Genomic DNA, 126,914 nt, shown 5'->3' with positions numbered 1-126,914 from the left:
ATGAAGGATGGGGAAGTGATAATAAAGACAGTCGAAATGGTTTCAGTCACTCACACTCATTCTTTTATGGAATTTTTGTTTCTCCTCATGAGAGCTAGAGCTGTGTGTGGCCAGGCACTCCTGCCAGGATGACTGGGGATACGGAGGGTGAGGATAGCCAGGTACTGCAGTCTTGTCCAGTCTCTTGGGTCCTCTGGTTTGGTGATGATGTTTTTTAAACAGATTTTTTATAATCTTCAGGAGCCAACAGTTTCTTGAAGCCTCTGGCTTTTGCAGCAAACAGCACTTTCCTCGGTGTTTACTTGTGTGATGGCTCTCTGTCATGTCCTTGGCCAGCAGCACAGGAATTTCTTCTCACCCTCACTCTCTTGTTTCTCCTGGAGCTTTCATTTATGCAGACATTTCCATTCACACTTCTCTGTGACCAGTCTTTGCATTTCCATTGCAAACAACTAAATTATCATGAGGTGGATAAAAGGAGTAATGGACAGCATGCCTTCATTCCATCCCAAACAGCTGAGCCTGAAAACACATCTCTGCAGCTGAATATTTCACTGGTATTTTTGGTCATTTTTTCCCCCTCTGCTTTGGGAAGCCAGGATGCCAAAACTTCAGTTCCCTTCTGTGATTGCATGCACCATGTCTGAGTTTTTGCAATGAAAACATAACGGTATGGATCTGGAAGCCTGGATCCTGCATCCAGTTTAGCAGTTGCCAATAGTGGCTGTGGCTGAATATCAGATATTATTAAAAGGAAGATGTAAAATAGGGCTGTGAAATAGCTTATGTTGGCTGACAGCAAATGCATTCCTGATGCTTGAAAGTGTGAAACTTGGCGTGAGAGCTACATGCTTTGATAAAACAATTACAGCGTTGCTGCTAGCTTGGTGTACATATTTCAAAAGAGAAGGATTTAGGGAACTCTTATGGAAAAGAGACAAAAAATCTCCCCAGCATCTCCACTGGGAGAAACTAAAGCTAAAGCCAACACAGTCAAGGTCAACCAACAAGGTCAGCATGTACACTCCTTGTCAAGCACTTACAGCACACATAGCTCAGATTTACCGGCCAGCACAACCTGCAGCACTCAGATTTGCTCTGGGGCGAGGTCAGGATCACCGCAAGCCACGAATACTCACTGGAGTTGTGTTCTTGGTTGGGAAATTAAGAGAAACTAAGCAGATAGACAGGCCCTGTTTTTGTGGTGATGGCATCTGAGCTGGCTTTGGTTGGCCTGGGGGAGCTGGTGGCTGTGGCACCTGGGCGCTGCTCACAGCCACGGTGGGCAGCTCCTGCAGAGGCAGCTGTAGGTGCAAGGGGACCAGAACAGGTCAGCATTGAGGCGCCCCGCTGTGCCACCCACTTCTGGGGGTGGAGGTGGGTGGGGAGGGACCTGCCTGTGCCCAGGGAGGAGGAAACCTGATTCCCGGGAGCTGGAGCCCAAACCCCACAGCACCGCCAGCACTGCAAAAAGAAAACAGCAGAAGGGAAAGAAAGAGCTGTAAGGGAGGAAGAGTCTGCTCCTCTGTGCCTGAGACATTTCAGAGGTAAGGAAACTTCACTCAACAAATAAATAAATAAATAAAATTAATTGAGCCTTGGCTTCAGAGTGGGGATTTCTGATCATTTGCGTCATGTCATCCTGCCGCCGGGTCCCAGCAGTAGTTTCAGTGCACTCTCGGTTGCTCCCTTCTGATGGAGGATCGCTGTTTTCCCTGCCAGCAACAGCTTTGGCAGTGCTGTTCTTTTGGCTTGTGTAATTGTCATTTAGTATTTTCAGTGTGATTTACAAATAGCGGGAAGCTCTTCCTTGTGGCTCCCTAAAGAGGTGTGATAGACATGAGCTGCTCCATCAGAGCAAACAGGGCTGCAAGTGCTTGGGATGAGCAAACCCTATGCTCAGTAGGAACCCTTAGGAGATTTACTGAAGTGTGGCACCTAAATCTCTGTCTCCTGGAGATAAATGCTGGTGCAGAGCATACGGTGCTGAGGACTTACCTGAACAGTGGCTTCTTACCTGCTTATGGGGGAGTGAATTTTGTTCCAGCTGCCCCAGTGCCCTAGCCACAGGGGGGGATGCAGATGCCTGGACACATTTCTGGTGTCACTTGAGGTGCGAGAGCAGATATCCCACCTGGTCAGCTGCTGCTGTTTAGGAGCTGTGTGGGTCTCCCATAGGTGCTAGCTGCTATTCTGACACCTCTGGGGGTGTCTTGGCCAACCCCCAATGGTGGGGTGCCCCTCTGCACCCTTCTGCTTGAGTACCCGAGCCTCACTGATGGGTCCTGCATAGCAGTGCAGGGTTTCCCATGTCACAGGTTTCAAGGTTTACAGGTGCCCATGTTTCATTACGGCAAAGCTCTTCATGACTCAGCCACAAGGCAAAGCATTACCTCTTCTCCTGGGCTCTTCCAAACATCCAGTTTGGTTTCTGTTGAGTTAGTTCCACCTGGAAATGGTCTGTAGATGGAGGGCAACACGATCAGCTGGTGGCACCATGTGCTGCTGGCAGCTACAGCTGCCTCCAAGGATGCTGATCAGAGACAGTAGTAAGCAATATCCTATGCATCCTCTGGGATGCTGGACTGTAATGGTCTGTAACAGCAAGGTCAGTGTACGTGGCCCAGCCAACTAATCTGCTATTAGCCCTGAATGACCTCTGCCTAACTGCACCTCAGTGCAATGTTTGTAACGTGCCCAGCCTGGGAGTGCTGCACCTCTGTGCTTTCCGAGCTCGTGCTGCCCTCTACCTCAGCTGAGATTTCATGTCTTTTGTTAGATGCTTCTTTCAGTCATCAGGTAAATCCCTGGCCCTGCTGCAGCCCCCAGACCACTGCTGGGTGGCACTGAATGCTTCCTCAGCCAAGTCCGACACCTCTGGATGGCCATCATCAGAGGAGAGCTGGTTGTTACCCTGTGTATGGGTTGAGCCCCTCCCGACAGCGTCTGAGCATGCACTCAGCACGAAAGCTTGTGGGTTAAAGCTTTGCGGTGTGCTTAATCCCTGCCATGGGATTAAGATGATATTTTCTTACCAGGAAAAGCAGCCATGATCAGTTCTAGGTATATAGCATTAGAAACTAGAACCGCTGGGGGGGGAGAAGCCAGCTGTCCCCCGTTGCAATCCAGAACTCGTGGCTGTTTCTTGCTGACATAAGAGGATGGGGATAAACACAGGGGGTGAGGCAGAGGACCACATGTCCAGAGAGAAGCACTGTGCTGGCAGGGGTGGGCAGGGTGAGGAGGAGCCAGGGGCTTGCTGCTTGCCAGACATCCCATCCTGGGAAGCCAGGGCTAGGGGAGCAGGCTGGGCAGCCCCACTCCTCTGCGTGGCTGTTCCTACCCTCTGGCTCTGCTTCATGCTCTCACATGCTCTCATAAACCTCAGCAATTACAGGGTGCAGCACCTCAGGTCCTCAAAGGATGACATTTCTACCTTTGGCTGGGCAACACAGTGCCAGTAATTGTCAGTTCCTGGATCTTGGAGATGATGCAGCATCCTTTGGCTGTCTTTGCACATCCAGGCCGCGACACAGTCTTGCATCTTCCCTGAGTCTCTGGACTTTCTATGAAAACAACCAGAGCAATGTGATGACTGGTCTGTCAGCTCAACTAAACTGCCTTGTGATGTTTTAATGTATTTTTTTTTAAACAAAACAAACAATCAAACAGACAAAAATTCACTGTGGGAAGTGTCATTTCCTACTAGCTGCCTAAAACAAATGTGTTTGAATGTATCCAAATGCTTCCATTGCAGTGCAGGAAGCTGCTTTGCTGGCTGATAGCAAAGGTTGCTTTGTGACCACCTGAAGGTTTCACAGTTAAATCCCAACCTTCTCTGGCAGTGACCTGGGACCCCAACAGGAGCTGAGATGGCCGCTGCACCGAAAGAGGCAGTAAACACTATTGCCTTGGAGGAAATCCACACAGAGGGACAAGAACCCCCCAAAGGTAGGTTTGTGTTTGCAGGACTAGAAATTTTGGTCCTCATGTAGTGGGGTAGAGGCAGGGTTCTGTCACTCCAGTTACCTACAATCTCTGCACATGCAGCCACGGGGACCAGCTTCATACTGCTCCTCTCCCAACACAGCTGCCAGGCTTGCCTTCCACCAGCAGCAGTGGAAGAGCTGCCTGCCTTGGTTTCTATGAAATTATTATATTTTTTTTTCTTCTGAAATTCTGTTCCATTTCAGGGTTTGACCTGACCAAGCTGGAAGATAAACGTCCTGACAGGAAAATTTGTACAGCTCTGACTTTACCTAAATAAGAGCTTAAATGTATACATGCACTGAAAGCTTCCTGCAAGCTCTGTTTATAAAGCCATCCCAGCTCTTGTCTTGAGCTGCTTGGTTTGTTCTTGAAAGAAAATGAGGAAAAAAGCTTTAGGAGACAATATCAAGCCCAGAGCCCCAGCTGTGCCTGTTACAGCAGCTGTGACTATTGTAGAGCTGGGGGGGCAGGACAGTCCCCAGCCCTGGCTCACAACACCCATGCCAGGACAAGTTAGGTGTTTCCAGTCTCTCTACTGGTACAGTTCACATTAAACGTTCATATTTCATAAAGACCTGAGGAGGTACAACTTGACGAATGATTCTGTTTTGTTTTGTCTCTTTCTTCCCCATTGGTGTTACAGGGCAGAAGACATTTACGGTGGAAGAAGCTGTGGAAACCATTGGGTTTGGGAGGTTCCACATTGCACTTTTCCTAATTATGGGAAGCACCGGGGTAGGTGTCTGCAGCCAACTGCACGCTACCAAAAAAACGCTCTCCTCTTCTTTCTTACTGTGCAATAACAACTGAAAGCACCATGCACACATATTGCAGCCCCCTTTTTTTTTTTTCACACATACTTTCTCAAGAAGGATTTCTTTTTTTGTCACCTTTGTCCAAAATCAACATTGGATGAAACTGATATTGAGCCTATTTCAAGGCAAAGCAGAACAGGTTGCCCCGGGTCATCCTGGCCTTGCCCCTGCCCTGGGTCACTGTCCCACCTCCTGAGGGTTAGGTTCAGCCTCCTGACTGCATTTTTCATGCCATCCCCAGGGCACCCAAACCCTGTACAGTCTGACACAGGATGGCTGCCCTCCTCTCACCCTTGGCCACCTGGAAAACCTCCTAATTAACTAACTGACTGGGTCCTAGGTTAACAGCACATCTGGTTTGGGAACCAGGGCCAGGCTGGGGTGAAGGTGTGATGGGGACGTATCTGTGAGGATTGCCACAGCTGAGACGGGAAGGCCTGTAGCTATGAGTGAATAATGGCTTATTTCTTAACTAAAGCCAGCTGCTAGGAGCAAACAGACAACAGAACAATTATTTTATTTTATTTTATTTTATTTTATTTTATTTTATTTTATTTTATTTTATTTTATTTTATTTTATTTTATTTATGTTAGGGACCTCTGTGGAGGCACCACAGTTTCACAGGGCCTGTTTCAGCATGGTGGGACTGCCGTGGCTGCAGGCTAGGTGGGGCTGAAGGCCTTCACCCTACAGGCTCCTCACATTTTCCCTTCTTGCTAACCGTGCACACTTGTTCCCAAAGGTGGCTGAAGCCATGGAGATCATGCTAATAGCTGTTGTGTCCCCCCTCATCCGATGCGAGTGGCAGCTTCATGACTGGCAGGTGGCTCTAGTGACGACGGTGAGTGACTTGTGCTCCCCCATGCAAGTCATCCTCCACAAGGGCAGTGTCTGCAGCACCACCAGGCTTCGTAACATACATTTCCCAATAGACCAAATAAATTCCAAGGCCTCCCCTCGGGGACAGGCCACAACTTTAAAATTCCAGGAAGCAATCTGTCATAAGCACACATCCATGCCCAGAAGTGTAAAGCCAAAATGAGCCCCCCAGTTCCTGACTCTTCAGAAATCCTTGCCACCCTTTGCTTGAGGACTGACCCTATGCATAGCTCCAGCACTTTGGTTCATCCTCCTGCCTAGAAAGCATTTAGCTCACCTCCATTTTAGAGAGCAGCGCTGCCTGGTGCTGCTGGGAGTGATCACCCCACAGCTGTCTTCCAATTCCCTGTAGATGGTGTTTTTTGGCTACATGGTCTTCAGCATAGCGCTCGGGCTCCTGGCCGACAGGTATGGACGCTGGAAGGTGAGTGGGCACCGGGGCTGTTCGTGCCCTTTCCCAGCCCTGTGACAAGCCACAAGGGGCTGGCCACCACCTGTCCCCTTGTCCCTTTGCTGTGCAGTGTCCCTGAGGAACTGATCCCATGAGAGTCCTGGGGTTTGTTGCATGGGGCTCAAAACCCTTCGGATCAACCCGAGCCCTTCCCAAGTTCTCTGGAAGGCTGGGAATGCTTGGTTCTGTGACCCTGATTTTGCCCCTTGCAGATCCTGCTGCTCTCCTTCCTCTGGGGAGCCTATTTCTCCCTGCTGACCTCGTTTGCCCCATCCTACATCTGGTTCGTCTTCCTGAGGACCATGGTGGGAGGTGGCGTGTCAGGCCACGCGCAGGGGTAAGGCCGTGCTTGGCGCCTTGTGAGGAGCACCCTGACACCAGGTTCTGTTCGTGAATAAGCGAGAGCACAGCTCTGCTTTCCTTCCTCCGAGGAGGCACCTAGGGGCCCGCAGGGGCTGTATTCCTGGGTTTAAAGCAAGAAAGGCCCCGCAGCTCATTTTGGCTGACCTTGGCGCAGCGCCCGGTGTCTCGTGCGCTGAGCCTGATGAGCTGAGGCTGCGCGGTGACCGGGAGGAGACGGCCAGGAAGGGGCCTCCGAGGGGGCTGGAAGTGCAGAGGAGAGCAAATTCCCACATCGCCTTAAAGCAAAACGCTGTTCTGTAATGCCATCGAATCCCTGTCCATCTACCTAAGCTGCAGTTCCCAAGGGCTCCTCAGCCCTGGGACGGAGAGGACAGCTGGTTTGCATTAAACCAGTGACAGGGGGATTATTAAGCACACATGTTACAAAAACAATTAGACAGGTAACAGATGAGCAAAGGCTGCTTCCTTGTAAAAAAGTCACAACAATTCTGCTTAGAGTAGCAAATTCTTGCTGAACTGGTGTAAAACCTTCCCACTTAAATGAAACTTTTTGCCCTTTTGGTGCAGAAGCAGGGAGGTGTTTTTTTTTTTTGGGGGGGGGGGGGGGAGGAAAAATTCACAGTATTAACAGCCACTTCACTAAAAGCCTGGCAAAATAAGTGATTTCTTTTGACTCTGACAGGGAGACAAATGCAACATTTCAGTTTTTTCCATGGTTCCTCAAAGTCTGGGTTGAAACTCAGGGCAGTCAAGAAAGATCCCGTTCCACTCGAGGGGCTGTGGAAGGTACAGCATTGCCCTTCCTGCAGCAAACTTCTCTCAGCCTTTCCCTCACCTCCCTTTGAGTCTCCATGAATGCTGGTTGGAATGCATGATTTTTTCCAAACCCACTGCCAGGCAGGACAGCCCAAAGCAGGCTGCACTGGCCCAAGAGCCCTTTGCTGAAGCGAAGGATGGGAGGCTGGTGCTGCCAGCAGAAAGAGACACCCCATGCCCAGGTCGTGCCTCCACCAGCCTCCTGGGGCTTCCTCCCTCAGAGGATGGAGGGCAGGACCAGGGTGGTAAGGTGCTTTCAGTCCCTTCTGCTGCTGGTGTTGCACATTTTATGAAACACCTCAACAGCTGAGATGACAGAAAGAGCCAACATGGACTCTCCCCTTCTCTTTTTGGCCACGAAGGGGATTTATGCCAGGCACCTCCCTGCATGTAACCTGGAGCCTTCCTGACTGAGGGCATGTTGAGCAGGTTCCCCCCGGGAGCTCAGCGGTGGAAGTGGGGTGGTCTCTCTGTCTGCAGGCAGCCACTTTCAATACTGGCTGGGCTGAACTGCTATTTGACTAGTGCAGACATTCTCACTGTCTCTGTCTTTCTGCCTTATTTCCCCTTTTCACTAGGCTTATCATAAAAACAGAATTTTTACCTACCAAGTACCGAGGATACATGCTGCCCTTATCCCAGGTAAGAGCCAGTACGTTACTTTTTCTTCTCATCCAGAGTCCCAGGAGATTTGTCCTGCTACTGTTTGAAAACCAGGTCTCCGACAGGCCAGCCTGTTTGTGTTAGTCTTGGGCCAAACAAGTGCCTTCTGCCTCCTGTGCTAAGAGCATTATTAAGGATGCACACCCACAGCTGCATGCAGAAGAAAGCAATTCCTTTTCAGATAACTGTATGCTCCTAACATTGTGGGGAGACTGAATGACAGCTGACATCCAGCCTTTCGGGTACCTTGCTGATAGGTATTTACAGCATTGCCTGCTGTAATGGGGTCAGTGCTGGTGGGCCATCACTCGAGAGCCCGGGGCAGCACTGCCAGCACAGGGCTTCACCAGGAGTGTGTGTGTTTTCTCCACTGAGAAGCAGGATGAAATAGTAATCATGGTGCTAGATTGGGCAGAGGATGGTCACAGCTTCACCTGTGCTTATCCCACCTTTCTTTGGGGTGCACCAGGAGGCCCTGAGCTCTCTCTGTTGTTCACAGTGAGCAAAAAGCTCATGCAGATGTAAGTCAAAAGTGAGATGGTCTGAGGAGGGGTCTCCATGGTCAAGGGCAGCTCAACATTTCCAATTGGTGTGTGCTGGGGGTCTCACATTGGGTAAATACAAACCTTTGAGTCTGAACAATGGTAATAATCTGTGATTAACGAGGCAGCTCCCAGATGAGGTCCTGGGCTGGGCCTCTCCCTGCAGGGCCAGCATAGTTAGTCCCAAACTAGGCCAGAGACGTGCTGGAAGGGATGTGGCTGCCTGTGGGACCAAAACCACAGTGAGCACGACTGGGGTTATTCCTTGTTCAGCCTCCTGCAATGACCGCTTCATGCATGTGCAAATGGTTTGTGAAGGCCTCGCTGAACCCATGAATTCATCTGGCTGTTGGAACAGAAGGGTTGGTACACAGTCTTGGTGGCAGGGGTAGTTTGCTTTTCATTATGTTTGATACCAGGGCTTCATTACCCAAGTGTCATCGGAAACACAGAGGTTTATAAAGAGGAATAATCTTGCATTTCTCCCCAGAAACATGTTATTTCTGCCCACAGCTTACTCATGAATTTGCTGTGGCTTTTGCGAGTTTGTTTGTTATTTGTACTGCTGGAACTCCTTTGTGTGGTCCCCCTGAAAGGGACATTTCTTCTGACAGCAACAAGTGAACTGCGGGGAGGAAAGTACTTGCAGGTCTGGGGCCAGATTCTCCACTGGTATAACTTGGCACTGGAGACCCACCAACTTTCAGCAGTGGAAGTCTCGACCCTTTTGCCTTTGGTGCTTGTAAATCTGCTGCTACCCTGCGGAGATTCAGATGAGAAAAATTCACAGTCCTGATTGTTAGCAGAGAAGCGACTGGAAAAACAAACGAGGCTTTAAGTACAATAGCAGCTACAGCACATATTATCTGTTTTCATCCAGAGCTAATTTATTTCCCTCTTTCCTTCAACCCAAACTCAGCTTCTCTGACAGCCGTAGGATAGCTCAGTTTGAACTGCAGCTCTCCCCAGGACAGATCCCCACCTATCCAGGGAATGAGACCAGAAGGGATGAAAATAAGCTAATCGTTGCCATGTTAACCCCTCCTTTTCCCTTGGAAAGGTGTTCTGGTTGGCAGGATCCTTGTTAATCATTGGCCTGGCATCAGTGGTGAACCCAACCATCGGCTGGCGGTGGTTGATCAGAATCGCCTCCATCCCCGGCATCATTCTCATCCTGGTGTTCAAGGTAGGAAGAACCTCTCTACCCGTTCACCACTGCACGACCACCAACCTGGCGTGTCCCCAGGCACCAAGAGACATCACCCTCACTGTGTCAGCCAACCACGTCTTCTCCAGGTCACTCACTATTCAGAAATACCAACCCCAGACATGAGGACTGTCTTATTTCTGTAGAGTGACATGGAAAATCCCTACTTCTAGTGCTCGTGGGCAGGATGGGTGGCTGTGGGCAGCACAGGCTGGTAGGAGATGGGCAGGAGGGCTTTCTACAACTGCTCTGCTTTCAGTTCATCCCTGAGTCAGCGCGGTACAACGTGTCCACGGGGAACACGGCGGCTGCCCTGGCCACGCTGAGGAGGATAGCTGAGATAAACCGGGCGACAATGCCCGAGGGGGTGCTGCAGGAGCCCCCCAAGGTAAGCTCAGCCTGCAATGCTGCCTGGGGACATGCGGGTTGCTGAGGGCACACCATGATTTTTTTGTGTTTACTGATTTTGCATTGCTTGTCCTATTTCTCTTAGCTATCCTCCTTATTTTGGGACACTGGGACCTTCCCCTTATCTGCTTAACATACTCCATGCCACTGTTATGCCTGCACATTCACTTTTGAATATGCAAGCTTAGTGTAATTTTCCACCACAAAAGCACAATTTATTTCTCACACTACCACCACTGGATCCTCCCAGAGTATCCCCAGCACCACGAGACCCAGGACCCATTCCTTGGGGTCCCCCTAGGTGCCATGACCATGGGACAAATGTCCCACCTGCAGGTCCCAGAGCCTTTCCCAGCCACTGGCCTTGCTTGTGGGCCAGCTCCCAGCATCCCAGGTCCCTGTAAGTGGAGCCAGAGGGGCAGAGCAGGGGAGGACATTTCGGAGCTGCCACCATTTCCACCTCTTTAAAGAGGCTGAGCAGCTCCAGAGCTGATCACTTCTCATGTTCAGGGCCTCAGAGTTATTATCCAACTCTTTTAAGTCCCTTCCCTGGACCTCTTTGCAGCTTATTCAATCCCACAGGCACCAAGCATTGTCCTCAGCAATTCATGCAAAATGTATTGTATTGGAATTAATTAGGATTAAAGCTTTGCTGTAGTTTAATTGAATTTATGTAATGGAACCACATTGGCCATGCACAGGGTTTTTGTTAGTTGTTCACCCTCCTGGGCTTCAATAGTAATAATAGTAATAACAACAACAACAATAATAATAAAGGCAACCACAAAACTATCCCTGTTCTCTCAGGCATGTGGGGGCCAAGGTGGGGGATTGCAGGGTGATCTCTTCTCCCCCCCCTCCATCCTTTGCAGACTTCCTCTGGAAGAGGGGCTTCCTCTCCAGAGGGCTGGTGGGGCACTGTGCTCTTGGGGCAAAGGTACTGGCACCTGGGCACCAGCTGCTGCTGCTGAGTTCTTGCCCTTGTGTAAAAGATGGCTTTTAAGCAAATCTTTCTACTATTTAATTTGCAGGAAAGAAGAGGAAGGTTCAAGGACCTCATCCATCCCAAATACCTAAGAACCACTCTGCAGATATGGATTATATGGTAATTTTTTTTTTCTTTCTTTCTTTCTTTTTTTTTTTTCTTCTTCTCTTGCTTATCAGCTTTGCAGGACAGGGTGACTCAGTCAATGAGAAGCAGGAGAACTCATATCAGCCCACAATGAACACCACATGTGCCCTCAGTTTGGTTTCACTTCATGTTGCCAGCTTGTTCATCCAGAGAGGAGGACAAATGCACTGCTTCGCAGGCCAGCCCACGTATCAGTGAGACAGTGCTCAAACAGAAACTCGTTAACTGGTACGACTGCCACTGGCTGGGGAAAATTAAGATTGAAGACAGACGAGTTTCATTTGCCATGTTCCCAGTAGCTGTATGCATGGGTAATATATGTTTCATTGGCTGTGCTGTCTGGAATGGAAATGTATAAATAATGGGTCCGTGGGAACTCATTGACCCAAAATCTTGCTAAGTCAGGCTTTTAATATTTTATGTTTTCCCCTCAACTTGCGTGAGTATTATGAAATATTTTTTTGTTTTTAATCCTGCTTTCTCTCCTACTCCCCCAGGAGCCACCGGCGTGTTCTCAGGTTTGCGTCCCCATCCCTTCATGCCCTCAGCATCCCCCATGTCCCCAGGCAACTCATTTCATTGCCTGCATTATGGAGCTTGTTTCTGAAACTGCCGGGGGGATAAAAAAAAATAATGAAAAATTACTTCTCAGCCTGCTTATGATTAGGCATATGCTGAATTACTTGATAATGACACAGCGAGGCTGCCACCACCAGTGCCCCGTTCTTGACAGCGAGCCAGGGTGCGGTGTGAGTCTCTCCAGCAGGATAATGAAAACTCCTTTTAAAAATCACTGTGAAGGAAGGACGAGGAATAAAACACTTGGACAGCTACTGCATTTGAGCTGCAAGCACTGGGGTCTGATTTAGAGACACCCTTCAGGCAGGGGAGGTTTAGAAGTGTCTCCCCATACAGACTGGAATAAGACAAGGGACTACAGTGGCACACGCTCCCTGCCATGACCACGACATCGCTGCCTCCCAGCCTGGAAGGACCAGCAATTGGGGTGGACATTGGGACAACTTGTTCCCAGCTGGATCACCACAGCTCCTGCCCAGAGGCAGCAATACTTTGCAAAGCTGTAGGCTACAACCAGCATTTATGGAGGAGCTGAGAGATGTAGGAGCATTTCCTTCATTTAAAAGTGGAGCAGGAAGGTGGCAGTGTGGGCTGGGAACATCTGGGCAGAGCGGTAGTGTTAATGTCAGAAAGTGCCTCAGGATTTTATCAATTACAAATCAGCAAGCTCTTGGCATTAATCCCTTAACAAGAGCCTGTAGACTTCATGGCTTCTTCACATCCTTTCCCTGGGGTAACACAGCAATGATGGGAAGGGGAAAAGACAACACACATCCAGCATTGCATCCTGCTTTCTCAGAGTGGCTGTGGGGCAGTGGAAATGCAGGGGTGAGCTTCACCCTCATCGGGGTGCTTGGCAGTCCAGGTGTCCTGCAGCACAGCAAAACCCAGCACTAATGAGCAAGCGATCAGAGAGCTACGAGATAGGGTGGAGGAAGAGAGGTGTGTGGATGTGTGGCAGTGCTCTGCCATACACTGGGTGCCCACTGAGCTGGTGGGTGCCCGTGTCACCACTGGGCTCATGCTCATGGGGTGCCCATCCTGCAGCACCACGGTGCTGGTGTGTGCAGGGAGAGTCCCAGGACACCCAAAACCTGCTGAATTTCATTGCCCAAGCATTTCCTCACCTTCCCTGTCAATGTCCCCGTTCATCCCCACAGGCTTGGCATAGCTTTTGCTTATTACGGAGTCATCTTGGCCAGCGCCGAGCTGCTGGAGCGGGACCTGAGCTGCGGCTCCACGGCACCGCTGGGGGAGGAGGACCCCGGCCCTGCCTCGGAGGAGAGCCGCAGCCCCTGCCACTGCCGCCCGTTTGGCCCTTCTGCATATCAGACCATGATCATCAGCACCGCCGGGGAGATCGCACGTAACCTCCTCTCCCCTCCCTGCCCTTCCAGGCCCTCTGTGCCACCAGCTCGTGCTCACTGTGCCATGCTGCTCACTGAGCACCCAGTGGGGTCACCTAGCATTTTACGCTTCTCCTTTCTGTCTCTAGTAAATCCTGTGAACATCCTCGGCATCAACTTCCTCGGAAGACGCCTGAGCCTGTGTATCACCATGGGATGTACGGCGCTCTTCTTTCTTCTCCTTAATATCTGCACCTCCAGGTAGTTGCCATCAACATGCGGGTGTTGTGTGTGTGTGTGGGGGGGGTGCAACTTCCCCTACGTGTACAACATTCTGCTTTCATGCGGGCTGGGGAAATAGAAATGATGTGAACAACATCCACGAGAAAGGATACTCACTCTTCATTTTTCTTTTATTATTATTATTATTTTTTATTATTATTTTTTAGCTGTGGCAGTTAAGTCTCTTCTAACTTGTAGAGCCAGGCACTTCAAAAAGAGCTTAGAGCTCCAAGGGAAAGGTTTTGTGAGTGCTGTAATTATCAGGCTGGTTCCCTCTCAAGCTAGCAGAGCCTAACAGCTCCTAAAAGTCAGGGGGCTGCAAGTTAAACTCTGCTTTAAGCTAGACTGGGAGGCTGCAAACAGCCATTAAGGTAAACGAGCCCCTGTGAGGAGTCATTAACTTGGGTACCAACCTCTTTGCTGCTATTACTGTTATTATTTTCAGTTTTCTCTGCCTAATCTCTAGCCTGAGACAGCCAGCATGTTTGCTTGTAGCTTCTTTATAGAAGTAGCAAACGTCCTGCCAATGGACTGAAAAACAATTACACTTGTCAGCAATCAACTTTTCCTTATTTTAAAAGCCCTATCACAGAGAATACATTAGGTTGCGTCTCTGTTGATCACTGTTCAGTGACACTAACTCTTTGCTCCACGCTGCTTCCCCTTTAGTGCAGGCATGACTGGGTTTCTCTTCATGCTTCGTGCCTTGGTTTCAGCAAACTTCAACACCATCTACATTTACACAGCAGAGGTGGGTCCTTCTGAAAGTACATGAAGCTGCTGGGGCATGAAAGCCCATTTGCCAGGAATGCTGCTATATTTCTTGACGAATTCAAGTTATCGTTCTTGAACTAAGTACGTCTTGCTTCCTGACTACACTTTTCTTATATGAGATAAGAGAAGGAATCAGAAAACTGGTTGGAGGTGAGAAGAGCAGGTGGGACAGGAATGCCCTACTGAGCCACCTGTTGGTCAGCTACTACTAAATGTGATTTTTGAGGGTGTTGTGTACGGACATCTTCCAGAAGTCTCCATCTTCCCCCTTCCTATCCCTCTGAAGTTAGACAATAGGCTACCACTGAAAGGAACCTTTGCCAGCACTTAAGGGACTGATGTAGTTAGTATATCGAGTTTTTATTTATATATATATATACATATATATATATATATATTATCACCTAGTGGAATTTTTGTGTCCTGTCTACAAATAATTTTGATCCTTTAGAGAACTTCTCCTTCATACAACTTTGGAGCAGTGAGTGCTGTGGGTTACCTACAAATTGTTTTCATTGAAAAACACCACTGTGTGAAATTTAATGTATCGACTTTCAGATTGAGTAAAGTGATAAAAAGCTAATAGTCGTAGCTGCCTGGGTTGGCCTGATAGTGTGCCGTACTTCTTTTAATAGCACACTATATTTACACGTGCACCAGTCTTGAATAAATACCAGCCTTTAATAGTCCAGAATCAGATGCTGTTGATGTGAAGCCCATTGCTGGACTAGCCATATGATAAACCATCAATACACACACAGTAATTGAGGATCAAAACCAAATTTAGAAATGCCCTTCCCGTCCACATGCCTGGACTCTTCCTGACTTACCTTACATCCTCTGGCTTGGATCGATAAAATACAAAAACAAAGGCTTAAATGACAATACTTGCTAAAATCTGTTGACATTAATGGGATATAACTAAAGTTAAGCAAAGCACGTACTTAAGTGCTTTATTGTCACAGGTGTTATGAAAATATGAGATATGAAAAAGCAAATACACAAAGCATGTTCCTCTAAGCCTGGAGGTTTCTTAACAGCATTTCATTTTCTTTCTCCTCCTTCTAAACAAAGGCGTTGATGCAAGTAAATAGGCTGTCTTGAAGGCTGCAGACAGTATCCTTTTTTGGGGTTTTCAAATACAGGGCCTGGCAATATAGATTGATTTTTTCCTTTAGCACCTAGCTTATGGTCTGTGACTTTAACCTGAGCAGCTCAGTGTAACTAGAAGAAAGGCGTGTGTCTCACCCTAAACCTCTACTTTGGGTAAGAAATGTCAGATTTCTAATGGCACAAAGAAGACACAAAGGAACCTTCAATTCTTTTTATATTTTAAGAATATGGCTTTCCATATCTTATGAATCTGGCTGCAATGGGTATCTCTGAAGGAAAGAAAAAAAAAAGAAAAAAAAAGATAAAGGGGGACACATATCACAGAACATTGTCATGTTAATCCTATTTCTTTCTGGCCTTGTTTAGGTTTATCCCACTACAATGCGAGCCTTGGGGATGGGAACAAGTGGGTCATTGTGCCGTGTTGGAGCTATGGTGGCACCATTTATCTCACAAGTAAGAGCATAGCTGATAATGTTGGTAAACCTTGAGGCAAACATTGTTATCAAATACACTGACATGCTCCTGAAGTTCACAAAAAAAGCTGATGCACTCAATCTAGGTTGTGGTGTTTTTTTCCAACTCATTAGTTCTTTATCTGACATTTATGCAGAGTATTTTGGTGGTCTTTGCCAGATGTAGATCTGGATTAATCTCTTCACAGAGCTTAAATTGCGAGAATTTGTTGCTCTCTGAAAACTCTTAGATTCACAAGACAGATTGTTTTTCTGGCTGTTGACTTTCTCAGGTGTTTGTAACCCATTGTCCACTCTTTAATTCCTAATTAATTGCCGTGTCCCAAAATCAAACTATTGGTTTTTTATCTGCAGGTTCTTATGAGTGCTTCTTTCCTTGGGGCCCTGTGTCTTTTCTCATCCGTGTGTGTTGTGTGTGCAATCTCTGCGTTCACGCTGCCCATTGAGACCAAGGGCAGGGCACTGCAGGTTTGTATTGCCACTCCAGGAGCTCCTGCATAGCTAAAGGCTATTTAGAAACTAGTAGGTTTTGATTTGGCCAGAAAGCACCCCAACCTCTTCTGAGGGTTCGTAAGGCAAAATAAGGACTGACAGATAAACAGAGGAAGGTGCTGTCATAGCAACTTAAAGCACTGTTACCCCAGTTGCCTCAGCTCATTTCTCATGTAAGAACAAATAAGAATGCCAGTCCTAACCCCAGCTCCCTCATGGCAGCATGTTAACCTAAATTAGTGTAAGCACTTCTTTGTCCCAACTTGAAATTGCTGTGCATATTCTGCTCTGCCTCTGTTGTATGCAGAGATAATAGCAGATACAAGTAACACCTGAAACTACTAAATCCACTTCTACATCAAATTCAAGTCAAATGCCCCAGCTACATCAGCCCTTTAACCTAAACCCTTGTGACTAGTGTTTCCTATAAAGCTTCAGAGGCAGTCAGACAAAACACTAAGCACAAAGATTAAGAAGGAATGTCAGTTTGAACTCTGATAGCCTCCTATGCCCAAGTAGCACTGATTTAATTACTAGAGGTGGTGAGCAATTCTGTGGTTACAGGCAATTCAGCTGTACCAGCATGGAAATTTTCATACCATGCAAGAGGCAGGTCTGCATCACTCTGCATATCCCTCTGCAGTCTTACCCTATAAGCCAGAAGACCATGGGCTAGGTAATCCACGTTCTTTAGCAACCTAGGGTCAGACAGATGTTTGGCCAAACTGCTTTATGTGGGATTCAGGACCAGACTTAATATATGTATACATATACAAACACATACATGCATTATATGCATACAGACATGCGCGCTGAATTTCATTGGGTCACATCTAAGGTTTCCCATGGGTATGTGGGACAGTTAACCTTAGAGATTTTGGGAAAGAAACATATTAATCATTGCTTGCCTCTTAAAATGCATGTCTTTTAGAAATATGGACTCATGTTTTTATGCCATTTTAAAATATCTACATGATATTTTGTAAATGACTAAAAAAAATATAAAAGCTTAAGAAGCTTTAAGTGAAATTTAATAAGAAGAAATTTGAGTAGACAAAGCAACTCATTTTTCCCATGTGGGTGAAATTCAACCCCATGCACAGATGCCAGGGACCCACAATCCCTCAACTGGTTGGCTTTACAAAAATTATTAAGCAAACACTTCTTTAAAAGTGCTTTAAATGCAAAAGGAAACCTCTGATTCAGATACAGATAGATTAATGTTGGCTGAGATAAATGGGAATGTAATGATTCCTTAATGGGAGGGGCTCTTCCCCTGCAAATGTAATGGCATTATTCCTTGCTACAAGTAAGAGTAATAAGCTCCAGTTGCTGGCCTTCACATGCACAAGTCAAAAGGACATAAAAATAAAAATCTGTAGATCTAGTTGTGTACTACAAGACATCATCATTAGATCGTATATTCAGTTTGGTTATTCTTCTTTAGAGGTCATTTCAGAGATTGTATTTGTATACGTAGTGTCATTCAGACATTGCTGAATCACGACTGTTGAATGTACTAAGGGCAGTCATCTAACCCATTATAAAGTTTAAATGCACAATGTAAAAGCTCTTGAACAAGGCAATATTTAATCCTAATGCTCCAAACAAGAGATGTGTATATAACATTAAGTGAAACAACTGAATGAAACACATGTAGGAAACATTTTGTGGAATCTGAACAATGACATTTAAAAATCATACTGTCCATTGTCTGAATGGAGACCAGTGAGGAGAGGTGTCCACCGAGGGCCCATACTGGGACTGGAACTGTTCAGTGTCTTCATTGGTGACATGGGCAGTAGGATTCAGTGCACCCTCAAGTGAGGCAAGTTTGACACCAAGCTGAGTGGTGCAGTTGATGCTCTAGAGCGAAGGGATGCCATCCAGAGGGACCTGAGTGGTGGGCCAGTGTGAAGCTCATGAAGTTCAACAAGGCCAAGGGCAAGGCCCTGCACGTGGCTCGGGGCAATCCCAAATATCAGTACAGCCTGGGGGATGAATGGATTGAGATTCCCTATGGAAAAGGACTTGGGGGGATCTGGGGGATGAAAAGCCTGACATGAACAGACTGTGTGCTTGCAGCCCAGAAAGCCAACCATACTCTGGGCTGCATTGAAAGAAGTATGGGCAGCAGGTCTAGGGAGGTGATTCTGCCCATCTTCTCTGTTCTCATGAGACTCCACATGGGGTACTGTGATAGGTTCTGGGGACCCCAACATACATGTAAGGAGGACATGAAAGGAGGGCCACAAAAACAATCAGAGGGCTGGAACACCTTCCTTTCCTATCAAGGGACTGAGAGAGTTATTTAGCCCAGAGAAGGGTTCAGGGTGATGTTACTACCAGCAGGTGTAATAATAAGACAAGTGTTAATGGTTTTAATCTGGAAGAGGGTAGATTAGATATAAAGAACAGTTGTTCAATTGCTCACTGTGAGGGTGGCGAGGTACTGGAACAGGTTGTCCGGAGAAATTGTGGATGCCTTAACCCTGGAGGTGTTGAAGGCCAGGCTGGATGGGGCTTCAGGCAAAAAGTGTATCCCTACCCATCAGAAGGGGTTGGAACTAGTTTATATTTAAATTCCTTTCCACTCCAAACTATTCCACGATTCTATTCTGTATCTGCCTCAGGTTATTAGGATAGCATCAGTCTGCTTTCAAAATAGCCATGAGGATTGCCTATCAGAGGCAAGACCATTAGAACACATAACCAAGTGGATGTCCTTTTCTTCTGTGCCCATTTTTGTTTGTTTTCATGTGCATTCTATTAATTTTTTGTTTTTATTTTCCCCCTTTTTTAGCAAGTAAAATGAAAGCAAGTATTTGATGGTGGAGTGGATAGGAAAAAAAAAATAAACCTTTGGAACCTGTCATTTCCTGTGAGCTGCATTTGATGGTTGCTTCTCCATACCCTTTCCATTATAAATAAAGAAAAAGGTAACTGGAACAGTGTAAAAGCTATGATTTGCATAGACAAAGGGCAACTTTCTCACATACATTCCCTTTCCTGTGATTCAATAAAAAGATGCTTTCTACTGATCCTGTGAAGCAAGATGAAGACTGTTTACCACTAGTGCTAATAGTAGTGCCAATGTCATGTTGCAAAAAAATGGAAAACCACCACTGTCATCATTGCTTCAGGGAACTGAGGCAATGAAGAAAAAAAAATACATGAAGTAGATAGGGGCTTCACAATATCAGCCTGAAAGAATGCATTACTTACCTTTAAAAAACAAAATAGCATTCCTCAAATACTTGTGCATACATCATCTGAATTGAAGTGGTTAATTTTAACATCTCAAACGTCATGACATGGGCAATTTCTGAAGGTTCTTAGGGTAGCATTCGAGATCACAAGACAAAAGTTGAGTCTGACTTTTCCAGCGGGTTATTTAAACAGAGATATGTTCAAACAGTTTACTGAAAGAGTTTTCTTGTCTTCATGCCCACTCACCCACATGCCTGATGGTAGCACACAAATGAGGTTCTTAGGAGGGAGGAGGCAAGCACAGCTTACCACAAGAAGTTCCTTGAAGACCTACCTAAGGGCTTTCTGTACCAAAGCACTCGTGTCCTGACAGCAGCTGTGGCAGGCTGGAATGAGCTAGCCTGACCCATCTCACTTAAGATGGCATGCCAGCAAAGCACACAAATCACACGCTCATCTGGACATTCAAATCTAACAGTGATGGTCTGAATGGCCAGCTGCCACAGCTCCCCAGTTAATGCAAGAGTAAGCCAGTGGGCTGGATGCCCAGGAGCCTGACTGACTTCTCAGCAACTATCACCTGCATTGCTTATGCAGCCTCTTCCTCCAAGCTAGTAAGGAACCAAGAATGATTTCAGCTACTATGTTAGAGCATGCCTGTTTTTGTTGTTTGTTTTTAAATATTTTTCTTATGAAAACACACCTGAAGCTTGATGAAAACGGGAAATAGACTGATGTAAGGTCATTCCTTAGCTTCTTTTCCACCTTCAGCTCAGGAGGATTTTTATTTTTTTTAATTATTTTTATTTTTTGGTTGTCTCTGTTTTGAACTACACTGCTGCAAAGTCTGAATGAAAACCAGACTATGGAAGTCTTATACCGCATTCACACTTCTTAACAAAACAGAGCATGAGGTTGTGGGTTGGTTGGGTTTTTGGGTTTTGTTGTTTGTTTGTTTTGTTTGTTTGTTTTTTTGAATAAACTACTATTTTTAATTTGTTCAAGTGTTGGTTGCATGATTTCAAAATTTTCTGTTTTGAAGTGAAAAATCAGAAGCAGAGAGAGAAGCAAGTGGACTGGAAGAGCACATCAACACTCATCTCCCCAGTATTTTCCACTGAAGAACAAGCTGTGTATGAAGCTGTATAGGTGTCTAATTTCACTGCTAACTGTGTTAAGCCTAATAAACATGTGCTCTCAACTTCAGGTCCAGAGAAACACTTGTCAGCTTCCTCTGGAAGCACACTTTCTGAGTGCATATGTACACGTCAGGGAAACACAAGCAGCACTTGTGTCTATGCTTGCCAGTGATCTATCCACAGCACCATTATCTGTGCTACACAGCAAGTAAAAAGCAGGCTTGTGTACACACACATCTTCATAATACCATCTGAAACATATTGGCACCATCAGAGCTCAGTTAATCCAAGAAACTGCTTGTTCTCCCTAAAACTCAGTTTTCATTTAAGATGGCATAAATGAAGAATATAAATCAATAGCTGGAGCAGCCACAGACAAGTACTTCACTAAATCTGAAATTGCTGAGGGCAGAAACGACTATCTATGTGGTGGTCAGCACCTCTGGAAAGTAGACAGAACAACAACAAAAGTTTGTCCTCATCTGATAATTTTAACAAGAACATATGAAGGGTCAAAGAACAGGACTTTTTAAAAAAAAAAAAAAAAATCTTCCTCTTCAAACTTGTGTACTTCCAAGAGAACAACAATGTTGGCTGTATGCTCACAACAGTATTTAGGAATTTGGAAAAACAACAAGACCTTGTGGACGAAAGAATATTTCCCTCCCTCCCCCAAACATACCCAAAGATTGACTGGTAGTTGCAAGCAAACATTTTTTCCTCCAGACTTAGCCTTTGACTCCATTAAACAGGAACACATCAAACTTATGAGACACTTGTTAAACAACATAGTACAGAAATACCATTATTTCTTGCTGGTGCTGAGAAAAGTGGTACAAAAGCACTGTATCCTTTGCTTCCTCTATTAAAAACTCTCAAATTCCTTTTTTCCTTCCCCCCCCCCCTTTTTTTTTTTTTTTAATATATTTTTTTTAATACACTCTCCCTTACATTTTAAAATGACCAATAATGTCTTTGGGAGTAACTACATTTTCATTGTACCAGTCAGTATTGTAGGACAACAATATTACACCACCTCTTCTCATGGCTTGTGTTAAATACAGTACAAAAATCAAGTTATGGCCAGCCACATGCCTTTGGTAAAATTAAATGTCCAGTGAGATCACATTTTCTTCAAACTCAGAAAGCCATTCAGCTGAATCCATGTAATGTTTTAAAATTTAGTTCTATACAAACTTATTTTCTTCCTCAAAGAGAAATTAAACAGCTGTCACTCCACACAAATCATAAATTCTGTTCCGGTTCCATAAGTATGATGAAAGTTTGGAACTTCAGAGAAGCTTTCCACATGCCTTGGATCTCCATTAGATTTGTGTTTCAGACAAGGTGTAGGAAGTCTAGTAAATATCCACAAACCTACAGGTCAAAGCAGTCATGACTTTTCCCCTTTTTACAATTGACTGATAAATATTCTTAGTTTTTAAAAAACGTTCCACAGTCACACATGCGTCTCATTTAAGCAACTGACGGTCTTCTCCTTTGAGGCGTTTTTTCCGGGGATGTACAAAGTCATCATCTGAGTCATCACTAAGTTCTGTGTTCTCTCTTTCACTCTGGCAGTTAGGCTGTACAGGGAACTTTCTCTCAGGATACAGGCTCGTTAGAAGTTCTTCAAAGTATGCTTCAAGTTTCATGCCAGCATCAGCCACTTCTGAATCAGGCTGTTGGGTGAATTAACAACATCAATACATCATGAAATAGCTTTATACCTAAAGGACTTAATGTGATTTAAGTGCTCTCATAAGTTACAAAAATCAAACAGCAGTAAGAACAGCACCAAGAATAGCATCTTGGGAACACATGGTACCCAACAGCACAAGCCTGCAAAACAGAGGGAGAGGGCAGACCTTTTGGTCCACACCCCCACTGACCTTTTTCTCTGATGGATTATCACAGAAGCTAACTGCAAAAGCCATGGGTTGTGAAGTTACATAAAAAGAGTCTACCACCTGTTCTATCCTGCCTGTTACAAAAAAGGTTGGTTTATGCTCTGAAATATACAGGTATGCCTCAAGGGTATTAAAGTGTTTTGGAATAACCACATGAAATGCTTTAGTTTGTCTAGCTTACAGACCTATCTTTAAATTATGGTGAATGTATTACTAGAATGGATAATGACTGAGTTTCAGAAGACTAGGCCTGAAGTCATTCATAGCTACCATGGCTGACAAGTTTCCTGAAGTAGAAGTCACTATGGCAGGTGATTCCCAGCTACTGAAGATGTCTGGATGAGAACCCAACTGAAGCCACTTAAGAAACCTTATTCCCACTGTTAATTCTGTCCCTTTTTGTGGTTCATTCAGTACTTGCAACCCTTTTTCAACATGTATTACTCCCTTACATGCAGTGAAGGACAACAACAGTCTATCAACATTTAACTAGAAGTCATAAGGATGAGTATAGACCTTCCAGAAGGAAAACTCCACTGAATTTAAGATTTGATGCACTCAAGATTAAACCAAGTTTTTAGTCAAATCCTCACCATTAACCTCTATAATGAGCAATGACCCTACTCCTTATCTGTTGTTCTGCCACTCAGCGTGTTTGTTTTAAGCCTCCTTCCTTCTACAAAAAGATCTTTACTGTGTACTCATCTAACACGAACAGTTTCAAATGCAATTTATGTTTTCACTAGGGTCTTATCATCAACCTATGTTTAAATAAGTTCTACCCTCACTGGAGTCTTCCTGAAAATGTCTAAGCTTACAAAATCAGATGAGAGATCTACTTTTCTAACCTCATTAAATTCAGCACAGTTTTGGAAAATCAGTCTGAAGTCAGCCACAAAATCTTCTGGCTTTGTGTAGAATGAACTGGTCACTTGAAGTCTTTTCTTGATGGTTGACAAGTCCATTGGCTTTTTGATTATTTTGTAGTAATCAGGAACCTAAACAGAGAATTATTTATTTTAATTATTTATTGAACAAATTACATCTCTTAGTTTAAACTAAAATTTCCAGCTAATAGTGAGAAATTTAGTTTCACAGAATGGCCAAGGTTGGAAGGGACCTCAGAAGATCATCTAGTCCAACCCCTTTGCTGAGCAGGATCACCTAGAGCACGTTGCACAGGATGGCATCCAGGTGGGTTTTGAATACCTCCAGAGGAGACTCCATAACTTCTCTGTTCCAGTGCTCTGTCACCTTCACATTAAAGAAGTGCCTTCTCACAGTCAGCCAGAACTTTTCATATTAGTACTATGCAGTACTCCAATCTTCAAAAATCAGGTAATTTATTTTTTTTTTTAAAAAGAAATATGTATCACAATTCTTTTTTTTTTTTTTTTTTTTTCTCTTTTAGTGATATCACTTGGCATTGTAAAAACAGTAGACAGCATCATAATTTACTTTTCACACCTATTTTTGAAGTACTTTTTGAAGTAAGGTTAGCTCTTGGGGAATCATACTAGTGACTCCCCTTACAACCCAGTGTTTTGTTTTTCAACTGCCCTTCAGATAGTTTTAGTAGAACTAAAAATGTTCAACGCACTCAATGTGCAGGAAACTTGACTTCTGATAATGAGCATAACAATGCCATTACAACCACTTCCATTATGGAAATGAAAGAAGTGAAGTACATACCGTGGGAGGAACTGGATCTTGAAAAGCAAGACTCATTTCATGACAGTAGAGGTAGAGCAGCAATCTTTCACATTTCTGTATCAATAAAAATAGATACCCAAGTAAAAAAAACTACATAATTTGTCCTAAAATAATGAACTACAGAAAAAAACGAACAAATGCTCAGTACTCCTCCCAGGCCCTAAGCAGAAAAGTGAGCACAGAAACTGTATTAGGAAGCAAGCCTGTCATAATTAATGGTCTGCAGCATTCTTCTCGCAATATTTACATCCTATTATTATTAATTCTCAAATGCATGCTATGAAGCCTGACGTAGTTACTAACAGTGTTATTCAGTATTTGCTGAGTCCAGCAAACATTCCACAGAATAAAAATAGCACATGTGGCTCTGAGCTTTTTATAAATATTCAGAGACACAACTTTTTTTTTTTTCTTCCCCTGATCTGGGCATAACCGCTCTGTAACTGCAAAGCCTAGAGTGCCTTTTGTTAGCAGTGAGGAAAAATCTATTCTTTGTGTACCCAAGTATATTAAACTGGATCTTGAGCTTGGAAAGAGATTCAGAAAATAGTTTTCTGTGACTTTATGCTTGCTGATCTTTCACTGGAATATTTACAAGACTTGTAACTTACATTTAAAGCAAAATACGAACAGAGCTATTTTTTTCCTTCCAGACTGCAAAGGCAAACAATGGCCCTACCTGTAGACTAAGCTCCCAAATACAATATTCATCTCAGTATATTTACACAGGTTGCCAACAGGAACCAAGTAAAACACTGCTGAAGTTTCCAATAGACCTCAGAATTGTTTTAAAATAAGTTTTTAATAAAGCAACAAAGAGATATGAAAAAATTAAAAAGACACCAATAAAAATAAAAAACAAGAAAAAAAATCAAGAATCCAAAACGTTCCGGCAAGCAGTTCAACCTTCTGCTCAAAGGCACAAGTTGTTTTTGTTTAACTCTGAGGTTTAAGGCAAAACCAAATTACGGTAACTTGTTTGGTTTTCGTTTGTCTTCAACACTTTTCCACCAGAGTATTCAGAGTTTCAAACTGATATAAATTATTCCCAGATACTTTTGTTAATCTGTGCATCTTCACTAGGAGAGATGCTACATAGCTTTTTTAAAAGAATGATAATAAAGTGCTTTAAAGACAAAAATCATTAGTTGATAAAGTCAATCTATGCTAAAAAACACAAAGAAAAAATTGCTCAAGGCAAGGTCACTGTGCATTAGGTCACTATTACAAACAGCGCTCAATAATTCCTAGAATGCAGCCCCAGTTCAGAGCGTCAGACCACAGGCACTTCTCAGACTTTCAGAATGTGCTGTTCAGCATGTTTACATGAAGGCTGCTAAAACCTCAGAGCTTATTAAAGAAGTTATTTATCCTTTTTACCATCACTTGTTTGATTTTTGTTTGTTTGTTTTAAATGCATGCATGTCATAGTACAAAAAAGCAGCAAGACTCATCCTTACCCTGCGGTCTATTGGCGACAAACCAACAGTATCTTCCAGTTTTCTTTTTTCAGGGCTGTGAGTGGGTTTATCACAATCATATTCAACTTCTGGCTTGGACAAATCCCGACAGAACGTACAAATCCACTCCCCACTAAAGACAAGACAGACAGAAACAAGACAGACAGATACATTAGCCTCACTCTTGATAAAAGTAGCACACTCTTGATAAAAGGCTTTCAACAACAGGGGAATGGTTTGTCGTAAGACTAATGGTGTCTACTTTTATTATTGCTAAAACTTTTCACTCCTTTGAAAAGTTTCACAGAAGTTCACAAAACTTTGAAGTTCATAAAACTTTGACCTCCTAGAATTCAACCAAAGCATTATTAAGAGTTGTACTTTGTAACTACTGAGAGACTGAAGAATTCATTTACAGACAAATGACGTTGGCCAAACAGAAGGAAAAGTGTTAAGTGTTATATAGCAAGAACGGTATTTTCTCTCTACAAGCTTTATCTATCATGTATCCAGATTAACCTAGACAAAATTTCTTTTGGAAAACTGGATATTCTTCAATCCCTAAATAAGCTTTCAGCTATTTCTGATTTTATCAATTACAGTCTAAGAATACCCAATAGATGTAATTGACAACATATGAACAAGACAAAACTAGTTCTGGAAGGTGACTGCATTCACTGACTCTCTCATACAATTCATGAACATCTCTATGTTTCAGAAACCCTATGAAGAGTCTATGCTTTTAATATAGTTCTCTAGAATAAAGACTTGTGGAGAACTTGCACTCTTACAGATAACCACAAGAGGGCTGAATTGTACTTTATATAGTAGACAACTCAGCAATAACCATTTATGGGACCTAACTGAGAGTACTTACTCAGAGATCCTATAAGAGCTTTGGAAATGGAAAACAGCTTCTTCAGAACCTTTCAGTTCATTTTGATAGTAAGGCAGAAGACTTCCAATATTTTAAAAAAGAAAAAGTCTTACTAGTACTTATTTAGAATAATCTTCCACCATCTGCTAGCTTTACTATACAGAAATGAATAATGGCATTTCCCTTCAAAGAGATTTTTGCCTTCTCCTGTCTTAGCTTAGCAGATTTATTTGATATTTTCACCTCTGTACCTGGACCAGCATCAAAGAAATGATGTGACAGATGTACAAAAATAGATATAAGTCATCACCTAAAGATCTTATAATACAGGAAATACATGGAAGATAGAGAGAAGGCACATTCAAATATCCAAGAATCAGGAAGAATGTGATGGGTTGGTGCGAAGGGAAACAAATGCAGAGACCTTGTGAATCTATATAGGAAAGTGTTCTATCCACCTGAAGCGAGAAAAAAAAAGGCAATCACGAGTAAACTGAGATGCTGACATGATAAAGGAATTTTTTGTGTTTGAAGGAACTAATCCTAAGAGACCATAGTTTGTGAAATGTACCATTATAGTTGCAAAAAAAGCCATGAAGATGAGAAGAAAAATCTGGAGCCAGGAGGAAACTTAAGCTAAAATGTGGTTCTGAAGTCCAGGAACCTGTATCTGTATGCACCTTTACAACACCGAACACTTTTCAGAGAAGTTGTTTTTGGCTTCCTTGCTCTCCAGACATCATCATCTCAGTTTCCATAGAATGATCCAGGGAAAATGAGAACTCTTGAAGACTTATTTCTGAAGTTTTCATTTTAACATAAACAAAGTCTTGTGAGTTTGAAATTATCTGCTGCCTCAAGGATTTTTTTCCTCCCTTCAGACATGCACAAATATTAGTTGAAGTGCTTACTGTAACTTTGCTGGATTTTTCTTACGGTACAAAGCTGTAATTTAATATCATTTTATTTTTTTTTTAAAAAAAGCTCTATAACTCTGAAGTTTCAAAGGGTAAAAAAACATTAAAATGTAGAAACATTTTTAAAGAGTAGATATTCTTGCAGAAATATGCTTGTTCAGAGAAGCACATAAACAGAGATGATAACTATACAAAATTAAGTTTTTATTCAAATGTTTCATCCCAGAAAACTATGCTGATATTTAATAAGAAAGCCTAATATTTACATAAAAGCATTAAACAATGAGCATGTTATGACAAATGTTTTATCCTTTAATACTAATAAGCTTATTGCATAGTGTTTCCAAGTTGGAACATCACAAAATGCCATTTATCTTATCAAAGAGACTCATTCCAGAAGCAAACGCTGGTAATGCTTTTAACAGCCTATTTAAGACTGAATTTTGAAACCCAAAGAATTGAGTAGGACTTTTGCATAATCCTCTCAAGAAAGCCTACTACTTGTTTCAACACAGAATGCGATGTTTCTAGATATCACGCACTACATCCCATGCTTGGCATATAGCCATATTTAGCATTAGTAAATATATTTAATACTGTATTAAATTAGATTTTTCTTTAGGTATTTCATAATTATTAAATAAATGTAAACCTTTTTCTGTTGGCCTTAAAAAATTTAGACTAGTAATTCTGTGGCCTAATTTTAAGACCTTAGCTAATAATAACAGATGCCCTAGATGTAAGTGATCTTCCTTAATTGCCAAATAATTGAAGAGTTTTATTACAGATTTTGCAGCCACAGTAAAGTTAAACTGAAGTTTCAATGCAAATTCCAATTTTCACCAATTAATAAAACTGCAGACTTCAAGACTTCAAAGATGACAAAGACTCCTTTGAGGCTTAAACTTCTTGTAGTAGGTTTCACAATACAAAGCTTATGTCTCTTAATGCTAGTTTAGATGGAATTAAAGGGGTCATAGTTACCTTGGGAAGTTCATCAGCGAAGGGACATGACAAGAAAGATGGAATACTTTGGGACATTTCTCACAACAAAGGAGCTCCCCTCCATTTTGACATACTGCACACCAGTCTTCATTGGGGTCATCCTCTTTTCTGCCCTCCCCAGTGTGTGAGGGGCCTATCCATCCTGACTTCCCAGTGGTTGTATTCTCCAGCAGTATCCCTGGTTGATCATCTGTGCTGTCTGGTGCATCTGTTCTTATGACAGCTTCATCAGAAGTGGAATTATGATTGCCATCTAACAGCAATGAAGTAAGTATGCTTCTTGAAAAGGTGGTCTGTGAGAAGTAAAAGAAGCTTTATTATGCTACTTATATGATTTTATATGCCCCTAATGAGTAAACTGAACAGAATAACACATCTATATGGTATGGTGGCAACCATACAACTTGTAATATCCATGAAAGAATTATCGTGTCATAGCAACAGGCATTTAAACACAATAAATTAGCTATGAGAAGCTATTTCTGGCATTTTAAACATTGCTCCTGCAATAAAACTAAAAATAAAACTAATATTTGATGCCCAAAAGCATCAAAGTAACGCTACTTATGTATATTACTTCACTAGTAGAAACACTTCTTAGCACCAAATGAAAATTTGATATTTGTAAGCTATTTCTTGCTTTCCCAGCTTTTCTGCAGATAAAAGCAGTCTGATCACACCAGTTAACACAATTGGTAGAAGAAATAGTTCGATTTTGAGTTTCACTTCTTCATTTTACGTCAATACTTTCAGCTTTTCAGTTTTCCCCCGAATAAAAAAGTCCCCAACAGAATATTTGTAAATTATTTTATTCCCCAGAAACACAAAATACCCTCCCCAAAGGTAAAAGAGATCTTTATTAATCTTACATTCCGGGGCCGGGATTCCTCCTCTGTTTCTTGCTTCACTATAACAATTGGGAAATCAAAGTTCTCATTTGGCGCACTTGACTCTTGTTTAATTCTGATCGGCTCCAACATAACAACGGGGACTTTGTGTGTAGAATCAGCTCCCAGTGGCCGGCTGGAAGAGCCAGAACTGTAAGTGACAAAAAAAAAAAAAAAAAAAAAAAGGCAAAAAGGGAAATTTTATGTCAGAACTGTACATCTTTGGTACACTGATTCTTTCTGAGACTTCAGAATGCTGATTCATTTTGTCTCTTTGAATCCTGAGCACTGCAGTATTACTTCCATAGAATACTACATTCAAGTTTGTTCCTTTTAATATACTTTGAAAAGGCATTACAAAAATGGAAACACAATAACAGCTTGGTTTCAGAAGTGCAGATTTACTCATGGTTTTACTTCCCGTTAGTAGAAGATTTGCAAGTAATCTCAGTTTCTTTTAGGTCATATGCACAAAAGCACTTCCACTGAACATCACCCCACTTTGGAATAGAAGCAGTTACATCTTGGGGAAAGTCTATGTGAGCTCCCCAGATGTGAGCTGACCATTGTAAACCACACAAGCAAATAAACTAGATAAATTACATACATTTACATTTGCTTGGAAGAATTTCCTACAACCTCATAGCTCTAGAAAAACTAGAGCCCTACTTTTAGAACTAGATTCGATTTTCATTCATGTGCCTACTCATAATAGAAACAGAATAACCAAACTCAAAAATGCCATCGTATTGATTTTTTACTATATAACAATAACTTTATGTCAAAAAAAAATAAATCAAGCAACAGCAGATAGAAACACGTTTTTTAATGCAAGTAAAGGACTTCTGTGAAAAACATTTAAATAGTTTATATTTGTATGTTGTGAGTCCTACAAAATATTTACTATGTAAATGGAATAGAGCATAAAGTATCATATTAAAAAAGCATCTGTCTTTCCAGTTCAAGTAGAATCAATGTCATTTGATTTTTTCTCTGCATGAAAATTTAATCTCATGTCAGATGTATGCCCTAATTTATTGGAACACATTAATGGATCTGCTCTCTTCAAACAACACTGTGTAAACCTATTTGTTCATTAGTATTCCATCACTAAGGGATACAAACATTTTTGTAGACTCTCAGTAGATATCTAGACCTCACTTAACTAACTGTGCTGTGCCAGAAAATTCATAATAACCGTTTTTATAATATCAGTTTCTTAAATCTGAAGACTTTTATAGTTCCACAAGGACCTTCAATACGCAATTTTTTCCCTTTAGCTGATTTTTCTGAATTTAAATGCCTTATAACGAGCATTCTTTTAATAAAGCCAACCTAGCCATCACTTACAGAGTTAATATGTTTTTAGATGTATTTTAGTAAATTACAAATGTATTAATATTTTTAGACAGCAAAGGTTGTTTTAATAACTATCAGATCTGGTCTTTTTAGCAGAGAAGGCTAGGCAGATTAACTTCTATATTCATTATTGACAGAAGAGACTGAAGCATGTTCTACAGAGGTGGAAGTCGCACTTTTCTTCTCTCCTACTACTTCCTTACCTCTCTCTGCTCCCAACGCTGGAGGCACTGGGTGAACGAATTGGAGGGTGTATGTTTGTCACGCTCACGCCTCCTAGGACAGAAGAATCAGATTAGAACATAATATGTACCTATGCCAAGCCTGATACGTGACTTGGAGAAGTATGCAGGTTTTTGGTCAAATTTCTCCTGCCTTGTTATTTAACACATATCTCAGTACATAATCATGAGAGGGTAAGAGGAAAATAATAGAGTAAAGAAGAGGACTTAAAAGGGGCCTACTGCATGTAAACAGGCTGATAATTCAGTACTTTTGCCTAGCTGATTCCTATACCTGATCACTGCAATTTCTTTAATCTTAACTTACTAAAATCTATTTTTAACTACTAGTTATGTGATCTGCTAAAACATGTTAAGCCATATTTGCATGCAAGTAGGATGAAGTCTGAGGACAGGGTGGAAGAGAAGAGCAAGGCAGATATGAGAGAGACACCCCCACTCCACCAAGGGTCTGGGGACCAGATAGCCCCAGATAGCCAAAGAATTGTGAAAAACATTTTCCCTCAGCATTGATCCTGACAAACATTAGCAGGCTGTTTGTGCTATCTCTGTTCATGTGGGTGTCTGAATGCATTGTCCTGTCTGAGCTGATCTGTCTGAGCACATGAATGCCATGTGAGGGCATGAACATTGAGTGAGAATGTATTGGGAACTCAGGCTCTCACACCCAGGAGTGACAGTTTCCTATGGATACACCTGCATTTGCAATTTGCTAAGATCTACTATGTTTTTAAGATCTGGCCACTTAATTTTGTTCACAATACTAAAACATTGTCTCAGCTTTACCTCCTGTTAGGCTTTCTACAACTTTGCCTTCACTTTAGTATTTCTTGCTGTTGATAGAAATAATTAATTCTGCTAGTGTTAGCATTGCCACTTTAGATTGTTCCATTACGCCACTGAAGTAGGAAATTGCACCACAATCCAATTACCTGAGAGGCCTGGTGATGGTACTGATGAATTTGGTGACTGCACAGTTCTGTTTGAAGGGGGTTTTGCCTGGCTCTGCTCTGCTGTGCCATCCTTCCTTGCAACGGTATCCAGTGTGATGTTTCCTGAGCAATCAATCTAAAAGGCAGAAAAGAGAGGGGAAGCAGTTAGTTTTGGGAGAGGGGGAACATGGAACCAAAAAAAAAAAAAAAATCACGCCTCTGGCATAGTGCTTTTTTCGCTGTGAAGACCAAAATGCACTTCACCTAGCTTTAGTCACCAAAAAAGTGTGGTGGTTACTTTAAAACTGATCATCTTGCTTTCACTGAAAAGAGAAATGGCCAAATCCGGACGGTGATCCATAACATTATTTTAAGCTGAGATGATTCTGGAAGTGCAATTCTTTCCGCCATCAGCTACAGAGAAAGCTTACATCAGACAGGTAGGTAGCTTTCATATACTGAATTAAGAGGATATGAATGTTTTTTTAATCTCCACACCCTCTTTCAACATGCTTACATTCTATACTCTAAAATACTCTAAAAGCAATACGCATTAATCTATGAAACAAAACTACCCATTAATCCATTGAGATTCTTGCAGTCCTGTCCAACATTAAAGGATGCTCTAAGGATACATTTGCCCTGCATACTTTCTGGGCTGGTGCCAACCATATTCACGAAAAACAGCAAGTTAACACTTGTTCTTTCTAGCCACGGCCCAGGCCAGGTAACTGAACCTGGTCCAAGGTTATTACTCTAGCTTTCTATACAGACTACACATTCTGGTTTGATAAAGAAAAACGACATTTTGAAACATTAGGTTTTTTTTGTGTGTGTGTTTCTTTTTTAATACATAAGATCATGCTTGATCGGAAATTAGATCACCTTGGTTTCAGTTTTCTCAGTTACCCAGACACATCACAAATCCACGGGTAACAACTGCATTGACCACTGAAATAAATTTGTTTATAAGGTAGACTTCTCAGAAGTGGATGCAGAAGCTTCTGCTAGGTCAACACACGTACAGTGATTTGTGCAATGTATCTTCAGTAGCATAAACATAACCATATACAAGTTGAAGAGTTCACAATGATACTGTGAACAAAAATGTAGAAATGCCTTACAGATTCCATACTTTCATTACTGTGTTCTGTAGTTCATCTTTTTACTCTGACACATACTGTGATATCACTTCACTCTATTTTTAAAAAATAGAGAATTTTTATCTAAGATTTTATTGGGAAGAACAGGGGAGAAATATAGTAACAGCAAGTTATGACTAGAAAAACATGACATTTCAGATATCTAAAACTTTAGACCACAGAAATAGGCTCAGAAGTTATTTGAAAGAAAAATCAACTGAATAGAGATTGATAGCTCTAATGCAGACCTCTAACAAATATGGACCAATCAGAAGAAAAATGGTGGAAGTTTAGAAGTTTTAGGAAAGATCATCTCATGATGCTTCCCCTACCACCTGCTCACATGCATGTTAGAGGATATATGAAGAAAAGTACCAACAAAAGGTAGAGAAAACAAATATTTGATTATGCCAACACTCAATACCTAATACAGCACTTCCAATTAGTTAGAAATATATTACAAATTCATAAGTTTACCAGAAATACCGTCAGCAGCCAGTAACTGGTAAATGAAACCTAAGTCAACACATTTTTGTTAGTATAAATAAAAGAGGGGAAGGGTGGGGGGAGGTGCAATAGGCAGCAACCAAATAAACAAATCCAATCACAATTACAACCCGGAATGCTATTTTTCGTAGTAGTCCTACTGGCTGTTTCCCCAGAACAGTCCTGAATACTGTCAGCAGTATATAGGCAATCCTGAATTGTTGCTTCCTGGAACTGTCTCATTATGACAAGCAGAAGAAGAATTTTAAAACTAAAAGGATTTCTACTTTTTACAAACATTCAAACTGACTTCAAAATAGCACCCATAAAACATTGCTCATACGGTACACTTACATCAGGAAGAGATGGCAGATTGTAGGAGCTACCCACTGGAGAACTCAAGTCTATCACAGGAGCACCATATGTCTTCCCATCACATCCCGCAGCACTAGTGACTGTGGGACTGGATGGAGTAGATGTTATGTTGCTTGCAGCTGAAGTGGCAGTTGAAGTTTGTCCATTACCAACCTGCCACTAAAAAGAAAAGAGATGATCCACAGATATCCAAAATTCACTTTCCCTTACCCCCAGTACATACAGTACACATCCTGGTTCTAACTCACCAGCTAAACAAGCAGTTTAGCTCAGTAAACTGAATTCAAATTTAACATCCTGATTTACTCTGAAGTTATCTAATTTCAGCGACCAATCTTACAAGATAAGGAAAGATGACAAGTAGTTGAAAACTATGAATAGAAGAAATAATGTGAATTCTTAACACTGAGATACAGCTTTGAATTTAAGTATCTATTAATATTTCATGCTGCATTGACAGTATTGTGGGAGGAATGTAACAATTTCAGTGAAATAAAAGCATTACAGTTAATAGGCTGAATGCACAACTGCTCCAGTACTTTTATTAAGTAAATAGCTATATTGTCACTTGGACACCATTAAGTATTTGATGCTGTGCTTCCCTTAACAACTTAGAATGATTAAGAAATTGAAATGCTATATGTATCTCCATCTATCTATACATTTAGCAACATGATACAAAGTGTACGGACTAAATTTCCTTCTCATGTAGACATACACAGTTTTCAATTTCATGGCAACTGCAGACAAATTTGCAGGCTCAACTCCTTTCTAGTCAGTCATTCTATTCACTGGTTTCTAGTTCAAGAAAGACATTACTAGATAATGAAAACACTTGAAAGAAAGGCCTGCAGACAGGCCAATCTTCTTTTCAGATGCTCACAACAGAACTGATTTAGTTTGTTTCTATAGGTTCTCTTAGATATTATGCAGCTTTCTTCAATTCAGTTCAAATTAGTTCTCTCACATCATAAGCACTGCAATTATGAATGGTATTACTCTACTTCTCAGGTCACAAACCAGATTCTTCCCTGCTCGTCTCTGGCAACATGATCCTCTCTTTCCTTCAAAATACCTAACAACACATGTTAATAGTTTTTTGTTTGATTGTTTTGTTTTGTTTTTTGCAGCTATGGCTTTTTAGTCAAGCTTTTACCTGGTTTCTAGTAAAGCTGTTACCATTGCGCTAAATATTGGGATTTACCATTCTGTTTATTCATCGATTGTCATATATAGGTCATGTCCTCGTTAAGTTTTGCATAAATGGCCAGAGATCACAGTAATAGCAGACAGAATGAAACACCTATGCATCACACATAATGGCTCACTTCCGTAGCAGTTTAGAGCTGTCAGAATGAAAGAAACTTGACAGTTCTCATTAAGAAAACCGTGGGTATCTTGTCACAGAGAAGAAAGCAGCCTCTGTTCCAACTGAAAAGCACTCTTGAAACATAATACAAAAGTAAGATGATATAAAGCACATTTCATGTTTTATTTTTACACAGCATGTGAAAGAAACTCTACCTGTTTTATAGCTTGCTGTGCCAAGAATGCCATCTGCAATGGGTTGAGCTTTATTGCTTGCCTTGGTAGGTTCTGACTTGGGGGAAATCTCATCTGTTGTGCAGGAGGAGCTGAACCATTGGACTTAGGGCTATGATTCTGAAAATGAATCAAGCGCGGAGGTGCCTGCATGACGAAAAATTCTGTAAGTTAGGTGATATCAATTCAGTGTTCCAGAAATTGTTAATGCCCTTCACTTTTGAAGCATCTACATTAAATGCAAACAGAGTATCACCCCATTTATCTGAATGATCACACAACACGTTGAAAATTAAAAACAAAACCTAGTATACAGTTTTGAATCATTCTGACATAATAAATGCAGATATGTCACAAGAGCCAGTAAGAACATTCCAATTTTGAAAGTCATATGGAAGAACCACAGTTCCATGCAAACTGTGTGTGTGAATGACACATTCACTTCATAATAATTTGACAAAACAGAATGTATAGCTCAGCACTATATATGGTTGGAAGCCATATGATACTATTTTCTCAACAGTAATAGACTGAGCATTACCACACATTCTACCAAACAAGTTTAAAATCGTCATTCAGCGCTCAGTAAAGAACATGTTCCCTAGCCAATTCATATAACCATCAGCTAAAGATGAAGCTATCTGCAATTCTGTATCTAGACCTAATTTATTTCTTTATATCCTTCTTCAGCAACGTGGAAAATAATAATCTTCTCTAGAAATAGTCATATCTTACCTGATGAGAAGCAGGAGGCTGTTGCATAGCTCCAGGCATTCTTGGATTTGGTAAACCTACTGGACCTGCTCTGCGCTGAGCTTGTTGCCTCTGAGCCATAACCTGTTGCTGCATGTGCTGGAGTCGGAGCTGAGCCAAGTTTATTTGCGTTGGGAACTTAGACAGCTGGTTTGAAGGTAAGTTGCCTGCTGGCTGCAGATTTGTTTCCATCACAGGGCTCTTGGGCATATGTGGTGGTGTTTCTTTATCTTCTATTACCAGAGAACCTGGTTTAAAAAATAAAATAAAAAAGAATACTAAAATATTGCAGTTAGAATACTATTTTTCACAAATATTTCTTTTTATACCATAAGGTCATCACTCATTATTGTAACACAAAGGATGGGTAAACATTAAATAAGGACTCCATTTGTGTTGCTTCCAGGCAAAAACATGGCTGCATTTTATAGTGCAGAAAAAGGAGATACTAGCAAACTGCCTTGCACTGCAGCCTCCTCTGTGATGTAGATTCCCCTAGCAAAGTGTTCTGGCATCTCCAGAAGAACAAGGGAACAGTTTCCCTGGGAGAGGAGAGAACATCCTGATCTGATCATCTCATCAAAAATTTAACTGTGTTACCATACTTAAAGGTTTGTGATTTATTTTGTTTTGCCTCGGAGTCAGCATCATGGAACATTCAAATGGTATTCAGTTCCTGATACTCAGTCCCAATTCCAGAATGTGATGGGCAACTCCAGGAAGTGTTTCCTCGCTCTATTGATTTATAGGAAAACTTGACTAGACAGGTAACTTTTAGACACTAATGCGAAGTGAGAGATTTTATCTGAAGAAACATATAGCGCAATTATAAGAAACCCTCATGTAAAACTCTGGCTACCATACCCAAGAAAAATGAATTCCAACTAGAACAGATGTTGATTTAGACTCAAGGGACTAGTATGCTGTTTTTAAAAGAAATGAAAAAGAAAGATAATTTGTTTAAAACAGAGCGAGGTATGGAAAGTTATCATCCAAGACCTAAAGTTAAAAAATTCCAATGATCTGTGAAGGGCTGCACACAACAGCTTTTCAATACAAGAGGGGGATAAACAAGTTCCCTTATCTCTCAGAGATTCAGTACTGCTTCCTAGGAGAGTTCACCTCCTGAGGTGGGCACACCACAGGACAGTCTGACAATCCCTGTCCTGGCAGAATTTGACATCCCACTACCACGTCTGTTCCCATATCTGTAAGTCTCTGTGGATCCTGTGCAGTCTGACCTGACTCATTTTTGAGTAAATTATCCAAAGGAGGAGGAAATGCAATGTGCATTTTATATTCCTCTTTTTCAACCCAAGAGCTGAGAAGCTATGCAAGAAGCATCCTTTTAGTTCCTTAGCTAGACACAAAAAGGAAAGGGCTGTGCATAGACACAGAGGGAGTCTAGGCCAGCCAACATATTGTAGCACAGAGCAGGACAGAATACTAGAAGCTGTACTATTTTCATATTGACACCTAGTAATTTGGGTGTTGCATACATTTTAATTCTGCTGCTACCATGTCAGTTATTAACAAATATATTAGATATGTTAAACAAAATGAAAAACCCTACCAACCTATTATTGCCTAATAGCCCTTACTAAGCCTATAACAAGTCTAGGCAATTTCCCATAAAACAAGCAGAGAAAAATTCTGATGAATAAAACTGTTCCCCATATATTTTCTTGCATGAAGGAAAACAGATAAATTTTACTGTCTTTCTCTAGAAAACGGATTACCTTGACAAAGAATGGTATCAACTGTACTACAGCCAACCATCACCAAACCCATACCACATTGCTATTCCATTCTCTCCAAGTCTAATTCTAGAAAGGCTTCTGAAGAAGTAATTAACATCTGTTGTGTAAAGCTACTTAACCCAAAGTTACCGTAGGAGAATTATTCCCTTCCATTATTCTAGAAAACTAGGGGTCATGTACAATTTATGGAATTTAAACACTGTATTTTCTTAAATACACTTTGAAATCCATAAGCAAGCTATCCCAATAGTATACAGATGCTATCACCCTGCCAGTAACATGCAGCCTGACTAAAACACAAGTCTTTCCCAGAGCAATTCGTTTCTTTGACTCTATCCCAGGCAAAACCAGGACAGTAGTTTTCTTCATAGAAGCCTGCATTTTGGATTTTTGATGAAAACAGTGGTGGTAACACCTGTTTCAGTTGTTGCAGAGCAGTGCTTACACAGAGCCAAGGACTTGTCAGATTCTCGTGCTGCCCCACCAGCGAGGAGTCTGAGGGTACACCAGGAGCTGGGAGGGGACACAGCCAGAGCAAGTAACCCAGACCAGGCAGAGGGATGTCCCACATGTGGTGTCATGCTCAGCAACAAAAGCTGGGGTAAAGAGCTGAAGGAAGAGGTGGGGACATTCAGGGTGATGGCGTTTGGCTTCTCAAGAAACTGTTCCGCGTGCTGAGGCCTGCTTTCCTGAACACCTGCCTGCCGATGGGAGGCAGCGACTGAACTCCTTGGTTTGCTTTGCTTGTGCACGCAGCTTTTGTTTTACCTAGTAAACTGTCCTTATCTTAGCCCATGAGTTCTTGCACTTTTACCTTCCCAGTTCTCTCCCCCATCCCATTAGATGGAGTGAGCAGCTAGGTGTTGCTTAGCTGCCTACCAGAGTTAAACCACAGCACTTACTTAGACTGTTACATTTTTTTTTCCTTCAGTGGTTCTTAAATATAGGTTATTCATTGAAATTGAACCTGTCTTATCATAAACTTAACAGCCTGAATGCCGCAATTTCCAAAACCAGATAGATATAACATGACCTGGTTTTATCTATCACTTAAGTAGATAAACTGTTATAAAAACTCCTATGCTGTAAATACGAGAGCCATTTATAACATAACACTTTCCAGAAATTAAGGGAACAGACTTTAGCTGATCAAAAAGACTCATTTGATGAGAAAAGCACAGAAAAAGCAAAACCAAAAAAAAAAAAAAAACCCACAGCAAAAAAATGCACAGAAGAAAGTCCCCCCTCAACAAACATCTTTTCAATTCAGCAGCAGCTCACATAGTCATCACCATATGGCTTGACACTTCATTTCCAGAAGCAGATTCACTTTTGATTTTTTTTTTTCCAAGTAAACTTATTTACAAAGAACTTTTAAAGTTTCCTTGCTACCATCCAGCATCCTGGTATGTGGAGAAACAAAACATGTTTGCCTTAAAGTGCTGCCATAACACTGTTTCTCTGCCTTTGTAGAGAAGCATACATTTAAATTCTGTGATTCTGTGATTTGCACCTCTCTGTACATCTGTAAAACTGACTAATTTATTGTTGCAGGAAGCACGGCCGAAAGCATGACAGACACCAGTAGAGTCAGATCATGCTCCATTTTATTGCCCGAATAGCCTAACTTTTATAGTGAACTTAACAGGGGCGGACAGTGTTTCACACAAGATTATTGGTCAAAAGCACTCAGACAAAAAGCTACAAGAAAACAACCCCACCTGCAAGAAAACAACCCCCTTGTGATTAGCAGTCACATAGACCTTGTCCTTGAAGCCAGCTACTGGTAACAATATTTTTCTGAATTCCTCAATTGGGCGATGTGGGAACACTGTCATGGGAACTTCTCATAGTTGCCCTGGCAGCTTGGTTTGCTCAGCTACAGCAAGCCATGGGATTTTTGCTGTTTCAAAAAATCCCTCAACAATTTATGACAAAAGGCAGAAAAGGTCCCACAGGTATCTGCCAAAGCATTCTATATACAACAGAAAAATAAAAACTGCCCATCAAGCTAGAAGTAGAGAGAGAAAGGAAATACAACAGCCGTCACAAAATCCTAAAAAGACCTGAGTTTTAATTCCTGCTCTGAAGCTGATGACTTCCTAGCATGCTTATCTCCATTAAACTCAGAGGCTTTCAGGCAGTCACACAAATGGACTACCTGCAAAGCTTCCAGGTTCTGGGGTTCAAGAGTGTCATAAAACCTGGTAGCTTAGAGCTGTAAAACAAAAATACAAACACTAGTTTGGAGACTAGAGCAAAACTTCCCAGAAGGTAACAGAGTACCGATGATGAACTGTTACATGGCAATTCTGTTAAAAACATGCTTTACCCTGAAGTCCACTCCCAACTTCAGGAAAGATGATCTTAAAAACAAGACAACTGCCCAAAAGCAATATTCTCTTTCCTGTTCTTCTATTTTTCTTTGGTATTCTTCCCTTCTCTTCATCTTACTTCGCCAAGGCTTATTGTTCAGCATGACAAGGAAGCAAATAGGGGTTCTTAAACATGTTACAATGCTGCTGTGGGTTTCAGCTTGAGAAGATAGGATTGAAGTAGAAGAAAGGGCTGGAAGATGCAGAATGAGATCAACTTTAGGTTATAAAGTAGGGGTATGTATTGTGTTCCTTGTTTCAGAACCTAGAAGTCACATGTACTGCCCAGGAAACCAAAAACTGCTACTTTCACACCATCACACAGCATTCAAACAAGGGAAGTTCATTAATACTTCATCATAAGTATTCATCAATAGTACTTTTTCAACACAACACACTTCAAATGCCTTCTACAGGTAAGCAGGTTAATCTAAAAAATTTTAAAAATAAATAGTGCAGAGGCTATTCATCTTAACAAAAAAAGCTGCTTTCAAAACAGGAGCGAGGTGCCAAAGTGCTAATAAAACTTTACCATACCTAGATTAAAAATATTTTGAGCCCAGAAGCTAGGATCACAGTGAAACTGGATGGTATTGTTAGTCACTGGTGAAGCGTCACACCTCGCTCGGAGAAGATAGCGTAGTCGATACGTAATCTAGAATAAGAATAAAACAAGAGTTTTTCTTCTGGGGGTTGAAGCCATGAATATGAACTATTCAAAAGAACAAACAAAAAGCCTTGAACAAGCCCCTCGAGATCTGGAGTGTAAGAGATAAAAAAAGCTTGTCCAAACAACAAATAAAAGGGATATTTTCAACATCTCTCTTCTTTCTAAAGTAGCTCTAAAAAGCAATCAACTACAAAATAAAGAAAATTCTTCTCCCTTGCAGAGATACATATCCTTCCACAAACTGAGTCACCACATTCAATCTACTTACAAAGAAGGGATTCACATAATCATTACTAAACCTAAGTTAACCCACTCATTTTTCAAAGAACAGTATCCCATCCTTTTAGCAACAAGTATCATCACAAGAAGTTTTCCTCTGTAGTATATTTAACATCTCTTCAGAGAGCCAAAAAATAGAATTTTGTAAAATTTGTCCAGTAGAGCATTATCATACTTTATTTCACAAATTTGTTTGAAAATTCTCAGATATTTTCACATTCTTAGAATTCCTTGGTTCCAAAGGTAGTTCCGAAGGCCTGGACTATGATTAGGTTACACAAGCAGAAGGCTCTATCAAATCCTGTGTCTTTATCTAGATACTAAAAAAAAAACATTTTCTTGCAATTATTTCACTAGAATTAGCTAACAGTAGCTAACACAGACACTGATTTACAGTAACAGCAGATACAGGAAAAACCTTATAAAGTTCTACGATTATATCCTTAAAATTTCATTTTCCTCTCAGATTTTTCTCAAATAATTCCCTAGAAAAGTTGAAGAGACTTATTTGGTCATATCTGCCTAAAATAATACCAATTATCTTTTATGTAGGAATTTTATAAGACTTCACACTTTACTCCTACTTTTCTCTTTCCTTTAAACAGGTCAGTTTTTGGCCACATACAAAAACATTTAGCAAGACTTACGTGTTTTGAAGGTTTGTTTTAAATGACCATGGAAAATCTAAAGTGCCCTACTATTCTGAATATAGATTTCCTAGTATTTCTAGGAAATTTCTGACTGCCAGAGTCAATTATACTATACTGTAGAATTCCTACTCTTTTCTGCTGTCACCAATACAAGTTGCAAATTACTTTTGTCACAGCTTGTTCCATATATTCCTCCTGTTGCGTGCACATATATATTGTATATAAACTAATGATTAGACTTATACCTCTTGTGAGTAATGGTAGTAGCTAGAAAACGTTTTGTTCATGCTGGTGGACTAGACTAAGAAATTGATTCCTTCTATACTGCTTAGTATGCTGTTTCCTTGGAGTACAGGCATTACCTCCATATTGGAATGCTGAATATACATGTAAGTCTGCTAAGTATTCCTCCCTCCTAGTTTCAAGGGGTTGGATATCCTTGAGCAGCAGCTTCATATGCTTCTCTATGCGTCACTGTTCAGGAACAGGTCTTCCAGATGTACATGGACAAGCTAGCTACTCAATTCCAAAATAACACTATCTTCAGCAAAAAATCTGGAGCCTGAGTTTTATGTGTTCTTTTATGAATTCTCTCAAACTTTTTCTGAGGCTTTACAGGTTAAGATAGTCTTTTTTTTAGGATGTATAATGTTTATAAGATTAACATGCCTGCAACATACTATTTTTTCTTACTCATATAGCACAAGTCATTGTAGCAACACTAGGCAATTATCAACAACATGACTCAGTTTGATGCCCTTTTTACCCGATTAATTTCAAAATACTTGCTATGGCAGTATAAGGCAGGCCTAGTGAATTTAACCATTTGAAGTTGAAAAAACAAATATAGAACTATCTCCTATAGAGACTACAGGACTACTTCCCAGCAGTGTATTAATAGGTCTAAAATAAAATACACCAAAAAGCCTGCAGATTCTCAACTAAGCAATGAGAAAATAAGGAAAGAAAAAGAGAACTTGTGTTCCAATTATAGGAACTGGAAAAAGAGGATCTAGCATCTCTCTTCAACATTACCACAGATTTTCTTCATCTGGCAAGTACAATCTACTAGCCTCTGGATAAATGTCAGTATTTTTAATTTCATTTTTCTTGTTGTTGGTTTTTTTTTTTTTGATTTTTTTTTTTGGGTGTTGGTGGTTCTGTTCCTCATGAGTAGTCAGCCTAGTGAGACCATGTGCACTCAGATCCTAAGCATCGTTATAGCGTTGAAATATTCGTTTCATAACTGTTTGCATGAACAAGCAAAAGCCTCAGCTTCATTTTTATCAGCTTAGCAGATTATTTTTTGAATACTTAGTGGAAGATGAGCCTAACAGAACAAGGCAATATGTTTTTTTTAAAAAAAAAACATTAAATGCTGGATATATGAGACTCCAGAATATATAAATACCTTCTTTCTCTGAACTTAGAAGCTGTAACAAGCACTGAAAAGAACCTCAAATAATAACATAGGACATTCAACAATTTTGCTGTGTTTCACAGCTACAAGGTTTTTATTTCAGAGTAAATAAGTTATTGCTACTTTTGTGGATCTACACTGATTGTGTAGTAGTACAGCAGGATAGAACCATGAAGCTAAATTATTAGAAACATTCTACATCTACATTTGTGAGAAAAAAAATTTGAAAGTTTCATACAAACATTCTACATGTAAGTAATATGAAGTCATTAAAAAGTCTAATTCCTTGGTGTTACAGACAATTGTGTGCATGTACCTGCCCTAACTATAACATCTAAGTAATCAAAGATTGTATTTCTAACCTTACCAAGCGTTTGCTGTACAGTAGTGCTGTGCTGCTCCCACTGGAAACTGCCCATTTGGAAAAATTCATGACATGTTCCAGCTGTTTAGAGAGACCTGCCACTTCCTGTTGTTGCTGCAGAAGTTTCATCCGATGCTCTTTTGCCAGAGTCTGCAAACAGAAAAGCATTTCCAGTCCAATGGTTCAATTTACAGTTAAAATGCATTAGCTTTCATGTTTGTTATTCCTAATGATCAAGTAGTTTCACCTAGCTCTTCTAAAAAGCACCCCCTGCCCCTTGACTGCAGCTATCAAACAAGTGAATCAGTGCACATTTAAGATATCAAGGTTCTGTGTGCATATTTGCATTTCTCTTGACATGTTTTCGTATATATATATGTGCCTCTTTATACACACGTTTTTTTAAGCACACTTGGAGGTAATAATTTTCTAGGTATCAATTTTAGACGATCTCTCTCAATATGCTGTCTGACCGAAAGACCTTTCATGCATGACACACAGGATTATGATCTGCAAAAGACTGGAGGAAGAAACAGGGTTTGAAGACAGACCCAACTCACAAAAAAAGGAACATGGATAAGTAAACAAATATGGCTTGTGTGAGACATCTCTCTGCTTTGGAAGAGTAACAGGACAGGTACAGGTGTCTAGTACTAGAAATCAACTTTAATCTTACTCTAAAAAAATAAAAACTGACATTTTTTGTTTCTCATGACAGAAATAAAATTACCTCCAACTGATGCAGCAGAGCTTTTCCCTTTTTGTTTATTTCTACCATCAGTGTAAATATGGCAACTTTAATATCCTGTTCCACCTGCTTTTGATTCTGATTCACCTCAAGAATTCTGCAAGTAAACAGTATAGAAAATTATGTTCTTTAGCTCATAAGCCCACCCTCCAAACACAGTATTAAAAATCTCTCCACTGTTTCTGAGACTACAATATTTCTTAATCATATGCATCAATAAACACATATACCATCAGATATTTTTAGTCAGGAAAATTACTGGAAGAAATAGAAAGAGCAAGTACCAGTGACCTATGACAAAATTAATTCACTAGTGGTAAATTCTAATGACTTTTGTCTGTAGAATTACTGACATATGTCACTGAAAAAAAATTAAAAGCTCATTGTAATTGAAATCCTTGATTGCCCTGGATCATTCTAGAAATGCGGGAGACACTCAAAATTGTTGAAGTACAGTTTCCACCTAAGGTAGAATGATACTCTATAAACAAAACAACAATAAACTCATATTTTAAATTTAGTTATTTCAGCAATAATGTTCAAACTGGTAACAGGGAAGCAAAATCTTACATTGTGAAAACCGCTACTGCTAAAAGACAGTGGGCAATAACCACTTAAGACACATCAAAAGAAGAGAAAAATGCCTGCTCTTTTTCTTCAAAGTAAGGCAAAGAAGGGAAACTTCAAGTTGCACTGAGCATCCTATACTGCCTTGAATCTTCCTGGGTACTGCCTTTGAACTCTGCTAAAGGAACAGTTTAAAAAGTCCAATGATACATGCATTTTACATATTTACTCTTCTCCTAGGTTTGTAGTATAGAGTGAATAAAGCCTCAAGCATGAAAGTATTACATAAGTCTTCAAATATGCGTTACAAGTATTATGAAAACATGAATCATAACCTTTCACTTTCTAAGAGGGATCTACGCTGAAAAAATGTGTGCGCTGATGGTGAGGAAGAACATAAGACTGCCTTCTTGTCCTGGTTTCAGCTGGGATAGAGTTAATTTTCATTCTAGTAGCTGGCGTGGTGTTACGTTTTGGATTTAGTATGAGAATAATGCTGACAACATGCTGGTGTTTCAGTGCTTACACAGAGCCAAGGACTTGTCAGCTTCTCATGCTGCCCTGCCTGCGAGGAGGCTGGGGGTGCACAAGAAGCTGGGAGGGGACAGAGCCAGAACAGCTGGCCCAGACTGGCCAAAGGGATGTCCCCTGCCACGTGGCATCATGCTGAAGGATTAATATGGGGAAGCTGACCAGGGTTGCAGGGGACCACTGCTCAGTGCTGTGCACTGGTCAGCAGATGATGAGTAATTGTGTGTTGCTCGCTTTGTACATGCTATTATCACCAACATCACCATTATTTCTCTTCTTTTTCTGTTCTATTAAACCGTCTTTATCTCAACCCAAGAACTTTCATTTTTTTCCTTCTGAATCTCTCCCCAACCCACCGGGGGGGTGAGTGAACAGCTGCATGGTGCTTAACTGCCTATCAGGTTAAACCACAACACTCCAACACTCTTCATTGTATAACTTATTTTGTTGCACACAAACTATTGCTGCCATTAAGTCCACAGGCTGAGCAGAAGACTTACCTAACACAACCAAGCACATTAAGTAGGCAACAGTCTCTATGGCAAACTGAAGATTTTAGAAGTTCTAGAAAATTTCAGAATTTCTCTTTCTGAAAGCCTAAGTCTATTAATCTAAACATTTCAATAGAGTGTATAGTAAAGTTGCCTTCTGTCAGTTTTAACCTCAAAATCCAATACATACCTGTTTTGAATCTGCTTCCCTGTATATTTTATATATTTAGTCTTCTCCATCAATTTAGTGATGAGTGTCTCAATGATCACTTTCTGGTTCTGAAAAGCTTCTTCTATAAACTGGTACCTGCAGTAAACAAGTAGTGAGTATTTATGCATGCAAAAGGTGTCATATGCTAAGAAGCAGAGTAGCAAAGACTTTGTTACATGAAGAAAAATGTCGTCAAGTCCAACATCTGTCATCCTGAAACTCCATGCCAGCAACAGCAAGCCTATTTTATTTATAGTGTATTTCCTTTAACTTTAATTTTACATTTTGAGAATTACGATTTTCATAAATATGAAGGCATACTGTATGACCTTGTCCCAATTTTACAGAAAGAAAAATTAATGATGTGCTGTAGACATTATTCTAAATGAAAGAGCATGTAAGCTATTATTTCATACAAGATAAGAATGTAGAAACAGAGCAAAGAAGAGAGTGCTGAGTCAGTAGAAGTCAGCAACACTAAATCAAGGAACTGAAATCATCAACAATTTGTGGAAAAAAAAGAGGTGGCATATTCTGAAAGGGATATAAATCCTAAGAGAAGAACAATTTAAAAAGGACAAATGCAACTCAGCAAGATCAACATTTAAAGCTGTTCCAAGAAGCAACAGTGGCCAACATGCTTCTACGTACTGATGTCCACCTGGCTAGGCAAGCAAGTTCATTGGGTGGTTGCATCAGGAACGGTGAGCATATTAATGTTTAACTTATGAGTACATCTGTCCCACGCTATTACTGTATGCATTAGCCAGAAAATAATTGTCCTGTAGGTAGAAGATATATAATCCTGCTTTTCTTCTTCAATAGTCATTAGGAAACAACGAAAGAACAGCAACCCAAAGACTTAAGTGTTATAAACAGTGTTCTCAAAGTACAAGATAGCCAAACTTCAAGTTTACTTTTCCCTTTAAAGGGCTCTTCACTGAAGAAATGCCCATTTGCTCTCTTCTGAACTTGTTGGGTAATGTTCTGTTATACAACCATCTTGTTGAAGGACAAATAGAGAAATTACACATAAGCATACAGTTATATAAAAGAGCCCTCGTGCTTTCTAAAGGCTCTCTGAAGAGCTGCATAGCAACAAATTCTATCCAAATAAATCAACAGTAAAGAAATGTCTTGTTCTTAAATCACCAGACTAAAAACTGGAAGAATTAAGTTTAGCTATAAACTATTACACTCTTGTCAGGCACATTCTTTTCAAGACAATCTGTTTATTTCCCTTCTGACCAGATAATTTTGCTCTTTTTTCACACAATTGTATTGTATATGGCTAGAGCCTTAACTACAAGTTAACTTGTAGTTATCAACTTCAAGTTATCTTCATACGTGCAATCTGCATAAAGCATATACTTTGTTTTGATACCTGTGCTCTTTGTGTTCTAATAACTGACAGTCTCGGCAGGTCAACTTGTCACAGGTTTCACAATATAATTTCAACTGCTCCTTTTTGTGGTAAGGGCAAAACACAGGTCGTTGACTGGTCACACCAACCGCCTCTGTTGAATAAAGGAAGATATCAGTTGAGTCTCTTGAAATTATTAAATATTTCCGTTCTCAAGTTTTTTCTCATTATAACCCTCAGATATATGTTAAAAGCATGTATCAGGCTACCTAATCAATACAACAGCTGTAAGCTCAAACTATAATGTCTTATTCTTGATCATGCATGGAGCTAACACCCTTTATCATGGAGAATGTTTAGACCCTGTTTTACCACTACTTACTATACCCTCACAAAAAATTATTTACAACAGGAATAGCCAGTGCCATTGCAATTGCAAGAGACATCCCTCAACTAACAAGATCCCTTCACAGGATCACAGAATGGCTGAGGTTGGAAGGGACCTCTGAAGATCATCTAGTCCAATCACCCTGCCGAGCAGGATCACCTACAGCACGTTGTGTTCCCTTGAAAAGGAACGAGGAGATGGCTGACCTAATTTGTTGCTGTCTTCTTTCTCAGCAAAATGGGTGAAAGGGAGTTTGAGGATATCAAAGATACAGGTATTGAAAAGAACAAAAAAAAAAAAATACAATACATAGTAACCAGAAGTTACTAATGTCCCTTCAGGAGACAATTCTAAATGGTTCAGTGATCTCAGTTCTCAAAGCAAATACAAAGAACATAGAAAACATCACCGTATGGTAGAAAAAAATTGTTCTTTATGCAGTGTAACCAAAAAAGCCTGATCTGTTATGAGTTGGGTCAGACACTGAGTTCATAAGGATTATATGGCTTGTAGTGAAAACTGGGATCACACTGCAGCCCTTTGCTGCAGATCAAGAAGTTCTCTGTTCTGTACCCATTCATTTACTTTCATTAATAAAACCCATGGAGTTATTTTCAGATTTATACTCTGTCAAAACTCTTTGAAACTGACCAGCAGACTCAGAGGAGGACTGAATACACAGAAAGCACTCCTGTCAGCGTTTCCTCAGCAAATTACATTCAAAATAAGTTATACACTACTTTTGCCCTCTCTGTGTACATTTGACACTCACTTTTGATTAACCATATCTGAAAATGGGATAAAGAATATAACACCCATCTCCAAAGTATCATACTGTACTGGAAACGACCCTTGGAGAAATAGATAACAGAAATGATAACCCACATTATATATAAAATTCACAGGACTAGATGCTGTGGAATTAAAAATAAATATATGTATTTATTTATAATATTTAATTTATAAGATACATATTTACAAGATAAATCATACTCATCCAGTGGTCTTATTAGAGCTGCTAAGTCATTTGGCAGCATCCTGTTACAGTTATAAAAGTTCTACGCTGTCACTTAGAGACAAAACAAAATGGGCATAAACTGAAACAAAAGAGGTTCTCAGTATAAGTACAGACTTTTTCAACATGAGAAGAATCAGGCATTCACCATAAGAACACTGAAGATTTCTCAAAGGCTGTACACTGCATCCATCCATGTTGATTTTCAAGGCCCAAATGGATAAACACTGAGCAACCTGAACTGATCTCACAGCTGACTGCTTTAGGCAAGAGGTTGGACTACATGACTTCCTCCCAAGGACCCCTCCAATCTGAATTACTGTAGATTCTACTTGGAAAACCTCAATTCATAACATATTTCTACTTTAATTTGTAAAGCGAAACATTTTAAATTTAGAATATACTTAGCTAAAATGTAAATTCTGGCACACTTTATTGCTAACAAAATGCCTTTATTATCTGTGCCAAACAAATATAATTTATTAATGCTCCTTTTGCTGTGGTATACTAGTTACATGAACTTATTGTTAGACTTCTAGAAAATCTAGAGGAGACAACCATATAAAGAAGTATTTTCTGCAGTTGATCTGTAAAGTCTAGACAATTTCCAACCATTCATTAAACATCAAACATTCACTTAGAGACTAGTCAAAGAAACACCAGAACTAATTCAAACAGTTGCAGCCTTCAGGATAGAATTGAAGTAAGTGACTGGGAGGCTATCAAAATGCATCTGTCCTTTTATATTTACGTGGATTAAGGAATAGAAGTTTTGAAATTTATAATTTTAAAAAGAAAAGTGTTGATTTAATTCAGTTTTCTAATGCAGACACACATCTTTTGGGAAATTATAAATCAAGTGTGCTACCTGGAGACACTTCCTCTTTCTGTCTTACAGTATGATCCTTTGTGAATTTAACCCTCTGGTGAGCTCTGATGCAGGTCTTGCACAACCATTCCACACATTCCACGCAAAAACCATTAGCTTCTGCATTATCTTCACAGCTTGTGCAGACCTGACATGAAGAAAAGAGGTAGCTATTAAAATATACATGGAATACACATACAAGCTATTGTTCATATATCTTCAGTGCACTTTTATAGTTCTAAAACAGTGAAATGAGAACAGAAAACCGCCTGAGGTACAGGAACACTATAAATAACTAAATAACTGTAATTGAATGTGACTTCTCAAATAAAATGGTCATTTTGTTAGTGTTGCTCTAAAACATTTACTTGCCATGATAAAAATCCAACCATTACTTTCTACCTGACACTGCACACTTTGTGTGACATGTGATGTTTACTAAATAGAAAATATTTCACAAGAGCATATTGTAAAGACAGTACACAGTCAGCACTGCTCTGAATTTAGAAGACTCTCAGTTCACATGGAAGCTTTAATTTTAGTTTCTGTTCATCTACTTAGTGTTTTTGGAAATACATACAGTATTAAACAGAAGGATTCTCCTCAAGAATCTCTGCATCACCACTTAAAGACAGCATTCCAGTTAAGCTTATCAGTAAAGCTACCCTTGAATAGATTTTCAAACAATGCATAATAGTTTTCGACTGTGGCCTCTGGACTAAACCCAATAGATCTAGGAAAAGGTAATGAAGGAAAAAACACCTGATAGCAGACTAAAACATCTCTGTGCACAATCAATATATCCGTAAGAAAGATATCCTACAGATCCACCATTTGAAAAACAGCTTAAAAATTATGAACAATGGCCAACACTTCACATGTTCATAATATTATTTAAATTTTAAGTTCTCCTTTACAATATGCATGTAGTCATATCTTTAAGGGAACTTTTCGGTGGTAACAATAATGAACATGCTTATGCAGATACATGTAGACAACTACCATCCATTTCTATCAATGTTTAGCACTGCTGCAAACAACAGCTTCAAGGTCTCTGAAGATCACTGCATCCTGCAGATCCCACCAACAGAATTATGCTAGAGGAGCAATAGGGACAATATTTATATATTAGTTTAGTTTTCAGGTGGATTAAAAAAAAAAAACATTCCACCTTCTGCACCCCCACAAGATAAATATAGCTTAAAGCAGAAGCAACTATTTATATCCTATGCAGATAGCTAACATATACTTAGAACTGTGTCCCAGTTTGCAACTTCAAGAAAACAAGGAATATTAGCACAAAAGAGGTGAACTGACTTGCCTTAGGCCATATAGCAAGTTACTGACAGGACTGGAATTTGAACATATGAGTTCCAGATCCCCAGCGCTGTGCTTATTCTTCTGGATCATGTTGCCTCTCAAAGCAAATATCTTCTGAGAAATGAAGTTACAACGCAAGGGTTGTAGACCCCTCTTGTTGTCACTTGGAGTTTGAGGCAGTTCATTTTCATTAAAGGTGACCTGCAAAGGAAAAAAAATTGGGCTTGTGCCCCTTTTTCTGTTTCTTTACAAAAAAGAGGCCTGAAAAATGTATTTTAAAACCTTTTTTTTTTTTTTTTTAGAAAAAGCTTTTCCCATTATCTCTTAGACCTATCCAAACCAGGGGTGTAGGGAAAAATATCAAATACAGGACATATATTAAAAAAAAAAAGTTACAAAAAATGGAAGTAAAACAGTTAAAGGAAGTGAATGAAAGAGTAAGTAAAATTTTCAACTTCCTGGTTAAGTTGTAATTTCAGTAACATTTTGGAAAAAGAGTATTCATGCAGCAGTGCTGAATCCTTAAGAAAAAAACATTTAGAATAAGCGCGTATCACTTAGACATTAATTCAATATTATATTTTCTCTGACAGCAAATCCCATGAATGAAATTCTCTCCCTTCTTTTTCACTTGTCTCCTCCTTAAGTGTGCTAATGCAACCTTTTGCAAGACTGTGGTGTAAAACCTGATTCATTACATCACTGTAGCCCAACGATCAGTTACATCAGCACTACTTACTCGGTAGAGAACCACTGCAAGACAAGAAGTTTTTAAAAACTTGTTGCCAGAGAAGTGTTATCATGCTATGCCCCTCGATTTCTCAGAGGTGTTTTTGCAAATTTACAGAGTAAGAGACTGGACTTTTTTTTTTCACTAGAAAAAAACTGTGAAAACAAAATAAGCAAATAAACAATAAAAAAATCTTTCAGGCATTTCTAACGTCAAAGAAGCAAAACAAAAACAAAATGGTGGAAAACCAAATAGTATTAAAAAAAAAAAAATAAAAATGTACTACATCCTTTCCAGGTCACCTTTAACTAACTTAGGCAGATAAATTTGGTATGTCATGCCATTTATGTGATCTCAAAGGATTTCAGGAATTAATCATTCTTTCCAGATTCCAAGATCTTTGTGCTGTTTTTTCTATATGAGTAAAGTGTTTTCCAACTGGTTTGACCTGCTATAGTGAGAAACAGATGAAGACTGATTCAATAACCAATAATCATGTACTGTGAAATGAACTGAAACTCCTCCTTTTGTGGTCCAAAAATATATATATTACAACTTTATACTTGTCAAATCCACCAAGTGGAATGGAATTGAGACAGATTTCTAAAGTTCTTCACAGACATCATAACTCAAGCTGTCAAAATAGTTACACATTCTAAGTAGAAAACTAGATTTGCTTTTACCCACTTCTTATTTAAAATAACCCTTTTCAGATAAAGGTTAGACTTTTCCTAGAACTCCTAGTTATTAGAAAAAAAAATATTTGTTATAGTCTTACAAAACCTAAATCTTTTTTTTTTTTTTTTTTTTTTTTTTTTGACTCACACAAGCACTCCTTTAGTGATTTCAAAGAAAACTCTCCCTAGTTAACCTGTAAGTCTTCATGCTGGTTAGACAGATTTATTTTTAATTGAGTTTTCCTTCTAATTATGTCTAATTCAGTTACTAATTTTAGTATTTATAACCCTGGGAAACATTCATTCAGCCTTCATTCAATTATAATGAAAGCTAAAATTACTCAGCATGTTGTAGGTAGGTCACTATTTTTTTCTGTTATAAAGCTTGTTATTTACTTAAAGACAGATTGGCATGTTGAGGTAACAGAGCTGTCATCCTAGCCACTACTCATCTAACTAGCCATAATTTGAATATCAAAGAAATTAAGTAACCAAAGGTTTCTGAATTTCAAAAGAATAGAGGAAAGCAGACCATAGAAACATTCAGTGAACTAATATTCCAAGTATTAATTACTACAGTATAAATTAGAGGCAATAGTAACCTCTATTAGATCCAAAAAAACATTGGTGCCAAAAGCTCTTTCTTGGTACACACAAAATCAGCACAGACAGCACCGTCTTTTGGGGACTTTCTCAGCCATATGTAACCCTAAATACAAACCATACATATCCTGACATCTCAAATGCATGAACCCTGAGCAACATATACTACATTCCCTAAAATCCCATCAACAGCTTTTTTTAAGTGCATCACAGCCATGTTGTGACTCTTCCTCAATCAATTATCCACTTAGACCAGTGGCTTTCAAAGATGTTTTCACCACAGCTACAGCTTTATGATATATAGCATAGTAGTTCTTCTTTGGAAGAATATGTGGTGGCTATCTGGCACCATACAAGTTCCTGAATTATCCTGACAGCACCAAGCTTGCTGGATACTCCATCGAAAAACGCTTTTGATACCCCATGGCCCACAAAAGTATACCCATTTTTCATGATTACAATCAACTTCAAAAATACAAAGGACCCTTCTTGAACTTTCTGTTCCTTATTCAAGACACAAAGGTCTCAATTAATGTGGGGAAGGTGAGAACAACACTATTCATTATTTTACCACTAAAACCAGGTAGAACAATTCTACATCTATCACTACTCCCCAAAGAAGTATCTTTCACTACTCCCCAGAGAAGTATCTTACATAGCCTGTTATATAACCAAGCTAGAGGTTATGGCACAAGCCCCAGATTCAAAAAAAAAAAAAAAAAATCAGGACTACCTCTGCATAACAAAGTTATTTGTTATCTTGCTTTTCTTCCTAACTGAAGTCACTGGAAAGTTAACATGATCAAATTTTCAGTGCAACAGGGGCTATTAATTTTCTTCAGTCTTACTGGTAGAGTATCAGAAGACCTTAAAACTCACAACCATCTCTGAAAATACTGCTCTTTCCACACTGCAACCAAAATGAAAAAAAAAAAAAAACAAAAAAAACCTTCAAACTATCCTACATTAAGAGAACATAGACATACTGCTCATACTTCCAGAGACTCCCAATTAAATTTCAGTTTCAGTTAAGTTTCCCAGAAATAGAGTTGAAACTGAACAGAGTTGAAAAATGCCTTATAATTGGAAGATGGTTAAATGTTTTTTTGGAGACATAAGTCCTCTTACTTGGAGATGATCAAATGTACGCCTTTAATGACCAGTGAGTGACATAGTACCACAAACCTGACTGGGTATTTTCATTCGTTCTTAAGACCCATTCATACAGGTAAGCACAAATTTCAGCTAAGCTTTGAAACAAGTAGACTACACAATCTCTAAGAAGCCATCCCCCAAAAAACTACATCAAGAGCCAATGATACATTTCCCTTAATAATGAAATACATTTTCGAAATACAAGTTTTTAAAGGCCACAATGCAAGTGTTAGGGGATTAGCTTAAAATGCACACCACATTAATGTGGTAACCTTTTGTATTGTTATTACAAAGAATGCAGCAATGTAAAAAGAACCTGAATCATCTGCAAGAAGTTCCTGGAGTTTAATAAAAAGTTTATGAGCAAAGAGATCTTATTAGCTAAAAATGAGGCATACTACTTATCGCTGCGTTGTGCTGAGATAAGAAAAATAAAGTTGATTTTACTAGCGGATTCTAGTTCACATGGGGATCTCTTGACATAGTGCCTTTCAGGTCTCTGCAAAGAGTGATGGAAGTGTCCTGTTCAAAATCTATTTCTTACACATCGCTTCCATTATCACAATGCAATTTCATACTAATAGTTAAAAATAGTTTAGAATTAGAATAGTTTAGAATTAGAACCTTCTTCTTAACACATACTTTATTTTAATCGATTTTCTAGGGTAGCTACTCCATGTGATGACTAAGTACTTCAAGTCTTTTTCTGCATATGAACAGCAAAAAGCCCATGCAGCAAGAAGCCAAGGACATGCATACACATCCAAAAAGTGTTAACTTGATTACATGCTAATGCACTTACCTGATTTGATTTTTCTACTGTGCTACTGGGAACCTCAGTGGTATCCTTCACAAAAAAGTTATCTATGATGTGTCTCTCTGCACATTCCTGACCACAAATTGGACAGCGGATAACACCAACTGGGGGGGAAAAAATATCTGATTATGTTTGCACAACATAAGATTTATCAAACAACTTCAAAGACAGCTTGTAAGGATAAGTACTTTGAAAGTCAGTATTAACGCTTTTCTATCAATAACATCTGAGTAAAAAGAAGCTAATTCTCATTCATCACTGACGGAACATTTTACCTGTTATTCCCTAATGATATAGTCTTTTAACCAAGGTCAAGCATCTGTGTTTCATTCCTACATACAGTTTGCTTTAATCTTTTAGAAAATTAATTCATTTTCTTCTAAAGGGAATGTATTCCCATTGACAGTTTGTTGTTATAGAACGGATTAAAGTAAACATTCGTTAATGTGAAGTATTCATTAGTGACAGCGAGCAGTTTTACACACACCAGCAGTGTGACATGACTGACTTCCAGCTATGTAATGAGAAAAACTGAAATGCAATAAATTTGAAGTTAAGGGAAATAATATAGAGAAGAAACAGACCTGTATTAACATAATGACTACCTTCATAAAAAGCAAGGAAAAGAGAGAGACATAGGAATAAGTGAGCAAGGTCCTCTCCCTCGTCTCTTCTCCAAGTCAAATTGAAGAACCACTCTAAGAGCTGACACACCAAAAACTCAAAGGATTAAACAATTAAGAGTTTTCCCTTAAGAGGAAATAAAAAAAGGACAGTCACACTCCAAACCTGAGGCCCAACAGTGAGTAAACTACATTGAGAAGACCTGCAGAAACATTTTTTACAAGAGACACCTTTCCTAGATGCCAAGACAACAGAATGTCTTATTAGCACCAGGACATGTTTATTTTCTGAGAAAAATTCTTAAATGCTGGCATTAACATCTTGCTTTGAGAAAATTATCTTCTCATCACTGTCACTGCAACCAAAAGGAAAAGAATGGAAACTAAATAAGGCTGAAATAATCACCTCCTCAAGAAGGGAGTGGAGGGGCAGGCGCTGAGCTCTGCTCTCTGGGGACAGTGATGGGACCCAAGGGAACGGCATGGAGCTGGGACAGGGGAGGGTCAGGCTGGGGGTTAGGGAAAGGGTCTGCACCCAGAGGGTGGTCGGGCACTGGACTGAACTTCTTGAACTGATGCAGTTCAAGAAGGATTTGGACAACACTCAGACATATGGGGTGATTTCTGTGTGGTCCTGTGTTGAACCACGAGTTGGACTCTATGATCCTTGTGGGTCCCTTCCCAAGTCAGGATATTCTGTGATCCTATGACTTAGGATGTGGGAATCATCATGGAAAGCCTAGAGCAGAACAGTCATGAGAGTCCAGACCAAAACAGATTCTAGATCTACACCTGCCATTTTAAGAGAAGCACGATTTTAGGACCTTAACAAAGGTTGAAGGCATTGTTTAATCAAAAATAAAATAAAATAACACCACTATGTAATTCAGCTCTTGCACATTTAATTAAATTGGCATTGGGCACAATCTTGTTCCTGTTTCACTTTTACAGTAAAATGAGGAAGTGCAGAAACAAACGTTTCACTTTCTGAAGAAGAAAGTAATGCCCGTGTTTCACACAAGATTCAGGTAACTTTTTCAACAGTGTTACTGTAATAACATGTCAGACGTAATGGGTCAACTCACTATAAAGCGGTACTCTAGAAGTCCACTAGTTTTACTTGATTAGCTCTTCATTCCTGAAATTTAGCGAGCAGCTTTCTCCTTATGTACAAGGCATTTCATTTTCATCTGAAAGGTTACGATGCTAAGGCTATTTTTATTATAATTGCCATTTTGCCAGTCTGTTTCAACACGTATCAATGCAGTTTTCTTTGATATACATATTCTATATTTGGGCTGAAACTTTTGTAACTTTTTCAACACCATCATCATGAAGGATAATCAAGAAATCCAGTTATGGTAGGCCAGGTAGTTAACAGAACTCCAAATGCTGAATTTCTCCTTTTATTAAGCAAATCAATTTACCATAGGCAAGAGTGAACAAATCTCCTAATACAATACACAAGCTACATCCTTGCTGAATAAGATTTAAAAAACAAAACAAAACACAAAAACCCATTGTTACAGTGCCTAGTACAATCCACCCTCTGTTCCCTCATTGCTCCTTCCTGACCCCAACACAGCATAGGACTCTTGGCAAGTGTCTGAGGGTCTGTGCATGTGTTTGGGAGCAGGGTAGAGGAGAGAATCAGATTGGCAAACTGATTTAGCCATGGGTATATTTCTCCTGTTCTCCCAAGCTTCACCTTCAGCCTCCTGATTTGCTACACTGACCAAACTACTACTGTAGTTTGTACTGACTAACTGCTCCTTATGCTACAGCAACATGAGAAACAGCTCAAGGATAGGAAGGGGCCAGCACCACAGCTGAAGATTAAATATGGAACCTTCAAAACAGATCAGCTTGAATTGAAAATGTGAGAGCAGGGGAGCAGAGAAGACAGGGGAGAAGTTATAAAATGTGCTATCTACTTGAGTTAGTACCAACACCAGAGCACTTAGTTAACTCTGTTGTACAGGATGAATAACAACAGTGGTCCTTTTCTGGCACACAGAGATACCTGCTAAGCACTTTAGCACCGACACCAAATGTTTCATTTGCATTTTCACCGATTGAATATTGCCAACTGTAAATTCAAGAGATTGAGTAGAAATACAAGACTAAGATGGGAGAAAGAGATGAGGAAAGTGGCCCACACCTGTCAAAGTCCTCGTGAAAAGTTTTTCTAGAGTTCCTTATGCTGTCTAGCCCGTCAGCTGGTAGTTTCACTGTGATAACATATTTAAAGGGTAAAAAATAAAAGCACTGCACAGCAGCTGTGGAAGGGGAGGGAGAAAAACCGTGAGAAAGAACCCTGCAGACACCAAGGTCAGGGGAAGGTCAGTGGAAGGAAGGGGAGGAGGACGTGCTCCGGACACCAGAGCAAAGATTCCTCTGCAGCCTGTGAAGAAGACCATGGCGAAGCAGGTTGTTCCCCTGCAGCCCTGAGAGGACCACACTGGAGGAGAGGTCCACCCTACAGCTCATGGAGGACATGCCCTGAAGGAAGCTCATGAAGTTCAACAGGGCCAAGTGCAAGGCCCTGCATCTGGGTCAGGGCAATCCCAAACATCAGTACAGACCGGGGGATGAATGGACGGAGAGCAGCCCTGCAGAGCAGGGCTTGGCAATGTTGGTGGATTAAAAATCGGACACAAGACAGCAATGTGTACTTGCAGTGCAGAAAGACAACTGTATTCTAGGCTGCATCAAAAGAAGTGTGGCCAGCAGGTCAAGGGAGGCAATTTTCTCCCTCCACTCCACTCATGAGATGCAAAAAAAGATCGAGAACTTTTTACAAAGGCATCATGACAGGACAAGGGGTAACAGTTTTAAACTAAGAAAGAGTAGATTTAGCTTAGACACTAGGAAGAAATTCTTTACTCATAGGGTGGTGAGGCACTGGAACAGGTTGCCCAGAGAAACTCTGGGTGCCCCATCCCTGGAAGTGCTTGTGACCAAGTTGGATGAGGGTTTGGGCAGCCCCATGGCATGGGGTTGGAACTAGTTGATCTGTAAAAGGTCCTTTCCAACCCAATCCATTCTGTGATTCTATTCTATGATAAAATATTTTGCATATACAGCAGTGATCTGATGAAGGAATTTGACGCATGCTTTGAACCCCTTTTTTCTCATCCAGTTTTCACGTACAAAGGCCTAACTCACAGAATGGACAGGTATCCGCTTCTAAATCTGATAGCAGTAACAAAACAAGACACTGCACCCATCAACGATTATCGTTCTCCCCAGCCTACTAAGAAACTTGATAGAAGAGTTTCATTTCTTTTGCTGTTTAAAGCCATAACTCACGAACAGTATTAAGCCAGATGGCTGACGCAAACATAGGAGCACACATCCGAGCCTTTTACTAACAAGCCAACAGGTGTTGTAGCAAGCAATTAACTCTAACTTTTTTGAACAACCTAAAGGACAATGATATTTTCCACAGATACTCCCATTTGTGTTTTATCAGTTACAGGAACACGAAATTCAATAGAAAGACAGGTTTACACAGTCCCAGCATTTTCTTACTACATTCCATGTATGTAGTTGCTCTTAATGTTCATCAGTACACCATTTTCCCGTAAGCATTTAATTACATTTTAAACTGTTCCTTAAGCACACATAGAATGCCACTCCTAAATTAACCTCTGTAATAATTAACATTTCCTCCACCAAGTCCCTCTGCAAGACACTCTCCTAGTGCTACAGTGAATCTCTTTTTTTTTTTTTTTTTCCCCTAGCACTATGGTTTGGAAGTAATCATGCAATAGATTTCTAATCATGCTTTATTTTATTGCAAACACTTCCTTCCTCTTGTTTCAAGACACTTGCTTCCTGAATTGTGCCACCATTTATTTTAGTGCTTTCAGAGCTGGGAAGCCTAGCTATTATACTATGTTCTGTTCAAGTAGATTCAGATTCTGAGTAGTAGGATATTAAAAGCCATTCAGTTGATTTCCTTATATAAATTGATAAGAAAAATAATTCTGTTGAAACTAGGAGAAGCATACTATGCCATAAAAATAGGAACTACTTTACTGTTTTAAAGGAAAGAAAAAAATCCCCAAATTATTTTGCTATTATTTATTATTATTTATTCAGCCCTCCCATAAAAGGAATAAAGGCAAAAGAGAGCACAGTCTGGAAAGCTGCAGCACAGTATATTATTAACACACAACACTATGGAATAATATCACGAACTTCCACTAATCCAAATACTATTTCTGCAACTGTCAGTTACTAAGTACATATTCTTCAGGTACATTACCAAGTCAGCCAAAATCCTGTATTTCCATAGAAGAAAAAAAAAACCACACTGAGTATCTTTAAACAAACATGGCCAGAGCAGTTGTAATGCAGCAGCATCAGAAACAGTATCAGAATCGACTTGGCGTTTTGGCGAATGCTGTTCAGGTTAAGTACACTCCTTGATGGTGTAACTCTACTGTTTATCCTGATTAAATTTGGATTAGGGGGAAAATCTCTTTAATTCCACATAAAGTTCTGACGCTCAACTCATTCTTGACCCAATCTAAAGAGCTTTGAGATATTTGTGAGTGAATTGTACAATATAGTCAGGAGGCTTCCAAGAGCAAATTATTTTTAGTAAGCAGCAAAGTAATCCTTCTTCCTGAAGATACTCTGAAGACTTGCTAAGATCACAACTTGCTAGAAATAAGAAGTTGGTACTTGGTATATTTATTGCCATTTCCTTTCCTGATGCCCAGTCTTGCACCATACTCTAGAGAAAGAGGGAACCTCTGAGAACCAGATCTAGTATTAGAGGAGGAAATATGCTGAGGTCTAACTACCTTTCTTACTACTCCCTGAGGTGCGCGGAGGTGGGGAATTACACAAGGGTGACATCACATTTTCCTAACGTCGTCTCAAGTAGCATCACCCACCATCACTCACCTACCTCCAGCATGTTAAAGAGAACAAACACCAGAGAGGATCCAAGCAGAGGTGACCACAGTGCAGTAGAGCAGTTACAGGACTAGTTGGCCAGGGACTTTCAGACAGGATCATTTTATTTTTGACTGGACTTACCCCCTCCCTCAATTACCTGTTTGTTTCAAACCCTATGTTTCTCTACCAACCTCATGTGCAGCTTCAGTCAGTTTGCAACAGATTTGCCACCCTTTCTTCCAGTCTGGAATGCTATCTCCTACCAAACCTCATTTCACAGAAGATCATAGAATTTCCTCTGGTGGTAACAAGAAATCTGTTTTGTTTTTTTTTGGTTCTAACTGCTATCTGTATTATTCACATCAAACGCAATCCACTGCTTCCATCCCTTTAGTGCCCATTACAAAGCATCAAATACAGGGGAAAATAGAAGCAAGAAAAACCCATAGGATTCATCTGTGAAGTAACTGGAAATTTCAGTGTGTTTGGGCCTGAAGCAGTGTAAAGTTTAGTGTATATGAGGAAGAAGACAAGTAGAAATGTTTGAGAGGTAAAGAGTGCACAAAAAAGCCATGTATGGTTAAAAATAGTTAAGGTTCCTATGTAGTCTTAGCACTTATTGAACCTTCGAAAATGATAGCACCGCAAGGAATAAGATAAAATGCATTAGAATACCTTTCACAGTCCCATTTTACACGGGTTATAGCTTTCTGATTTCAGAAACCCAGTAAGAATTGCATAGCTTGCTTTCCTTTAACAACCAGCTATCACACGAGTATCTTCAGTCAAAGGTATAAAGCAAACCAAAGAAATTCACCGTCTATCAAGAAGGAAGGAAGGCTTGAAACTGATTCTCCTTGTCTCTTTACACTGATGTAAGCAAGGGGAAATCCTAAAGCAAGGTAGTCAGTCCATTGAGCTTTGAGAGTAACTATTTTCAGTGTGTCAATTTGCTTGTGTCTACCGTGAAACTAGTGCAGGGATATTTTAAAAGTGTACTTAACGTGTTTATTCTTGCTTAGAGGAATGAAGTCCTCAAGTGTCAGGGTTTATTTTTATCAAAATAATCCTGTAAGTTTGGGTTGCTTTGTTTTGTTTTTAAAACGAAACAAGCATTCACAGAACACTCAGGCAGGCGGAAGCATTTTACTTAACTTGGGAGAAGTCCCAAAATCACTATTATGGTTATCATGAGGATGGTAAAGCAGCATTAAATGATTGGATCCTACATTTTCCATCTACTCCTCTGCACCAGGAACAGTTCATGCAGCTCTGTGGTGAGCTGAATCAAGAGAACATGACTCCTGAGATGGAAGAGCCAAAGGGAAGACATGGCCACCCCTTTTTAGCAGTTGCATCCACATACATAAAATGAAGCAACCACAGAACCTTGGATTCAGACTGTGCTTGAACCAGGCCTGGACACCACATTGCTAACAAAAGTAACAACGCTGGCTCTGCTGCCCATTCATTTCCACCCCATGCCAACCCCTCTTGTGTCACCAGCAACATTTATGCTGCCACGTGGTGAAATGGATTGGGGAATGCAACGTGGATCGATCAGTGGGTGTCGAGAGGGTTAGTTTCCAGTGCAACAGTTCTCACTTGCTGCTGACTCCCAGTGCTATATGACTCTTCGAGGAATGCTAGCCTACATTTTAGACGTGGAAGGGAAACCACAGCACATTCTTGCACTTCTTCACAACCCACTGCATCCACAGTGAACCCATCTCAAGCCACTCAGCAGAATGGATTTGAGGCATACATTGTATTATTTCCAACTCAGTTCTCAATTTCCTGGGAGTACATTCCAGACTACTGAAGCATTCTGAGACAATAGAAGGAGACGGGGTCTGGTCTGACCCAGTTTCAGCTTGTTTGTATCTTCACTGTAATGAACAGGTTTCAGAGCCAATTTAGTAAAGGCACTGGATAATCATCTGTAGATCCAGAACGGCATTTCTGGTTGTAGATGCAAAGCGTTTGCTAAAAGAGGTCTTAACAGTTCTCTTTATTCAGCATAGATCAGTCAAAAAAAAAAAAAAAAAAGTTTTGTGAAAAGGAGCTCTTTATTAAATAGAGCACTTGGAAGCAGCTGGTAACTAATCTTGCCTAAAATGACACAGTCATTACAGAATAAATTAATTAGGCTTGCATAAGGCAATTTTCCCTCAGTTTTTACAGAAGTTTTGTTTGAAATTTTAACTATAAAGATCTCAGAACAGAAAATACTAGTAGTGAGTCACACATGGTTAAGATTTTATTGTTTTTTTTTTTTTTCAAATGTGCAGGCTAGTTAACATTAAGAGAAGGTATTTTAGAGACTGAAGACAGTGCCAGCTACAAGATTTATAGCACAGCTACACAGAAAATTAGGGCATTTCAATTATGACCTACGGAATGTTTTCTTCTTTCGCTGTGTAGATACACACCATTAATATTTGCAAGGTTTTTCATTAAAAATGCATGGGATTGAGGGTAAACTGGATATATTTACACAGGTCATGTTTTTCTGTTAAAAACAAACATTTAAAAAACTTAATTCAAGAGATGGTACCATGTGCAATAAAGTCTGAATCGATTTTAAAAATAATTACTGCTTTCCTCTCGTTTCTCATTAAGCCAATACGGGTGCTGCAAAATTGGCAACTTCTTCAAACCAGTTTGTTCCAGAAAAAGCTGCTCCTGTCTAGTTCTGACAGCCTGCTGCTGCTACTGGAAGGGAGGTAGGTTAAACCAACCAGCAAGCACATCTCCAGGGGAAACCAGCACGTACTGCCAAAACATAAACATTTATACTAACCACAAATTGAGCAGATAAGGTTATTAAAATCCAAATGCTTTATTTAGCACCCTCTAAAAGGTAAATAGGTGAAAAAAAAGACAAAGACTACTATCTGTAATCCCCCCTCTGGAAGAGTGTTACAGGCCAGTTTTTATGCTGCAGTGCATTGACTTTCTTGGAAAGCACTGCAGAGCTGAATTAAAATATTTCAGCTGCTCTGTGAAATGGTTCATTGTTTTTGCCGTACGTGCCCAATCTTCAAACATTTCGGATAACACATACTAGACTTCATCAAATTGTTAATTTTGCAAGGGCTGATGACCACTTCTTAATACCTTTGGAAATTCTGAAGGGAGAGTTTACACCCACATCCAAGGCTGTCCAATGTATTGCCTCCAACAATATAATAAGAAGTGCCATAATGGTAACAAAGGGAAATACTGCTATCGTGGGGCAGACAATATTTAAGTACAAGATTGCGAATAAAAAACACCTCACTGCCTTGCAATGGACATGCTTAAATGATGATGCAGAAGCTGTGAACAATTATGCCAATCTTCATTGCTGGCTGTGACAAGTATTTCTTTCATTAGAATTAAAATATATTCTTTCAAGTCCTGAAATTGTCAAGTGTTTCCAACATACATTTAGGAGATCTATAATGAATTTCAGTATACAATATGAAGTAATATGCAAGGATTTTTACGATTCAGTGACATTCTTGCATTGTTTTCTCTGAGCAGCACAGCAACTTGAAAATATAAATACTAACGTTTTGAAAGAGATTTTGATACTGTCCAGATATATACATTCTACTGAAATACCATTTTGCAGACACTGTAGGTTCCCATCAGTGCTCAAGTCCATTATATCCATGTGCTTCTTGAATAAGGAAATTGAAACCTTTCTCCCTAAACAGCAAAGTGCTAGGATACAGTTATTACTACCTAAAACAAACAAACAAAAACATTGGGGTAAAAATTTGTTTCGCCAGAAACTCTGGTAAGGAAATAGATCCCACATTGGAGTTGTGAGCATGACACTTCTAGTAGTCATTTGCTTTTACAAAGAAATTTCATAGTCTGATCTTTATCTTGTAGATGTCTCATCTACTACTGACTGATGGTTCAGTAGCTGCACTACAATGCATCTATTACCAAAAATTACAGTTACATAAGAAGTATATAAACAGATGATCATTTGGGCAGCTGAAGCCAGTCACGATCCTAAAAAATGAAAGCCCTTTTGGAAGACACTCACTGAAGGTATTGGTTCCTTTTAACTCTCTGTTGAAAAGATGAAGTCTATACTCCAACACGTGAACCTTTTCATTGTTGCTCCCAGCTCCTCCATTTAGCCCCCAAACTGAACTACTGTTCTAAAAAAATAACAATGTTCCCATCAACTCTGAGCAGATTTGAAGGTAAAAAAAAAAAAAAGTCTAAAAAATAACTTTGAAGAATCTGGAGCATATTAAGGGATCCAAGTTGGAAGCAGCACTGGGAACAACAATAGGTAAACAGCCTTTAGTCAGAGAATTTCATGAGAAATGTCATCCAAAACAGGAACACTAATACAATTCAAGTTCTTTGGCAAACTCATCCTACTTCCTCTCTTCTTTGAGTGCTCAGATGCACCCTTACAATCCTTTCTTTCATTAGTCTTCTCCAATTCTCCATCACCACTGAATAATGGGAAACTATCTATCACGACTTGGGAGACCAGCTTCTTTGGCCCCCATTTTCAGGCCGCTAGCTTTCCAGGAGCAGCGCTTCAGGTGCCTAAATGTACTTAATTTGAGGAGGATATCCTGCCTAGCTTCCAGCTACTATTCCAGAAGGAAACAGGTCTCCTGTGGATTGTGCAGTACGTATGCTGGTCCTTTTTTTTTTTTTGAATATCACTGACCCTAGAAATTCAAAAGCAGCAGAAGTTAGTCTAGTTTGGATGGCTGAACCTCACCCCTCATCTACCCTATTTCACATACCTTTGCTTTACAGCTTCTGCAACTGATTTCAAATTACCAGTGCAAAACACTACTGAGAGGCACATGGAAGATCTCTTATATGTTATCTGAACCAACTGCAGTCTGCAGTTCCAAAACAAAACTTGGTTAAAGTCACTTCAGTTTCAATATGCAGAGCCATCAACTTAATTGCAGTGCTTGCTGCATCCATCTGTATTCTGCTACACTGACATTTGTTTTGAAGTTCTCCCCAAGGACAAAGTTTCAGAAGTCATCAACACCTCTCCCTTGTATGTCCTTCAGAGCAACTCAAAACAGATTACAATGAGGTAACAAATATAATGGAAGACTCCCATCAACTTCATCCAGAAATTGCATAAACAGGGAACAGATGCTCAGGAGTACATAGGAATAGCATGATAATTTAGAATAATAGGTTCTGGATTTTAGATTTCTAGACTTTCTGCTAATTAGTGTCTCTTCAGTGACATGAAGAAGCACATTTACTATGCCCAGGATGTAGATCCCTAACAGCGAGAAAGAAGGATTTAATATGTACTTATCAATAAATTCTGAGTACTCATAAAGGTACACTTTTAATCTGTGCTGAAATTAATGCTATTACATAAAAAGTGCTTTCATTATTAACCTAGTAATCTTTTAAGGATTTCTAGGGATTTCTAAATTTTTTATTTATTTTTTTTTCTAAATCAAGCTGGCTGTTCAAAGGGACAGAGACGATGAAAGGCACAAACAATATCAAGGTGGGAATTTTCACTGGATAATTATTCTTTAAAAAAAAGATACTTTACTTCCTGTCATTTCCATCAGACAGGTCTAAGTGCTCTTCAGGACATTACTATTGGAACAAAAAACTAAAAATTGAAGCCATTTAATTCATTAAAGCAAAACAACCTCAAGATTCCCTATTCCAGTCTGACTACTTCCCATATTCAAAAGCTGTATCACAATAAATCTTAAATGTCACATGCAGAATTCTTGCATCTATGAAAAATCAGCTCATAATAGCAGCACAGAAAAAATACAGATTCACTATACCAGAGCAACTCCATAAAGTTAAACTTTACACTTGAAAGAGGTCTAGAGCTCTTCTGCAGTGTTGTCAAGATTTTAATACATTGGGTGGGATTCATCTTAGTGCTGATTTACACAAAGTTCCCTTCAGAGTCAATGTAGACCTAGGTAATACAGGCCATGAGTTATCTCAGAGGCAGGAATACTGCTTGTGATCCTATTTCATATCTCCTGGGGTTCTCTCTTGCTGTAGTCTGCAGAACTGAAACACCAACTAGACACTGTTTAGTGTTCACTAAAGAAATCTAGCCTTCCTATGGGTTTTCCCTGCTTCCCAAATAAAAAGAAAAAAGAGAAGAGCTCCTTCAAAGTTTTTGTTTGTTTGTTTATTTTGTTTTTGTTTTTAACAGGATACTCCCTGTACTTAAAATGCAGCTTAGGGAAATGAATCTTCTACTATAACTGGCCTTCACAAATACCATTTATCTGTCCTTTAGAATCACCTCATCTGTTTCCACCTTCCTGTGACACAGTACCTGATAGAACTGATCACGTATTAGTTTAGATAATCAAGTTCTAGAAACATGACACAACATGACACTGCCTTCAAAAACAGTTTGGGAATGATATACAACTACTCCATTTTTAAGGAATACTCATAAGAGTTCCACCATGGCATTGCGATCCTTAACCTACTTGGCAGGTATAATGACAAACGAACAAAAAAAAAAAAAACAAAAAAAACTTTCCTAGGTAGAGCAACAGCTATTATGCTATAGATTTGAAGCCAGACATCCTATAGCCTATGGCACCTATACCTTACTGCTCAATAATTTACACCAGTGGAAAGGCAGCCAAAGAAAATCTTATTAAATCTGATCTCATCCCAATGGAACTGGGAGCAGGAAAGAGAAAAATAGACAATAAATGCAATCAGGCTGGAACACAATACAATAATAGCATTGCTAAATGGACTTTAAAAGGATGCAGGATTAGCATTTAGCTTCTTAAAGAATCCAGAGTACATTCAGCTCTTGTACAAAGGGTGGAATGGAGGGAAGAAGACAGTAAGCTCAAGCCACTTGGGATGCCCAAATATAAGGTCTTCTCCACGCTGCCAAAACAATTGCTAGAATTATTACTTCGAGAAGAGATCTTTGGCCCTGTTCAGACTTTAAGCAAGAGTGGTAATAACCTAGAAGACATGAGCTACTGGAAACTATGACTTTGGGTCTAAGTTGTATCTGGCCCTACTTATAAGGCTATCGCTAAGTAGAAAAAGGCAACAGAGGCTGCTTCCCAGCTGATTAGGCTGAATCAGCTCAGTCCATTAGGATACACACAATTTTACATTGTGACAGTTCCAGCAGTATATACAACAGAGTCATTTATTGAATGGTGAAAGCAATTCTTGCAGGTCATTCTTACGCTACGGATAAGAGTTGAGACATGTAAAATTCCCTATTCCTAGTGTGTTTGTTGTTTTTGTTGTGTGTGTTTTTTTTTTTTGTTTTGTTTTTTTGTCTAATCTTCGTTGCTAGAAGATGTGGGAAGATGACACACCCTCCTATACTCTTCTGAAGACAATTCCACAACACCAGGCTCTTTGTTTCCGATGAAACAGAGTAACCACTCTGTGTAACAACTTGGACTGTAACATTTGAAGAACTAGCTCCTAGCATCTCTGGACTCACATTCAGGCAGAATGTGAGAGGCAACCTGCATCTGTGTTTATCCCAGGAATGAATATCTATATTTTGAGGTAACGCTTACTCAGGCAAGATCTAAAGCATGAGCTCTGAGCTCATGAGCATCCACCTCTGAGTTCTTGCCTAGAGAAGAGACTGAGGAAAAATTAAATAGAGCTTCTCAAAGGAGATAAGTTCCTTTAACATTTATTTCAACTATCCAAGCGAAGTATTCCAATGCATTTTGGGGATTTCAAAAATTGTGCTATCTAGTGGGTTATACCCTCACAGTCCCATTGCTGGAAAGAGAAAAGTAACGAAGGCCAAGCACTTTGTAGTTGGTATAGCCAACAGTTCACAAGTAAGAGTGAGAACAATAGCTGCTAATGCATGATGAAAGACCCCCTAAAGAACGAAACGAAACTACTGAGGGCTAAAAGCCAACTGGTTAAGCAAAGGTATTACTGTGACTATGAACACTCAAAAGAGCTTTACCTAACCCTGAAGTTTCCTCCCTCCTGGGTTCCAACCCTCCCAGGGCATTTAGCCAATACATTACTGAGGCCTTGCTATTAGACACCATGTATCACAACACGGCTCTGTGCTCTTCCCACAATACTTGTCAGCTAAACAGACTGTCTTTATCTCAGCAGCTGACTGATCAGTTGTCCATTACCCTATTTTATCATTTTGAATCTGAAAGCTGAATTTTAGCTTTTGTTTGAAAACAATCATCACAAGTCACAGAAGTTCTCCAGAATGCAAAGATCATTCAAAGCTACTTCCACTTCTCTTTAAAGCAACTGACTAGAAGGGTAGGTACTTTACACTCCTACATGACTTCAGCAAGCAGTTTACTCATTTTAAAGCAGAGTTCACGCTTGAAAAGAAAAAAAAAAAAAAAAAAAAAAAGCTTCAATTTACACTTGTACTGTTCAGACCAATCTCGCTCACAACTCATTTTCAGCAATGGGACTGCTGGCACTGGGCTGCTTCAGCAAGGCGCCGTACCTTGCCTTTAAAGTTAGAACCCTGCTCCCACTTCACAATGTCTTATTCTCCAGCCCTAGCAGAGTGCTGCAGCTCTCCACCCTTTTTTCTTCCCACCTACTCTTTCCCTGCGCAGCTGACAGCAGTGCCTCCCAGCCAGCTGCAAGCACCCTGGTGTCCCAAGTTCAGTGGTGGTGGAACTTGAACTTCTCTTGGGCTCGTTCACACTGCAGCTCTGCATCTCCTTAACCACGTAGCGGGGCTCAATAACAGATGCCTAGAAATGAATGAGATGCATAAAGTGAACTTTTAAGTCCATTGCATGCTTTCTGAATGCAAGCAGACATCCTAGAAAATACACAGGGTTTTTCCAAGTCAGTATTTTTGTAGAAATAGTCCCTTTTTTGACTATGTACAGTACAGGTGGATGTGTCAGCTCAGTGGGAAAAAATACATGGTCACTTCTCAAATTAGGTAAACGTTTTAATTCAAATGGTATTTCAGCTACAGCCTTGGGGGTTTTTGTTTCTTTATTATTATTTTTTAAATTGTGCTAGAGTTACTTGAGGGACTAAACAGAAAGGGGAACTCAACACTTTAAAAAGAGTAGCCACGGGGAACTCACTTATTAATCAGTCTTCGTTTTATACGTGACTTTGCAAGAGTGTTTCTGGTTAAAAATGGTGTAGTTTTCTTAATTATTTCACACAACCTTTTCCCACTTTGATATTAAACATTTGTTTTCATACATTCTCTGTCCTTTAGAAAAAACCTGTAGATAGTCAGTCAGTTCAAGTCAAGTCTCCAAAGTATATTGAGCTTTAAGTACACAGTTTAAACAGTAAATGACTCCACAGCTACTTTCTATGGCCTTTAAATTAGCTAAAGACTAAAAATCAGTAAGCTGTTACAGCAGATGAAAGTTAAATAAGAGGTAATAAATACATTAAAAGATTTTATTTTTTTTAAGGAAACGTTCCATGTATAAATGTCATTCTATGGGAAACACCAACAGGAAACTACTCAAGGGAACAAGTATTTTCATTACAAATCATCACCAAAAAAAGGCAGAATTCACTTTTGTCATTTGCTTTCACTAAGCCTAGAGTGGATGTAACAATTCCATACTCCCAAATTCATTCAAATCCAGTGATAACAGTGCCTTCTAAACCACTGATGCTCACTTGGTTCACCATGTTGCAGGAGTTAAAACTCATGGTCAGAGCCTACACAGAGGACCTAACTGCCTTTTCATACAACCACAAATGATACAACCTTTTGATTAATCCCCACATCACATCGTTCTGTGTTTTCAGAAGGACTGCCAGCTGTGTTGTCAAACCCACTTCACTTATAGTGCTGGTAACTAGAGCCTAAGCAGTTACTAGAATAATACATTTTGACTTCCATTTGCATCATCCTTTTCCAGAAGGAAATCTTGATATTATTCACTGTTCAGCTGGATCACCTGCATAGGTCCCACACACAGGCTACAGGGTCATATTTACCTAAAGAATTTGCTAGTGTTAGCAAATCAGCAGAGACTATTGTAATACAGTATTTCATGGTATTGTAAAACTTTTAAAAGCCTTAATTTTCAATTAAAGAAATAACATATTTGTCATAAAGTCAGTTATTCACAGCAAAATTCAGTCATGTTGAAGTTAAATTATTTTTGGTTTTCCCCTGCCTCACTTTTAGATTAGAAATAACAGGCAAAATACCCGCTTTCACAAGTTTCCTGTTACTGGGAAATTCCACTAAATTATATGGAAATTCCATTTACAGCATCTTCATACAAACTTGCACAACACTGGCGTAAAGCTTTTCCTGTACAGAAGTGCAGCTTCTTTAACAATGCTACATTCAGAAGCAAAAGTTTCATGGAAATTCCTTCCTCAAATTTAATAAGCTGCTTAAAGTCGAGCGAACCCAACCACTCTGTCATACTCACGTAAGTCAGCAGGTCAACCTAAAAGCCCCCTGTTTTTGGATGGCCTGCTAGCTCCTCAGTATGTTTCTCTAATGAATGAACTAGACCACAAACAATGCACACCCCCTCCTCCTCTTGCCTCTTAATGAAGCTGTGCTCCATTAAGTTATTTCTCTCCTGCTCTTCAGACATCATTTTCCAAAGAGGGATCTCTGTCACATGCATTCAAACAACCCAGTGCACTTTCAACTAGATACACACATGAGAATTTCTAGTACATTAGTTTATATTTCCTCTGCTGTTCCTTATGGTCAAAACTTTCTTTCCTTTTTAGAAATACTAATAGCTTACCACAAACATTAATATAGTCTTGTGCTGAACAGAATTGGAAGGCTTCCCTCTGAGGATTTAAACCTTTGCTCAAAAACTTTCTAACACAAGTTCAACTATTTTGATAACTTGTTACAGTAACTTTTAAAAGGCTTCTAACTCAAATGAACCTGGCTACACCGCTTCAGCCGTTTTAACTCTCATCTGATGTTTCTGATGGCTTCAGCTTTTTAATCTCTCATTTGCTATTGGTGAAAAATATCAAGAAAATAAATGCATCTAACCCACTCTGCAAGTACTATTCTGTAAAAATGCATAGGGTAATAAGCAAGTATCATGTGCTTATATTGAGCATATATGGGAGCAAACATGATTAAAACTTCTTTCGGCATCACGTAGATTAGTATTTTAACTTTGATTTTATAACTTGATAGCCAAATCAAAACATCAATCAGGCCATCAAAACAATAATATTATATTTCACCTGTAGCAGTATTAAATGCTTTTCATATCTGGGACTCTGGGAGTTTTCAATTCAATGTAAGCACAAATCAAAAAAAGAGTATGAAAGGTATACCTTATAGGTATGTACAAGAAAGATACGTATGTTCTGTTCAAATGCAAGCACTCCCCAAACTTGTTAAGTTTGTTATGGGTTAAACAATTCATTTTAACCACACAAAGTTTAACATGAGCAAGTGCTGGGGCAACTGTGGCTATATGTACAGACTGGGCGACGAGACGCTGGAGAGCAGCCCTGCAGAGAGGGATCTGGGGGTTGTGATTAACAGCAAGCTGAACATGAGCCAGCAGTGTGCCCTGGCAGCCAGGAGGGCCAACCGTATCCTGGGGTGCATCAAACACAGCATTGCCAGTCGGTTGAGGGAAGTGATTGTCCCGCTCTACTCTGCACTGCTGCAGCCTCACTTCGAGTACTGAGTGCAGTTCTGGGCACCACAGTACAAAAGGACGTTAAACTATTGGAGAGTGTCCAGAGAAGGGCTACAAAGATGGTGAAGGGCCTAGAGGGGAAGATGTATGAGGAGCGGCTGAGGTCACTGGGCCTGTTCAGCCTGGAGAAAAAGAGGCTGAGGGGAGACCCCATCGTGGCCTACAGCTTTCTCATGAGGGGGAGCAGAGGGGCAGGCACAGATCTCTTCTCTTTAGTGACCAGTGACAGGACTCACGGGAGTGGCATCAAGCTGCGACAGGGGAGGTTCAGACTGGATATCAGGAAGAGGTTCTTCACTAAGAGGATTGTCATGCACTGGAACAGGCTCCCCAGGGACGCGGTCACTGCACCAAGCCTGTCGGAGCTTAAGAAGGGTTTGGACTGTGCACTTAGTCACATAGTCTAAAATTTTGGGTAGACCTGTGTGGTGCCAGGAGTTGGACTTCGATGACCCTTGTGGATCCCTTCCAACTCAGGATATTCTATGATTCTCTCATTTCCTGATGGCACCCTAACAGAAATAACAGTTGTGAACGGATGCATAGATGCAGCCATAGATGTGTATGTATGTGGGAGTGTGTGTATACATAAATAAAATATGGACTCTGCAGCACTAAAGATGGAGGGAATTCAGTTTAATCAAGTGGCAATATGCATGTTGAAATAATCTAATGTAGCAGACAGATAAAAAAAAAAATCTTGAGTCTTCTTAAACTGAAAAGAAAAAGGTCTTTTCAGGACCTGAAAGAAAAGCAGATCCTCACCACAAGAAGGCTCAAATGAAGCTATTATATCCTTCCTAAGGATCCTAATTATCAGACCTAAAGAGGGAAAGAACATATCAAACATTCTTATTTCTCTGTGTGTAAGTTATTCCAAAAGCTGTATTTTCAAGATAAAATGAAGTGATGGCGTCAGAAAGTCCAGATGACAGCAGATATCAAGATCAGCTAAGAATGTGAAAGAGTTTAAAGCTATCTATATAAAGACTGACTGTGGGACATAATAAAACAAATGCCACCTGCATACACGATGGGCATATCAAGGATTCAGTCTTCATTCCTTGCCTTGCAGATCTCCAAGTTGTATTGGCATACAGATATTTCTGAGCATTAATTGGCTGAAATATCAAACAAACACTGATATGCTTGTTCAGTAACTCTGAAGTATTTATTCCTTAATTAAGAGCAAGTATCAAACATATTTGAGTTGTAAGTCTGGACACTCCCTAAGAATTTATATCCTGGGAGTGTCCAAACATCCCATGCTCTTAGTATCTTCATACAGATCTCTTTGCTGATCAGTTTGTCTGCAGATGAAACGAAGAAGAAACGTTTCCCTCTATTATTTTCACTATTGACACTAGTAAGATTTAATTAGCATATCTGCATAAAGTTTTGCTACACATTTCTATTCATGAATTTTTCCACACACTAAGTCCCAATATACTTATACAGTGTGCAGACTGATGACAAAGAGCAAACAAAAGCATGTTTACAACCTCGAAACAAAATAAACAGGCTTAAAAAGGAACAGAAGCTCTAACTCTTTCACATTAAAAATTTCCACTTAAGTACAATCTCACACATATCAGCTGATACTTGCACAATCAAATAGTAAAGAAGGACCGTTTGAGAAACGAAAGGAAAACATACATTAAATTACTCAAGGTATTTACTGGAAGTATCTGTAGACATTTGCTCACAAGCAAGTATTGCATATACAGAGACAGTCTTGCAGCCTTCCCCACAGTTCATAAAGTTTCTGCCCAGCAACCAGTCATTTGTCCATGAAATAACAAACAAACAAACAACAAATCAACTACATCAAATAAATTACCATTAGACATCCAGAAAACGAGCAGTGAGCTTTCTGGTGCTAACACCATTGAAGTCACACAGCTAACTCTGCAACACCTTATACTTCAGGAATAGTACAAAGATCAGAGATTCCCAAGTATTCTTCTCTATAGAAATCATTTCATTTTAAAACTGAATGCATGTGACAGTATGGAGCATATCCACACTGTAGACAGCCTCGCCATCAGCCTACCTGTACAAGAGGAACACTGATTAACGCATACCACAAGAAACTCCTCATGTCTTGAAGCTTGTCATTGCTACTACCCATGCTGAACTTTGCATTCAAGTAAGTAACACCAAAATTCATAATTTGCTCTAGATTCTCAAGTTTGAGAGATTTTTCACAGCACTCCTTTACTAGTTACGTTTTTACAGCAAGAGAACCAACGTTCTCCCAAGTCAACTTCCAACATACACACAAGTATGTCAAGTGAAGGACCTTATTCTGCTTAGAAATAGTTTAACAAAGACCAAAAAAAAAATAAATAAAAATAAAAAAATAGGACCCCACACAGCCAGACTTTACACAAAATTCATTTTTAGTTACCTGTTTCTCAATTAATGTGGACATGAGCACAGCACTCATTTGCAAGGCTGGCTCACGGAAGCATTTGTCAAATCAGATCCCTTCCTTTGTTCAAGACTGACTCCCTTCTGTCAATCTTTCTCCAGGCTTTTTTGTGCCTCGTGCTCCTGCTCAGCACACATGCATAAGCATCCTTTCTGTTTATCTTTCAGGAGCTGCTTATAGTTTGTAATTCTATTGTGGGCCTTCCCTAGGGCATTCCTTCTAGCAAATAGCTTCCTTGCTGTTTATTTCTTCAGGATAGTCACAGTATCTTATAATTTACATCATCTGAGGCGTTTATCGTCCAGCTTTCTAAGCCGGTAGTTTTCAGTTTACTACTTCAGGTGATTTCTCATAAACACTGTGCAGCATATTACCAGAGGAGATGACAGATTTGCACTGTTTTGTCCGTCCTTCTGTCTTCTGAGACCTTAAGAACTCCTCCAACCATAGTATTTTTTCCACTACAATCAGCTTTATACAGTGACGCCATTTTTTAAAAATCCTAACTTAAGTTTATGATGTTTTATATCAGTTGGAAAACAAAGCAGCCAATGCACATCAAGTTCACAAGTCTACAGTCATTGTCACTTCAATGGAGCCAGAACACTGACAAGAGAAGACCTAAGGAATGCATCAGGAAGAGTGGGAGAGTTATACAGGTCTCTTCTTCCTGTTGGGCAATGAACGGCAGTGTGGAAGCATGCAAATAACTAGAAAGAAAATAGGATAAAAATCATGTCACCAAAAAAATAGCATGTATGTACACTTGTCGAACAGGGAGGAGGAATATCTACAGTATTATTCATTCATACAGAACCAACTCAGAGTCAAAAAGAGTGAACAGAACTGCCAGCTTACAACTGGTGCACGATTCATTGTTTTAGCTATCCTTTGTCCTCTTGTAAGCAGGCGTCTGAACAGCACTGATCTTTTCATTCTTTTGGTACATCTCACTTCATGCTTAACTATGAACCCCTATTTGTGCTACATTTAAACATACCATCTGGGAACTGAGCTGTGCTGTTCATGACCTCAAAACCCATAAGACAATTACATACTCCCTCACCTATGTCACAACTCCTGAGCTAGCTGCATCTCTGCCCCCTTTCTCGTTTCCAAGTCACATCTTGAAACATCCTGCCATACACCGAAGTTTGTGCTTTTTATGTTCCTCCCGTGCAGGATTTCACAGTTCTACTCCAAGATGTATGAGCAATAACATCTCCCAGATCCACCAAGCTCAAAAATAGTGGCTTTGAGTCTCTCAGCTTTTCCCAGTTCTGGGACTTCTGACTAGACAGTTTGACTCCCACATAGACTATACATTAAAATTAAAGTCTGAATGAACACACTAACGCAGATATCCATGCAGATGAAGAGGCTCGGCGCATCTTGCAAATAAACTACGTGGGTCTGACTTTCTCAGGAATTCTGAAGCAAGCTGTTGCCTACAATTGTCCTGAATATTCGCCTCTCTCAAGAGTGTTTTTCCTATGAACTGCTGCAAACACTTCACGCATTTGAGTTGTAATCTTTTTGGTCAGATCTGCCAGCAAGGTTTCTCAGTAAAAACATTAAGAACTAAGTGTGCTTAAGGAACAGTGGCTCAGCAGTGGCTAATCTGGAGTTACTGCTGCCTGCTTCACGCAGAATTTGTTGCCTGAGTTGCCGCCCCCCCTCCCGCGGATCCCAAAAAAGCACGAGCAGCGCTATCCATCACATCCCGTAAACAAGCTCAGTTTTCATTTCATTTTCGGTTGAGACTCTCCAGGACCTCCACCCGTTTCCACTAGAGGATGCCTGCTGCCACCTTCTCCTAGGATGCAGCCGCCTGTAACCCAACCCAGCAGCCCACCAACCAGGGCAGGGAGCAGGAGCCTCAGCAAGCTGCTCCCAGCCTGGAGCCGTCCCTCGCCCATCACCAGGCTGCGTTTCCACACCCCCCCGGCTGCAGCAGGCGGGCTGTCCGAAACTTTGTGCTGGGCAGAGCTGATCGGGGGGGTGGGGGGGGAGCTTTTACACCCAACCCATCCCGCGACCCCCCCCTCCATCCACGTGGACCAGCGGCAAAGGGGGAGAGGGACCCTGCCGGGACCGTGGGGAGGAAGGAGGGAAGGAAGGAGGGCAGCAGGGAGGTGGGAAATTTGAAAAGCGAATTAAAAAGGCGAATTAGGAAAGCGCAGGGAAGCCCTGCGCCCCGCCACCTGCCGTCCAGCCCCACATCGCGACAGCACCCCAACCCTCCCCCCTTCCCTGCCTGTCGCGACACGCGGCTTACCGGGCGTGCAGTGCAGGGGCGAGGAGCCGGGCGGGGAGGGGGGCGCCGGCGGCTGCGGCTCCTTGTGGGGGGCGGCGGTGGGCACGGGGGGGCCGGCGGGGGGCAGCATGAGGTAGCGGTCGGGCGGCGGCAGGCAGCGCAGGCAGACGGAGTGCAGGCAGGGCAGCAGCTTGGGCCGGCGGCTCTGGATGGGCTGCCCGCACACGCCGCAAGTGTCCAACAGGTTGAGCGGCGCCGCCTCCCCGCCGCGCTCCGCCGGGCCCTGCCGGCTCTCGGCCTCGTTCTCCCCGCTCAGCGCCGCCGCCGCCCCACCGCCACCACCGCGATCAACCGGGCAGGGCAGGGCCCCCCCTGCCGCTGCCGCTGCCGCCGCCGCCTCCTCCATTGTCCTGCCCGGAGCTGCGAGGGGAGGGAGGGAGGGAGAGAGGCGGGGCGGCCCCGCTGCCCCCGCCGCTGCCCGCGGGGTTGTGCCTGCCCCGCCGCGCCGCACGGCCAACGGCCGGCACGCCCCGCCCCGCCCCGCCCCGCCGGCCACGCCCCCGAACGGCGACGTGCGGGGAGCGCCCGCCCGCCCCGAGGCACCGCCCATGGAGGCCGTTGGCGGGGGCCCGCCCGCTGCCGCCGCCCCGCCCTCAGCCCTCAGCCCTCGCGCTAATGGCCGCCCCACAGGAGGGGTGTGAAGGGGGTTCGGCCCCTCGCCGCCTGTGGAGGTGTCTGTGTGCGGTGTGGCGTGGGGTGTCCGCGCCGCCCCGCGCAGGTGTGTGAGCTGGGTGAAGTTGGTTGGCGATCGGCAAAAGTAAAAAAGTGCGGTGGTGGTTTGGACTCAACGCTTTACTGCGTCAAATGCTTGGAGTACGCTTCCCTACATAAAGCACTGCCTACATTTCAGTCCCAGGCCAGTGGTGATCCCGCCTGGACCCCACCATCAACCACTAGTAAACACGAGCATAAAGAAGCCACACATGACAAAAGACTAATTTCTTTAGCTCATAGGACAACTGCTTACAGGAGCAGTGCCATGATTTGGCATGTCTCACATCCATAATTCACCATAATAACAATACTACAGGTTGTTGGGGGAAGAAGGAACCGGCTTGGAGTTAGGGTGAGGAACTTTTAAGCGATAAATATCATTCCCTGCTTACAAATATCAACGCAGGGGACCAGCCATGCCTTCTGAGCTGCCAACACAGAAAGAAAAATGTCACCAGCCACACTTTCCTGGAGCACACCTTCTGCCTCTCCCTCTGCTTACACCCCGTCCTCTTTCTCCAGCCCCCACCTTGGCTATGGGACACAGAGCAATGATGTTCTTCTAATTCCTTGCAACAGGAGCTAACATGCTGAGAACGTGTAAACATTAGTGATGAAACAGGCTCAGGAATTAAAGCTAATGATGATGGTACAAGTTCTATAAGGTGAAAAGTATCAAAATGCCACTGGAATGGGCCTGCCAGGAAGCAAGTGATAACTGAAGTACATCTGATTACTTTTGATAGCAAACATGATTAGAAAGTCAACAAGTAATCTATTTTTGAGGAACGACAGAAAGCCAGAAGATCATCAAACCAGGCAGTTTCTGTCACTAGTGTAAGCTGTTTCACCAACAGGCATCTAGACAGGAAAATAGAGATTATCTAAAGGTACAACAACCATCCTGCAAAGGATTTGGACAGACGCTTTCCTGGAAATCATAATTTCCATGAAAAGCCAGTGTCCCAGACATTACTAAAATGATACGATTTTGTTTCCTGCAGAGTTTGTTTGCTTGGGATGTTTACAAAGTGCACTCAAACTGCACTGTAAAATCTGTAGTCACATGGCATCCAAACTGCACCTGATTTAAAATAAATGTTTGAACTTGGATTATTTGAATTTGAATGTAAAATCCTGCTCTCCTTGCTGTTAGTGAGGGAATCGTATTAGGAGTACTCACGGCAAGAGCTACAAGTATTAAGAAATAGCCATCCCAATACAACCAGGCATTCACTATAGAAAGACAACAGAGTGAAGAAGAAAGCCTCGAAATGTAACTGCATTACTCACACAAAATGTGGAAATAATTAATAAAGATGCTGCACCCCTTATTCTAACATAGCCACACTGGTTTTGGACCACAGACACACAGCTTCTGGCCATCAGCGTGTGGTGGGTACATCCCCTCTGTCTCACACTGATGGTTCTTTGGTTCAGGCAGTGCTGATAAGCAGGCCTATCTGAAGCTGACGTGGTATGCAAAATTTGCAAAACAGTGCAGAGTCATGCCATGTCAGGAACTAAACTGACTGCCCAAAACATGAATTCCTACCCAGAAATGATACAGTTGAGAAATTACTAACAAGAAAGAGAAAAATAGCACATAATGTATGACTGTAAAAGGAAGAAGTTTGACTACAAGTCAACAGTTTTAGAGTGTAAATATCTGTAGTCACTAGAGTCCACTGAGCTCTTCTGCATGACAGTGGGCTGCATGGTGGTGATCTCCCTGTGAACAGGGATGCCTCTCAAGGTTACTCAACCTCAAGGTTGAAAGATCCCTTATTGTATGTTTAAGCAACATTTCTTTATGCATGCAACATTTATATATACGTCAAGCTTGAGCAACATTTTGTACACATCAAACTAGCTTAATTATTTGGCGCAGAATAAGTAGTAGAAGGTTCGACTGCCAGTTAACCATAATAGAGTGCCTGACGACCATTTCTGTTTAGTCACTAATTCTATTTAAACATGATTAATAAATCTTTTTGGTTAACCTCATGATGAGAACTTGTTTTAATCATTCACCTGTGACAAATATTGGCATAGTTAGCTGGATGGCATGTTCAATCACTGACTGCTTATGGAGACACAGAGTTAACCCATCGCCAAAATCTGAAATAACTGGAGTAAAGTAGAGGAATGGTTAAACCTCACAAGAAAGAAACTGAAAAAATGGTAAAGAAAATGGAATCATATGCAAAATGTTTGGAACATGTTTGGAAGCAGCAAGTCCACATCAGGAGTGTAAAGTAAATGAAATGAATATGTTAGGAGATGAGGTTGAACAAAGAAAAAGGTGTGAAAAACTGTTATCACTGCAAATAGAACAATTACAGAAATTATTGCGGGAGAAAAAGGAAAAAACAAAGCATAGAGGACAAGCTAGAAATAGTAACTTGGGTGCCCCAACCCTCAGGCCCCAGATCCTGCAAAAATCCATAAGCTAATAGTGTTTCCAGAAGATTGGGATGGAGATATTTTTGAAGACCCCAATCACGATCTGAGTGTTGAGGATGAGTTGGATGATCCAGATTCTACAGCAACCTCTGATTCATCTAACTCTTGCCACCAAATGAATTTACAGTATCCCCTCTTATTAAAACTGAGTCATCTGCTGGAGCCTAAGGAAGCGACCTAAGAAATATGACAAAGACCATTTCATGAGATCCCCTTCAATGGGCTAGTTTGCAGGAAAAATATGGGCAGAAGCCTGGTGAAACCAAGACTGAATATTTGTGGTACATCTCCTTAAGCAGAGGAGATTGTCATATGTTAGACCAAATTGAGGTGGATGGTTTCTGGGGACCAGGAGTGTTTTTAAACAAGTGACTGGACCCTAACACTGAATCATACTTCATCACACACTGGACAGTGTGTTGGACAGGGGACATAGACCTTGGGAAAGGGGAGTCCTAATGATCAATATGATTATTGGGCAAACTCTCTACTGCCATTGCAAAGACAGACTGCATCCAGGCTATGAACTACAGGGGTACACATGGTAATTACCCTATATCAGCCCCTGCAGACCCTCACCTTCAAGCCATGAATCCACTGATAAGGGGAGTCTCCACTGCCCTAAAACTGTAATTCATTGCAAAAAGGGGCAAAATAAAGAAAAATGTAGAGCATAATGCACAGGATGGCCAGCCTTGCTTTCAACCCATCCTTACCTGGGCAGAACTGATGCATGGCATTGTTAATTGCAGTTGAGAAATGGGATGGGACAATGCAGTGTCAGCTGGGTGATCCCAAACTGGAGTAGACAGCAGACAGGTCAGACAAGTAAAACAGACTCCCCAGAATTCTCAATATCAACCCTCTTCTTGAGAGCCCCCTAAAAAAATAATGGGTTCCCAGGAGAGAGGTTTTCCCTGTGAGAAAAAAACTTATTAGGTGTACCTCAGGTAGCTGTATGGTGCTGAGCAAGTGGAGCTATACTTACCGTAGGCCAGACCATTCAAAAACAAGAAGTAGTAGGGAATCCAGAGCAAACCAAACAACCTTCTGCTTCCAAAGGCCCCACAAATAATTCTTTTAGACCACTTAGGGAGGGACTGCAAATCTTGAAACCAAAAAAAAAAAAAAAACAAGTAAATCCTGGATGGCAACTTGGCCCGTTCATCAGCAAAACTTAAGTTCATCAATGGGATGACACAGATGGCAGCCCTCATGTCTATGTCCCAGTTGCCCCCCAAAGACAACTAGTAAAATTTTTATTCAATACAGGATTTCAAATTTCAATAATCTGTGACAGAGGGACTCTAGCTCTAGGAGCTGCTTGGGGCTGCTTGGAAAAAGTCTGAAAAATGTCTTCAGTTTAAAAGCAGCGGCCAGTTTGATCTAGTTTCTGTCAGAAATATTGACTTGTTGGCCTCCTCACTGTTTCACTAGGATGAGATAAACCAGTAGAGGCAAAATGAGGATCGTGATAAGTTGCTGCAGAGTCAGCTTAGAAAATCTGGAAGTCACGTTGACTAGCTGCAGGAAACAACCAGTAACAGATTACTTCATCTCTTCCTTCATCTTCCACACTCACAGAAGACTTTAAGAGTTTGCTATGCTACTTGTTACTCATGTTCACAATATGTGAGTTTTATTATATCCTGTCCTTCTTCTGGACAACCCAGTTAAAGCAAATTCGAGAAGCAGTAGTATTCCCTCAGCATTTTGCCTTCTCTGTAGATGTAGACTGTCACCACAGCCTAGGCCTTTGCCATTTTCAGTCTAGGTACCTGCAACACACTCTTCCAGAAGCTTCAACCACAATGCAATGGCCGCTGACTATCCAGCAGAACTTCTCAACAGAGGGCTCATAATTAGGAACTTCATACACTCAGAATATAATTGTTGACTCTGATTTCTTCCTTTTGTCTCTGGTTCACTGTTTGTCTTCTCCTTGTATTTCTAGATTTTCTAGTAGTCACTAGGTCTTACAAAACACAACCCCTCCTGGATTACCCCTAAGCATTGGCATGCACATTTCCTCCTCCCGAGACTGCCATGTGACAATAAATAGTCTCTTTCCAAAGTTTTCTCATGGACCAAAATAAAGCTGTGTGGCTGGCAATGTGATCTGGACAGCTCAGTTTTATCCTTTATGTGGCAACAGGGAAGGAAGTGGCAGAGAAGACTCAGCACTCAATCTGTATCATTAAAAAATGCTTCTGCTACTGTGGTCATCCAAGAGGTAGATGTAGCAGCTTTTTGGCCAGAATCCACCAGCAGCAATACAAAGCAGCCAATGGGAAGGTCTGCCCCAGAATAAGCATTTTCTATTCCAGCTTCTCTTGACAAATGGATGTCTTAATATATGGTTGTTTTTGCTGTTCAACGAAAACCATAAAATATAAAGGATGTTCACTGGGGGCGAGATGAATGCATTAGAAATTCAGTTAGGGAGATGTAATGCATTAGCCTTCCCAGCAACAGTGAACCAGGAGAACTTTACATACCATCACAGCTAGAACAAGCAGTGAATGAACATAGTGCCTCACTAGCTATGATGGCTGAATTAGAAACTAATCTACAATATGGCTTAGGCCTACAGGCTGCCTTCTTGAACTCCACAATCAAGAATCCATAAAGCTGCAGTGAACGACCCATCCACTCATCCACGACTCATCCACTCAGACAGGAAAGATTGAGAGAACATTCAGAAACCTGGCTGAGATTTTTTTTCTTGGAATTTTCAGCTTCATGTTTTCTATACTACACACACCCAACATATGCATGCACACAAAATCTTTACTTCTGAATTACAGGATGGTTTCTTGGAAACCTCTTTTGTGTCCTATTATATGTACCATTTACCTTGTGTCAAATATTTCTTCTGCAACTGGCAAATAAACACTGACACTCTTCTTTTACAATCAAGAAGAGAATCACTTGACAAGGCTTCATCTGCGCTGGAAGCTCCCCACAGATCACAGAATGGCTTGGGTTGTCTGAGAAACAAAGTTGTGTTTTTGCAGTAGAATGTGTTTTTGCAGTGGAAAATTCCACTGAGCTTGCATATTCAGAAGTGATTGTGCAGGCATAACAGTGACATAACAGTAGGGAGTATGTTAAGCAGATAAGGGGAAGGTCCCACTGTCCCAAAATAAGGAGAATAGCCAAGAAAAACAGGACAAGCAGTGCAAAATCAGTAAAAACAAAAAAATCACGGGCCTTCTAGTCATGAGGGAAGCAGGAAAAAACAGAAGATGAGAAATTAATGGTTGGGCAAATAAAATTGTACATGTATGGTATAGTAATAATCATCGAGTAGTTTGTGAACCTGTAGTACTCAGCCAGGCAGGAAATGTGAGGAATCAAGCATGGGTAATAGGGAATATAAGATTATGATGGACTTTTGCTGGGAGCTCCTGCTTGCAGGACACCTGCCATTGCAATTGTGAACGAAATAGCTTCACAGAAGACCCTGTCTAAAAAAAATATTGAGGTATTTCTCACAGTTGGAAGGAGCCTTGAAGATCACCTAATTCCAACCCCCATGACGTGGGCACGAACACCTCCCACCACACCAGGCTGCCCAAAGCCCCATCCAGCCTGGCCTTAAACACTTCCACTGGTGGGGACGTCCACATCTTCTCTGGGCAAGCTGTTCCATGAGGCTGGGTTCAACACCCTGGAGTAGGCCAGCCACCCCATGGTCTTCCCAGTGCTCCACCCAACACGCCTCCAGCATAAAATGTGGAAAAGCAACACCACTACACAATTCCCCTTTAGTTTCGTGCTCAGAGATGTCACAGTACTTTTGCAAGATGACCTTAGGGTCATCTGATGAGGTATTACGGTCCCCTTTCACAGAAAAAGGACTTGCCTGAAGCAAGAGCCAACATGACAACTCCAAACACCCATTAGTAGACAAAAATGCTGAAAATGACAATGTTATGCAAAACTCCTTTTTCTTCAGAAATGTATTTTTTTATGGTTAACCTTCACTTCCATACACAATTTCATGATCACCTGGCATTAGCATGGCTAACCATGAAGACAAACCCAGTTAATGTCTCCTAACAATGCTCTAGCCAATTACTGTATCAAACAGATCCCATCTCTAATCCGCAGTGGACCTTTGGAGGCCTACATCTCTCCTAGGCATGAGCACGATGCTAGGACTGCCTGTGCAGAGGTGGCTCGTGCTGTGGTTCAAAACTCTCTCTGTTCCCGTTAAAGCCCTCGTGCTCCCTGGCTGTGCAGTCTCAATGGAAGTGGAGCACCCCAGCATCGTCAGTACAGACTGCCCAAAAGAGAATTTAGGAATGGAGTTGCAAGTCCACCCTTAATGAGTTAAACTCAGATATTCATCCAAATAACCAGGCCAACAGACCTTATTCCTAAATTATCACAGGGCAGCTCCAAATCCGTCACATCCAGTTTCTTTTCTGACATATAAAAGGCCAGAAATAGCTGTCTGCAGCAGCACGAGTAACCCTGTTGGGTATTAGACTCATTTCAAGGGACTCGGGAATTATCCAGCGGGGGCCACAGCTTCTGTTTGTTAAATCTCAGTAATCTCAGGAATTATAAAGTAGGGGGTATAGCTGTAATGCCTGTGGATTCTAAATGCAATGATAATTGAGTGCTTAGCTTCCTACCTGTCTAAGCACTTCCCTTGCCCCCGTCTCTTTCTCCGATGAGGATTCGAGCTAGGGTTCTTGTTAACCTTAGTGCTGTTGCTAGAAAGAATTAAGTATTGTGAACTCCTGTGAATGTATGTTTCTGTAGGTCCAAATTCTTTGGAACTCAAAGTATCTCTCCAGTCACCTGACTCCGCTGGGAGACTAATCCACCAGGATGAGAGTCTGTCTTTGTTTCACTCCTAAAAGGGGACTTTGGAAATTTCTTTTTCTTTCTTGGGATGGGAGTGAGGGAAAAATGTTTTAGCAATCCCTTTCAGCATCAATAATGACAGTAGTAGGTGAATGCACATGGAAAAGAAGCCACATATGCCATATTTTTATCACTTCTCTAATGTGAGCACTGAAAGCAGCACCTCTGGTACTGCTATCTTAACTGTGAGGGGAACAAATATTTTGTTTAGCAAAGGATTCCCAGATTTTAGAATGTTCTTCCATTCAAATTAGGAAAAAGTTTCCCCAATTTTCAAATACTTTGTAAAGAAAGGATTTTAGGACATAGTTTGGAATCAGTTAAAAACTGTGCTTTCAATAAAAATACTCTGTTTGAATTTTGGTCTTTCATTTATTATTATGTTAAATAAATGTTATACTGCAACATAAAGTATTTGATTTTTTTTTTTGTTGTTCCAAAAAAGTCTAAAAGACATTTACCAAAACATTTACCAAATTACCAGAACTTTTGAAATTTTGCTGAATTTCAGCAACTTCACGATTTTCTGAAGCACTTCTATTTATAAAAAACAAACAAAAAAAAAAAAAAAAAAAAAAAAAACACAACTGATTCCCCACACCCTTGCAGACTGTAAAGGAAAATGGTCATTCTCTCATTGCTAGTATTCCAACTGTCATCTCTCTTGCTGACCCCACCTGGTTTTCAGTAACACCTTCATAGGCTGTGCATTTTTTTGTCCATAGATCTTTGGCTGAATACCCACAGTAAGGTACATTTTGTTCTGTTCTTATGCTTATCGAGTGTCAGAGGTTTGTTTTCCTTCTTGTTGAGAACAGATCACATTAAATTACTAAGAACAGCCCAGGACCAAAAATACATCCATTTTCACTTCTGTTCTGAAAACTATAAAATGGAGTTATGCAATCACATATTTATTTTCTCAATGATTTTAAGGTCAAATATGCTCAGTTTAAATGTAAAAGGTGTTTTGTTTTGTTTTCAAGTATTAATCTATCTGTAAAGCTACTGCAGCTTGCAACCTAAAGGTCATGATATGTCTTCATCACCAATGATACTGCTAATTGAACCTTGGTCAAATTATACCAATATTTTTTACCAGAAAGTCTCTTTTTGATTTTATTTTTTTTTATTATTATTATTTTATTTTAGCTTAGGCTTTCAGGAGCACCTATATGAATCACATTAAGGAATCAGTTGAGAAGAATAAAATCTCTGCCTTTCACTTTGCTTTAAATACTATGTGTGTTTAGAAACGCCCTACTTTGCACACAGGCATCACATCTGTATGAGGGATTTGCATCAGTGTGACTAAATTGATTTTGCTGCATCATTGCACATTTGCTTTATGTAAACAAGGGCCTTACTGTTGGCTATGCTGAACTAACGAGAAGAAAAAGGCAATGAGAACTTTCTCTAAGGTTATTTGGAGATTGGGCTCTGAATGCATATACAGGGAAAGCAAGAAGGGTGGTTTTGATTATACATGTTGCTACTTTTACAGAGTTGATACTCAATGAAGCAAAGCTCATTAGAAAATTCAGAATCAGTTAATTTAAGCCAAAGCAGCATGCTACAGATTTCCTAACAGAAAGATATTACAAACATTATCTTGTAACAAACATTATCTTGTTGTTTTTTTTTACTGAATATTTTATTTGCAGTAGCAATTAGCTACTAAATGATATTTACCTCTTAAAAAGCCTCCAAGCTATTTTAGAGTTTCCCTTTCACTGTGTCCTAGGTCTCATCCAATCTACTCAGCTGGACCTGCAATGGACAAGATGCATCAGGACCAGCTGGAGTCAAACCAGCTCATCGGTTTTATTATGCAGCTTCTTTGAACAGCCCTGAATAGATGGCAAGACAATGAAATATAGGATAAGCATGTCACAAACCTGGCTAAAAGCCACACTAAAGAGGCACAAGACTGTCTAACCTGTAATAATTCCTTCCAAGCCCTCCAGCCATTTGTATCCAGACTGAAGTCAACAGTATTGCACATGGTCAAGGCACTCACCTGGCCTCATGGCTCTGAAAGCTGACTTTGCCATGGGAGACACCTACGCTCTGACTTGTGTAAGCTCCAACACAAATCCCAAGCCTCTCTACATGTTTTTTCATTCTGTTGTATTGAAAGACCTGTGGTATTAATTCTTATGATGTTATAATGAAATTAAAGGACATAGATTGCATATATAGGAACTTTAAATAAAAAATATCTAAAACTCACACATTTTACTCTCAATTAGCACAAGACATGTGGACCAAGGCAAACACAGAAAAATCAAAGAGCATTTCCTTCTCAAAGTCTTCATGCATAGTTAATATGTGGGGGAGAAGGGTGAGAGATAGGCAAAGTTAATTTTGCCTTTGCCTTTCCACATATGACTTCCAGCTATAGGTAAATTCCTTCCTGGGCATATGGTTTGACATACATCTCTTTTGGCAACAGTGCCAGCAGTTAAGCAGTGCCACTTTAGCTGCTCAACCATGGACTGCAAGAACATAGCACTGTTAAATGGCAACTAAGATATCTTGGGAGGGGTGGGGGGATTATCTGGTTATCTTCCTTTTCTTGGCAGCTGGAAAGAAAATCTTTGTAAGACAATGACTTATTAGTTATGGATCGCTGATGAAACCTTGATGCCTGTGTTTTGGCTTCCCAGACATAGTCTGCTCTGGCTTTAACATAAAGGGGTGAATCTTACTTACACTTACAATCAGAAATGGTATTTTACAAAACAAAGCAGAATTCATATGGTGAGGGAAATACACCTCTAATTATTATGAGCTGAAATGCACATCTGTGGCTGCTGGTTCTATCCAGTCTCTCTCTTATTAAATACCCCAATAGAGTGGCAGTGCCCCAACTCCTTCAGCACCACCTGATTAAAGTAGTATCAGCCACAGGATCAGAAGAAGCCTGTGATTCACATGGATCAGTGGAAGACTAGGTTTAGAAGACAAAGAAGACAAGGTGTTACATGACTTTGAGTCAGGCCATTCTGTGAAGATCTGAGGGCAATGTTTACATGCTAAACATTTTAGTTTCTGCCCCTTCTCACAGTTGTAGCGAACAATAAGACTGGAGGTTTGCATAATCCAAAATGCCGCATGCTGATGTGCCGGCAAAATTGAAGAGGTTAAGACTGATGCCAGCTTTTGTATCTGTTGACTTGTTTTATTTAAAATTCATAATATTACTAGAGGAGTCAAAACGAGGCTTCAACTCCATTGGTATGAACCCTCAGAAATATTAGCAAGGAGAGAAAAACAGCCTTATATCTTGATTCAATTATCTTTCCTATGAAACTGTGCAAGTGCTGTTACACCTCTTAGAAATGTACCTACCAAACCATCATATTCTACATATTCTGCCTCTTTTAGATTAGTGCCTTAGTGTATGTATTTTTTAATTATTTATTTTTTTTTTTCAGTTGGAGCATTGTCAGCACTGTAGAACCATATAATATTGTGACAAAACCTGCTTATTCACTCACATGCGTATTTCCATTGTAAATCAAACATGCAAGTAAAGCAAGCAGAGTTTGACCATAAATTGGAGAGCTTCATAAGCGGAAGCTATCTATTACAGTCACAGAAATCTGACCTCCAGATCTGTGGAGCTGCATATTTATGACTTTCCAATGCTTGAATAGATTTTAAAATAAACCAGTCTGTAAATACAAGGAGAAATCTAACTGCAGTGTTATGAAGTTGTGCAATGCAGCACTCCAGATTTGTTTTCTTTGCAGATATATGCAACTCTACAAAACCATGGGTAGTATGTAACTATCTAAATGCCTAATTTATTTCCTTTACTTCCTTTCAAACAAGCTGTATTGCAAAGGAGTATCTTAATCTACAGTATCTTTAATTTTAATGTTTTTTGGTTTTGATTTTGGGGGTGTTGGTTCATCTATTAGAGACATACTCTGGGATCAAAGACAACTAGATTCTTTTTTTTTTTTTTTTTTAAATAAATATCACATGCTTGCCAGGGCAACTTAGTGAGTCTACAGCTCCATTTGCATTTACACAAAAATAGCATTTTCCTGTCCCATGGGTATGTTGTGAGGGACCTCAAAGACTGAGATGTCTCACATACTGTTGTAATTGGAAGTCATATAAATAATGTTCAGCCAGCAGATATCCTAAAAGTTAAAATGAAGTTGGAACTCAGAAGTACTTTCTAATGTGCCATTATTGTCATCCAGTAAAAGATTAAAGTAAGAAAGAATATTGCAAATTTAGTTTTGCTCTCAAGTAATGACTGGGTGCATTTTACTCCATCTTGGGACAAAACTTACAGCTAATGACATGATTTTAATTTCAGATAAGGACCAAAAGAAAATTATTCCAAGTTATACATTTTTACAGAGATTATACTTTATTAAAAGATCGTAAGAAAGAATACCTAAAATTCAGATTATCAGCAAAAACACTTCGGCATAACTCCACTGAAGTAGATAGAACTAGACCAAGTTGTACTTCGTGACAGTCTGTCCTAATGTCCCTAACCATGGTTTCATAGAGTGACTGAAAATGTTAGTCCACCTTCCCAAAATACACATGGTGGTTTCATCCTGCTGGGAAGCTGAACGTCATCACAACCCCTCTCGCACTCCCCCTCCTCAAAGGAAGAGGGGCGAGAGAACACAATGGAAAAGAGGGCTCCTCTCCACGGGCTGCAGCTCCAGCACATGAGCAGGGCCGGAGCAGGTCCTACGCCTGCGGGGGCTCTCCATGGGCCACAGCCTCCTCCAGGCCACATCCACCTGCTCCAACCGGGGGCTCCTCCACCCATGGGCGGGCTGCAGCGTGGAGATCTGCTCCATGTGGGACCCATGGGCTGCAGGGGGACAGCCTGCTCCACCAGGGGCCTCTCCACAGGCCACAGCGGAACTGCTGCTGCCTGCCTGGAGCACCTCCTGCCTTCCTGCTGCACTGGCCTTGGGGGCTGCACAGCTGCTTCTCTCTACATTTTCTCACTCCTCTCTCCCAGCTGCTGTTGCACAGCAGATTTTCCCTTTCTTAAATCTGCTCTCAGAGAGGTGCAACCAGCGTTGCTCATAGCTTGGCTCTGCCAGCAGTGGGTCTTTTTTGGAGCCAGTGGGAGCTGGCTCTGATCTGCCAGCTGCTGGGCTCAGCTCACAGAGGCCACCCCTGTAGCTCCCTGCTATCAAACCCTTGCCATGTAAGCCCAATACAATATATTATTTTATTTCTTAGCTTCTACTTGACTAATCACAGGAGTGTGCCAAAGTAAGAAGGATTGATGTGAAAATGGACCTGAATAGAATCTGTATTGAGCTGGAAGCATGGCAACTCTTTCTCCCTTGAGAAAATTAAACAACCAAGACAGGAGTGTTTTAAAAATATATGTATATTAACTTAAAAAAAAATCTGCTAAAAGGAGATAGCTGCGATAAAACTACATAAAACTATACTTGTCCACTGAATTGTAGAAGTCAAGATATAGAAGCTGCTTTAAATAATTGATGGTTATCCAACAGGCCAGAGCAAAATTTTCCCTTCAGTAATTTTCTACAGGTTTGCCCAGATGTGAATGCTCAGTATCTCAAGTTAGAAGCCCCACTCTTGCCCCAGAATATGATGCCACAGTCCAAAGACTATCGTAATTCTGAGTGCATTTGTTAATGTTTTTCTTTTGTTTTCCTACCTCATTTTCTCTAAGTACATTCTTCTATATAAAAAAAAAGCTATTCGCATTGTCACAGTATCTGCATCTCCAGTATCTGCAGACATTAGCAGTATTTACCCTTCAGTATTTTTTCCTGAATGTATTTAATGTTAATTTGCTCTTCCATTCCTTTACTCACTTTTTGCCACATTTCACTGCATTCTTTCCAATTTCCCTGCATTTCTATTGTAGCCTTTATGCTTTCCCTCTAACACTGTGCCACCTCTATGCTCACTGCAATATAGCAATCATGTCCCAACAGCATTACAGCAAGATCATGTCAGATCAGAGTTATGCAGTAGTCATATCAGATACACCACACTGTTCTTATACGATTATCTTTGATGTGCTGTAGCCAAGGCACAGGGTTATATTAAGAAAAATGCCTAAGGACTTTCAGAGGAAATATAGGAAGCCAAAGAAAAGCAGTGTTTCAAATAAAAGAAAAGAGCCTCTTTCACTTCAACAAGGTAGAGGGAAAAAGAAACTTCGTTAGTGATATTGCAAGCCACTAACAATTGAGTGATTCAGACTTACAAGCAACCAACAATTACCTCTCATATATCAGTCTTCATAAAAGCAGTATTTCAGTCATTTCCTGCACAGGCTGAAATCCTGTGGGTATCACAACCCTGATGTAGCCTAGAAATGCAGGGTGAGGAAAATGAAGAAGGTGGGAAGCTATATTTTGAGTACCAATAGAGCTGGTATTTTGGAACCTAAGAATACTGAGAGATTTTGGGCTCTCTGCCAAGGATGTTGCTGTATGTTGGGTTACAAGTCCTTCCTCTAGGGTTGCATGGATTTAGCTAAATGGGGAGAAGAAGAAAAGAAAGTAATAGCCCAGGTAGAATCATCCTAATCTGCTTGGCCAGACTAGGAGCCTGGAGAGCAAGAAGGCTGAACATGTTCCAGGCAGATTTCTCTGAAATGGGGAAAAAATAGTTTATGACTTACGGAAATAGACTGTTTTGCTCAGAATCTTGCATTTAACACAAAATGGAAGAGAAGGTAGAAAAGGAGAGAAAATTAAAATCTTATTTAACCACCTCTAACTTATTTTCTAATGGACTTATAATGTTTAGGTTCAAAAGAGATACCTCCCAACCAGTCTGTAATAGCCTGACCATGGAAATAAATGCACTTTTCCTGGAGCAGTTCACTCCAGCACATCCTTACACAGCTGATTTCTTTGTTTTGTTTGTTTGATATTTTTATGTGAATTATTGTGGAATAAAACAAAGACACACCGAAATCTGCGCAAAAGACTATATAGCAAGAGGGATGCGTAAATCATGTTGACTGGAGAATATGAAGTAACTGGAGAATAATATCTATTTCCATAAGTTTCTTATTTGCAATCGCATGGAGAAATCTTTCAAACAGAGAAAGTACTGTCTTTTAGATTTTGCTTCAGAGCTTGTCATTACAGAACAGTTCCTCTAATATCAAGTAAAAACAAGCCAAAAGATGGCTTACTTCATGGGATCCATTCAAGTATTTTGCTTAACAAAATGACAGTAGGCTGCCATTCCCTTACAGGAAAATATTACCTAAGCCAAGGAAAAAGAGTGTTGGTAGACATAGGAGATAATACACCCTCTATTGTTCTGATACCCATGAAGCATCCTATAGAAATTAAGTGCATTTGTATAAAGTCATCTCAGTTTCTTTTTCCACTCTACTGCACTAGTGCTAACTGGCACGTTAAGGCAGGATTTGATTATGTGGCTTATGAGGTGAATTGGTTTGTATCCAGACATAAAATGAGTTGTCTTGAAGAATGATATAGGGGGATTTAACTTTGCTGAGTCAAATTTCAGTAAAATAAGTAGACCCAGAGGGTCAAGTGTATTAAAGCAACTGTGGCACTGTACAAAACTGTATTGCTAAACATGTTTTGGGGTAGTGTTTGAGGTTTAAAATGCATAAATCTTAGTTTGCTTACTCCCATGGCAACATAAACTACAGCAAATTTTTAAACCCTTTAACAAAGATAGGAAAAAAGGAAAAAAAAAAAAAAAAGCTGAAGAATAAAAACATTTGGAATGCAAAAACGTTTGGGTTTCATTAAAAAAATCCTGTCCTCATTAACTTTTGAGAATCTGTATGTAGAAAATATTATTTTTTAACGGGCTTAAAGAGACACTAAGAAAATGTATTATTGTTGCTATTTTGGAAAAGAGAGTTATTAAGTTCACTGAGATGTGCTGGAACTTCTATTGGATCTGTTGTCAAAGTCTAGTCCTTCCCTTGACAGACAGACCTACAAACAAGAAGGCACAAGAGCTGAAAGAGAAGGGAACATAGCTTCTTGTTCTGGTGTTGGCTCTGAATAGCAAGTTCAGGTTGCTCGAAAGCCTCAAGCACAGCATATGCTGTGCTGTCTGTTGGTCACATGGAAGCACGGAAATGGTAGTTGTGCCCAGCTGACTCTAACAGTTTTTTTGGAGGCAGTCTATTGAGAGTGTCACAGCAGTTCTCCAAATGTCATAGTTTTAACATCTCAGAAAGACTGTTCTTAAGCAGACAACAAAAGGAAACATCTGTGAAAAAGGAGGGAGCAAGGGAGGGAAAGAAAAGCTAAAATAAGGGGACTGTGACAGCTAGATCCTAGTCTCATTCCAGGCATTGTTCAAGATTTAGCCAACACAGGTGGAGGTATGAGGCCGCCTGGATTCCTCCTACTAGCCTAAGTCAGGTCTGTCCAACTTTCATGTCGGTAACAAATGCCCAGTGTGAAGGAGCCGTGGTGGACTGACTGCAGAGGACGGGGAAATGTTATGTTAGAAGCTGAGCTGTATACTGGTCACCTTGAACTACACCAAACATAGACCTTGGCACAGCAGGATCTCATTTTTCTTGTTTGCAAGTACATTTCTTGTCTTCTCTATGGAACAGAAATCTGTACAGTGGTCATTAAAGATATTGGATTTTTTTTTTTTTTTTTTTGTAAGAGTAAACGTATCAACCATGTTGTCCTATCTGAACAATATGAAACTGTATAATTCAGGACTTGTTATTTGACACTCATTCTCATGGGAACTAGTGCAAAAACAATTCTGACAAGTCTGACATGTCTGACAGGCTGTAGGGGAAAATATGCTACGCTTAAAAATTCTGATGACTACTTTGAGAAAGCCTAGATCTCTCAACATTGGTGCTAGGACTTAAAAACTGACAAATGATAACATTTGTGTCAGGAATGTGCAGTTCTTATCCTCATGAAGTAAGTGTATAGAAGGTCATGGTGCATATTTAATATAGATGATTTTAACAACGGAGTTTCATAAAATCCCATTTGCTACGGATAGGTGTCTGCTACCATGGGCTGTAAGATTTCTAGGCACTCAGACACTAAGCTAGGGGGCTGCTCTTCCTTGGGTGTCAGCAGCCCCACTGGTGGTATCAAGGATGTGGAAGAAGGAGTTGTTCAAATGCACCATGAAGAAAATCTAAGATATACTGGATCCCAGAGCTGTGCTGGAGGAACAAGGCTTGGAGAAGGGATCTGGGAGTTCAGATGGTCCAGCCAGTAGACTGGGAGCAAGGGATTTCATACTGGGAGACAGCAAAGAGAGAATTGGTTTGGGAGATCAGGAACAGGGATCTAGTGTGACTGGCAATGTGAGGAGACTGGGTTTGGGATGAAGTGGGGAAGGCAAAGAACAAGGATGGTGAGAGGCTGAGGGAGACACAGCAGATTAGCTTGCAACTGGAGTATTCATCTACCTGATTACTTGTCAGCCCAGCAGAGAAGCAAATCCTCAGTTCATGTTTCTCACCAGTGCTCATCAGCAATCCTCTTCTGGGAGTGCTTTACTCAGAGGATGACAGCCCGTGACTGGTAGTGGCACTCCATTAGCTCAAGTAGCAGAAATCTGCGCTAATTCTGCAGTTCTCATTCTGCTGAGAAAAATGAGGAATCATGATGGAATTTGTCTCTTTCCAGCTCATTTTCATTTTTCTATCTTTTTTCTGTTTAATAAAATAAACAATTTGTTGAAGAACATTACCAAGATTGCTAAGTCAAGCAATTGAAATAAGGAAATAGCAGAATCAAATAAATTGTTTATTCTGTTTAATTAATTTTTCCTAATGTGATATTAGGAGCTTATCCCCCCTTCTTATCCCTGTGTGGCCTGATAAATAATTAGCCCAAACTCATTTACAGCAGCGAATATGCTAATACTACATAAATATTTCTTCCAGCATGTCTTTTTTAATACGTCTTCACTACACAGAGCAGCTTTCATTCTCTCCCTGAGTTCGTACAGGGAAAAGACAAGAGCACATCTATGCAATCCTCCTGATTTATCTGTTTTGCACAGTGTGACTGCTGCCCTCGCACTGAATCTCAGTTGTTTCTGGGCTTTGTGCTCTGGTCACAGGCTGTCTTTTCCAGGCTGTGCGGTATCTAGAACATTTTGAAAGTGACTTATGGACCAATAAGGCCGAGGTAATTTCCCCAAATATCTACAAAATAGAAAGGACCCTTTGCTCACTCCAGGGAGTAGCCTAACACTGCCTGAGAGGAAAATGAAAAACTAATCATATTTTTCAGAGGAAAATAGGGGCCCATATTTGTGTCTTGGCTCACATTCCCTCTCTTCGAAATAAGCCTTAATGTTCCAGCTTTTGTGAGCTATGGCTGAACCTTCCAGATTAGCCTAGAGAGACGGGTCTCATATCAACAATCATTGTTTTCACAGAGATGAAATTAACCCAACATTAATCCAAGAAAACAACTGGAAGCGTGGAAGGGCTTGAGCTGTTCCCAGCGCCTGCAGCTGCTCCACCCAATCGATACCCTGAGCGAGAGCGGGGCTGCAGCAGGAATCCAAAAGAGAAATCATTTATTAGCTGATAATAACAAAGAGCCCAAGCTACCTCATTGTGCCGTGCTGTGGGAGCTGTCAGCACAGGGCTGTGTTCCCAGGGCGCGGGGGCTGCCAGGGCCAGGCCGCAAGCACGCCGCGTAGTGAATTTTGTGCCCTCTTAGCCCTGCCTGGCCTGTTAGGAAATTAACCCAGCCTCATTTGCTGCACAGAATACTGTAGTGCAGTGTAAGCACGTCTTCCAGTCTGTAATCAAGTGCTCTGATTATATAAGAAAATTGAACGTCATTGCGTAGATGCCGCCTCATCACGGCTGTATTCTGGGGCCCGCAGCCTTCATCTTCGTGCTTCTGCTGCAGAAAAGGCAGGGGACTGTAGCATGATCTCACCTGCGCAACTTGCATCATGAGGTGTGATGTCTGCTGTGCATGCTTATTGCTGGTGAGGCAAGGGTGAGCTATGGCTTGTGCCTCATTGCTGCTGTCAGCCTTGCAAGCACCTAGGCAGTGGCATTTCAGTGGAGGTTTTGGATCAAACAAGCCTGTTCTTTAACGCACCTCCACTCAGAGAAGTGTGTGAACGCACACTTAACTTACGCTCAGTAGGCCCTTAAAATAAGGCACACATTTAAAAGCCTCTCCTGAATCAGGCTCTTTACTTCAACTGCTGTATACATATAAATACATATGGGCTTTGGTGGGCAGGCTCCCAGGATAAAAATTTATAAATTTAGTTGTTTAACTTGGAGAACAAGAACAACCTCATTTTGGAAATGAGGTTAAACCTCTATGAAAATATTGAATAAATTCTCATTATGAATACATGTAAGAAACACTGATGCTCCTTTATGGAGGCAGATATCTAAAATTACTGCAGTCTTTACTCAAAACACAGAAACATGCTGCTGCTCAGGACACAGGAATATATATATATAGCACAAGAAGGTGGAAAATTTTCACCAGATACCATTCAGGAATCTGGGCTATGTGTGGGTCGATTTTATGAGAGAAGTAAAAGAATGCCAAGAACAGACTGCCAAGTTTGGCTTAAAAAAAAAAAAAAAAAAAAAAAAAAAACGATAAATAGCAGTTTTGTGTTAAAACTTAGCTAGAAAATGGTTGGGAATTGTAACAGAGACAAGGTATTCTGCCTTTGGAGACTCTCTGTATTCAGACAAACAGGAGTTTTTGTGCCCTCTTACATAGCATCACCCCAAAAAGCATGCTCAGAAAAAGCACACTCTAATCTCAAACTTCATGAGCTGAAGCAACTGACACAAGCTTACAGATCACTCAAATAAAGAAGGACTACTTATTTTATATATATTAGTGATCTTTCAGATAAATATCATATTGCACACCCAAATATTAACGCTTAAACAGCAGATCTGTCTCTAAAACAGACAATATATAGAAACACAACATGATTTGACTAGAGATCCCTCATTCAGTCTAGGCAATAAAAACAAACCGTCATTGCTTATGACGCCAGCAAGATCCAGATACCTTTGAAGATACATGAAAGCCAAAAACCCTTTAATCAGGCTTCATGTAATCTCTACTGTGGCATGACTTACCTGAGTCCCGCACCTGCCAACTCTTCCTGGCATGTGGACTTTCTCCCTGGTCTATCATGACTGCAGCAATCACACAGCGGTGCCTTGGCAACAGGCCCTCGGCTCCTTGAAGCGTTTGGCAGAGTGCTTTAGCCTGGACATCAGCTGCCCTCTGCATCTCTGGAGTGAAAGCTTTATTTTCCTTCCCTTCGGTAAGGTTTCTGACTATTACCTGCAGTGGCAGCTAATAAAACGAGCTAGCTAATGCAAGTTTTGTTTCACAGAGAAAACAAAGCAATTACAGGGAATATATTTGTGTTTTTTTCTGGTACCCTTAGCTTATTCTTACTGTCTTCTTTCTTCAGTAAGACTGGAATATACAGTGGAAGCTTTTGTTTTCTGTTCCTCTCCATCACTTGTTGGTGTTCCTAATGGACATGGTTGAGATTGATCCCTGTCATTCCTGTGAAGTGGATCTTTTTAGGATCTCTCACGAATATCCTCTTCACACAACGGTCTCCACTTGATCCTGTTATGGGGGACTCTTGGGGACTGCTGTTCACAGAGCAGACACCAAACACATTCTGTTCTCCCTGCTGACCCTGAAAGATAAGCTGGTGGGCTGTTTGACTCCCTGTGCTAACAACAGAGCCCGATACTCAGACTTTCTCACAGGCACTTTTTCTTTCAGGGATACTGTTTTTCTAGCATCTATTGATGTCTCCACCTTCCAAGGTCTATTTTAGCATTGTAATTATATGCAAATAATAATTTTAAAAGTCTTAGTTTTGTTCTGGGACTCAGTATATTTTATTTCCCACGTTGAAATGAGGTGAACGGCAGAAGATTTTCCTAGCCTTGCTGTCGGTTCCTTCCTAATTATTCAGGAGCAGGATATGGACAAGGCAGGCAAGCTGTTCTACTTTCCTGGAGTTTGTGTTTTCTAGCATGGCTTTGATGCTTAGTAGTAAGCTTTCAGGAACGTTTGCTTTGATAGCTGATTTTGAATCCTGCTTGACTTACTTTTTTTTTTTTTTTTTTTGCTAGGTTATGTTTCTTCACAGCTTTTATCAGGTCTATGGCTCAGTAACACAATATTACTAGCACGGTTTATGCTTCCAAGATATGTGTAATCCACCCATGGTATGCTGCTGCTTCTGCTGCCTACACATTAGCTATGTACGATAATGCAAAACAGCAACATAAAACAAGTACGGCCTTGTTTTATGCCAGTGCTCAAGGTGAAACAGTCTACTACCTAGCTGCGCTCCCAGATGCAACCATCCATCCCTCCCTGTAAGGCTGTGGGGATGGAGGATGAGCTGAGTGCTGCAGTCCCACAAGACGTTCCCAAGGCTGCTGTAAAGTAACCTTAGAAAATCAATGAGACTGGTGATGAGCAAAGCCTCTCATTGCAGGTGTTCTTTCAGGGTGTTCTTTTGTGTGAATATCCAGTTTTCTGGGCATGAGCCCAGGGACTGTTGTCCTCCAATTTTGCATCCATTATCTGTTGTCTTACACAGCATTCCACTACGTTTGACTTCTCCTACAGCATAAGGAAGAGAGATGGTTTCCCAGTCACTTTTTTTCTTTTCAATAACTTCATGTTCTCACTCATCAAAAGTTTTCTTTTCCCCAGATTTTGTTCAACAACTTTTTTAAAGTTTTACTCCTGCATTGACATCATGGCCTTTCAGCATTTCTGCTAAAATCGTGTGTCATTGCATTGTTGCTGCTACCTACTGGACTATGACTTGCTTTTCTGATACTGCTACTGAACCAGTAGCAATCTCCTGTTGTCTGAAGTCACGTTTCAGCAGAATCTAGTGTCAAGGAAGGGTTTTGCTCTGTCGAAGACTTCTTTAAAATATTTTACCCATCTATCACATGTCCCTATCTTTGCTTCTGATCAGCCCATTTCCTGTTTAAACTAGCCACACAGGATTTTTGTAACTTGGTAAACAAGATCTGTGGTTTCCTACCATGACATGAGATTCAGTTTCAAGTGCTATGTCTCTAATATATCTCTGTTCATCTTTCTTTGAACATCATTTTTCACACATTGTTATGCTTCCACGTTCCATTTTGGGCAGTTCCACACTTTTCATCGGTCTTAGAATTAATGAATTTTCATTTCTGAGTTTTTCTTTTTTTGATGGTACACACCTGTTTGGGCTTACCCAATTTGTTGTTCTGCCTGAATTGACACTGCTGCAGATATATCACATTGTTTCATGAGGCAGCAAGGCAAATTTAATGGTTCACTCCCGTTGAAAGGGCACTGCCCAACCTTAACTCCTTCCAGTCTCAGCTGCATGTTCTCACTTTCTCCTTGTTCTTTGGTGCTCTTCTGTTTTTTAGTGAAATAATTCAGCTAAGTAAATCAGCACAAAGCCAACCAGTTTAAAGAAACTAGTCAGCTTCTGTCAGGGTAGTGAACTGAAAGGCCTCACAGGCCAACTGGGTGAGGGTCTGCCTTCCTAGGTCAACAGAGAAGCCAGCACCACAGGGACAAGACTGGGTGAGAGGCTGGATCACCTTACATCGATGGCAGCATCTAGCTCTTACAGAGACTCAGTCATCCTGGCAAATGTCCTGATGAGTGTTACACCTTCTTAACACCATTTCTCCACCTTCGGTGCCATCAGTTCCAAGAGCAACGTAAATCACAGAATCACCAGATCATCCAATCTGGAACGAGCCTTGGGAGGTTTGCAGTCCAACAATTCCCACTCAAAGTAGGGTCAATGCTAAGCATAGACCAAGCCACTCAGGGTTTTACCCAGTCAGGTCTTGAAAACAATCAAGGATGGAGACTGCCAAACCTTGCTGGGCAACCTGTGCCAGTGTTGAATTATCCCCATGGTGATTTTTTTTCTCCTTACAAATCTGCATGGGCAAAGTCAGAACATCACACAACATCATTTAGTTTTCTCTTTCACATCACTTATTTTTAAGTTGTTTTCCTTTTGAAGCCCATCCTTCCCAAACTATCCTGGTTGGCATTTCAAAGACCATCACTAATACTACCTGTAATGTAACACATCTGTCTTCAGCTTGTGTACATGTCAGAATCTATTTCTCCAAGTCCTTTGTGCCATTTGATAAGGCCTTCATGTTTCTAACAAGATGCTTAGAAACATTTCAGACAGATTGCAAAGACCAGTTTCTTTCCCATTATTTTGGTTGATCTTACCCACACCAAGTAATTTAACATGAGGCCTAGATCACCCCTATAACTCCAGCTCTGCATTACTAATAAAATGGCTGCTAAGCTTTGAGTGACAATACATAAATTTAAGCAAAGCAAAAAATATATATATATATAAATTTAAAAAAATGAAAACAAAAGTGAAATTGTTCAGTTGGTATTAGTCACCCCAGGACTGAAGGAAAAAGAGAAAAAAACTATAAAACCCTGAAGGAAAAAAAAAAAAAATCAAAATAGAAGATAACTCAGCAAAACCGAGGATCTGAGGATCAGCCTATTGCAAGGAGCAGTGGAGAATGCTACTTCCCCATGTGATTACCATCTGCCTGACCAGCAGAAACTCAGTGGGTACCTGCATCAGAGATGGTAAGTACATTAGTGCTTAAGCTAATAGCATGTTAGTACCAGGCACTTACTGCACGTATAATCCAACAAATAGCATAATTGATGCATGCTCACAAATTGGGTTTGTGATCCTGCTTTCAAGAGTTCATGCACAGGAAAAAATACCCAAATAAAAGTGAGTAAAAACACTGAGAGTTTTATACTATACCACCACCCTATCTGTTTCTGGGTTGGTATATATAAGAGCAATCTATGAAAAGAAATAGAGATTTAGTATTTCTTTAATTCATGCTTTAAGGGCCATTGTGGATATGCATGCCCTTCTCTACATTTCTCTGTTATAGCACAGCACTGTGCAATATCCATTTTGGCATGTGGTGTGCAATGCATTGCTCAGATCACCTGTTTTGCTGGCATGCTTCCTCCTTTTCCATCCTAATTGGCAGAGGATGGTTTACCTTCCCAGGGTGACTCATCCTGCAGGCTGGTTGGCTCACACAGCATTCCTCCATCATCTGTACACAGAGGTATGTAAAGGCAGGATATGGGTGGAGAAGGAAGCGCAGCTCAATTATGGAATCAAGAATGCAAGAGGGAATGCGTGAAATTAATATTGGTAGAGGCAAATGCTGGCTTTCTTCCTAAAATCTTAAACTCTACCTACCTCTTAGGATGGCTTTCAGCAGAGACAAAGAATTGGGCTCACATTGCAGTCCAGGGAAATGATCTTCACGTAAATGTAAGAGATCCAGGCAGTTCACTGTGCCATCCAAATAAGCTAGCCACCAGAGCTGAGAAGAAAAAAAGAACTAGAAACAGTGGTGAGGGAAAGCTGATTTTTGAAGCAGAAATGAACTATCACTGTATTTCAGACAAATAAGATTAAAAAATGTAAATAGCAGTAGGAATGTCAAGGTTTGGGATAAGAAGGAATAAGCAAAAGTGGCACTTCGGCTTTTGAAGCCGCATGCTTTCCTGTAGCGAGGTCAGCTGTAACCTAAAGACTCATCAAGGAGATAGTTGTCTTGAGTGTGGGGAAGGAAGGAAGGGTGAGTCTGCTGGCCTGTGCATTTTTGCTTTGTGAGCAGCTACTAATGGGAGCAGCAGCCCTCGGTGATGGGCTAGTGCCTGGTGATATGGCCAGTAACAGGACCCCAGCAGCTTGCCAGCACTCGGTGACTCAGCCCAACAGCAGCTCTGAAAAATTTCTTCTTCTGTTGGTAGATCTATACAAATGTGCGCTCTCACTAAGCTCAACGCAGTCAACGCAATCTTTTTTTTTTTTTTTTTCTTTCTGGCACACAGTTGTTTATCAAGATAAACATGCAACGCTACTATCAATTCACATCAGCAGAGTTAATTTTAGTGTACACTAAAGTTTCCTGGAAGCCAAAGGAAATTAAATTCCAACTGAAAATTAGGCGTATGCCTAAATGCCTTTGCTGAATCTCACCCTGTATACCTGACCTGATGCCTCATGTTGTATGTTTTCTTGTTTTCAAGTGTTAAAAAATTCTTTCAGAGCTGACACTACACAAACTCTCTCATAACACAAAAATCAACTTTTTGTTCTCAAAGACTGGAAAAGAAATCTTCAGAACAAAATGCAAGAGTTATGAATAGGTGACTACATATAGCTTTTCTGAATTCACATATAGCTTTTCAGAATTCAAAAAAGATGAATTTTCCATGCTCATCATTAACCTTAATTAACCTAATTAATTCCCATCATTAATCATTGATGCAAATGAGCAGCTGCCTAGAGCAAGGTGAGACCCAAATCACTGTCAGAGCTGAGGGAATGGCTGGTGCAGTTCACCTTCTTCTCCAGCCCTAGAGCTGCCTGTATACCATACAGCCAATTCTATCTCACTGGACAGGTATCCCATGGGCAGCCCAGATAACCTGCCTTTTGTCCTGACAAACTGAGGATGAGCTGGAGCTACTGGGAGGATGTTATAGACAAGGGCAAGAACCCAAGGAAACAATCCTCCAACATGCCCACTATTCCCAAACCAACTGGTGAATAAAGCTATTAACTGTCAGTGATGTCACCCGATGGGAGCATACCAATGCTATACGTAAGAAATGAAAATAATTCAATCACTTACAAGCTAGTGTGTCCTACTGGCATCATATTTAGAGTTTTAGAACATTTTGTTGAAGGCAGTAATAACTGAAAGATAGGTAAATGGAAAATGAGATTAAAATTAATTGATGACTAAAAAAATAGCTCATGCTAGAGATTGCTTTCTTTGATAAATATGGAGACAAACATGCTTTTGGGTAGCTGGAAAAAATAGCATTTGGTATAAACAAAGCCTCAACAAAAATGTTAAGTGATGCCTGTATAAATATGCCACATCAGACATGCAATAAATGCTACAGTGATACATGACTTTATTTAGGAACGCATAACACAGATAATCAGGAAAAAAACAGACCAATGAGTAAGGCTGACTGTGGTTCCTCTTCCTGCTTACATCCTTAAGTCCTTGTAACACATCATTTGGCTATACATATAAGTTTTACAGTTACACTGCATGGCTAAATCGTGGTTAGCGTGTGTGATAAGTCATGCAATGGGAGTTCATTAGCTTGTGAAAAACACGGGGCCAATTGAACTGGGAATACCAGAAAGATAACACCACAGAAGTTAGGATATGAACCCAGAAAGTGAGGTGCATGAGTGAAAGATATGAAAGAAAACAGCAAAATATTCCTGCTCAAGGAACTCAAAGGGGAATTACAACATGAGAAAAGTGAGATGATGCATGCTTAGATTCCTGAGCAGGATCCTCAGCAGCAAGCACCAGCCCAGGTACTTGAGCATGTCATCACTGCAGCCCTAGTTATTAACATGGCAGCTCAGTGTGGGTTCCCACAAAATATGACTACTCTAAAGCTGTTGAGCAGCCACTCAGTTGTGTGCTGCTGTTCTGTATGTAAAGGGGGAGGGGTGTTACATCCTTTGGTAAGAACAGAACAACACTGTGGTTTGTGCAGCACATCCCAAATTCATAGGCGTAGACTGAAAACCAAAAATGAAGTCCTTTCAGCCCTGAGAGCTTACCGAAATAGGAAGACACATTTTCCTGTTTTTCTGGACAGCTATCCTTGGATTTTCTTCTCCTACAGCCTTCACGAAACCTCTGAAATGCCAGGAAATATGAGGCAAATTTGGTGTGTTCTGTTTCAAATTCTGAACAATTCTAGCCTATCTGCTTGCTTACTGTGTAGGTGATACTCTAATGGCTGCCACCAGTGCTTTCTGGGATTATGCAATTAGGTTTTTCCACATTGCTTGTGTCTACTCATACCCTTCTCTTGAGAAAAAAGATCTAGATTTAGGTTATACTATAAGTGATACAAATGAATAGTTGACCCCAATATGGTTCTGTGGGCTGAATAAAGACATGTTTTTTCATAAAAGTATATTACTGCAGTAATTGATTTCTTTAGAAAGAGTCAATTAGAGAGGAAATAGATACTGAAAGAGCATGAGCACAATGGACAAAAACAGAAAATGAGGAGGTGGTCGCTGGGGAAGAGAAATAGCTGAAAAAGAGGAAGAAACTATGAGTGAATCAAGGGGAGAGTATACTTCTCTTTATTTCATACAATATTATAGCTAAAATACGTCAATATCAGTGGTTTGTATTTATACAGACTCCTGGCAGGATTGGTGGCAATCCTGTAGCTCCTTCCTTCCAGCCAATGTCAAGGGAGCCACAGCACAAAGACAGCTTCTTTTTGCTCATCTGGTGAGGAGCAGTATTGTGGAGTCCTTATTAAAGTCCTAGAGCAGTTTAAGCAGCTTAAACTGCTTTACAAGCTTAAAGTGTCTAAGCCTGCAAAGCTGCTTAAAGCTATTTAAGCTGCTTAAGACACTTTAGGCTGCTGGAATGTGCTGTAGGGTTGTATGCAGCATCCTGGCCTACAAACCAACCTGTACATCTTTGGGTTTACAGGTCTGAGCAATGAGACCTCTTCAGTGGGGTTGCCAAAAGCAAGTTCAGCTGAGATGAGCTTGGTTTACTTGGGTCTATTTGTCTCTCTTCACTTTGGGATTTAGCCAGCCCTTGACATCTGATAGGCTTGTCTCAGGATTTTTGAACTTCTGCAGTATTTTACTCTTCTACAAGAGACTTACTTAATGGTAGGCCTGAAGCTAGCCTAATTCATTAGGTCAATTTTCATCCATTTGCACAACAAGATTCATGAGCTCTGGTGTTTGTTTTAAGAGATAACCTTCTTATGCACTATGAAATCATAGCTCTGGTGTCTAAAAGCCATATATATTTTTAAAAAGAAAAAGGACAAGCAAATATTCACTGAAGCATGGCCCAAACAGTGAACACCAAGTCTAAATATTTCTGATTTTCTGGAAGGTCATGTTTGTCCAGATTTTGACCTTATCTTTGAGGATTGTGGCCATTTTTTATTAGACTAAAATAACAATGCAAACACTTCTGATGTTCACAGTCACATTTAGATCAACAACATAGTGTACTGTGAGGAGCACAGATTTCCCTAGAAAACACCTGATACATTTATTTATTTTTAATACAAAGTTGTGACTAGAGTTTATCAGAAGTTTTTCATGGATTTGGTTTTCCAACAAAGAGCATATTTTCTTCAAACCTTAGTTCTGGTTAGTTTTCCTTCAGGAGCATGATTTTAAAAAGATTTATTTTGAGGTAACACAAAACGTATCACACTGCAGAATGCTACTTTATTTGCACTGTAATTCTGGTTGGCATTTTCTTGTGTATACCAGGGTCCCTGGAGGACTGTGGTTTCTATAATGTTCATTGTGCTCTGCTGCCTAAGATATATACGTGGTATACCGTGACTGCAACATTTTGGGTTTTGAATATTGAAATGTTTAGTTGTAATTCAAGCCCTCAAAAATTTCAAACTTTCCAAAGCACTTTTTTTTTTCTGATTTCTATATAACTATTTTTCCAAATTAGAAAAAAAAAAAAAAAAAAAGAAGAAGAAGATTAAAAATATTGCGAATAATGACTGAATTTCCCACAGACTTAGAAATCTTGACTTGTTAATTTTACCGAGGTCTATCTCTGTGCTGTTGTTTTCTAGACCCACTGGCACAAAAACAGGATTTTGTCCTTTTCCATTGGCAAAGACAATTTGATCTCTGTTTATTTTGGATATGTTTGTTTAATTTCTCATTTGAGCACTATCATAAATGATTAGGTCATTACTGCCCTGGGAAAATAACTAGTTTAATAATTAACTTGTACTTGCAAAGCTCTACGGCAACTGAAAAAAAATACTGTAGATTACACATAAATCATAGAAATATAGAGTTGGATGGTTACATAATCTGTTATTTCTCAATACTTTTAATCAAAGCTGTAGCTAACCTTCCTGTGGTTAGTTAGAACAAACCAAAACAAACAAACAAAAATCTAAGAAAAGGAGAGTATTTTAAGTCCAAAGAACAACCTGTGTAGTCTTCCATAATGACTAATGAACATGTCTGGGACTACACGTGGAATTAAATGTTTTCTTAGCCCAATCCTGTTATGGATTACCTTGTCATAACTTGAGTACTCCACTGTAGTTCTAGGAATCTCATCCACTATCTGTGAAATATTCATTTGATCCATCTTGTAACTATGAAGAAAGACCATATGTATCTTGGTAATGGTAGGTGGCAGTTTCTCTGATTTGTGTCAATATTAAGGACAGGATTATACAACCTTCTTAGATAATATATTCTAGTATTAATCTTTTCTTCTACTTACAACATGTTACTACAATACGTATCATAGTACATTACAAATAAAAAAAGCTTCTTGCCCATATATTTGGCGGAAATGGAAAAAACATTACCTTCTTTGTAATCATCTTTTATGTACATGAAAATTGGTGACTCTCATATAACCTTATATTTTATATATTAAAAAAAACAAACAAACAAACAAACAAACAAAAAAAAAACCTTGCAATCTTTCTTCTTGAATCTAATTTTCCAAACTTCTTGTCCTTGTTGATTTTTTCTGGATTGTTTCCAGTTTATCTACATCTTTCTTAGCTTATGTTGCCTCAGAGTAAAATACGATAGTTTAGCTGAGGCCTCACCAGTGCCAAGAAGAGCACACTAATTATCTCCTGTCTTAAATATAGTGTTGCTAGCAGACAATTCAAGAGAATTTAGAATTACATTAATCTATTTTCCTCAACAGCATCATACTGTTGGCTCATTAATAGACCTCATTAATCACTAGATCTTTATCTGCAGTGGCATTTTGTGGCTGCGCTTTTGATTTTGACCTCCTAAATGTGGTCCTCTGTGATTGTCTTTGTTCAATATTTTAATGTTGGAATTCAGAACCTTTCAGAGCACATCAAAACAATTTTGAATTCTAATTCCGTCCTTGAGCATATTTTACAAATCTTTACATGGTGTCATCTGCCAAAGCTTAGATGACAAAATCTGAGGTACACTTGCAAGTCTTTACTGAAACTCTGAACAGAATCCTATCTGTTAGGAGCTGTGCAAGACTTCTCTTCAGTATCCTCCTAGTACCCAACTGTATGCAGTTTCATGTCTACTAGTGGACTGATTTAGAGGTTATTATAAATGAGACAGCTTTCTCCAGTCCATTTACGAGCACACAGGACAGTGTCAAAAGCCTTACTTAGGTCAAGACACGCCTTGGGTCAAGATACAGTCAATTCTACTGTTTTTCCTTATCAATAGAACCAGTTCCTTTGATCAAGAAGGAAATTAGATTAACCTGACAAAATCATGTTGGCTGTTCCTTATCACCTTATTATTCACAGGGCATGTATGTGTTCACTTTTAGATAGTTTGTCCCACTATCTTTCTAGGTATTGAAGTTAGGTAGACTTCCCAGTAATTCCCTAGGTTCCTCGTTCCCCATTTTTAAAAGTAGAAATTGTTATAACCCTGCAAATCATGACCCACAATCAACAATTCCTTAATAGCGCTCAAATCAGAGCCTGCTGCAAATGTCACATTTAAGAAACATTATTGAACACTTTCCATCAGATATTTTTTAAAACCATGCGCCACAGCGGCAAGAATTAAGGAAAATCAAAGCTTTAAATTGAATGGGTGTTTTGCTTAAAATAATTTGCAGAATATGTGTTTTAATGTCAGATCTCTGACCATTACTAAAAGTCGTGTGAACACAAACTTATTCCCATATTAGGCTATACTGTTGCTGCAGGCCCCTGAGACTTACCGCTCTTCCAGGAACTCAGAGATAAGTTGAGAGTTCAGTATGTATTAAGTGAATTTCAGCAAGCTCTAGAGACTTGCATATATCTCATTTATTCAAACAATCTATGACTTTTTTTCTCCTTTTCTGGCGTATGTTCCCCTAGTTAAGAAATAGTATTGTTAAGTATCTGTCATTAATGTTTATGTGTATGTGAAGAATGTAGCAAAATAAACAACAAAACGTTTCACTCTACTTTGGGTATCTGTTATTTGTGCCTCTGCCTTTCTCTTCCTCTAACTCCTTGGTATTTATAAAACCTCTTTTTCTTCCATTTTATGCTCCAGGAAAGTTGTAACTCATTTTGTGATTTAGTCTTCTTGGTTATAACCCTAGATTCTTATACCACTGTTTTATTACTATCTCACTTATATGCCCTTGCCTTCACTCTTTGTAGGATTTCCTTTTTGATATTCAGGTCACTGGAGAATTCTCGATGCAGCCATACTGGTCTCTTTCTGCTTATCTTCCTTCTACATCAGGATGGTTTGCTGTTGTGCCTTCAGCACCATTTCATTTACTAACAACAGTTCTCCTAATCAAATTTATTTTTCTAATATCATCTTCACATGGGACAATTCATAACACCCTCAGCTGCTCTGATAAGTCATAGCCATTAGTTTTTAAACGTCTTAAACTATTTAAAAACAAAACAAAACTGGTACTGGTACATCTACACTTTTAACTTGAAAATAAGAACAGTTTTAAGATAGATTATATGTGCTCTAAGCAACTTAATTATAACTCATTTTAAAGAGCTACTTTGCCAGTGAAAAAGGGCTTGTCAGGATTTCAGCATGATGATTTATGATTCTGTCATAGTGACAGATGTTCTTCATGTATCTCTGACATCGTGATCTGGAATCACTGTGCTTTTTTCCATGTTTGCTGGTAAAAAAATGCACTATATAAATAATTTTATTTGTCTTCAAGGCCTCGCTCTGCATTAGCTTGGAAAACTGATATTTTTCAGAGGTGAGTTCTGTGTTAACAATCACATTACTGGTGATACTATACCATGACAGCAGCACTGCACACCCAGTTGGGCCCCCTTCCTGGATGCTTACCAGGCTGATATGCTCAAATCCAGCAAGGATCTGGCACGCTGCTGCACTCCTCTGAATCTTGGCAGACTTCAGCCACCATCTCTGTCTTCCACTTCTCAGTTCATCCTGTGGGCTGAGATTCCTGATCTTAAGCACTCTTTGTCTGCAATCAGGATTTATTAGCCATACATCTTGGTTGCTGAGATGCAAAATTTGAGCCTAGAGGGACAGAAAATAATTAAAGCATGAATACAGAAAAGCGTTCCTAATGGAGAAAGAGAGATGGAGAGCTGTAAGGAACTTCTTTCTGCAAGTCACCACCTTAGTCCCTGTACTGCATTTCACTGAGTAGAGGATACTGTGTTCCCTGTTATTTCTTTTTTCCCCTGGCCACTAGGGGAGACCCCGTCAGAGCAGACTTTGTTTTTTGCTAACTTAAAGCTTGCACGGAGAGGGAGACTGTAGTCAGCCTACCAAGGCATCAGCAGTTTGCATGGTTCAACATGGTTTACTTGGGGATATTTATTTCCCACAGAATGGGAGATCACAGCAATTCAATAGCCCTCCAGCTCTAGCCTTTTCTTAGGTACAAGAATTGTTCTCAGCACCCATGTTTCTGCCTAAAGGACTGCTGAGAGAAGCTGAAGGATCGAGACATTTATACAATAAAATGGTGGAGTGACACAAATATGTGAATATTTATATGTATTCCTCATGAAGTTTCACTGATGCAATTGGGATGAAAAATTACAATGGGAATTTCTACCAGCATAGCTGTATCAACTAGGCTTTGCATTTCTTCACAGCCTCAGCACAACCACTTTGGTAACATCTTATGGGATAAACATAGCTGAGGTTCAAAGGTCCCCAAAATACATCTTATCTCGGTGTACCAGGGAGCTTCCTAACAAAACTTCTGTTCCTATTAATATTTTATTATGATCTGCAGTCCCGATCTCTGTGACAGTTATGTTTACTGCTTAGTCTTGTTCATCTTTTGAGTTCTCAGAAAAAAAGATGTAGAAAAGCATCACACCACAAAAGGAAGAAGCTAGAGGAGAAGCAGTTTTGGCCGATAGGTTATAAAGCTATATCCTCACTAAGGGGAGAAAACAAAATAAGTGACCAGATACTAGTTCATATTAAATGCTTTGAGAAGACATAGCAGACTGTAGATCTTACTGATTAAATTATCCCACCCAAAAGCATGTTACACTGGTATAATTTCCTTCCCAAACTGATTATCTAAATAGTTTTTATTCAACATTGCTCTGGACTTTAGAGACTATGCCTTGAATATTTTATAAATGTCACTGTTTTCTGTCACTCTACTCTTTGTTTCATACATTCAGATCTAAGCCCTCGGTCTTCAACGTAGTCTTGTGCCTTTTTTTCCTTTTTCTTTTTTAATCTAGCTTACAATCATTTTTCCAGGGCACAGTTCTCTCCTTTTCCAGCTGTCACAGCCAGCAGAGGAATGGACTTCTGGGATCCTGTCTAGCTTTAGAGATCTATGTTCATGTACTCTATTGACCCATTGTAAAGTAATAAGTGAAATAAATGTGGTGGTTTTATCTCTTTCCCTGCTGGATAAGACTCCACATCACAAACACTACACTATAATTGAGGAGCCTCAGAAGCCTTTCAAAAGGGTTCAGCTGTGGAACAATACAGGGTAAGAGATTTTAAAACTGAAGTGTAAAGTTTTGCATGTTCATTTCTTCCTTGTGCTCAGACTTAATCAGCCCTGGTATTAGCTAAATGATTTTATGAGCTATAGATTCATCCATAAAATTGCAGTGAAATATTGCAATAATATTTATTTACACGAACTCTCCAGACTGGAGTTATTTTATAATGAACATTTTGAAAGGAAGTGAAAACTAAGCTATGCTAAGATTCAAATAGAGAGAACAGTTCTGCACTTAGGGAACAAAGACATCAATACATCTCTCTCAACTCTATTTTTTAAGACTGAGCTGTCAAATAGGTGCAATTAATAGGCAATCCAAATTCTGAATTTCAATACTAACTTCCTGATTATTATCAAAAGAGGATGATGTTGCTGCATTGTGGGTTTTCCTGAATACTGCATCACCAATTGGACTAAACCAAACCTGCCATGCTTTTTTTTTTATTATATGATTAGCAGTTAAGATGCCTGATAAGTAGAAGGACATCTTGTACTGCAGACAACATCAGAAGCTTTCACAAAGATGGAGTTTCATTAACAAAAGGTGTGCCTACAAGGACAATGGGCCTACAGAACCAGTGTGCCTTCAGGGGGCTGGGATTTAGGCAGGTTTGGGAGTTAGAGAAGCACAAGAATGGCTCTCCATCACTGCTGATACCCCCTAGTCGTGGCCTAAAGCAGTTGCACAGCTTCCAGACCATGGCTGGTGTACCGAGCGAGGTGTAGAGCAAGGGCAGAGAAGTTTGCTAGTACTCATAGCTACCCACAGGGCTGTGGTTGGAGTTATTCAACCATTAGCTAAATTTTGCAAGATTTTGCAGAACTGGAGCATGAAAGAAAATTACTTCTACAAAAGCGTCTGCTTGCAAAATGGCGAAGCTCATGACTACCAGTTCTGCAGAGCTTCAGACATCTGTAAAGTTGAAGGCTTAGATTCTATTCTTTAGGGTTTAGGAAATCAACAGAAGTTAACCTTCAGGCAAAAGACATCCAAATAATTCACTACCATGGTACAACTACAGAAATCAAGTTTCATAGACAGTTACCATTTCCTCCCTTCTTCAGGGCTGCAGATCTTTGAAATTATTCGGTCTCAAAAAAAATGCAAGTGGCATTGTTCTAAGATTTATACTTGTAAAATCGATATATCTGTCAGCTACTACATAAACTTATTTGGCTTTGAAATATTTATAACATGGCAGACAAACTAAGTACAAGTGGAGTTTGTTGTGTTATCACAAGACTGTCTTCTTCAGAAAACGTTCTTTTTAGTTTTATCCATTTTTCAGAAAGTCAGAAAAGTAATTACTATAAGCAGTATCATATTTTTTCTTTTTAAAAATATACCTCTAATTAGAACCCTTAGGGGAAAAAAATATCATCTGATTAAAGTTCTTGATCATGGTCATGAGCATACGTTCACATACTTGTAAGTCAAACCATTCTTTCTACCTTAGTAATTTGGTTCACAGCATTAGGGCAGCTTTGAAGCAATTCCCCAGACTGTCTGCACTTGTCACATATTAGTTGTTTTCTCATAGTGGTGCTGGTGTGCACAACATAGATTCCCATTGGGTAAAAGCCAACTAGGAGCTTTTCTCCCAGGCATTCCACCCTCAATGGAGCAGTGTGTCTTTCTGCTACAAGGACCTCCAGCATGTAGCTAGAGAACATGCCTACCCAGAAGGCTCTCAAACCCTGTGGTGTGGCTCAAAGCCTGAAGGAGGTTGCAGGGCCAAGAACTGCATTTATCTTCCTATTTGCTGTCAACTGTTTCAGCTCTCAACTGTTTCAGCAGTGTCTGCCTGTCTGCTGCTCTATCTTCATCCACCCAGACTTCAGATCTGAAACCCTTTCTCTTATTTCTCCTGCCTCTCTTGTTGAACCCCCTTCCTGAACCCTTCTTTCACTATCCTCCTTTTGTAATATCGCTTCTCCACATTTCTACATTCCTCCAATACATTGGCACATCCCTCTTCCACGCACCAAAGAATTCAGATAACTGCAGCCTGCAGCCCTGAAGATATGAAGTTTCCCATGAATCCACCTCATGGGAGGGAGAAGAGTTTCTCAAGAGGCAAGATAACCCAGTGCCAAGCTCAGAAATTTGAGAAATTCAGCAAATTTGAGAAACCAGCTGCCAACTGCAAGCGGTGAGCAAGGCTGCCTTCAAAAGCCAGAAATCGAGATTGTCTTCTCGAAGACCAGCGACTATTGTCACCAGGCCTGGGAGCTGTGCCCAGTACAGGGAGCTTAAGAAGGTCCTTGGGAGGGAGCTAGCATTTCATTGGGATTTCCACACCAGGAATCCTAGGGTCTCCATGCAGGAGAGTGTTTCTGCTAGCTGTACCTCTGCTCCTCATACCTGTCCTGGGCCTTTCCTTCAAGCTGTGACTTTGAACAAGTCCCCACTGGGTGGGGGCATGGCAGGGGTAGGGTCCATGGGTGCCAATGGCCCATGGCAAGGTGGAACAGGAGTGCAGGAGATAAACTCTTGACCCACTGAAGGAAACAGGGAGAGGGAAGGTGAATGTCCTGAAGGACTCCTTTCTGCTCCTCCAGGGTCTAAGCAACTCAGGCCCTTGCTTCCTTATCAAGCATAGCTGCTGCTTTCACAGCCCTTATCAACCTTTTCTCCCTAATGCTTGTTGCAGAGCTGGTGGCAAGCAAGCCCTCCTCTTCCTTCCTGCTGCTGCCTGGTTCTCCCCGGTGCAGAATGCCAGCCCAGGACTGCAAGGAGGGTGGCAGCGAATGGCACAGGAGGCAGCACAGTCACTTCCTGAGAACTGCAAAGGTCTATGCCACCAGCTGACAGAGAGCCAAAAAGGTATAGGAAGCCAGGGACAACACAGCAAGGATGAACTAAAGGGCTGGTGGATTGCATGTCCCTGAAGAGTCAGTAGATGAAGCAGGCTGGCCATACTGGATGCCTAAGGGTGTGAAGAACCTCTCCATCCCTCTTTCCAGAAGAGGGGAAGATGGCACATCAACATCTTGCCAATTCTCTGCCCAGAGAAGCTGTGGATGCCCCATCCCTGGAGGTGTTCAAAGCCAGGTTGGATGAGGACCTAGACAAACTGATCTAGTGGGTGGCATCCCTGCCCGTGGCAGGGGTTTAGAATGAGATGATCTTTAAGATCCCATCCAACCCAAACCATTATTTGAATCTGTGATCTTGGGACACTTTTCTTTTGCAGTCTTCTCATCACAGGCACTGCAAGAACACTTTGCTGTTTGATCACCCCACTCTGTTCCACTCTGTGTCACCATGTATGGTGCAGTGTCCAGGACACCTCTGCTTTCCTGGTGCCTCAGTAACCATGGAGGGAGCAGGGGTAGAGGACCTGCATGCAGCCACCACAGAAACTGGTCCCTACTAGTCAACCCAGATGGAAAGGCTCACCTGCATCCTGCTGGAGTTCATGCAGGGCTCAGAAAGCATCCATAACTGGAAGCTGTTAGGAGTGATGGCACCAAGTGTGTCTGGTGTGTGAAGCTCATCACATGGTAGCGAAAAGAACAAAAGCTCATCCTACTGCCCGCCTACATGCAGAAAAGGCGCAGTTAAACTTTGCAGGTGCACTCTTGCTGTCACAGTACAGACAAATGATCAAAAAACACAGGGCATATATTTTTTCCCACAGGATCCAAACACCATGAACTTTCCTTTCTTGGGAAAGAGGTAATCATATCTCCACTGAGCCTGAGGCTGGAGTTGTGGAATATCTGAGGCCGGAGTTGTGGAATATGCCACAGCATAAGTGCCTTTGCTGAAATCTGCAGACAAATCCATAAATCTCATATAGAGATTGACATACATGTAAGCTTTACAATACCTATAGTTGTAGATGCAACAGGCTGGTAACAAAAGAATATGAATCTTGCCAAACTCACCCCTCGATTTATGAATCAAGGAAACCAAAGGCTTGGAGAGTTTCACAGTTGTCAGCCAGAGTGCTATTGGAATAAAAAAGGTTTGGAGGATGCAATCTCTTTCATCTGTTTGTCCATGGAAGACCTGCCCTCCACAAATAGGTCAGTGACCAAGGACTAAGGATTTGAGGCTGCAGACTGTAGAGCATGGCAGCTGCTTGCTTGAGTATGGCTATGGGCTCTCAAATTGCATGTGAGGATTGTGCTAGTATGGCACCAACTCACAGAAGAGGACCTTGCCCTTCAGAATCCCAAAATCTTGCATCTGCCATTGGTTATCCTATACCTGCCATAGTCAACATAGCCTCACATACTAAATTTAGTTGAAGACCTTATATTTGGAAAATGCTGCAATATTTAAGCCTCAAAAATGCATTATTGAAGGACATTGCATTCTTCCAGACCAAGGGTATACAAGTGCTCAGACAAGATCTTCTCAGTGCATTGCAAGATCACCTAGGAAAAAAAAAAAAAAAAAAAGAAAGGAAAAAAAAAAAAGAAAGAAAAAAAAAAGAAAGAAAAAAAAAAGAAAGAAAAAAAAAAGAAAGAAAAAAAAAAGAAAGAAAAAAAAAAGAAAGAAAAAAAAAAGAAAGAAAAAAAAAAGAAAGAAAAAAAAAAGAGAGAGACCTTAAAATATTACTATTACAATACTGGATCAGACGTTTGACCAATATATCCCAGTATGACTGGGAGTCCAAATATCCATGAGCAAGCCTTGTGACTCAGCTGGTGCTTGGACAACTGGAGGTGGGCGAATATACGTTGAAAATTTGTCAGGCAGTGATGATCTTTTAGCACATCTCTGTAAAGTTGTTAGCTCTGACATAATTAAAAATACGAACAATGTTATGTCAAGTCATTCTTTCAGTTATAACAGCTCAAGTCTGTTTTTCACTGAAGCCCTGCTGTTTTCATTTTTAAGTATACGTTTAACTAACAGCTTACTGGTAGCAAAATCTGATCAAATGGCTAAAAATAAAGCTTTTTATTATTTATTTATTATCTTTCGAACAAGTTGATGCTAACTTAAGGAGGTGGCACCTAGCAACTTACCTACCATTCTCTTTGACTAGTTCCATATTTGTTTTTTCTTTCTCTGAAGAAGTGGATGTTAACACTCTCTGGAAAGGTTATACCCTGCTCTAGGAGTTTGACTCTGCTACAAATGCAAACAATACATGCAGAAGACATGTAACTGAGATGATATTATAATTTTTGTTTCACTGGGGATTGATATTTCCAGTTAGATCTGAATCCAAGACATGAAAAAGGAAAAGAGTTTGCTTTTTTAATCATTTGTGTCATTTTAAGAATATTAATATGGTCCTCATCTCTTTTTTTCTCATCCATATTATTGTTTTGTGATTGTGAATGAGTGGAAATAAACACTTCACTCTGAGATAATTGGTGCCATTTCCCAGCCTGGTTTCCTTTTCAGGTCTCTTCATTTCCCTGTTAGCCACAGCCAGCCTCTGCACATCTTGTGCCCCTCATCAAAATGCAATTTTTTCCTGCCTACCACCCTGCACCTACGGCAGCATATTCACCCTTCGATCGGGTTATTATGCATTGCCTGAGCAACCTCTTCTGTATGCACTACCCATATCTACACAAAGTCCGCCACACTCTCTGTACCCTTTTCTTTCTCATCTTTTGTTGAAGCCTGCATTTATTTTCAAAGACTTCTCTACTCAGCCTTTTATGTGCTGTGCTTTAAACCCTTTTATTCCCCTGAGCATTCCCAGCTATCCATTCTTTCCCTAAGAGGGAGGTGGATCTTCCTTGAAGTTATTATTCAGGGAAAGGAGATGAGGCCCCATTATTTGAGAGGCTCTGTTTGATTTCACAAGTCATTTAAATGAATGGTGCATATGTGCAACTAGCCAGTGCTTGTTAAAATGGTTAACCTGATCATTTCATTTCAGCGATAGTGGGAGAACCTAAAATAATAACATGAGTAACTAAGTAAAATGGCAAGAATTATGTTTTGTCCTGCTTTCTTTGAAATAGTATTCAATAACAACATAAATCTTATAGAAATACTGATGGGGTATTACTATATCTACCAAGAGTTCATTATGCCTTACTTTATCAGAATGAAAGGCAGAGAAATGAGTGATTAGATTACGATGTCAAAACTGCGCCATTTTTATTTAAGCAATTGCATTACTCGCAGAGCAGCCTGCCAGAAAACTGACTGGTTCAGTGACAGATCTCTTTTTCTATCACAAAGCCCCTTTCAAAGTAATTAGCAACAGGACAGAGAGTAAAACACGAAATATAGGAAAAAAAGTAGATTTTATTCAGATTATTTAAATTGACCTTTCTACAGCTTAGATCAAAAAATCACTGCAATAGTTCACCTAACTTTGTGGCTCCCAGGCAGAGGAGAAGGAACGTTTAGATTGGATAGTTAGGACAAGAGGGACAGTGACAAAGTTCTTCATATAAAATCTCCCCACGATCTGCCTCACCTCTGGTATTGACTGAAACAAAGCATAAGTTTTGCTTTAATCCTTTACTAAGGGTTGGTGGGGTTTTTTTTGTGTGTTTTTTTTTTTTTGTTTTGTTTTGTTTTTTGTTTTTTTTTTTTTTTCTCTTAAACATACAACCATCTACAATCAACTTATTAAAAACAGCAACTTCCTGATTATAGTTCAATTAAAAGACATTGGAAAAAGCGCTACACTGGTTTCAAGTTCCCAAACATTTGGGTATGATTTCTGGTGGTTTTATTGGGTATTACACCTGTAACCATTTAATGCAGAGAAAAACATGGCCAAGAAAATAAAGATTCCAAAGTCATGTCTGACAGCATCTTCAACCAAGCCTGTGACAACTGCTGGAAGTATGTGGAAAACCACACCACTAAATTTTGCCAGGCTAGTGTACTGATGACAGACATCCTATGTTTGGAGACCTCTTTTAAGCATAAACATATTGATTGATAGCAGAGCTTTAGTCTTAATGCTTCAATTTCCTATGGGTTTGGCATCTGTTGTGCTCCAACCCTTTTGCCAAGCTTGCCTCCCTTCACTCAAAATAGAGGAAATAGGTTGCAGTAACTCACCACTTCTCCATAGCCAAGGATTTCTCTCCAACATCTGCAGAAGCAGCATAGCCAGCACAGCACTAAACCGTTTAGTCACCTTTTGCAGTCCTGTCCAAGGGATGCTTCAAGGACCGCTTCTGTGCAGAAGTCCCCAGCCACCAAAAGCCTAACAGAAACCACAGGCAGGAGGAAAAATGTTAGTTAAGGACAAAATAAATAAAAAAAGAAAATCCATGGTCATATTGTAGATTGCCAGAGACCTAAGGTGTCATAACGCTCCCCTTTACTAGCATAAGCTTGATTCCCATGAGGGACTGTTCCTCTTTAGTGGGTAATCCTTTCACGGTATACTCTATGTCTATAACATATATAGGTAACTCTTAACAAGAACAGAATCATATTTCATGCACTTCTTTAGCAGTAATTGGGAAGCACCTTCACCTGCCAACACCTACGTGCCATTTTGTGTTTGCTAACACTTTCCACACCAGACCTTTTTATTTCATGTTAAGACTAGAGCTTGTCACAGCTGTGGCAATGGGCCCATCTTCGTCGCATATGTGCTCGTTTCATGGTTGAAATTCCTTAGCTTTTTCTGAAGATGTATGGAAACTGTGTCTGACGTGAAAGCTCGGTCTTATTGAAGTCTACAGGAAACAGCAATCACAGCAAAGCAAGTATCCTGCACATTGTGAGCACCTTCCGTGCACCAAGCAACATCAGAGTATCTTATATGCATGCAGAGATACACTTCCGTAGCTGGTATATTTATGCTCTAAACTTCATCAGTTTCCCATATTAAAACATGATGATTTCATATTCACTCTGTGGCAGCATATGCTGATCAGCCTGGAAAATATTAATCATTTTTCTGCAGTTTCAATTCTGAAGAGTCATTATTCTGCCATTTCTAACTTCACACTGGATGAAGGCTTACCCACTGGTATCATTGTAACATGACAGACTATTACCAAGTCCTTACTAGGGGCATAAAGCATGTGTTTAAGGAATTACGTTAATAAAGAAATAGGAAATCGGTGGCAGAAAATAGCATTATAGACTTTAGAACACCAGGAGCATAATTAGTACTGTGGCATAATGATGAAAGAAAGCAATAAAATAATTTTACTTCATTCTGTATTTCTTGGAGCAATGCAAATTACTTTGTCAGCAGGGAAGGATTGGTTTCTTTTCTTAAATTTCATCTGTATGCTGTCTTAATGTTGTTTTACAAAAAGATTTTGCAGAACACAGTGAGTATCATACAACTGAACCTTGAATTCACGTGGTACGTGAGAGATTGTCCTTTTATGGGTTGGGAATCTCATCTGCAACACAATTAGGAAAGTTCACAGAGGCCAGAGAACTGATAGTTCCCTGGTCCCAGGAAAAACAGCAGGATGTGAGCATTTGATCTGTGATCTATGCAAAGCTGTGGAGGCTCAGGAGGATGGAAATATTTGCATCCCTATACCACTCTTATTCAAAGCAAAGAGATATCATGTTGGTGGCAACCTGGAAAATTTAGAGTGATAAGAACTACTGACACGCTTGATTATTTAAGTGTTGCAGTTGTATCATGAGATAATGGTGGAAAAGAGTAGGAGAATTATAAGCCACTAGAGTAATTAGAATAAAAGCCTATTAGAAGCAGAAGCACAAGGCAAATTACATCAAATGCTTTCTCCACTTCCTACTGATGCCCGTGTCAAACTTCTCCTGCACTACTCATTTCTCCCACATATTAAGAAGTTATTATTTAACGTACTGACCAGAGAGATCATTGTGCCACTGTTTTTGTTGTTGTTTTTTTTTTTTTTTCCCAAAAAAATCCTTACTTTTTTTTTTTTGGTCTCAGACAACATATTGGGCCAAACTCAGCTGCTGTGTGTTAAACTGCAAAGCCTCTGAACCCCATTCCCTTCCAGCTGCTGTGTCTACCAGCACTGCGTTCACTCTATCTATCTTACTGTTAGACCTTTATTTCCTGTTGACTGTGTACATTTACAACACATAACTGAAACATGTTTATTTGCTGTACAATCCTAGACAATAATTGAATTCCATCTTGATTCTCTGCTTTTTATTTACCTTTACTAACTTCAGCAGAGTACTGCCTTCAGATTTTTGTAGCAAGAGAACAGTCAGTCTGAGCTATAGTAAGTCAGTTTGCTGCTATTTCATTAAAACCTAATTTAGACTGAACTAAACACTTCTCTGAACTAATTAGTCTGACATGGAAAACTGCAGAATACTAAATCACTAATGGTCCCGTTTTATATTAATAAATGGAAGCAGATGTATTGACATCTTACAGATTCATCTTTAATATGTGAAAACAGAGGAAAAAAAGAGAAGGAAAGGCAAGACCTGACAGGAACATAAGATTATCAAGAAAAGGGACAAGGTTCTTTTATTAGAAATGTGGACAGGAATTATAGGTCCCAGAGACAGGATTTGGTTATGAAATTTAAGGCAACTCAAAACGCTCTTTAGTCTGTTCCAGATGGGGAAAGCAGCATGGGAGAAGGAGCTCACTGCCAGCTGTGGTGAGACAAGCAGGGAAAATAGAATATTTAAATGATTTCTATTGAATTACATGAAAAGCCTACATTAAAAGAGAGTTAGGGTTGCAAAGTCAAGCACTCAGGAGATGGGAAATGCCTGATTTAAAGTTTCCCAGACAACTAAAACTTGTAACTCTTGTAGGCACCATACAATTTTTAATTACAGGATCACATACACCTTTTTACACGAGACCTTTGGCCTTTCTCTGCACATGGAGGGCATACATTTAATGAGCAACGATTCATTGCTTTGTTTTATCCTCATTGTTAGGTGTATGGTCTCATGCCTTATTTACTATATGCTACTCAAACTCTGCCCTGAATACACAATTAATAATATCCTCACAGGAGCTCCCATGAAATTTATAGCTATAGTACTTACTGCTTCACAAATATTAATTAATGTCTCCAACCTCCTTGCATGGACAGGTCATTTTTCTTATTTTTATGGTTGGGAACAAAGCCTTGTGCTTTTTGTTTTTCATGAAACTTGCATCCCTATGTCCCTGCTTGAAGAAAAGACCAATCGTCATTTCCCCTTTCTGTCCTGGCATGAGGCCGGTGCCCCCTCCCTATCTTCTGCAGGAATACCGTGTCAGGGAATCTCCACTCTTGATTGTTTTAGGACAAGTCTATCTATCTGGGCTGCCTGCAGCATGAACTCTGGTATTTTCCTGGGCAGCAGGGGAAGAAAACAACCTCCTGTCCAAATCTACCACGTGAAGGAGAGAAGACCACTGTGTGAAGTTCATCGGTGGAATGTGTCCTTCAAAATGAAGCAGCAGCGCCATGGGAGGGGCTGTGCCCGCAGCTCCTCATGTGTTTGCACTGAGAGTGTTATAACAACGGTTTGAGTAGCTGCTCTCCTTGGCTGCCACACTCAAAAGGGGAGCAGCACCACCAGCCAGAGCCAGCTGCTGCCACTAGATGATGTCCAGCTTCTCACCTTCCCTGACACAATGACAGCAAGTCATACAGCAGAAGTCCAGCTCTCCCAGCCTGAATTCCTTGGCTTTGCCTCTGTGGAGCACATGACCATCACATGCAGCCAACCTCATATTCCTTCTCTTTGAGTCAAATAAGCCTCTCAGGCTTATTTTATCCATGCCTACAGCCATGGCTTCACACCCTTGCTGCTAAGAAGGGACTCTGCTCTGTGACAAGCAAAATGTGTCCCTTTGATACCAGCGTGTTGTTAAACTGCTTTGTGTGAAAGAGATAAAATATGTACTTTGAGAAAAGGGCAAGAGGTCCCAGGGCTTAGGGGTGTCTAAAGGATAAGGAACCGAGGAACTGCTAATCAGGAAGACCATTTTGTTGGCATTCCTAAAGGAAACATCCTGACATAAGCTCTTGAATACATCACCAATCAACGTAACATGAATATTTGGCTGAAAAACAAAGATTAGGGGTATCGTAATGTGAACTATCCATGAACATTATATATCCATGAACATTATAACATGAACTATCCATCATAACAGTGAAAGTCATGTCCCTAGGCTGGAAGACCTGGACCAAAAGGGGACCCTTCCCCTCTAAGGATGCTCAGAATAGTTCTGTCATGTCAGCAGTATGCTGATTATGTAAGCAATCGGAGGCTAGGGGATTGTGCCAACATATATATGTATTGATAAGGGATTGTATAAAGACTGGCATAAGAAGTCCTAATGGGTGCCAGCTTTGTGGGAAAACACCTGGTACCCAGACTTGCACAGTTCTGAAATAAACATTATCTTGACCTAATGCATGGATTGGCTTTTGCACACCAGGTAATGAACCCAAACTTTTTTTTTCTTTAATCAGGCAACACCTTTAGCAGAGCTTATTTACCATGGCTTGCTGAGTTCACATCCCATCACCAACCTGGCAAAGTGAGTACCCACACTAATGCACTCACTGGGATATTGTTCCTCGCCTGAGGGAGATGCAGGTGATCCATCTGATTCCCCCATGCTTCTAGATGCTTCTAGTGCTTCTAGAAAGATGGGAAGCAGTACAGAGAATGAAGTTTGAACTCTCCCATGGCTCCCTTCAACATTCATGGCCACCCCAGTGCCTGTAGACATTAGGTCATGGGAATTAAAAAACTGCCTTGGATATTACAGAAGCATGAACTTCTGAAGCTGCTCTATTGGACTCCTCTCTACAAATCCCAGGAATAGCTCCCTAAAAGAGACAGGTGCACTGAGATTTTCATGGTCCTGTGCATTCATGTGAGCTACCTTTAATTTTTATAAGTTTACGTTGGCATTGTTTCCTGTAAAGAAGTTACAAACCTAAGTTACTACCATAGCCAGCAGATTTTTTTTTTTTCCAGTAGGAAATGACATCAACCAAATTCCTAAGCCCTCCATCTTCAGAGCTCCTTTAGAGCTCAGAGTATGACGATCATAGAATATCATGGGTTGGAAGGGGCCCACAAGGATCATTGAGTCCAACTGGCTCCAAACATAAAAATTAAACCATATGTCTAAGAGTACTGTCTGAACACTTGAAATCTATTGGTCTTGGTTGTACAATTGCTTCCCTGGGGAGCCTGTTCCAGTGCCCAACCACCCTCATAGTGAAGAGCCTTTTATTAACATCCAGTCTAAACCTCCCTTGTCACAGCTTCATGTCATTTCCTTGGGTCCTAGATGAACAGAAGCAGAATCACTGTTCATATTTCCTCCTCTTTTGTGAAGAGCTGTGCTAGAAGGTATAGCTGAAGCAGAGTGGGAATATCAGGGTGTAAAAGAACAGGAAGAAGTGGAAGAAGAGATAAACAGAATAACATGTTAACAGCACCTAAATTAGCAGGTCACCAAGTTCCCAGCTCAACTACCTACAGTTTCACCCAGATTGACAAAACAAAGGGCAACCTAAATAAGACAGCCTACACCCAGAAAGAGAGACAAAAGAACAATGACCTAATCGCTGTTTTTTGCCTAGTGACTCACAGAGGTGGGACAGCTGGAGACAGGAACGATTCAGTCACTGTCAACACTTAAAAGGTACAAAAAAACACATTTAAAAACCAGCCACACGGTTGCCAATAATAAAGACAAACCAGAAGACACTATGAGAACTAAATAACTAGCCTCCATCATCCTCTGTGTCATCATAAATAATCCTGGACCAACCATTTTCTGACACATCTTCAAGCTTCTGAGTATGAAAGAACAAATGACCAAAACCTATTATAGAGTGACCATGCATGAGTAAAGCCTCACTTGTACGAAATAAAATCACCTTTCCCTCCTACACTGTCTCTTGTTGAGGTTTGCTCCATTAGCTGGGCTTTGCAGAACAATTCTGGGTGTTGGACATAGCTCCCACCAGGTGGGTGAAGCATGGTCCTGGTGGAAATCATGTTTGAGCCCCAGATCAAGTGATGATGGAAAAACAGCACGCAGCATAGGGCTTCGAGTGGGCACAAGGCTCTGGCTCTCCTATGGGAACAGAGTGGTCTCTGCTTCCCACAAGCCAACATCCGAGCATCACACTGAGGATGCTATGCAGGTTGCTGAAAAGAATTTCACTCAACTACCATCCCACCAGACCCTTGTTCAGCCCTCTCTAACCACAAAAAAGCAGTGTCAGTCACCTCTATGGTCTACAAAAAGGTGCTACCCAACTCCACTGCCACACCCATTTGTTGCAACAGTTTTAGGCCACCAGCCACTACTACCCTACTCAGCCTCGCAGGTCAGGGACAGCATCTTAAATACCACAGCCAACACCACCTTTACAAGCAAGTCACTCATCCCTTGCCTGTTAATGGCTTTGCACACTCCCACAGCACGTAGCTAGAGTACACATCTTTAAATGTTTTACGAGCTTGTGATAGTCACCCATTTATCATTTACGGGAGGGCACTAAAATAGTCTGTGGGCAATTGCCTGCAAATTGTATCTAATACTAGAAACTGTTAGTAAATATCAATTATGTGGTGAGTATATAAGTTGTAATTCTTGTGACATCAGCACAACTAGCATTTCAATTTTCCAAACATTTTAAACAAGCATGAATCTGCAAAGGATTCTCTTCACAGAGGAAGCTGCTAAGAGAAATTCAATCTATTTAGTTTCTACGCAACACCGAGAACATAAGGTTGGGTTACAGCCTTATGCCACCACAGCAGGAAGCTCAACTTATGCGTAAGTAAGTAGCACATACTGTGGTTGTATTTTCTTGAATACAGTACTCTGCTTTCCTTACAGGTGAGCTTTTGATTTGGACTAGGGCTATACAGAATCACAGAACAGTTTGGGTTGGAAGGGACCTTAAAGACTATGGAGTTCCAACCCCCCCGACACAGGAAGGGACACCTCCCACCAGACTGATACCGAGGCAGAAGGACATATGGTTCTCTCCCTAACAGAATAATACAACCAAATGTTTTTAGAACAGATAGACCAAACCTTTAGTATGTTCAGCTAGATAGAAGGAAGTCTAGAAAATTTGTATCCCTGGTGCTACCTTACTCACTAATTAGTCAGCCTTATCTATAAGAACATACAGAATTTTATGCCAGGGCAGGAGGCAAGATAACCCAGACCTTGAGGATGTGTCTGAAAAGAATAGGTGGGAGTTCATGGTACACGTCCTTGGATGTGTAACCGACTAAGCTCAGTATGCATTCCTAAGTTGAAACAGTAAGATAAAATAAGAACAAGATGGCCTGAGCACGCGCAAGAACTGGATTCAACCAGCAAACATAGTGAGGAAGACTATCAGCGACCACCAGAAGACCCCAAAAGACCACCCCACCAGTAGAAACAACAGCACATGTGCCAGAGATATTTACATATTTTTAATGAGTTACAAGAAATAGAATGAACATGTTAATTATTTCTTGGAAATCTAATGAATATGTATATTTTGATTGCATATAACCCCTGTAGTTTGAGCAATTCAGCACGCACGCTAAGTGGAGCGATCCCCCATGCATCCGGTGCTGCAAAAAAAAGAATGTCTGCTTTTTAAAACTCCATACTGAGTCTCAGAGAGTTTCTTTGACTGACTTTTACAGTTTCAAGGCCATGTTGCTCAAAGCATCATCCAACCTGGCCTTGAACACTTCAAGGGATGGGACATCCAGAGCTTCTCTGAGCAACCTGTTCCAGTGCCTCACCACCTTCATATTAAAGAATTTCTTCCTAATGTTTAAATCTAAATCTTCCCTCTATTACGTCAAAGCCATTACCCCTTGCACTATCACTACACTTCCTGGCATAGTCACTCTCCAGCTTTCTGGCAGACCCCTTTTATGTACTGGAAGGCTGCTTTAAGGTCTCCCCAAAGCCTTCTCCAGTCTGAGCAACCCTAGCTCTCTCAGCCTGTCTTCATAGGAGAGGTGCTTCAGCCCTTTGATTATCTTTGTGGCCCCGCTCTGGACTCACTCTAAGAGCTCCATGACTTTCTTCTGCTGGAGGCCCCAGAGCTGAAGTCAGTGCTCCAAGTGGGATCTCACAAGAGCAGAGGAGCAGAATCACCTACTTCAACCTGCTTGCCATGCTTCTTTTGATGCAGCCCAGGATATATAGCTGGCTTTCTGGGGTGCTAGCACACATTACCAGCTCATGTTGAGCTTTTTATCCACCAGTACCCTCAAGTCCTTTTTCTCAGGGCTGCTCTCAATCCATTCTCCATTCAGCCTGTATTCGTGCTTGGGATTGCCCTGACCCAGATGCAGTACCTTGCACTTGGCCTTCCTGAACCTCGTGAGGTTCATGCAGGCCCACCTCTCAGGCCTGTCCAGGTCCATCTGGATGGCATCCCTTCCATCCAGCATGTCAACCACACCACACAGCTTGGTGTTGTCCGCAAATGAAGTTACTACTTTCAGTCACAGAAACATTTTGCTTATCAGCAGGCAAAACACATTGCTTCTGTATGTGACTATCTGCAAACAACATGTGTGGTTACGGTCAACATTCACATAGAATTAAGTTGCTTTCTATATCTAAAAATGAATCTTTTATTGTAAAACAGTTCCTTGCTGTTATTCCAAGCAAAGGGAGAAAGTAACAGTAAAGTAAATAATAAAGGACTGGCTTGTTTTCTCCGCATCACTTCAGCAGTGCAAAGGGACTCCAATGGGAATGATAATCATGGCCAAAGCCATTACACAGCACAGCTGTAAAATTAGTAGAACAGTCCGAGGCACCAGCTCCACATTTGGACCAGCACTCCTTAAATAGATATTTTTCAGCCCAATCAACAATCAATTCCCTGATCTGGTTCACTGCACAAACTATTGTGCTGACAGAAAACAGCAGTGGGAAAGAGGGGTGGGCAAAAAAACTACAGGGTAAAACACTTCTTAAGCCCTCACCACCAGCAGGTGAAGGTGCTTGGAGCCATGGCCTTACACACACATTCCTGTGGAGTTCATC

At 40.5% G+C, this 126,914-nt stretch overlaps 2 protein-coding genes across 2 annotated transcripts; one reads left to right on the top strand and one right to left on the bottom strand.

Annotated features, from left to right (window-relative positions):
* Positions 1 to 6,037: 6,037 nt before the first annotated feature.
* SVOPL (SVOP like) lies at positions 6,038 to 16,416 on the top strand (the record flags this gene model as incomplete). The annotated part of the gene is made up of 11 exons (XM_082755297.1): positions 6,038 to 6,109; positions 6,349 to 6,473; positions 7,894 to 7,957; positions 9,581 to 9,706; positions 9,987 to 10,115; positions 11,167 to 11,240; positions 13,007 to 13,212; positions 13,342 to 13,453; positions 14,144 to 14,225; positions 15,728 to 15,817; positions 16,192 to 16,416. The coding sequence occupies 11 exons, from the start codon at positions 6,038 to 6,040 to the stop codon at positions 16,336 to 16,338; spliced, it is 1,227 nt and encodes a 408-aa protein (XP_082611423.1). The 3' UTR covers positions 16,339 to 16,416.
* A 3,570-nt stretch (positions 16,417 to 19,986) lies between these two features.
* On the bottom strand, positions 19,987 to 77,607 carry TRIM24 (tripartite motif containing 24). The gene is made up of 19 exons (XM_082775038.1): positions 77,208 to 77,607; positions 55,266 to 55,384; positions 49,979 to 50,126; positions 47,729 to 47,861; positions 46,324 to 46,440; positions 44,527 to 44,641; positions 43,800 to 43,946; positions 40,951 to 41,068; positions 36,261 to 36,526; positions 35,508 to 35,672; positions 33,963 to 34,142; positions 31,981 to 32,116; positions 31,010 to 31,082; positions 29,430 to 29,598; positions 28,540 to 28,853; positions 25,762 to 25,894; positions 24,281 to 24,355; positions 23,437 to 23,586; positions 19,987 to 22,360 (listed from the first exon to the last, which is right to left on the bottom strand). Exons 1-19 carry the CDS (start codon positions 77,590 to 77,592, stop codon positions 22,151 to 22,153), a joined length of 3,153 nt encoding a protein of 1,050 aa, XP_082631164.1. The 5' UTR covers positions 77,593 to 77,607; the 3' UTR covers positions 19,987 to 22,150.
* Positions 77,608 to 126,914: the final 49,307 nt, after the last annotated feature.

This window comes from Aythya marila (assembly GCF_965140915.1).
Source record: "Aythya marila genome assembly, chromosome: 1".
Classification (NCBI taxonomy): domain Eukaryota; kingdom Metazoa; phylum Chordata; class Aves; order Anseriformes; family Anatidae; genus Aythya; species Aythya marila.
This window is presented reverse-complemented; position numbering and strand designations above follow the sequence as displayed.

Bases quoted from the DNA above. Each gene is read 5' to 3' on its own strand.
- TRIM24 (XM_082775038.1), bottom strand. From the start codon at position 77,592: ATGGAGGAGGCGGCGGCGGCAGCGGCAGCGGCAGGGGGGGCCCTGCCC. The intron at 25,895-28,539 runs GTAACTATGACC...TCTTGTCTTTAG, and splicing joins TCGCTGATGAACTTCCCAAG to TGGGGAGTGGATTTGTACGT. The intron at 24,356-25,761 runs GTAAGGATGAGT...TTATTGATACAG, and splicing joins TGTCGCCAATAGACCGCAGG to AAATGTGAAAGATTGCTGCT.